Source organism: Lissotriton vulgaris, chromosome 7 (genome assembly GCF_964263255.1).
Source record: "Lissotriton vulgaris chromosome 7, aLisVul1.2, whole genome shotgun sequence".
Taxonomy (NCBI): Eukaryota; Metazoa; Chordata; class Amphibia; order Caudata; family Salamandridae; genus Lissotriton; species Lissotriton vulgaris.
The window spans coordinates 17,688,713-17,832,891 of NC_141695.1; the positions used below are offsets into that span (position 1 = coordinate 17,688,713).

Here is a 144,179-nt window from a genome sequence, read left to right on the forward strand (position 1 = left end):
GAATTAGTAGTTATACTTTACCATTTGTTAGGCTACAATGTGGCACTGTTCTAGTGTACTTCTGTCACCTGCTATATTCTCTAATGTACCGTTGTATTGCTCAGGAGGACAAACCAGATTTCATTTTCTTTTTTTTCATAGGCATGCAAGTGCCACTGTGTCACACCACTAGTACCACCGCTATGAGGAAATTTTATCCGCCCAGGATTGCCAACCTTATTCGCTGTTTCCCGTGGAGCCAGCCCTGTGCCTAGCCCTACTTGCAAACAGAAATTACAGGTAAGATAGGCGTTTGGTTGGAGGTAGTATAACGGAGTATTAGGAGATACGAGAGATTGACGGTAGTACTACCAAAGTCCTAGGACTATTCAGGAAAACAAACTTACTGTTAAACCCCCACCCACCAGACTCAAAAGCAGTAAAAAACAGGTATGGTCAGATAAAGTTTCAAAAAGTATATTTTTATAGCCCTAACAAAATAATCTCCCGCAAGACCCTCCCTAACCCCAACGATTGTCCTTCAAAAGTCCCCAAAAAACCCAACTCCCAATTCCCACCCCCCAAAAGCCTCTAAAAAAGGGGCAAGGGAAACTATGGCAGGGTGCTGTTGGATTTAGCAGCCAGGGCATCATGCTCCTTGCGGAGGTTGGCATGTTCGAAGCGGAGGCCCTCCACCAAGTTCTTATAGTTCAGGACCTCCTGCTCCAGGTAGGACAGTCTGAGGGATAAGCGGCGCCGGTGTGCCTTGCAAATCCTGTGAGGGGCAGCTGCTTTCTTTGCTGCTCGGCGGTGGCGTTTGGCTTTGGTAGCCCGGCTCCGTACCGCTGGAGCACTGCGCTGGCTGGCAGCCCGCACGGAGGAGGATGCAGCTGTCCCAGTGGAGGTTGTTGTTGTACCAGACTGCGACTCCTCCTCCTCCAGGGCCACCAGCCGCCGATATTCCGCGACAGTGGCATCCAGCCTCCGTTGCCGGGCCATTCGAGCCAGCTCCTTCCTCCTTGATGGTGTCTTGGATTTGGAAGGAGCAACTACATGAAGAAAGAAAGACATAGTCTGTAACCAATGCTCCTTAAGATTAACACAAAATGATTGAGCAGAAAGTTGTCACAGTACAAGTAGCAAATTGAAAGCACAGTACATAACTATTGAGGACAGTATCTATCTAACCTCCCACTTCTTCATCCTTGCTCTAACATTAGTGGGAGTTTAAGGAACAAATTCTACGAGCACTATGGACTTCCATTACAGTCGACTATGACAGTACACCAGTCTTATTCTTCTTCTTCTCTCTTGTTTAGGAAAATTGGTACGTTATCTTATGCAAGCCGGCATAATGCCAGCGCAGTGAACTTGCACCCGAGAAACACAGACACACACCATGGTGAGTGAGACAGACTTGCGTTACTGTACCGGTCCAGTACATGCAGGTGGTGAAGCTCTTACTTTTGTGTTACGGGTGGCACTGAGAATACTCTGTTAAAAGGGCTACTGCTTAATTAATTTAGCTTTCACCCTACAGTGCAAATGAGTATTAGAAAAGGAAAATGAAGAAGCTAAATTATCTGATTATCTATCACTTCACATGGGATGTATTTGATGACATATGGGATGACTTTAGGTGCTTTGCCTATTATTGAGTGAACAGTGATACCCCCATACATGAATGACGTACTACTACTAAACTAAAGTTATTAAGAGAGTAGGGAGTGTCCACCGTAATAACCGGATATATGCTGTGCTTGCAGTTTCAATACAAACTACTGCTACTATTCATGGTAGTATTTGGACAACATTACCACTTCTTTTCCTTGCCTTTCCTACACTGGAACGGACGTGCGGGTGCGGTGTTACATGCTCTTCAAAGTAACACTTAGTTCATCCAGTGACCGTCTACTCTCTCTAGATACACATATGCTATCTAAGAGTCAGATAGTACCATGAATGATCCAGGCATCCATCCATTCAAAGTATATGCACACACATACAGTTTCTGTCTCACCCACCCAGGCTGTTCTCCTTCCACCCATCCCTGCTTCATCATTCACCCAGCCATGCACCATACCATATTCTTTCCTTCCCAGCCACCTCGGGACCAAGCAAACACATATCATTCTTCTTTGCCAGTCATCATTACATTTCTCGTCCTTCCACACTTACTTACACCCTTCTTTCGCTTTTCATTCATCCCATCCATCAAGTTCACCTCAGATCTGATTAGGATTCTTCTCTCCAAAAACTTCACAGCTAAGTCGAAGTACATTTAGAGGAGGCTACTACCTGGTTTATTTGTAATACACCCGTGCAGAAAGCACACTCTGCAGTCTTCAATCTCAATGAGTAAGGAATGTATAGCTTACCTCTGCCCGCCACCACCATGTGAACCCTCACAGGCATGTCCTTGTCCGGCACTTGCACCGCCTCCTCCCCAGAGTTGTCCTCCTCGTCCAATGCCGCCACCACCTCCGCGCTGGCCCCGTCTCCAGATGTTCCACCTACAAAGTACATTTAATAATGTTAGAATGCACCACTCACTACTATATAATATTTGGTCTAGGAGGAAGAAAGAAATGTGAAAAAAACAGTATACAATGTAATAATTTATGACTGTCTACTCTAAAGTAAAAATGTCCCATTTTCCAGGGAAGGCTGTTGTCTTGCTGCACTTTTTGGCACAACTGATGAATGCTTGTGTTTTATTTTTAACACGCACCACTTTTTCTCCTAACAGACAGAAGCTTGACTTCTAAGAACACGAGCAGGATCAAGTTCAAACCAGGTGAGAGCTCGGCTCGACAGCAAGAAATGTGTCCAATTAATCGCTGAGCACTAAGCAGTTTTCCATTTTCAGTTAAACGTTTACTTTTATGACAAACTTGATTTTAATAAATGTGTTTACTTTTAATAAAGCTTTTAAACTTAAATAGACTCTGTGGTTTTTGGTCCTCCAGACTAGAGTGGATGAGCTAAAGGTTTTGGAATTTTTGCAAGCATGAGTCCGTGCCTCTGCCATCGGTGACTTTGGGAGCTAAATGACTCTCCCACACTATCTAGTCAGTAAGGAGATTGGGGGTTCAACTACAAAGTCTGTTATCACTGAGGTATGTGGAAAGTCTAACAGCACCTATTATAATTGATAAGCTAAGCAATGCATTATTTTGTGTCCATAGTTCTGTTTGTGCAGGTTTGTCCCTGCAACAGTAGTACAATGGATTGTCCTCCTATCCAAACCAAAAGTAAAGTAGTATCTTATTCTTTCTTGGTGGTCATTCACCTTTTTATTGTTGGCAATTGTCAAAGCATAAACATTTAGAATACTTGAAAAGACATTATGGACAATCCCAGAGGACTGCACTCAGTGCATAGAGCTATTGCTGACTAGAATGGGAGTCCAATGGAAATGCCAAATGTGCAATCTTAGTTAGCTACACAGACAGACTAATAAGAATAATCTAGTAATACCACACGGAGTCATAGTCGAGGCAGGATAAGAATTTAGATCCTGTCTACAAGAAGATCAAAGACGATTTAGAAAAAATCGAATGAGGAACGCTAGGAAAAAATAAGTACTCTATATTAAAATTAAAACTTACTGGGGCCAGCAAAGGAGCCCTCGCCTGCCCGGTCCTGGCCTGCATTGTCAACAGCACCCTCCTCCTCCTCCTGTGTCCTCCTCTTGCCCCTGGGGGAAGCTGATGTACAACATGAAAGAAAGAAAAACAGAAAACATGGATGATATTTGTCCACCAAATCAAACATTTCAAAAGAACTAACAAAATATTTTTGCGAAATAGCAAATAGACAACTACTCCACGGGATATATTATTGACCAATCTCATGTGGTCGACTACGTTATTACTTTAGTATTGCTTGATTTGCGGACCGTCGAATTGGAAATTACCTTATGTAACTCACTAAACAAAGTACTAAAAAGGTTTGCCTAGGATTGGCAGGCAGCAGTCCGCAGCACGCGAAGTGACAGCCAAAGTCCATCGTGATTGAAGATCAGCGACAACACTAAAGTTTCCTACTACATTAACCAGTCATTAAAATACTCAAACTATCAATCCACCACCACTATTTCTTCTTATCGCCATGTGTACAAAGGAAGGACTGGACTTGAGTCTGTAGGGGCTGATTTAGAAGCCCCTTGCGGCTCTTTTGCTCCATTGTTGCGTGACTTTTGTGACGCAGCGGCAGCACAAAAGAGGCGCAATGGTGTGCGTATATTAACAACGTGACGCATATGTGAGATGCATCACGTTGTAAAGCCCTGCGCCAATTGGGGGCGTTCCGGCGCAAGGGAGGGCGTTCCTGTGCAGGAACGCATCCTAAAAGTGGCTGAGGGAAATCTACAAGATTTCAATCAGTCACTTTGAGGACAATGATGCGTGTCTCAAACCCTGCGCCTGCTTGAAGCAGACGTACGGCTTGACGCAGCATTGGGGAGATAGGGCACCCCAGAGCATTGATGGAGCTGCACCATCGTTGCGCGCAACTCCAGCAATGCGCCGCCTTTACGGCACAGATGCGTAACGCTTTGGTGACTTTTTGGGTCCATGGTGCCGCATTGTAAATACGGCGCACCATGGGTGATGGTGGCGTGACGCACAATTACTGGCGCATCCCTGCTACTTTGCAGGGATGCGCCGGTAATTAAAAATCTGAACCTTAGTGTGTAGCATTACGCAGTTCTTTAAACTACACTCATACATAATTTCACAGGCCAATGAAATGAACACAAAATCTAAAACAAATAAGCATAGTAGCAACACTACTGGGAAGAAGGAGAGCAGTGTACCGGAAATGCACAGAAGATTTTGAAATATAATTTACCTACAATGTAATGAGCAGCATTATTGCTCTTGGTAAAAAACAAAAATTTGCAATATAATAACACAGCAGGAGAAAACATAGTAGTAAAGAAATAGCTACTACTACTCACCAAGCCCGGGGATCTCAAGGCCAAGGAGGTCGAGCAGATCTCACTCACGGGTCAGGACATCCGTCCAGCGGTGGGTGGCCTGGTTGTAGGTGCGCCAGACCCGAGAGTGGTGGTAAATGGCCTGGCACACCTTCTCCCACCGCTTCCGGCGCTCCCGGGCCCCGTACCTGGCACTGATCTTGCCGCCTCCCATGATGGTCCTGGGGAGGCGGCGCTGAACATAAAAAATGAGTTGGCCCACCTCCTCCGGGGTAAAGATCTCCCTGGATACGACCTCCTCCCCCCTCAAACGCCTGCACGGGAGCCGGACACGGGGTGCGGGACCCTTCCCCTTCTCGGGATGCTTCCCGGCTCCCTTCACCATGGTCTGGGTGGAAAGGAATAAAGAAAATAGAATAGGGAAGAGAAGAAAAGAAAAGAAAAGAGTTTTAAAAAGTAGTTTAAAATTAACCAAAAGTAGCAGTAAACACAAAAATATAGGGCTAGAAAAATAGAGGGACAGATAATAAGTAAAATAGATCAAAAAAAACTTCAAACAAGCAAAGGATGGCAGAGATTGACAGAGGAAACAAAGACCATGCCCAGAACTATAGCAATGAATGAAAAACAAGATGGCCGCGCCCGTTCACGACCGCGCAGGTAAGTTTGCGCGAGATTTTCCTTGCGAACACGCGCGAAACTGTACTGGCAAGCCGCAGACTTTGCGAGATTACACTTCGCGCCCGGAAACGGAAATACGTCAGGCAAACAAGATGGCCGCGCCCTTGAACGACCGCAAGGGTAACTTCGCGCCTTGCGCTACGAGCGGCTCCCAAAAACGCTCAAAACCTTGCCAACTAACACGCCGCAAAAAAACAAATTGCATATTCGCACAAATTTTTGGCTTCCGAATCCGATCTCGCGCGTGTTCGCGCCCCGCGAATCCTGCGAAATTGCAGAAAAACGAGTTTTTCAAAACTGAAAGCACTCGGCAGGGGCAAGAGTTCAAACTCATCATTAGTAACAATTCCCTGTAGTGCTTCCTGACTGGGGCCCCTCCAGAATTCAGTTGCAACAATTGTATGACCCTGCTCTGACCCTCACAGCAGGCTCATGGAATAGCTACAAGTAGGCCACAAAGGTCCTGGGAAAAAAATGCACTGCAACAGAAAGCAAATTACAGATAAGGAAGCAGGTGCCAGACTGGAATTTTAAAACAGTGACACATTAATAAACTAACCCCAAATTAATTCATGTCAGTTGAAGCAGGGCTGGTGTGCTTGCTTTCCCCCCCATAATCTACAGTAATGATGAACCAGAGGGTGGCATTGATGTAACAGAGGGTTGCAGTGGTGAAACAGAGGGTGCTGGGAACCTGTGATGATGAACCAGACGTAGAAACAACATAATCGCGACCGTTGCGTGCCGAAATGTAAGTTCGCAATTGCGAACTGGTACGAAACCCTCGCGAACTGGCAGAAATCCTTTCAAACACAAAAAAAAATCCGCAAATTCGCTAGAATTCGCGGATTTTGCGGATTGCGAGTTCGCAAATCCGCAAAATTCACGAACGCGAGATTCGCAAAATTCGCCCATACTTAGCTACGATGCCTGATTACAGCGGAGCGGGTGTTGGTGCGATAATGTGATGTGAAGTTCTACTGTTAAAAAATTTCTCCGAGTCCTTGCCTTAATTTTTATTATTGGCGGCTCAGGATATGAATTAAAATCTGTGTGATGCAACTAGTATGGATTAATTACTTATCAGTTGGCTATGTGTAATGGTGTACATGTTTCAGCTCCTGTGTGTAGTTAAATGGGGCTTTCCTCAGGACCGAGAAGGTGATTTAGTGAGTGGCGTAAGTGAATAGAGCCAGGTGATAAAACCAATGCGGTACCTACACACTCACTAAGGTGTGTGGTAAAAAGTGTGAAAAGTGTGTCGACGTACTTACTGACACGTCAATAAGGCAAAACAATTCAATGCCAATGGAGTTATAGCGTGAATTGGGGCTCGGGGGAGAGGCTCAGCTGCATCCGATTTGAAAAAGTGGAGTCCTCTGCCTCTTAACCTACATCTGGTCCCCGCGGTCCCGGCTGGCATGTCACCAACCAGGTTGGTGTGTGAGGGGTCTTTTAAACACCCAATGGGTCTTAACTCAGGCCACAAACAGTGACAACAAGTATTCACAAACACATAGTGGGCTTGTCCACATTGTTTAAGTATCATAAGCTCCAGGGGACCAGGACATGCCCCCTTAATATCCTTGCTCTCCCATTGTTTTTCCGAGGTGTGTGCCTCATCATCCTCATGTGCAATATGCTCGATGCCCTGAAGCTGATACAAAAAACTCTTCCATCCTCTGAAAATATTGCTGTTGAGGTAAAGGTGCTGGAGGTACACGCTCACCAGCCTGAGCTTGAGGTTTTGTGATACAATATCTGGGCATTGGACAAGCTCTTGATGAAGATGGTGCCGAATCTGAACCCAATAGCAGATCTGGAACCGGCACCGCTGGAGCAGGGATAAACGTTGATGGAGAACGGAGTGTTGGGACCTTAGGTAAAGAGTGGAGTCCTGGCCTGGGACGGAATGTGGAGTGGGATGACATCATCCAGGGTCAGAGGTAGGGATGGACCCACAGGGGGAATCTCAAAAAGAGGCCCTGGCATATCTGAGGGACCCAGAACCACTCTGAAGATCTGCAGCAAGTACTCATCCAAGGCCTCAATTTGCAGCAGCTGCCCATAGCTGATCAACTTGTGACTTATCAGTTCCAGGTTTGGCAATGGGTCGGCCATTGAGGGCAGCGTCTGCGGACATGAGAACCTCCTCTGTGGGCTCTCCCTGGATCATGGCGTGAAAAAACTTCCAGCTTGCTTCTTAAGCTACTTCAACATGTCAATGGATCTGTCCTTTGAGCGACCTGCCACCATCGCACAGGGTAGAGGATGTGGTCAAACGGCCAGAGCATTCAACCTCAAATCTGGGGAACCGGGTTCAAGTCTCAGCAGGGACACTCAACAACCTGTGATTCTTAGCAAATCACTCAGTCTCCCCGTGTCTAACAAAACATGAATGTGTCTGTAATGCAACAGGTGCTCATTTAAAACGCTCCGATACCTTGGGGTCTAGTTCGCTCTATATAAAACACAATTTTTAAAAAAAGCACAACCCACTGAGCATTTACATGAGTAAGCTATGCGTTATGTAACACTCAATTGGTGAAACGGTACAAAGAATATGCTTAGATCGCAAACCTTCTTTCACTCTTGATCAGAGGTCTTCAAACCTTTTCGCTTTGAGCCCCCCTAGACAAGATGTTTTGAAGTCAGGCCCCCTCCAAAACTTTATGAGAAGGATTGGAGGAGCGGGAGACATGAGTGTGAGCATGGGGGTGGGGTTTATGAGGTCAGTGTAGAAGGATTGGAGGAGCGGGAGACATGAGTCTGAGGGTGGGGGTGGGGTTTATGAGGTCAGTGTAGAAGGATTGGAGGAGCGGGAGACATGAGTCTGAGCATGGGGGTGGGGTTTATGAGGTCAGTGTAGAAGGATTGGAGGAGCGGGAGACATGAGTCTGAGCATGGGGGCGGGGTTTATGAGGTCAGTGTAGAAGGATTGGAGGAGCGGGAGACATGAGTCTGAGCATGGGGGTGGGGTTATGAGGTCAGTGTAGAAGGATTGGAGGAGCGGGAGACATGAGTCTGAGCATGGGGGTGGGGTTTATGAGGTCAGTGTAGAAGGATTGGAGGAGCGGGAGACATGAGTCTGAGTATGGGGGCGGGGTTTATGAGGTTAGTGTAGCGCTCTTGGGATTGGAGGAGCGGGAGACATGAGTCTGAGCATTGGGGCGGGGTTTATGAGGTCAGTGTAGAAGGATTGGAGGAGCGGGAGACATGAGTCTGAGCATGGGGGTGGGGTTTATGAGGTCAGTGTAGAAGGATTGGAGGAGCGGGAGACATGAGTCTGAGCATGGGGGTGGGGGTTATGAGGTCAGTGTAGAAGGATTGGAGAAGCGGGAGACATGAGTCTGAGCATGGGGGCGGGGTTTATGAGGTCAGTGTAGAAGGATTGGAGGAGCGGGAGACATGAGTCTGAGCATGGAGGCGGGGTTATGAGGTCAGTGTAAGGCTCTTGGGATTGGAGGAGCGGGAGACATGAGTCTGAGCATGGAGTCGGGGTTTATGAGGTCAGTGTAGAAGGATTGGAGGAGCGGGAGACATGAGTCTGAGCATGGGGGCGGGGTTTATGAGGTCAGTGTAGCACTCTTGTTTCTGTCGCTTATAGTCATTCGCAGTCAGGGCCTGATTTAGATCTCGGCGGACGGGTTACTCCGTCACATTGATGATGAATATCCTATCCGCCGAAATATAAATTCCAATATATCCTATGGAATTTATGTCAGTGGACGGGATACCCGTCACCGTTGCGACGGCGTAACCCGTCCGCCGAGGTCTGCATCAGGCCCTAACTCTGAGACTCATAAAACAGCAAATACAGCAAACAAACCCAGGATTTGACCTACAAACACTGCTCCCCATAATCGGGGTGTTGGGAGCCCCTCGCACTCCAGGCTCCAATGCAAATGCACCTCCTGCACTGTTAATAACTGAGTCCCTGAGAAGCAGGCTATCACCCCTGCCTCTCTCACACCTTCCACACCTTCTCCACAGTGTCACTCCACACTTGCAACAGGCTCTCTGTCCCTTCACTAATGACAGCGACTGCCCTGCAAAGCGGGCTGTATCCTCTGCCGTTTGTTAAGAACAGGGCTCCAATCTTGCCCCCCTCCATCTTTGAGTCTAAATTATGTTTCCTCCGTTGAGCCATTCCTCCGAGGCCAAAGCCACACTGGCACAGCAAGCGTGCAATGGGCAATAATGCAAGCAAAGGAGGATAGTAAAACCACGATGATTGGGGTTTAGTCGGCTTCTCATACCATGGGGCCCCGGAGCCACTGTACCTGCAGCACAACTACTTTCTGCCCCTTTGAGTTAAAAAATACCCCCAAAAAACAGCAAGAGTGACCTGGGCTCTAATGCTAGCGAGAACAATGGGCCCTCGCTCTGATTCTTTGGAGTTAGCAGACATACTTGGGGTACAGTGGTCACTTACACCCTTGGCTCCAGTATCTGTAGCACTAATGACAGTGCAGCAGGTGCAGTTGCATTGGGGCCCAGGAGTTTGAGGGTCACAACACCCTAATTACGGGGCGGATTTGTCAGTCAGTTACGGGTTTAGTTTGCTGTACTTGCTGTTTTATGAATCTCACATTTAGGGTTGAAAATGAGCTACTGAAAAAGTACCACTGAATGATCTTATAAGCTTCACTCCCTGCACTCAGCCAAATTTCTCCTGCCCCCCTCTTCCTAGAGGGCATTTCTCTGATGAAGTGGTCTCTGTTCATTTGTAAACACAAAAATGAGCCCACATATAGTGCCCCCTCTTCTGGGCCACATCTTTTACACTCTGCACCTGAATGTGACTCTGTTTCTCCGCTGTCCTGCCACTCTCTGGACTCACTTTTTACAAAACCAACTTTCCCTGAACGGTTGATGCTGACCTTGAGTTGCCTTTGTTTGAAAGCAAAGGTCATGGTGGGGTCTAAAGAGCTAAAGAAGAAAAAGGCTTCTCACCAACCTTTAATTGATGGAGTGCATTAAAGCTTGATGGCTACAAAGATATATTCTTTTTTAAGAGGTTATATACGTGTGTCATTAACAGAGTTCCACAGTAAATGAAACACTGCATTTCTAAGTTTGCCAGGAAACTACATTGGCTTCCAGTCGAGCATAGAATCACCTTCAAAGCGCTTTGTATCACTTTCAAAGCACTGCATGGCCAAGGTCCAGATTTTATTAGGAATAGCTTTAATTGGTACATGCCAGGCAGGTCGGTCCCTTCGATGGGCATCTGCTAAATTTGTAGCAGTTCCCAGGTTTCATCACTTGTATTGGGGAGGCAGAAGCTTTGTGACATTACAACATTTTACCAACTTTGCTGGCCTATAGGAAGGCCTTGAAAACTTGTTTTTTCTATACAATAATTCTCACATTTCGGGGCATTCTTCTTCCTCTGTAAACTCAGCTAGCTCCAAGATGCCTTTTAGGTATTCAAGCGCTTTACAAGAAATAATAACAATTTCCTAAAATGTTATCTCTAGGTATAGTCTGATTACTTAGTGCTAAAATATATATTTTGAAAGCACTTGTTTTATCTCAAACACTACTTCAGATGTGGTGTTACAGCTAGAGCAGCCGACTTTCGGACTGGGGAACCAGGTTTGAGCCCCGGCCTTTGCTCAACATTTTGTAATTCTGGGCAAATCAATTAATCTTCCAGTCGCCTAAAAAAATAAATGATAGTGACATATTGCCATATAACTGGTACTCATGTGAACGCTCCAATACCTTCCTGTTGTGCCCAAACTATACTGCAAATAAATAAATAAATGGTGTCAGTCTAGCTTATATGGAGTGTAATACTATTTTAAATGAGGACTTACAAACACACAGTGCTTTCGGTCACAGGCTGGGATCCCATAGGAGAACCAATACATATGTCATTATTCCACACAACACCAACTAGGATTTAGTTATGTGCCTTTCTGGTCACACACACACCCAGACATCTGCAGTGAGTGCATTTACCAACTGAGACTGTTAATTTCTCACTGATTATTTTTTTTTAGTTTTATATAGTGCAAACTTGACCTGAAGGTACTGGAGTGCTTCACATGAGCACCAGTTACATTACACACAGTCACGTTCATTTGTTTAGCACAGGTAAATTACGTTTTTTGCAAAGAATTATAAAATGTTGAACTTGCATTTATTATTCATTTCACTGTGCGCAGGTTACTTTACAAGCAGTTACGTGCAGAAAAAAATAACAAAATACTTACATATTTGTCCTTTTTAGCCAATCCTTTGACCCTGCGATGACATTCAATGACCTTTGCCCCCATAGCACTCCGGATCAAGAGCACCCATACTTTTCATGCACTTCAAGATTTGTAAATGAAGACAGCCTGGAAACCCACCAAATAAAGAAGGCAGCACGTCTAGGCGCTCTTTATTTACACTTCTTTCCTGGGACATTCGTCCCTTTTAGAGAATTGAGCCACGGACCCTCAGGGGTCACGCCCCACATTTTGAAGACCTCTCCTCTAGATGAACACACTCAAGAATTCACTCCTGGATAAGGGTTTATATACTTTTATTGAAAGCTAAAAACCTATCCTAGTGCACACAACTTGTATAGTGGTAACTGTAAAAACAATGAGGAAAGCAGCCAATATCTTTACAAGCAAAGAGAAAAGAAGGAAATATTGAAACATGATAATTAAAAATCCAGCATATATTTTAGAATGTGAGAAGTCAGTTTACCAACCCCTCCTGCATCTGCCTAGGGTAAACTTAGTACTAGAGGGAAACCCTATGAAGTCATATTAGATAACCTGCCTGGAAGCGACATCCGTATACCTTGGCAGAACAAAAAGAGTTCTGTTCTAGGCGGCAGAAAGAGTTACAGTCCACGTCCTTCAATAAGCTGCACTCAGATGAAATGTGCAGAGCAGTATCCGTTGAAAGGGAAATCGTTGATATCACGGTCTCAGCTGTGCCCCAGCAGCACCTCCTCGTGTCTGGTCCAACGCCCTCTCAGGGTACAATACATGTTCAAAGCTTTCATAACTTTATGTGCAGAAATTGTTGTAAGATCATGTTAAAATACAACTAGCGCTTCTGTCTCCTCTCTGTCTCTTACGTACTTCTGTTAGAATTTATGCGCAATTTGCTAAAAGTAAATAACAGGGAAGCCAATGTACCAATGTTCAAAAATCATCTAGAATCACTTACTCGTGTAATCAATATTATCACAATATCTCAGAGCAAGCATTTCAGTGGTGTATGATTAAAGCATTTTCATTTAAAGCCATAGATTGTGAATAACTGAAGCTAAAACTAAATATCTAGAACAGCCAATATATATGAAATATATAAAAATGATCACAGAACGGCTTGAAATCTATCATCTTTGCGGACGACATCCTTGTACAGCGCCCAAGTTTAGTTTTTTTAGACTTGATTCTTGAAGATGCTGTTCTGCATTATGAGGAATAGAAAACAAATTCAACCTTCAGTTTTCCATCCTATACTTTGTAGCTTTTAGATGCTTTGTCATTGCTTCATTTCCATATGTTGTTTCTCATGAGAAGTCAGATATCTTTTCTGGCTAAACCCTTTCCCACATTCCGTACACTTGTAACGTTTATCTACAGAATGTATTCCCTCATGTTTCAAACGATCTCCCAGGTGGTTAAATCCTTTTTCACATACAGTACATCTGTAAGGTTTGTCACCAGTGTGCGTCCTCTGATGCACAGTAAGTGTGAATGTACGGCTAAAGCTTTTGTCACATTCAGTGCACTGATACGGTTTTTCCCCTGTATGCGTTCGTTCATGTCGGATTAGAGAAACTTTATCACGGAATCTTTTCCCACATTCAGTGCACAGACAAGGTTTCTCGCCTGTATGTGTTTTTTCATGTTGTGTAAGGTGGGTTTTGGTAAAGTAGCTTTTCTCACATTTTGTACAAAGATGTGTTTTTTCTCTTCCTGTGTGTATTGTTTTGTGCAAAAGTAGACTTCCAGATTGACTATAACTTTTCCCACAGTCACTGCATCGATACGGTTTTTCACCTGTATGGATTCTCTCATGAATTTTCAGTCTAACAGTAGAACTAAAACGTTTACTGCATTCTGAGCACTGATAAGGTTTCTCCCCAGTATGTGTTCTCTCATGGATAGTAAGCAGTCCTTTAGTAATAAAGCTTTTCTTACATTCTGAGCACTGATACGGTTTCTCACCCGTATGTACTCTTAAATGGCGTTTGAGACATTCCTTACGCCTAAATCCTTTCCCACATTCACTGCAAACATGTATCTTTTCATCCATGTGTGTTCTTTTATGGACAGTGTTGTTTGTCCTGTATTTTTTTAACTGAAATATTTTTTCACCTGTGTGTTTTCTTAAATGTTTCTTCATCTCACTTTTCAGATAACATCTTTTATCAAACTCAGTGCTATGAAAGGGTTTCTCACCTGTATGGATTCTTTCATGGCCTGAGAGAGAATCCTTTGCCTGGAACCTTTTCCCACATTCACCGCACTGAAATGGCTTCTCTCCTGTGTGTATTTTTATGTGAACTTTAAGACCTCCCATCTGGCTGAACCTTTTCCCGCACTCAATGCACTGATGAGGTCTTTGCCCTGTATGTGTTTTCTCATGTTCTGTCAGATTGCCTTTAGTAGGGAAACTGAGTTGCATTCAGAGCACTGGTAGGGTTTCTCACCTGTGTGTGTCCTCTCATGAATAGAAAGTTGCCCTTTCTGGCAGAAGCATTTACCACATTCAGAGCACTGGTATGGCTTGTAACCTGTACGTGTTCTCTCATGGTATGAAAGGTGGGCCTTTGTACTGAACTTTTTCCCACATTCAGAGCATTGGAAGTGCTTGTTCCCTGTATGGATTCTCTCATGGACGATAAGTTGGTGCTTTAACCTGAACCCTTTGTCACATTCAGAGCACTGATATAATTTTTATTTAGAGGCATTTTCTTGTGTTTAGGAATGTCTGTAAACTCTGGGTAGTAAGCTCTGTCCACAGAGGATAGTACGCTCCGACACCCTAGGAAACTTATCGATCTCTATGGTTTGTGGCTAAAAGGCTCCGAATGCTGAGGCTCTGTTAGATGTGGATAGTAAGCACTGTTGCCCTTGGACAGTAAGTTTATCAACTGTACACAGTAATCTCATTTGATTGTGGATAGTGAGTTCTGCCAACGGTGGATATTAAGCTCTTACTTCCATAGTAAGCTCAATTAACTGTCGCTAGCGAGGTCTCTACATTATGTGTACTGACAATTTATAATTCAAATGCTTATCTACCGTTTAGAACTCCCTTCTGGTTGTGATATTTTGTACATTAGCCCCCAAATAGTGTTTATTTCAGTAGCAATTCAATCAGGTAATGGGAGAAAAATATAGAGTTCCAAAGAGTCCTTCATTCAGTAGATTTGTCTTGTCTCGTGGGTGGTTCTCATGATGTGACCACGCATTTGACGGATGATTCAGACCATCTTCACATTCTGTAACTTAAAATCTCTCCGTTCTTGATTATTTTCAGACTGCGTGTGCCTTCTAATATCGTTTCTGGTGCATTTTCACATGCTTTTCATTACATTTTTAGCAGTGTCATTCTTCACGTGATATAACAAAGGCGTCACTGTATCAGTTTCTGCTCAAGCTTTAATACCTGTTGGTTTAAAATAGTTTCTCCATTAGTTTCTGCATTTACAATAATACACAAATAGCATTAATAATCTTATCTTGTAAACTATTAAGACACTGTGTACAAGTCCCTTCCCTCATAGGAACACAGGGGCAGAAGGGGCTTGAAAGTCTGTGAAGGTAAAGAAAGTGAATCAATTAACAGTTATTGCCGGCACAGCTGCTCTGCCTGGTCTGCTCACGGTGTCGGGCAGCTAAAAATCAGATTGCAGAATGACTAATCTCATGATAATAGCATGTTTGGACAACAAGATCCAGACCAGTAACATATCTGAGCCTTTGCTAAAGAAACGTTATGGTATTTATGGTATGATTTGGGATTGGAGAACACCACCACAGTAATAAGATGCAGTCACATCATAAAGAAATAACTTCTATGCTATTAAAAAAAGTACATAAACACAGAACAAGGGGACCCTTTTAGTCAGAAGAGACCAAGGGTAGTAGAAAGTTATTAGAGACAGCGGTCCCTTTCAAGAAGAATACATCCATATAGCCACAAAACTACACTCAGGATTGGGTCTATTCCTGTCCAAATGAATGTTATTAGGATTTATTAAACAAAAATAAAACATAGAACCAATACATTAACAAAGTGAGCAGGACGTGATGGGGTTTCTGGAAATCAACAGATTTCCTTACCTCAGGCATGTAACTTAAAGTGACTTTTAAGTGAAAATAGGAAATAACAGTCACAGTAAAAAGAACATCTTGTACTCCGTACAAATCATAAATGAAGGTAAGAGTTAAGACGTGGTTGTCGACGATGTTTCGATCCCCAACAATGGTTATGGGATCATCATCAGGACTAATGAATCAAAAAATGCCTGAGAAGTTGCCTGAATAAGGTAGGGGAGGGGGTAAGAGGGATAAGGGGGGAGGCGAGGGTGAGAAGAGGGAAGGTAAAGGGAGAAAGAGTTATTAGGGAGGTAGGGTGACTGATAGGGGGTTGGCACTTACACCAGTGTGAGCAATAATGAATTAAATGCGGGTTACACATTCCATGCTGGGGACCCAGTGTGGTGAGTTGCAGGCAGCTCAGTCTAAACTCATATGCAGAGTTAGGTGAAGGCGAGGCAATTTACGCATACATGATCCAAAGGTGACACTTATATCATGCAATAGGAGATAAGGAGAAGGCTCTTTCTATGGATGCAGTGAATGAGAAACGAGAGGAACGATGTCCTAACCAAGGGTGATAGATCCAGCGCAGACTTCGAGGTTCCTGGTAAATTGTCAATTGGGAGTCATGGAGAGGATCAATGGACTGGCTTGAAACCAACAAGATTTTGTCCCATCTCAACCCATTTGCCCTGAACGTTTTGGAGTGGAGAAGGTAAATAGATCTTATCTTTTTAATTTGGAAAGGATATGAAGAATCTCTTATTCAGTTCCAGGAATGCTTAAATGCCCATTGTAATGGTCTTAAATTTACTTAAAATCCACCAAGGGAACCTCCTGAGATTCCACCGAGCTGCACTGCCACGACACGACATCATTTGAATCAAATGAATTAAGTTCATGTGCTTTACTCTTTGCTTTTTTTCTTTAATTTTAAACTATTAACTTTCATCCATGCTTTATAGTTCAATTCATTTTATTCAATCGTAATCTTTGGTTCACCGATTTTCTAAAAAGGTTTCTAAAAAGGTTCAGGAGTCCATGGTAGGTTCCACATGCCATAATTTATTTACATCCACCCAATGCATTTCGGGAACTTATTCCCTTCGTCAGGGGCATCTACGAATACAAATATAAACATAATTCATTCAATTTTAAAGCAACATGCTACATTGTATTTTAAACAACTATCCTCTATAAACTACCAAATGCATGTAATTCTGTGAACATTAATTGCAACATTATAGAAAGTATATGTATCCCATTCCTAACACATATGGCTTTTTGTTGCCCCTTCGTCGTTCTCTCATAATTAACTAGGCTTTTAAATACAAAAGTGCGTCCTGCCTTTTCACATGACGCTCAAAATCATTATTTTAACCAAAAAATCGGACTTGCAGATGCTAATTGCTTTGCGCTTACCGTGACATGCTGGTTAATCCAAGTAAAAACAATTAAATCTTCCTAACATTCTTTCTCGTATCGTATAGCAACGCATGTCCTCTTGAATAGATTCAAGTGAAACTCTGTATTAAATTTACTTTAACATATGGCAAAAAAGAGACGGCCTTCCTTGACTTATTAATCATAAGTACAACAATAGGCTCTACACCACCCTCTACCGCAAGCTAACTGAGAAAAACACTCTACTTGTCTACAATAGCCATCACCCACGGGCATTGCGAGATTCCCTAACTTATTCACAATTCCTGCACATCAGACGCAATTGTTTCCATAAAAAGGACTACTTCAGAGAAGCACATAATCTCTTGAAAAGGATAACTAATAGAGGCTATCCACGAAACTCGTCAAGAACTCACTCAAGCGCACGAGGTACTGTCCTTGTGAAACACTCCTGACCCAAAAGCTAGAAACTGTGATGAGAAGACTGTATGTGTCACCACATTCACGCCGATTTCTAATTCAGTCAAGAAATGTATTTTAAAACATTGGCCTGTACTCACTGCTGGAAAATTGAAATTAGAACCGCCTTTGTTTGCCTTTAAAAATAATAAGAGCATAAAAGATCTCTTAGGGCAGCTCTGGCAACCAAGAAATGACGCAGACACTCACAGAGATATGGGGCCTCCCTACTACACGGGGCCACTATAAATGTGGTAGTTGTAGTGTTTGTCATTTAACAACTGATACTAAGAAATCTGCGTATGCAATAATTGATGTAACCTTAACCAATTACTCCAATAGTAACACTCAAAATGTTATATATCATATGCAATCACATGCCCATGCAATCTAATCTATATTGGGCAAACTACGCAAAAAATCAGAATCAGAATATGCCAACACCGGAGCCGCCAGAGATGCCAAACGCCCAATGCGCCACTTGTGGAACTTTTCACCATCCAGGGGCATACAGAAAACGACCTGCGTTGGCAAGTAATTCATGTGACCCAATCACCACCCAGTATCTCTGACAACAGTGGTATCCTAAACAAGAAGGAACTTGAATGGATTTTATGCACAGACAGTCTCCATACTGAATTAAACCGCATTGAGGACTGGACTAACCTGATCGAAAGAGTAGAATGACTTTCCTCTCCACTTTCATGACAATAAGGCTATTACACCATGATTACAAACATTGGTGAACCACCAATTTGTACCTAATGTAACTCTACCTATATACTTATGTCCTAATTCAATTAGCCACACTTTATTAGTCCTATGCCATATCGTGACACTTATATGCTCTTGACTGGTTTTGAAGTTGACTAATGTTGAATCAGAATGCTACACAATGTTCTAATTTTAATTGGGTCACTCTGTCTTGATCTCATGCAATATCATTACATTTACATGCTGGTGAATATCTGTATATTCTACTACGGATGAATGTGAATGGCTCACCCTTTACTCATTTCCAAACCCCGCTCTCTGCGTATCCCCTTCTCCGCTTTACCATCTAACAGCGTACTTCACCCATCATGGCACCCACCACTAGCCGGGCTAAAACAGGTTAATGCTGCTCTAGCTATTACGCTAACGCGCATGCGCACAGTCACGCGTTGATACTTAATCGACCCGCGGCGTAAGCACTCATCGTTCTATCACTTCCGGACCACAATCCTCGCGGCCATTGTGCAGGTAAGCTTGTTAGCTTTCACTTTCCATATACCAGCTGTCTGCAGGACCTCGCGCCTCACTTCAGCCAGCGCTCGTACTTCAACACTTTCTCTCCCTTTTCCACCCCTCGGGCCTCTCATCCTTGGATTCATTCCCTGGCTTCGGTCTCCCCGAACGTCGAGCGTGGTAAGTACAGCATGATACCACATACTTGTTTCCTCTACAGCCCAGCTAGCTTCACAGACCCTCATGCATTACCAATCTTTTTTTGCAGCTATCAGGCGCTGCCAGTACCTATCTACCCCACCTACGGATCTAGTTCGGGTTGAGACCTTGTTCTCCCCTAAGACCTTATCTCGATAAACGCTCTCACGCTTTCACTACATGTTTGGTTTTGTGACCTCTGGTGCCTCTGTCGTCTTCTTAATCACCCCCTTATCTGACCTTCCTTAACCAGTCGACCTGCCGCACACACACTAGCCGCCCTGGATAGGACATTGATGCTCTCCACGTGACTCTCAAATGACAATCAACCAGGAATCTCAAAGTCTGCACTGGATCTATCAGCCTTTAGTTAGGACATTGTTCCTCTCCACTTGTATTGTGTCTCACACACTGCATCTATAGTAAGAACCTTCTCCTTATCACCTATTGCATAATATAAGCATCACCATCGGATCATGTACGCGTAGATTGCCTCGCCTTCACCTAACTCTGCATGAGTTTAGACTGAGCTGTCTGCAACCCACCACACTGGGTCCCCAGCATAGAATGTGTCACCCGCAATTAAATCATTATTGCTCACACTGGTGTAAGTGCCAACCCCCTATCAGTCACCCTACCTCCCTAATAACTCTTTCTCCCTTCCTTCTTCTCTCCCTCCCTTCCCCCTCTTTATCCCTCTTACCCCTCTCCCCTACCTTATCCAGGAACTTCTCAGGCATTTTTTAATTCATTAGTCCTGATGATGATCCAATAACCATTGTTGGGGATCGAAACGTCGTCGACAACCACGTCTTAACTCTTACCTTCATTTATGATTTATACGGAGTACAAGATGTTCTTTTTATTGTGACTGTTTTTATTTCCGATTTTCACTTAAACGTCACTATAAATTACATGCCTGAGGTAAGGAAATCTGTCACATCCTGCTAACTTTATGTTAATGTATTGTTTCCATGTTTTATTTTTGTTTAATAAATCCTCATACCATCCATTTGGACAGGAATAGGCCCAATCCTGATTGTAGTTTTGTGGCTATATGGTTTTAAAAAAGTACATCAAAAGACAGACATGATATGTGAGAACTATTGAGAAGAGTGATATGTGGTGATAGCGGTCCTTTGGGATGGCATCTCTCCGAGCGAGTGAAACAGCATTTTCCCTGGTCAGCGGTGAATGTAGGTGGCTCCCGACCTGTGGGTGGAAGGAAGGCAGCTCTCTTGATCTGCTACCTCCTTGCACAGAAGTTTATTTACTTTGCTGCAGCCTTGTTGCAAAAAAGAAGCCTCTGGCACCAGTAGAGAGGAAAAGCAGCACAGAATGGGCTTAAAAGCAGCTTAAGATGGAAAAGACCTCATGAAAGAGGCTGGGATCTCGGGCATCACCCAAATATTGAACAGGGACCCATAATTCCCACCTCAGCAAGAGGCCAGAAGGAAGGGGACAAAATAAAGTCCCCTTGATAAACCGCCCACAAAGCGCAGCTGAAACTGAGCTGGAAATCTGAGTTAGATAAACACCTGGGCAGAAATGAATCTGGCACTTGTGACAAGGGGCCTCCCAAGGCGGAATCGACAGAAAAAGAAGAAATTTTCCTAGAGTAGGTGCTGGTTCACTGCAAAACCACAGGGTGCCGGAAAGTAAAACAGCAAGCACCCTCATCCCTCTCCCTCCAGACCACATTGTACAACTAGCAGAGTTACCAACATTGGGTGAAATTAAGGTACAGAAAAATCTGTCATCAGGAAGCGAAGATGATACAGGTGCTGAAAAACCAACACCAGTAGATGCCAAACTGAAAAGAATTCTTGAAACACTCACGTCTATAAAGAACGTATTGGAATCCAAACATGGGAAGTTGTCTGGCTGCGTCAAAGAGACCGAAATGACTATATCACCACTGCAACCATGGAGGAAATTGAGGGCACATTCCAAGACCTCACAGACTGTTTTTCTTGAATAAGCAGAGGGACATGACATGGTTTAATTCCTCAAACAATGGCTGGAAACTTAAGTTGCACCCCAGCAGACTACCTAGTTATATACCTCGATAGAGCGGTGGTCTAGCACAGAGGTCTTCAAAACATTTTGTTTATGGGGTCTTAAAGTTAAAAAAAAGTTTGAAGTCAGACCCTCCTCATCAACATTTAATGGATAGGATTAGGCAAGTGAGAGGGGCAGGGCTTATGAGATGCCGCTGCTGGAAGTGGAGAAAGTGTCTGTGGGAATCCATACATGGATTCTTGTCGAGGAGTACCTGAAAGCAGAGGGGACAGAGTCTGGGTCACTGAGGAGTGACCAGGAGCTAGAGGTCATTCAAGGGGGGCAAGATGGCGGCCGCTTAGGACGGCCGGGCAGCAGTGAAACTGGAGAGATCCCGGCTTTAACATTGTGCGGTAACCAGGACTAAGAACCCACATCCTCGCAAAACCCGTGAACTGTAACCAGAGCACTGTAATCGCTGGAGGGGAAAAATCGCCGTATGCTTCTCACCTGTCACCAACCGCTCAGGCGGCTTCTGCGGGAGCTGGCGCGGGTTGCAGGGAGGATTACGTCGGGAAGCGTGGCAGGGGCAGGTCTGCTTGCGGAGCTCACAGAGTTTGCCGAGTGGAGGCGGAGCTCGCGAGGCGGGCGGCGTTTGCTTCTCGGGAATCGGCAGAGGCAGAGACTTTCGAGATCCACGCAGACAAGCGCGCAGTTGCAATTAGAAGGCAGAAAATTACGGGGCACTCTGGAAGCAGCAATAAAGACTGTGGAAAGCGATTGGGACGACAAAGCATGTGGTAAGGAGCAGTTTGGGGACAAGGAGAGGAGGAAAGAGATCATGGCCCCAAAAATGAGCGCCAGTGCCAAAGCAGCTGCGAGAAGAAAAGCTGCTGCTGAACAGACAGAGTTAGTGTCTGAAAGGGAGGTAGATGGAACTAAGAGGAAAAATCTAACATCCCCCACTAAGAAAACAGTACAGCAACAAGGAGCAGCTAAGATTAATCATGGTACTACCCCAATCTCGAATATTTTCCATAAAATAAGTAAAGAGAAAGAACCTTCTAACGAGTCTCTGGAGGAGGGGATAATGGAGGGTGGCAGCCCAAAAGGGAAAAAGATGGCTGCACAGAGAGTAGATTTAACTGCTCAGATCATTGATTCTGCAAATGAAGAGGAGCATATGAAGGAAAAAGCTGAGGTAGTGGAAGAAACTGAAATAACTACAAATGCTATCCCGAACCCAGAATCTGATACTCCCCTCCTAGCGTTGGAAGAGGTGCCTGAAGAAGAGCCTATTGAAAGTACAGATGATAAGAAAGAAGTCCCCAGTGAGGCTTTCTTTTCAGTCTCAGAGGGGGGGGAATGGTCAGACGAAGATGAGGGCAGCTTGGATCGAGAGGATAGCGGTTCAGCCACCGATAGTGAACCTGAGAAGGAAGAAGACATCCCTCCAACAACTGCTGTAAAATCTAATATAGTACCAAGAATGTATGGACAGAGACGAGATCAGTCGGTGACTAATTCCCTTTCGGAGAGCCCTGGAGGGGAGGCAGCGCAAATGTCTCTTCTGGAGGTGATACACCAGGAAATATTTGCACATAGGGAGGAGGCTCGACAGGAAAGCCTCAAATCACAGGCTGCGGTCAGGAAAATACAAGGAGCGGTAAGAAAATTGACAAAAGTATATACGAATTTGGGAGAGCGTGCCACCAATCTAGAAGAAAGAGTGGTCTCGACAGAAGCAGAGACGGCAGCTGCTTCTAGCAAAGTAGATCTACAAGGGGAACAGATGATTGATGTACAGTGGAAACTTGAGGCGTTGGAGAATAGGTCACGGAAAAAATAACCTTCGCATACTAGGGATACCAGAGGGTTCAGAAGATACGGACACGAGGGCCTTTGTAATAAAGTTGTTTGAACATGCCTTCACTGAACTGAAGGGATGGGATTGGGCGAAGGAGATTCAGAGGGCACATCGTTTTCCCTTCAAAGTTCATAAAAACGCTAAAGAGGGAGACAAGCCCAGAGCGATTTTAATATTTCTTGGAAATTATAACCTGAGGCAGGCAATTTCAGAGAAGGCAAGACCGGACTTAAAAAAGAATGTTGACGGCTTCTCCTTCTTTGTTCGGCCGGATTTTTGTCATGTCACGGTGGAGAGACGCTGGAGACTAAGACAGATGATTAAACTATTTCAGGACAAGGGTATGCAGGCATACCTAATAAATCCGGCACAGCTGAAAATAATTAATGGGGAGAGAACCTTGTATATCTCCTCTGAGATAAAAGCAAAGGAATATTTGGATAAACAAGGTCCTTAGGCTATTCCAAAGATATGAGCAGGAAATGTTATGGTAGAAGCACTTAAAAAGGTTGCAAAATGTAAAACAGTAAGAACGGGTAGGGTGTGGAGTGGGATGGTGTGTAGGGTGGAGGGGACAATAGAGTCACAGGAACTATGATGGTCTTAGTATAAATCTCTTCAGTTATCACTGCGAACCATCACATGCACAGACCGGCTGGTCTGAGCGCCTCTGAAAAGAGGTGGGTGGGGTGGAGAGGAGGGTGGGCGGGAGGGGCTGTAGGGGGGGAGGCCAGGAGTGGGAGGTGCCGGGGGGCAGGGGGAGGGTGGTGGGGGTGGAGGAGGGGAGCAAAAAGGAAAAAAAATTTGAGATGGAAAAGGGTTTGATGTCGGTATACAGTAAATTCATGGATATTAGTCAGGTTGGAAGTAAAAACTATGTCATTAATGTCACACATTAGGATATGTACTATCAACGTAGGGGGCCTAAATGACTGGAAGAAACGACAGAGATTGAGCCACTTTGTTAAGTTTAATAATATTGACGTACTGTGTATACAAGAAACCCATCTGCCTTGGGCTAAAAGGAAACTATTGAATATCCCTGTTAGGCTGCTCGTCACAAACATCCACAGGGGGTGGCCATTATGGGGAAATGTAATCTGGGGGGGTGAGACGCACTAAAACGGACGGGTCCGGTAGATGGGTTTTGGTTGAACTGGACTTAGGCATCACAGTGTGTGTGATTTATGGAGCAAACGAAGATGAACCAGCAGTATTTGATGAGCTTGAGGGTGAACTAGCTAATTGGGGTACCCCTTTGGTGTTGTGTGGAGATATGAATATCTCGGTTAATTGGAGCCAAGGAGGTACATATATAGGACGCAAACAGAAGGTATATAGAGCACTAAGCTCACTTCTACGGTCTCATGGTCTGTCAGATGTTTGGTCGGAAAAAGTACCCGGGGACCCGGGCCATACTTATTTCTCATTTCCAGCTCAAAAATATTCTAAGTTGGATTATTTCTTTATTTCAACAAGAGAATTATGTAAAGTCAGAATTGCTAAGCTTCCAAGATTAGTCTCGAATCATAATCCCCTTATAATGACATATAAAGTAGATAATATACCCAGAAGAACAACTAAATGGACATTCGAAAGGAAACTTTTGAAAGATGATAGGTTTGTTAAACATATAAAGCAATGGGCGAAGGAGTTCTTCGATATAAATAGATATAGCTCATCCCGGAACGGGGTATGGGAAACCTTTAAGGCATCTTTAAGGGGGGAGACGATCAGCTGCTCCGCAAGACTAAGGAAGGAGGATAGAAGCAAGGTCGAAAAGCTCATGTCAGAGTTAGTAATATCAGAGAACCAGCATACAGAGGAAATAGGATTAGGCAAGGATGGGAGTGAAACAGCTAAAACTATGGCGTTGATCAAGGGAGATATTTTAAAAGTACTCACGCAAAAGGAGACTAGGGAATACCAGACGTCTCGAGCGAAACGTTATGAGACAGGTGAACAAGCCGGCAGAGCACTAGCGTTGCGCATAAGGCAAGATTCCAATAAAAACAATATCCAGAAGATTGAAGAGAATGGTATAGAATATTCGGATCCAAGAGAGATAATGGGTGTTTTCCAAAGATTTTACCAAAAACTATATGATCAGGAGGATAGATGGGTACCTTCTAGACAAGATTCCGGAACTACATTTCCGACGTTAGATGATAAGGATAGAGAGCAGCTGGAAAAAGACATATCATTAGAGGAGATTAGGATAGCCTTACAAGATCTTGCAGCAGGCAAAGCTGCAGGTCCAGATGGGATACCTATAGAGGTTTATAAAATTCTTGGGGAGGAAATTCTGCCTTTACTTTTAGACCTTTTTAACGGAATAATATGCTCAGGGAAGATCCCAGACTCATGGAAACAGACGAACATTGTGGTTTTTCATAAAAAAAGGCAAACCAGAGGTAAATCCAGGTTCTTATCGGCCAATTTCATTGATAAATGCGGATACCAAACTGTATTCTAAGGTATGGGCAAAGAGGCTGGGGGGGTATATTGGCCAACTTGTCTCCCCATGGCAGCACGGGTTTGTTCCAGGGAGAGGCACGACAGACCACACCTCGCGTGCGATCTCGTTTATTTATTTATTGGCATTTTTAAAGCGCAGCGAATACCCGTAGGCGTCTCGGCGCTGGCTTAAGGGAGTGGATCAGCATTTGGTAAGGCCTACAGGAAAAAAGAGCTATTGGTCAAATAACCAAGTCTTACGTTGTTTGCGGAATATGAATAATGAGGGGCTGGTCCTGATATGTAGAGGAAGGATGTTCCAAAGTCTGGGAGCGGCGACCAGAAAGCGCCTGTCGCCCCATGTGACTGTTCTAGTACGAGGGACTACTAGGTGATTATGATGAGAAGAGCGGAGAGAACGAGTGGGGATGTAATGAAGAAGATTGTGTTTCAGGAAATGGGGACCTTGACTATTGAGTGCTTTATAGACAATACACAATGATTTAAATTTGATACGACTACGTATCGGGAGCCAGTGAAGTTCCCTGATGGTGCTTGAGACAGATGCAAATTTTGGAAGTCCCGCCAACATACGGGCGGCTGCATTTTGAATTGATTGCATCTTGTTTGTCACCCTGGATTGTGCATTTAAAAAGAGGGCATTACAATAGTCCAGGGCGGACAAGACCAATGAGCTGACCAGAGTTCTCCCAGCAGTATCCGGTAGGTAGGGTAGTATTTTTCTGATCATTCTGAGTTTCGTGTGAGCAGTTGCAGCAGTCTTGTTAGCGTGTGCCATAAAGTTTAGACCTACATCAAAAGTGACGCCCAGATTTCTAACTTTGAGAGCTGGGCAGGGCGGAGTACCAAACGATGTTGGCCACCAGACTGATGACCAGCCCGGGGAGAGGTGACCGAAAATGACCACTTCAGTTTTTTCTGAATTAAGTTTAAGACAATTTGTAGCCATCCAGTCACCTATAGCCACCATTCCTCTGGTGAATAGATTGGCCACTTCTTCACCATCCCCTTTAATGGCCAATACCAATTGGGTGTCGTCAGCGTAGGAGGTCAGGCTCATCCCAAATGCTTTGATGACACTGGCAAGGTCCGACACATAGATATTAAATAGTGTCGGACTTAGGGATGAGCCTTGAGGGACCCCACAAGGCAAGGACACCTTAGAGGATTGGTATGGTCCTAGGGATACCGCCTGGGTTCTGTTGGCCAGAAACGATACAAGTAGGTCCAGCGCTGTTTCCTGGACCCCTAGTCGTTCGACACGGTCGGCCAAGATCTTGTGGTCGACCGTGTCGAAGGCAGCAGAGAGATCCAGCAGGACCAGGACTGCTGTCCCCCCCTGATCCCGTATGGCTCTGATGTCATCGGCCACTTTTAGGAGTGCAGTCTCCGTGCCATGGCATTTGCGGAATCCAAACTGAGTGTTGTCGAGCAGCTGATGTTGCTCGACGAACTCCGACAGTTGCTGGTTCATAGCTTTTTCTATGACTTTGGCCAGGAACGGGAGACTCGCTATCGGTCGATAGTTTTTTAGTTCATCTTTGTTAAGATTACATTTTTTTAGTAGGGGTTTGACCAACGTGTGTTTCAGTGAGACCCGGAAAATGCCGGAACTGAACAAGGCGTTACAGGCCCGAGTTATAACCGGAATCAACGTGTCCATGACTGGGGCAAGCACTTTAAGCGGGCAAGGGTCCAGTGCTGACCCTGTTTTGATCCTTGAAATAATGCTCTTTGTCTGATCCATAGTAAGGTCAGCGAAGCGTGTCAATGAGTTGTCCCGCGGTGTAGAAGGAAGAGAACGAGGCGCGGTATTGATATTTAAGGAAAAAGCCTGATAGATATCGTTGACTTTCTTAAAGAAAAAATCGGATAAGGTGTCGCAGAGATGTTGTGAAGGGGGGGGTGTAAGATCCTGCGTGCCGCCAGCCAGGCGCTTAGTTATGTCAAATAGCTCTTTACAAGAGTTTTTTGCCTTGTCGATTTGTTCAGAATAGTAGGCTCTTTTCGCCTCTGCAATCATCTGTTTGTATCGAGCAAGTGACTCTTTATATAAGTTTTTACTCTCGGGGTCGTACTGCTTTCGCCAGTGTCTTTCTCTTTGTTTGTTGACTTTTTTCTGCTTTTTAAGTTCGTCAGAGAACCAAGGTGCACTGGGGGAAGCTCGATTCTGGGAAATAGATTTTAAAGGCACTAACTCTTGTGTGGCCTGACTGAGCCAGTTATGGAACTGATTTGCAGCGACCGTGGGATCATCTGATAACAGAGGCGATGTTCTTGCTAAGAGAGTATTCAGTGTCCCCACGTTCACGTCTTTCCATGCTCTCACCTGTTTGGGGGCATGGTTAACCACTCTCGTCTTGAGGGTATCGGGGTGGCTAACTTGCCAAGGATAACATGATGATCGGTCCATGGCATAGGAAGGAGAGCTGTGATGTATAGTGTCTCGATATTGGTGAATATGCCTTCGAGGGTGTGACCGGCCTCATGGGTGGGGGCAGATATTCGTTGATGCAACCCTAACGTTTCCATGTCCGATGAAAGACAGGCTGTATCAACGTCATTGCCTAATTCGAGGTGGAAATTGAAATCCCCTAACACCATGAAGTGATCTTCAAGTGCTATAGATTCCAGTATTGACCCTAGGCTGAGTAGAAAGGGGGCACGTGCTCCTGGTGGGCGGTATATCAATACGCCTTTGAGGTTGAAGTGGGGAGTAAGCTTAATACTGAACATTATGGCTTCACAGGAGGTAGATGGTATCAGTATGGTCCTGATAGGGAAATTGTCTCTGACAATAATGGCAACCCCACCTCCCCTCTGACCTATTCTGTCCTGCCTATGTATCGTGAACCCGGTGGGGACTGCTATGACTAGGTCCGGGTCTGAAGCGCCATCCGTCCACGTTTCCGTTATAAACAGCAAGTCCAAGTGAAAATCTGTTATAAGATGCGACGGCTGCCATGGGGGGAGAAATGGCCATGATTCTCCTAGATGCTGAAAAAGCCTTCGACCGTGTGGTCTGGGAGTTCTTGTGGGAGGTATTGGACAGTACAGGCTTTGGAGAGAAGTGTAGGAAAGCAATAAAAGCTATGTACTTAGATCCAGTAGCTAGAATTACAACTATGGGACTACAGTCAGAGGAAGTGGTAATTAGGAGAGGCACTCGTCAGGGGTGTCCTTGCTCTCCTATACTCTTTTCACTTTACATTGATCCATTAATAAGGGAAATTTTAGATTCAGACCAAATCACCCCTGTTATTTTAAATGGACATACTACCAAATTATTGGCTTATGCGGATGATTTGGCAATAGGTACTATCAACCCGCAGATGGCTATGGTAGAATTGAGTCAACTAGCTAAAACATTTGGACTCCGCTCGGGTTATAAGCTGAACGAAGAAAAATCTATAATAATCAGTACTAATAATATTTATAAAGCCGATCGGAGGTATGTGGAATCAGCAGTCTATCTTGGGGTGAGGATCAATGCGAATGTGGAGAAAATCATACAAGAAAATTATGTACCCTTGATCACAGCTATTGATAAAGAGCTAAGAAGAATAGACGTCTTACATTTATCTTTGATTGGTAGAGTGAACGTTCTGAAGATGTCCATGTTTCCGAAATTACTGTACCTCTTTCGTGCAATACCACTGCTAGTAGAAGAGGGTCTCCTGAAGAAAATAGAAGCTGTTTTTTCACAATTCGTGTGGCAATATGGGAAGATACGTAGATCTCTGGCTCGACTATCAGCACCATTGGAAGGAGGGGGCTTGACTGCACCAAATTTAAGGTTGTATCATTGGGCTTGTCAAATATTGCAAATGAATGTACTGTTTAAATTTGATGATATTGATGTATCGAACGATATAGCTAGAAACCCTACAATTTATGAATTAATAGTTGGTAGAAAAGCAGTGGGCCTACTTACTCGAGAAATTAACTGTAGATATTTTAAAAGGGGTAAAAACAGAGTGATGTTGAGTGCCTGGGGCACATGGAAATCAATAATGAGGTATCTGAAGATTCCAAAAATTAATAGTATGGTAGATATATGGCGGTCAAATCTTTTCGCTCATCTTGGACTGAACAGTAATAGTAGGTTATGGAAGGAATCGGGGATCAAATGTCTGGTATGAGGATGAACTACTCGGATTCGACATGCTTCAGCAAAAATTTGGTATACCTGCGTCCCAATGGTTGTTATACAGACAATTGGAACAAACAGTTAAATCTATCAGACCCAGGATTGTAATTCAGGAGCTTAACCCAATTTTGAAGTATGTTATGAATGGCGGCAAAAGGATTAAAATCGGTTATAGTTACCTTTTGCAGGGCTTGGGGGATGACATTGGCCAAATTGAATCAGATTGGGCGGAAAGAACTGGGGATCCAGATATAGATATTGATTTTGCCCTAGCAATGAATAAAAAGATATTAAGAGCTTCAAATTTAAAGGCACAGCATTATAAGACTATTTTTAACTTATATTATACGCCTGCTAAGTTGTTTAAGTGGGGTAAGAGAGAAAATTATAGATGCCCTAGATGTGGTCAAGGTCCTGCAGATTTACCTCACATGTTTTATAACTGCCAGAATCTAATTCCAGTACATAAAGAAATTGAAAGATTTTTAACGGGGCTGCTAGAGCAACAAATCACTCTATCCCCTACTACTGTTTTGATCGGCAGGGACGAAAGCTTAAAGCTAGAGTATGAAGCTGAAGCATTTATTTTTATATCTATGGCTGTTTTTAGGATTTTAATAACGGCTGGTTGGAAAGACTCTGTGGCTCACACTTTCCAGATGTGGCTAACTAAACTACTGGGAACTCACAATACCGAGGAATGTTTGTATGACTTTAAAGGAAAGAGGATGAGGGAATTTGGTAAGAAGATATGGGCTCCGCTGAAAAACTGGAGAGAAACTAGATGAATAAGAACTTAAAGATTCAGTTATGACATTGAAAGTATCCCCTTATGTACTATTGTTTGTAACAATTTTGGCTTTATGATTCCTACGATTGTATTTATAAAATGTCTTTTGTACTTTTTTAAACCTGATTTTATCCTGTTAAATTATGAATTTGTGTGATACCCGGAACCATCTCAATAAAAATATAATTAAATAAAAAAGAGGAGTGACCAGGAGCTTGATAGACGAAGGCCCACAATGTCAGGTGCTTCAGGGAAGATGATGAGAACCTTGACCCTGCAGCGGTGGGGACCAGGCAATGCAGAGGACGATCAGGAGCTGAATATGAGCTGTCCCACGAAGGATGTCAAGTGCTGAGGGGTCGGTGTCTGGCGGGAGCACCAACAAGACTTGGCCAATACAGCCCACCCAGGAAGTCAAGAAAGTATACGATGAGGACCAGCAAGGTCCAGGAGACTCACCACAAATGGGGGAGTCAGGGCAGGCCTTGAGCAAGCAGGGGAGCCTCAAGAAAACAAAGGTGACCTTCAAATGGACCACTGGAGTCGCGAGAGGACTTCAAGCACCTCACCAAAAGATGCAAGCCACAATGCACACGATGCGTTGTGGCTGAAGATTCTGGTCGCAGGAGATGCGCGAGGTTGGGGCTACTTGGAACCTGAAGATCTTCTTGCAAAGAGACCAACAAGCCTTTGCAATTGTAAGTTGGACGCAGTACCCAGGGGTTCGGTTATTGCAACCCCCACAAGGACTACTGGCCTCAAACTTGGTAAGAGGGTAAGGCAGGCAGTGGTGTCTGATCTGAATCTTATCCCATGACTAATCTAGGGACCTACAACCAGGTAAGCCCTTGAGTACCCTAGGGAAAGGGTTGGGATGATTCAGGGGACCCTCCCAGGTGACGGTCTAGACAGGGGGAGTTTACTTACATCTCCTTTGTCCGGTTTCATGCCAGAGTGGGAGCCAATGGCTCCCAGGACAGTTTAAAAAACAAAAACGTTTAATTTTATTTATCAATTTTATCAACGACATTCCGCAGGAACTCCCCCACCCTCCCGCCCCACCCCGAACCTTCCCCAGGCGGTAAGAATACTTATGTGCAACACCCTGCGGCGACACAACAAGAACATTTACTGCACAGTGGTCAGCTACAACCAGGAAGCACACTGCAGAGGTGGAGTAACCCAACATTCAGTCCCAGTAGTAATATATGTCTTGTCCATTGAGAGTGTATTAAGGTTCATGCAGCATTGCAACACATGGAACACTACCCTTTAGAACAAATCAGGATGAGCCATCAGATATGCTGTAATGGGGCTCCAGAAGTCCTTAGAACGGGAGGATTCCGGCCACTCCTCCTCATACACCTGCAACTGGTCTCTACAATAAACCAGGTCCTTAAGCCACTGTTTTATAGTGGGGCACACCTCGATCCCCATCGCTGTGCCACCGCCCGCTTTGCAAACAAGGTGGAGATTGCCAAATGCGTCTATTAGCTGACTTCAGGCGTTTGACATAACCCAGGAGGCACAACTCAGGTGTACAAGCCACAGGCTCCAACACCATTTCCGACAAGATGCGAGTCACTTCAGTCCAGAATGCAAGCACTGTCCCACACAGCCATGCAACATGATAAAAATTTGCATCCGCAGCACCACACCGCACACAGTTCACCGTTTCTCTCAGGTCATACTTATGGAGTTTTAAGGGCGAGTAATATATCTGATGCAGGAATTTAAAATGGATAATCCTGAGGTTGCAGTTGGCCGTTAGGCGGCCCGTGAGCTGACAGCATGCCGTCCATACCTCCATCGAGATTGGACTGCCTATCGCAATCTTCCAGCGTTGGCATGACGGGTGGTCCTCTGTTAGATTTGGGGATCTCTGGTTGGCACAGGTGGGTACTTGTGACCAGCAGGGACCCTCTCCTCTAGTCAGGACAAGGGGATTACACCCTAAAATAACCCCTGTTCACCCTCTAGGTAGCGTGGCTCAAGCAGTCAAGGCTTATTTCAGAGGCGTTGTAAGTTAAGCAGTTGTGACCACATACAGTAACCCAGTGACAACACTACAAATGGACACCACACAGGTTTTATATAAAAAATAAGTAGACTTTATATAGAGTTACCACAAGACCATAAACGACAAAAATACACACTATGATTACTTTAAGATAGTAGATTTAAGCTTAGTTCAGTTCAGTTGTTAGATGCGACACTCTGCGTCAATGTACCTTAGGTTGCGTTGCGCTTCCACGACAAGCAATGTCGCAGCGCTAGGAAATGCAGCAAAGTTCAGGTGCAAATAAATAAAGACGTGAAAATCTTCCAGATGCGGCACGCTTCTCGGGGGATGTGAGAAGCTCTCGGTTCGATGCGTGGACTGCAGCTGCGACACCCTTACGATGCGACGGCAACAGCTCCAGCGGCAACGCTCTTCTCCACGATGCGTGAAGCTTCCGCACAATGCGACAACTACAGCGGCCATATCCAAGATGCGACGGCAGCAGCTCCGGCAGCGGCGCGCTTCTCGGTATGCGAGGTGCTCTTAGTCGATGCGGTGCAATGCGACAGTTCCAGTGGCGACACCCTCCTTCTTCGGAGTTGCGACGGCAGGCACAGCGTTGGCGACACGCTCCGACCTCGTTGAGAGATTCTTCTCCTGATGCGGTGCAGTGCGACAGCTCCAGCGGCGACACCCTCCTTCTTCTGGAGTTGCGACGGCAGCAGCAGCGAAGGCGACACGCTTCCTCTTCGTTACGGTACGCTTCTCTCTGATGCGGTGCAGTGCGACAGTTCCAGCGGCGACGCCCTCCTTTCTCCGCAGTTGCGACGGCAGGCACAGCGACGGCAACACGCTTCTTCTCATTGAGTCGCGCTTCCAGCTCCTTGCGACACGCAGTCGCTCAGAAGGCCCAAAACAGCAGCAGGCACTTCCAAAGAACTCTGGGGAGCTGGGGGTTGAAGTATGTTGTCCCTGAGACTTCAGCAGGAGGCAAGTTTTTTTCCAAGCCCTTGGAGATCCTTCACAAGTTGAAAGAAAAGTACACAAAGTTCCTCTCTCCTTCCTTTGGCAGTAAGGCAACCACTGTAGGCCAATCCCCCACGCAGCACTTCAGCTTGGGAATAGTCCCTCCCCAGTTTCTTCAGGTTCCTCTCCTCAGTAAAGGTTTCTTCTTGTAGTCCAAAAGTGATCTAATTTTATGGGCTCAGCGTCCCAATATTTATACCCCAAAACACTTTGTTCTCTGAGGGGAGAGGGGCTTGTGCCTAGTCCAATCCAGTTCCTGAGCACTTTGTTTACCAGACTTCTCCTCTCCTTTCACAGTGCAGGGCAGAAACATCAGACACCCTACAGGAGGTGGAGCCAGCATTGTGGAAGGCAAGTACAGCCCTGGAGCACTTTGTTGACAATCTTCCTTCTCTTCTTTCAGTGTGCAGGGCAGAGACATCAGATGCACCACAGGAGGTGGAGCCAGTATTGTGGAAGGCAGGCACAGCCCTATTCAGAGTTCAGGTGCACTCCTCCCTACCATCAAGATGCAGATCTCTCTATTCACCACAGGGTGACTCAGCCTGTCTCTTTGAATCCCCCAGCCCTGTCACTCACAAAACCAGACAAAGGGATACACAACCTAGCAGAGGCAGGTCTGAATGGTTAGACAAGCAAATACCTACTTTCTAAAAGTGGTATTTGCAAACACAGAATACTAAAATAAACTTTACTAAAAGATGTATTTTATTATTCTGAGTTCAGGAATACTAAACTCGAATTTCTACCATGTTCTCTGAGCCTGTTAGGATTATAAAATGTAACAATTCTAACAGCCCATTCTGACCTATGGAGAGCAGGTAGCCTTGCAATAGTGAAAAACTAAATTGGCTGTAATTCACTATTAGGACATGCCACCCCATCAGGGCTTGTCCTACCTTATACTTACAATGCACCCTGCCCTTGGGCCTACCATAGGGGTGTCTAATATGAAGAAAAGGGAAGGTTTAGGAAGTGGGTGCACTTGCCCAGTCAGCATGACAGTACCAGACTGCACGCAGGCTCTGTAATGGCAGACCTTAGACACATTTTACAAGCCTGCTTCTGCGGGTGGCACAACCAGTGCTGCAGGCCCACCAGCAGCATTTGGATTACACGTCCTGGCACACTTAGTGCACTAGACTTGGGTCTGACAAGTAAATCAAATAGCCAAACATGGAATCACTAATCCATACATCAATTTACAATAGGGAGCACTTCCACTCTGGCACTGAATAGCAGTGGCACAGTGCCCAAAGCATCTAACACCAGCAAAACACATGAGGTAACAGCAAAAATGGAAGGGAGACCCACACCAATGGTGCCAGCTCTAACATCCTCGAACTCTCGTTCTCGCTGGGAGGTATTATAGAGCCTAGTAATAAGCCCCTTGAGACTCTCCCCCTTGACCATCGCCTGCAGCGCACGAAGAGCAGTGGGCTCCTAAGGGAAGTCCGGATATGAATCCTGAATGGCCTGACGTACTCGGACGTACGTGAAGTTGAACATGAAATTGCAATCTACTCCATTCTGGGCCTCACCAAGGGTTTTGAAGCGACCCTCCTTGTACAGATCCCCTACCCTGACAATGCCCGCCGTTGCAAGCTCCCTCAGTGCGGCAGGCTCCCGAGCAGCCGATACCTCCGGATGAGATGCGTGCACTCTAGCAGCCAGAGCCCGCCACGCCCAGGACGTGCACAAAGGGGAGTTTATTTCCAACCGGGGTCCACCGGAGCCACCCGACAGAACCATAGCCTGCACCGGAATGGGAAGGACAGCGTCCGCTTCAATAGCCACATGCGGTTGAAAGCGCTGCGGGAAGTGCCAATAATGGGCAAAGTGTGCCCGCGCACAGAGGAGAAGTGTGGCTCAATGGTTAGAGCGGCAGACCCTGATGCAGAAGTCTGGCCCGGGACCAGGGTTCAATTCCCGACGCGGCAGGGTATTGAGCCCAAAAATGTCCACAGACTCGATAATTCTCGCTTCGGTGCCTGCTCGAATCACGGGTTCACACTCTGCAACTCCAGGCAATAGCTTGCTTAATCTCTACTATGGCCCCCCGCGGCGGTATGCCTGGCTTTCACCTTGGGGGTGCCCAGTACGGGTTATCTCAATGGGAAAAACCAGGACGGGTTCCCAAAGCAAGCGCTTAGAGACCGTTGGTGATAATGCGCTAAATAAATAAAAATTACATTTACATTTACATTTACATTTACAGAGGTAATAAAGACGGAGATCCGGAGCCTCAGAGCCCCCCTGATCAAAAGGCTGCACTAGCAGTTCCCATCGGCATCTCAGTTGTTTTCCCTCCCAGACAAAGGTCAGCAGTGCCGACTGCAACGTTCGGAATAGCACTATATTCAGTTTAATAGGTATGTTAATAAAGAAGTACAGCAGCTTGGGCAGAAACACCATTTTTACCACAGTGATTCTATCTGCCAATGATAAAGGGAGACTGACCACCGCTCTGCCTGCTTTGTAATGCGCGTAATGGAATGTCTGTTGTTCTCTGTTATCACCACAGCTGGATCCCTGTGGATCCACACCCCCGGTACTTCACGGGCTCAGAGGTCCAGGACAGCAGGAAGTCACGGTCAATATCCCTCGTGGGCACTGTTAATGGAAAGACCACAGATTCGGACCAATTAATGCCCAGTCCTGAAAACCTTTCAAATTGAACGTATTCCCTTAGAAGGGGTGATAGATATACAGAGGGTTCCCGGACGTAGAGCAACATATTATCTGCGTAAAGCGAGACAATCAGTGGTCGCTGTCGGAACCATAATGCGGCGGCGGAATGTTTCTGGCGGAGTTTGCAGGCCAGAGGCTCTAGTACCAGCGAGAAAAGCATGGGCGACAGAGGGCATCCCTGCCTCGTGCCCCTTTCTATAGAGAACAAGGACGAAACTCTGCCATTGACTCGCACTCTGGCGACCGGCTCATTATAGAGGACCCGAAGCCACTGCACAAAGAAGGGGGGGAACCCCATCCTACTCAGAACCGTGAACATGTATGACCAATGTACAGAGTCAAGTGCTTTTGTTGCATCAAGCAGCACAGTAACGGCGTGAAAGTCTGGTTCGAAATAATGCAGCCTAGAAAATAATGTATATCGGAAGCAATGGTTCCAGTGGCACATCAGTTGTATACATAATAATCAATACAACAATCGTTAATCAATAACACATAGAAAGGGTTTCTAGGAGGATGTCCAAAAGGGAAGAAGACTCTACACAGTAAGATATCCAATCATCATTTGTATTTCATTTTTCTTTTTTCATTTTTCATTTTTTCAATACAAATGATGGTTTGACATTGAATTATGAAAAAAATGAAATACAACAATTTAGGGAGAAAGCAGATAGACTGGGGTCCTGATTGGCAGGATCCCAATCAGACTAGCCAAAAACAAGCATAGCACCAGGCAAAAAGTGGGGGTAACCATGCAGAAGGATCCTACCTTCCTACACCTATAAAGGATGAAATGTGCCACTCAAACAGAAACTGACCAAAAACCCATGCTCCTGATAATTGGGGTGTTGTGTGACACGCATATTTCTGGACCTGCTGCACGAATTCTAGCTACAGGCGTAAGTAGCAGGCTGGTTTCCCTGCTGCCTGTCATCCCTTCCCCCACTCCCTCAGTGCCAGAACTGAGATTCCTGGTTAGTGGAGGTATGCACGTTAAGGTTAGGTATGAGTATGCGTTCCTTTTCTGTGAGTAGATGAATTAATCACGTGTAAGGCTAAATCCTTCTTGTCTTCGTTTTATCTTGGCTAGAGCCGTTACAATGACCATTCAACTCGTAAGAAATTCATTTAATTTTTGTTGAAATTAACCAAGAAATTGTTTATTTATTCAACAAGGAGCAAACAACAGGCATACTCATACCTAACCTTAACTTGAAACTTTGAAGCTCTTAGGGTCCAGAGCTTTGAGTACGGTTCCCTCGCTCCTTCAATAATCAGGAAGAAAGATATAGGCCTGGGATCCCTGGACCTTCTACCCTTGGTGGAGGTATGCACGCAGGCCAGGCAGGAACCAACACTCTAGTCAGGGTAAGATACACACTAAAAGTTTTCTTGTGCTCACCCTCAGGTTGCTTGGCACAGAGCAGTCAGGCTAAAAACTAAAGTGGCAAAGTGTAAAGTATTTGTGCAACAGACACATAGTAACACAACAAATACACCACAAAAACACTCCACACAGGTTAATAACAATAGATTATATTATAAACAAAACAACAATAATCCAATGTATGGAATTTGAGATATTGTATTTTAGGTTTAAAGCATTTTATTCAGCACAACATACAAGGACAAGCATACATCATCATGAAGCATCTTGTTAGGGCGGGCAGAGCCGCATCCCCCGCAAAGATCTACCAGGCGCAGTTTGTGTGCTCTAGTCCATTACAGCAGTGAGTGATATGCATTGTCGCAGTATGAAATGACAGTTCTATTGCAAACACCCCCCAACTTCCCAACTCCTCGCCCCGACTTCCCCCTCCCCCCTCCCCACCCTTCGTCCAGTGCACAGACACTATCCAAGTTATTCACCAAAGTCGCCTCTCACAGGGAAAATGAGTCTCTCATCAATTCAACGGGCTGGCGCTGCTGGTCCCGTAAGCCGCAATAGGCGGAGGTATTTGGGACAAGTAAGTTCTTTAAATTCTGTAAGCAGCAAGGAGTGAAATGGTTGCCAAATCTCATTAAATTGCTCTATATGCCCCGCCACTGTGAGTGACAATTTCTCCATGCCCAACACGTGCCATAATCTATGGAGCCAGCCCGTGATAGAGGGTGTCGTGGTAGTGCGCCAATGTATCAGGATGTTTTGGACCGCTGATCCTAGTGCGATGGCTATCTGCCTACCCCTGCGAGATCTGAGTGGGTACATCAGTCCATTCGGGAGTCCTAGCAGGGTGTACGCGGGAAAGCGTGGTAATTCAATTCCAAAGTGGGAATCGATTTCATCTAGCACCTCCCTCCAATAGGTTTCCAGTAGTGGACAATCCCATAGAATGTGCGTAAGTGTACTCCGGTGCCCGCACCCCCGCCAACATGTGTCCTCCCTGCTACGGTCCAATTCGTAAACCCGCTCCGGCGTGTAGTACCAATAGGTGGAGACCTTAGTTAGCGTGTCAGTGAGGCCCATGTGGTATGCAGAGTGTCTCGCTCTATAGGATATGTGCTCCCATTCTTTAGGGCTCAATGTCCTACCCAACTCCCATTCCCAGCGTTCCCGCCCTGGGTTATAGAGGTGTGTGGAAGGCGGTTGTAGTAGCCTATAGAGATCCGTAATCAATTTTGAGTCCGACGTGCGCGACAGAAGCCATTTTTCGTATGGAAGGAGGTGCCTATCGGCCGTCTCCCGCACCTGTGGTTGAAGAGCCCAGTGGCGAGCCTGCATATAGCGGTGCCTCTCGGTTTCAGGGAGTGAAAACTCCTGGCAAAACTGTGGGAAGGGGACAACCCCCTCTCGGCCATACATGTGACACAGGGCTCTACACCCCGCCCACCTCCAGTGTGTGAATGCTCCCCCTTCCATTCCCGGGGTAAAATCTGGGTTGTCCACCAACGGCGTGAGTGGCGATGGGAACGTGGTGAGTCCGCACGCGATGTTAGTAGCATCCCAGACCCGCAGGGGCGCCCTTGTAACAAAGGAGGTGTACAAATTCTTGGGTCGGTGAGTCCGGCGCAGAAATGAGACTTCCTGCAGGGGTCTGCCCGCCACCACCTGATCCTGGAACAGCCAGTGCTTATCGGACTCCCACCTACTCCATTCCACGAGATAGTGCAACTGCGCTGCTTGGAAATACTTATGAAGGTCTGGTATTCCCAGTCCTCCCGCCTCTGGGGCCAACAGTGAGAGGGCCCTGCGCATTCTGGGTTTTTCCCCCTGCCAGATAAAGCGCGAGAGGTCCGTCTGCAGCTGCGGGATCCACCCGACTGGTGGCTGGAGCGGTAGGGCCCGGAACAGGTAAAGCACCTGGGGCAGGACCGTCATCTTGACGGCGGCTATCCTACCCAACCAGGAGAGGGTGCCGCGGTTCCATCGTCCCAATTCCTCCTTGATCTTTGTACCCAGGGCTGTGTAGTTGGCCTAAACCATGGCCGGTAAGGTGGGAGCTATCTGGATCCCCAGGTAGGGCACCGCCTCTGATGACCAAAGCATGGGGAATTGGTTCTGTAAGTGGGTCCTAGTAGCCGGCTCAAGGTAGATATCTAGAGCCACTGACTTTCCCATGTACATTTTAAAACCCGCAACCGTGCCAAAGGAGGCCAGCTCCTCGATGCAGGCCGGCAGGGTCGTCCGGGGTTCGTCAAGCGATAAAATGACATCGTCCGCGTAGAGGCTTATAGCGTGCGCAAAACCTCCCATCCGCACCCCTGTCACCGCTGGATTGTCACAGACCCGTTGGGCGAACGGCTCCATATAAAGGGCGCAGAGCAGGGGCGAAAGCGGGCATCTCTGCCTAGTACCTCTCTCGATGTTGAAGTCCCTAGAACTATACCCATTCACACGAACCACAGCAGTTGGCAATCTGTAGCAGTTAAGGATCATGGAGCGGAACTTATCCCCTATGCCCGCCTTCACCAGAACTCGTTCCAAGTAAGGCCAGTGCACCCGGTCGAACGCCTTCTCCGTGTCCACCGCCAGCATCATTCTTTCCCCCGGAGTCCGGGAGGCCTTCTCTAGCAGGTGGACGATCCGTTTCGTGTTGTCAACCGTCTGCCTCCCCGGGACAAAACCAGCCTGATCAGGATCTATAAGACCGGGTAAGTGAGGGGCTAGTCGGGCGGCTAGGATCCCCGTGTATAATTTTAAGTCGACATTCAGAAGGGATATCGGTCTGTAAGATCCGCAATGCTTCCGGTCCTTCCCAGGTTTGGGGATAACTGTAATGGAGGCCCGTAGAAGATCAGGCGGAATGGCACCCAGTTCAGCAAACGAGTTGAAAAGACGAGTAAGGATAGGGGCTAGTGACGTGCAGAACGTTTTGTAAAAGAGCGAGGTGTATCTATCCGGGCCTGGTGCTTTGCTGTGTTTAAGCCGGGCGATGGCAGAAATCACTTCCTCTATCCTGATATCCCGATTTAAGTGCTCCGCCTGCAAGGGATCTAGGGAGGGCAGGGTGACAGAGTCCAAATAAGTGGCCACGGCCGTCTCATCCGGCGGCTCACTAGCATAGAGATCTGCGTAGAACCTGCGGAATACGTCAGCTATGTGAGCGTCTTCCGTCTCCACCGCCCCCGAAGGATCAGAGATCTCCTGCACCAGTTGACTCTGGTGCGCCACTTGGAGCCTGTTGGCCAGCAATTTGCCACAACGGTCCCCCCCTGTGAAAAAGGTATGGAGCAGCCGGAGTGCAGCATATTCCGCTCGGTCCAAGTCCAAGGCCGCCAGAAGGTTCCTCGCCTCCTTGAGCTGCCGCCAAATTCTGGGGGCTCCTGTCCTGCGATGTATCTGCTCAAGCTTGCGGACCCTGTTGGTAAGTTCTTCCCTCTTGGCCTGTCGCTCTTTATTTTCAGCAGAAGATATTGCCAAAAATTCCCCCCTGAGGACTGCTTTCAAGGCTGCCCACTGTGTGGCCCGGGCGGTGTCAGAGTTGTCGTTGTGGGTCAGATATTCCCGGATCGCGTCTTCGATGCGGTCCACCAGCACCTTCCTGTGCAGCAGGGTGTCGCGGAGGCGCTATGTTCTAGGAGGACGAGCTGCCGGAGGCAGACACATCGTGGCACAGACCGGGGCGTGATCCGACAAACATAACACTCCCATGTCCGACCCCGAGACCAGCGCCCGCACCGGGGACCTAACCAGAAGATCTAGCCTTGCATACATTTTGTGTGCGTGGGAATAATACGAATAACCCCTGTCTGTGGGATGCATGTGTCGCCAAAGATCGATGAAGTCTACCTCCGACAGCCGTGCCCTACATCCGGCGGAGAACTCCCCGACCTGCGGGGAGCGCTGCGCCGACCTATCCATAGCTGAGTCAAAAACCATGTTAAAATCTCCACCGAGAATAATGTGTCTATCTTGCGAGGCGTTAATATCTACAATCGCCGATTGCAGGAAGCGTTCCTGCCGTTCATTAGGGCTATACAGGGACCCGATCGTGAAAGTAAGACCCCCAACCCTAAACTGGTATGCTAATAGTCGGCCTTTCTGTCCAGTGAGTTTGTGGAGGATTTCCCCCTTAAAGCGTCTGGCCACCAGTATCGCCACCCCCGCCTTCTTAGTGGTACAGGAAGAGAAGAATTGTGACGGGAACTTATGTGAGCGCAGCCTGTGTGTGTCCTGTGGCAGCAGGTGTGTCTCCTGAAGGAGACATATGTCCGCACATATGTTCTCCAGGAGAGAAAGCACCGCCCGCCGCTTGACCGGATTATTCAAACCCCTGACATTCAGGGTCACCACCTTAAAAGTGCCAGGAGGCATAGCGGAAGATGTAGAAGAAAGCGTGAAGGCCCCGCCCGGATGAGGCAGAGTGTATGAGCACCCATAATGTTACCAGAAACTGCAAGGCAGAGAAGAAAGTGCAGGTGATCGCGCAGCTTCCCCGTCCGGGCAAACTAAGGTGTATGAATTTTGACAAAGTATCTAGTAGCCGTGCAGTGCACTGGACGACCCTCCCCCCCCTTCCCAACACCCGGATCCCCATTCCCACCCCAAACTCCCCCAACTCCCCCAGAACATCCCCCAAACTGTTCGCCCCACCCCACTCCTTCCCCGTCCCCCCTTCCCCTCCTCCCTCCATCCCAACTCCCCAACTGTTCCCAGAATTCCATTGTCCAAGTCCGGTCCTCAGAGGACAAGCCTATGGAAAGTTATAGAAGTGGACGTCCAGCCACTGCCCACCCACCTGCCGCCTCACTGCCCCCAGACCCCCAAACCTGCAGTGTCAAAAAGCTGTTTCGATCTCCCCCCGGAGTTCTCTCAAGCCGCCAGTGCAAGAGCACCGGCTGAAAGATCCATGGCCATCGCCGGCACCGCCATCTTAGGCCGTGAGTGCAACCTCGGTCGGGGCTGCGTCTCCGGCTGCCTCTCACAGTGCCCCTTCTGTGCCAGCTCTGATAGTGGGCGAGTCCGGTCTGGCCGAAGAGGTCGACGATCGATGGTCAGGGACTCTCTGCCAGCCTTCTCTGGTGGTCCGCCTACGGCGTGGTGTATGCGACTCTTCATCTGATGCAGTGATCCCCAGTACCTCACACGTGTCCTGAAGAGATCGAAGATGATGCAAGATGCCATTCCACCAAAAGATGAGTCGAAAAGGGTGACCCCAGGAGTACTGTGTCCCATGTGACCTCAAAAAGTCTGTTGCAATTTTAAAGGTCCTTCGTTTTTGGAGTGTGATCGTCGACAAGTCCTGATAGAGGGCCACCGGGTGCCCCCGGAATTGCAGGGACTGCTGTTTCCATGCCTCACAAAGGATTCGTTCCTTGAGCGGAAAGTCCGGTAGGAAGGCCAGTATATCAGGCGGGGGCGCTGAGGTCCGGCGTGTCGCGCCCACTCTATGTGCTCTGTCTATTCGTACAGGGAAGTCCTCCGGTTCACCAAGTATCTCTCTGAATAAGCCTTGCAGATATCCAGCCACATCTTCCCCTTCCTCCCTGGATGGCACACCCCGGACTTGGATGTTGTTCCGGCGGGACCGGTTCTCAAGGTCCTCATTATGCGCCTGGAGGTCTAGCTGTTGTTCCCTCAGGCAAAGCACCTCTTGTTGCCATTGTCCAATCTCCTCGCCCCTGGAATGCCCTGAGCCTTCCATGGTGGCAACCCGTTCACCAAGGCTATCAACCTCTCCCCGCATTTCCCGAACTTCTCCGGCCACTTCCTGTTTTAGCGTCTGAAAATTGTCCCGCAATGAACTGAAGGGCGATTCTAGGAAGGATCTAGTGACCGGTGGCTCCCTGTCTCCTGCTTCCGATGAGCTTCTCGAGGGTCCCGGGGATGGTTGCCCTTTATCTTGTTTCGCCGCCCCCCTGCTCATCATCTCCGGCACGGACCCGGTCCCCTTTCTTGTTCCCTCTGTTGTTGGCCATCGCAAACGCGGGCACCTCGCAGGCTCGTTCCGTCTGGAGATGTGTTATAGCTCGACGTTGAGCACAATGCCTGCAGGCCGCCCACCAGACTCCCTCTCCTCGCAGCGATCCTGGTCGCAGGGCGTCCGCACTCTGTGGCGCTCTGCAACTATGCCCCTGGGTTCCCTCGCCGGCGGCGACCTCTCAACTCTCTTCTAGCGGCCTGGACCGCGTGTGCTCACTTGCCTGCCCGCTTCAGTTATAGGCCGCGTCTTCGGCCCCTCGACGGCCGTCGCCCTCCAATGCCGCCTCGGGGTCTTGTCAGCCACACCTAGGGGTCGGGATGAGCGCCACACTTCGGCCTACCATGGCAGGGGTCTCCAGTTTTCCCTAGTCCACACAAAGGCCTCCGCTTCCGGCCTCTCCACCGCTCCGCCCCGTGCTCCATGTGGCCGTAACCACACTGCGTGCCGTCGTCGGCGCCTCACCTCCACACCTCCCTGCGGCTAGGCCGTCTGTGTGGAGTCCCTAAAGGCGCTGCTAGCCGTCGGCTGCCTCCCCGCGGCCATGTCTCAGAGGGGCCGAACGCCTATATCGGGGCCCGGTCGGCCCTTCACTCCTTGCAACGCTCTTCAAGCCTGCGCTGTCCCAGGGTGTTCGGGTCCTTCCCGCTGCCTTGCCGCCACCAGCCCGGCACCTCTATGGCGACTTTGACTGGCGCCGCTATCTCACGACCCAGTACGGGGAGTCCGGCCGCTCCGCCTCAAGGCCGCATCCCCGACCTCGCGTGCCAGCTCCACGCCCGCGGGGGAGTACCTGCGATGCCGCCGGCCCTTTCCAGCCGCGTCGTAGCATGGGTGCTCTCCACTTCTTCCCATGGCTCCGCCGAGACCTCCGGGTTCAATCTGCTGGGCCGTTATCCGATTCCGGCCACGGAACTGCTGCTCAGTGTCCCGGCAGGCTCCGGGCCACGGCCTCCCTCGCCCTCGGCGTCAGCACCGGCCCGTGCCGCGGAGCTCTTTTGCGATGGTCACCTAGGTTGCCGCAGACTCACGGTGGATCACCAGGATTACTGCAGCCCCCGCTGACCAAATGAGGCCGCTCGGGGGGAGATCGGCATCAGGATAGGGCTCAGGGGCCTAGGTTTCTGGGGAGCTCGCAGAGAGTGCGACCGCTCACACCGCCATCTTGGCCACCCCCCCGAGATATTGTATTTTAGAAGAATAAATGCAATAAAGAGCTTAGAAGCATGTAGCGCTAAAAAGGTTATTTTAGGTTGCGTTGAACTTGGGCCAAAGTGATAGTTTAGGCCGACCGCTTGGAGGCTGGCTACAAGACCCACGCAGGCCCGATAAACAAAGTGGCTTTCCTGAATGCAAGCAACGAGATGTGTCAATCTTATCCACGCAGTGAAAGTAAAACGTCAGTTCCAAAGTTGTGTGCTGGAGTCGAGAGGCGTCGGGTTTCTGTCACACAGTCGAGGAGATGCGCCGGTATCACCAAGCTTCAGCGCCGGTGATACAATGACTGATTCGTCAATCTTGGGAGGCAAAGTGCTGGTTCTGAAGCAATACCCCGTTTTTAGGTTTAGCCTGGTGAAAGCTGCGCTCTGCGCAGCTTTTTCGCGCAGGCGAAAACCTAATGACTATAGTAGGGGAGACAGGAACGGCCCCCGTCTTCCTTTGGCTAGCTCCATAAATGGAGGCTAGCCATTGGAAGACGGGCCTGTCCGTCAATGCCGGACCAGATTCGGGGGCGTTCCCGAGAATTTTTGGCTTTTGGCTACGTCACGCTACGTCAGCCGAAAGCCGATTCTCAGGAACGCCCCCGAATCTGGTCCGGCATTGGCGGCACCCGCCCTCATTGCAGCCGCCGTCATTTCTGGGATCCTGTTGGTGTTTAGAGCCGACCCCACGTGAACAGACCGGTGGCCGAGTGGAACGGAGATGCCACCTCTACTAATTAATACGAAGTGCACGCTCCCGACTGCCAGACGGTGACTGCTCCAATTGACCAAGACATTTTACTGGTCCCTCCTCCTGACAGTTGTAACGAACAGCTAGGACCAATTGCAAGCACGGCCGGTCGAGTAGGGTTCCTGTCTGTTAGCGTTGATTGGTTGAGCTGCGTGGACTTCACTGCTGGTCGAGAGCCCCCGCCCATCTCGGCTCAGAGCGATCCGCGAGGGAGCCCACTCCTCTGGAAACTTCGCCGCCCGCCTGCCTGAGCTATAGACGGGCCGCCGCGCTGCCCGCAGTGACCCGGAAGTGACTAGCCGGCCGGCCAATCCTAGCGCGGCCGGCCGGAAGTGCCCACCCCCCCACAGCCCGGGGGAAGAAGGAAGACGGCAGCCCAGGAGAAGAAGTATGGCGGCCCACGCGGGGCTCCCGTGGCCTGGAGGGAGCCCCGGGAGAAGCAGAGGACGTTGCCGGTCTCCCATGCCGAAGAGGTAGACCGGAGAAGTGCCCAAGAGATTGCCACCGTCGCAAGGAGCCCCCGCCAGAGTGCCCGGTAAGTTAAATGGGCTACAGAGCGCAGCAGCACCACCACCAGAGGCTTGGGGCTCGGAGCCGCACCATGGTGGACCTGGGCGGCTGCCCCAGGAGACACCTCTGCGAGCCCCTGCCGCCCCCGCCCTGCTCTGCTGGGCCCTGCTGCTGCTCTGCGCCCCGGAGACTCAGCGCTGCTCGGCAGCGGGCAGCGCTGGCACCATGTGAGCTTGGAACTCGGAGCCGCACCATGGTGGACCTGGGCGGCTGCCCCAGGAGACACCTCTGTGAGCCCCTGCCGCCCCCCGCCCTGATCTGCTGGGCCCTGCTGCTGCTCTGCGCCCCGGAGAGCTCCGCGCTGGCAGACTTCTCAGGTAAGACCCTCTCTGCTTCCCAGCCTGTCCTCTCCCAGCCTGCCGTCACCCAGCCTGCCCTCTCCCAGCCTGCCCTCTCCCAGCCTGTCCTCTCCCAGCCTGTCCTCTCCCAGCCTGTCCTCTCGCAGCCTGTCCTCTCGCAGCCTGTCCACTCCCAGCCTGCCCTCTCCCAGCCTGCCCTCTCACAGCCTGTCCTCTCGCAGCCTGTCCTCTCGCAGCCTGTCCTCTCGCAGCCTGCCCACTCCCAGCCTGCCCACTCCCAGCCTGCCCTCTCGCAGCCTGTCCTCTCGCAGCCTGTCCTCTCGCAGCCTGTCCTCTCGCAGCCTGTCCTCTCGCAGCCTGTCCTCTTGCAGCCTGCCCACTCCCAGCCTGCCCTCTCCCAGCCTGTCCTCTCGCAGCCTGTCCTCTCGCAGCCTGTCCTCTTGCAGCCTGTCCTCTCCCAGCCTGCCCTCTCCCAGCCTGCCCACTCCCAGCCTGCCCACTCCCAGCCTGCCCTCTCCCAGCCTACCCTCTCCCAGCCTGTCCTCTCCTAGCCTGCCCACTCCCAGCCTGCCCTCTCGCAGCCTGCCCTCTCGCAGCCTGTCCTCTCACAGCCTGTCCTCTTGCAGCCTGTCCTCTCCCGGCCTGCCTACTCCCAGCCTGCCCTCTCCCAGCCTGTCCCCTCCCTGCCCTTTCCCAGCCTGTCCTCTTCCAGCCTGTCCACTTCCAGCCTGCCCTCTCCAGCCTGTCCCCTCCATGACCTTTCCCAGCCTGTCCTCTCCCAGCTTGTCCACTTCCAGCCTGCCCTCTCCCAACCTGCCCTCTCCCAGCCTGTCCCCTCCCTGCCCTCTCCCAGCCTATCCCCTCCCTGCCCTCTCCCAGCCTGTCCTCTCCCTGCCTGTTGTCGTGTCCCGGTGGCAGCAGGCAGCAGGCAAGAGCGTGCACTGCATCCCCGAAATAACAGCCCTAAAGCAAGCAAGAAGTACGCCCCCCTCCCACCAATCCCTGTTAGGTAGTGGAAACTGTCCAAACTGGGGTGCAGACTGCCCCTCTCACCTTTCGGCCTGGTACCACTGCACCAGCCGCACTACTTCCCTACTGACCGTTCTCCACTTCAGCCCCGTCTAAATTACAATTCCTGCTTGTGACCCTTTTGCCTGCTTGTGCTTGTTTTCGTGACCCTGTTGCCTGCTTGTGCCTCCGTGTGCCCCTGTTACCTGCTTGTGCCTCCGTGTGCCCCTGTTGCCTGCTTGTGCCTCCGTGTGCCCCTGTTGCCTGCTTGTGCTCCGTGTGCCCCTGTTGCCTGCATGTGCCTCCGTTTTCGTGCCCCTGTCGCCTGCTTGTGCCTCAGTTTTTGTGCCCCTGTCGCCTGCTTGTGCCTCCGTGTGCCCCTGTTGCCTGCTTGTGCCTCCGTGTGCCCCTGTTGCCTGCTTGTGCCTCCGTGTGCCCTTGTTGCCTGCTTGTGCCTCCGTGTGCCCCTGTTGCCTGCTTGTGCCTCCGTTTTCGGCCCCTGTTGCCTGCTTGTGCCTCCGTGTGCCCCTGTTGCCTGCTTGTGCCTCCGTGTGCCCCTGTTGCCTGCTTGTGCTGTGTGGGTGTCTGTGGAAGGCTCTGTGTGGGTGTGTGGAGGGCTCTGTGTGGCTGTGTGTGTGGGGAGCTTTGTGTGGCTGTGTGTGTGGGGGGCTTTGTGTGGCTGTGTGTGTGGGGGGCTCTGTGTGGCTGTGTGTGTGGGGGGCTCTGTGTGGGTGTTTGTGTGGGGGGCTCTGTGTGTGTTTGTGTGTGTCATTTGCGAGAGATAAAGCTAGTGGCATTGTAAATGACAATGCCATTTATTTCTGTTAAAAAAAACATAAATAAAAATAATGTCAAGAGCAATGCCAAACTTTAACAAAGGCAAAACCATTGCATTGTAAATGCTTGTTACTCCTGCAACCGGGCCAATATGTCGTTTCAGCTACTAGCACACAGGAGACAAATCAAAATCCATGTTGCAAGTATCTGGGCCACTTTCAGTGAGCCAGGCACAGGAGGGGTAGATACTTTGATTTTCCTGAATCTCAAGCAACAGGAGGCAAGCCAGCAAGCCCTTGGAGATCAGGGAAGGCAGAGCCAAGCTCTCCTTCAGCAGGGTCAGATATCAGTAGACAGCAGGGCAACACAAGAGAAAGGCAGCCTTCCAGGTCTGCAGTCCAAAGATGACAGATGTTCAGTTAAAAATCCATAAGTGTCTGATTTTAGGGATTCAGAGACCCAATCCTTAAACCCAAAAGTGAGGGGTGACTTCAAAGTAGCTCTCTGAAGTACACAAGGATCCCTTTCAACCAAGTCCTGTCTGTGGGAGTAATCAGTCCTTGGTGTGAGTCAAGACACTGCCTATTCAAGGGACTTGTTAGCCGCTCCCTTCCATCCTGCCCAGGCAAGGCCATTAGAATGAAGATGTATGTAGATGGGTACTCAGACACACCTATCCTTCCTGTGTTGTGGCTGTCGATAGGGAATGCACAAAGTATAGCTGTCACCCACCCCAGGTATGTATTGGAAACAGGCTGTCAGGCACACAGAACAGTAAGTGATGAGAAATGCCCACTTTCTACAAGTGGCATTTCTAAAATAGTAATGCTAAATCCAACTTCACCAGTAAGATATGAAACGTGAAAGAGCTACTCCTGTCTGATCAGGAATTACTACTTAAAAGTGCATAAGGGAATTCCCAGTGCTAAACTATTAGAGGAGTAGGCCTCATTGTAGTGAAAAACAAATTTAGCTGTTTTTCACTACTAAGACATGTAAAACATAGAAGTACATGTCTGACCTTTTACTTACATAGCACCATGCCCCTAGTGATAAAAATCAGGCCTACATTAGGGGTGACATATCCGCAGTAGAAAGGGAGTTTAAGGTGTGGTGAGTAGTTTTACATGCCACGTCGAAGTGGCAGTAAACTGCACACACAGGCACTGCAGTGGCAGGCCTAAGGCAGGTTTGAAAGGCTACTTCTGTGGGAGGAGCAATCAGTGATGCAGCCCACTAGTAGCATTAAACATACAGGGCCTGGGTATATAGTATACTGAATTATGAGTAAATTAAATATGTCAATCAGGTGTACATATACACCAATAACACATGTTTAACAAAGAAGCGCATGCATTTTAGCACTGGTAAAGTGCTCAGCGTCCTAAGACCAACAAAACGATTAAGCAAAATATGGAGGCAAAAAGATTGGAGAAAGACCACCTGAAGGCTGGCAGGTCTAAAACGTCTCCCCAGCTGAAAGTTGGGAGAGCTACCCAGTCTTTAGGGTGTTATCTTTACTCAGGCGGAAAAATCAGCATTGGCGTGGTCTAACCCTGGTCTGTATTCCACCCTGATGTCCATATCATGTAGGGAAATGGACCACCTTAACAGTTTTGGATTCACTGCCTGGGTGGTCTGTGGTCAGTCTGAATCAGGAAGTGCTTCCCAAACAAGTATGGCCTCAGCTTCTTCAATGCCCAGATCAATGCAGAACCTTCACTTTCTATAGCACTCCACCATTTTTCCCTGGGGAGTAACCTCCTCTTGATGAAAACTTCAGTTTGTTTCAGGCCCTCACATTAAGTTGAGATAGTACTGCCCCTGTGCATTGCTCTGAGGCATCGGTCTGCACAATAAACTCCTTGGAGAAGTCAGAAGATCTGCGTACAGAAGCTGTGCACATGGCTTGCTTCAGGGAATCAAATGCAACTTGGCATGCCTCTGTCCAATTTCCATCCCAGAGCTGCTTTTTGGAAGTCAGCTTAGTCAAGGTGGCCAAAATGGTGCATAGCCCTTGAAAAATATCCTATAATACCCAGTGAGGCCCAACAATGCTCTGACCTCAGTTCGAGTTTTGGGGGGCTGCCAGGCCATGATGATTGGTATCTTGGCCTGAAGGGATTGCACCAGGTGTCCAAAGTACACCAAAGTCCCCTGCCCTATCTGGCACTTACTTGCCTTAATAGTCAGGTCTGCCTGTTGCAGAGCCTGAAGCACTTGCTGGAGGTAAAAAGGTGGTCCTTCCAGCTGCTACTGAAGACAGCTGTGTCATCCAAATAAGCCACAGAGAAGTCCTCCATACCAGCAATGACCTGGTTCAAAGCCTCTGGAAGGTGGCAGGGGTGTTCTTTAATCCAAAAGCATCACTGTAAACTGGTAATGGCACTGTGAAGTGGAGAAGGCTGGCTTCTCCTTTGCCCCCTCTGTTGTGCTGATCTTCCAGTACCCTGATGTAAGATCAAAGGTACAGAGATACTGGGCAGACCCTAACCCCTCAATCAGCTCATCTGCCCGGGAGATGGGGTGAGCATCAGTTTTGGTCTCTGAATGTAGCCCTTTGTAAACCAAACAGAACCTCAGCTCAGGTGTGGAGCCTGGGGCAGCTTTTGGGACCAGAACCACAGGACTGGACCAAGGACTACTGGAGGGTTCTATCACCCCCAACTTGAGCATTGTGGACACTTAAGCCTTAATGCTCGACCTCACCCTATCTGACAACCTGTAAGACCTATTATTACCAAGGAGGTTGTCCCTAGTGCCAGCATCATGGGTACAGAGGTGGGTAGTCCCAGGGATAAGGGAAAAAAGAGATGAGTTCTGCTCCAACACTTGGTGGCAGCTTCTCTGTTGTTCAGGAGTTTGGTTGGGGCAAAGGATATCTCACTCCACAGACCCATCCTTCTCCTTGTAAGCTAAGAGGTCAGGGAGAGGTTCACTCTCCTCTTCACCATCTGTTACCAGCAGCATGCTGACCTCAGACCTCTTAAGAGTGTAGCTTGAGGCCAATGACATGCAGCACACGGTGGGGTTGCCTAGGGTCTTGAGATCCACAAGGTAGGTGGTCTCCCACTTTCTCTTTCTCTCATTCACTTCATATGGCCAGTCCAGCGGTCAAGGAAAGCTCTGGGCTCCACTGGGTCCATTACCCAAACTTTCCGACAAGGCTGCAAATCCAAAGAGGTATAGTTATTGTCTTCCCACTCCTTCATGACAGCTTGGCTGGCTTCTAGGTTCTTGGAACCTAACTTCCACAACTTAGCAGTTTTGCTCCTGAAGGCCAGCATGCAGCTCACTACACCCTGAGATTTCCTGGGAAATTGCTCCCAGCCTTCCTTGACCAAACTCAGGGGTCCTCTAACAGAGTGGCCAAAAGGGCTAAAGCCCACTCCCTTCTGTGGTACCTCCCTGTAGGCAGACCACAGACATGGCAATAGGCTATCCCACATTTTCCTCGAGGCCTCTAATCTTGCCTTATAGGGTCTTGTTGAACCTTTCAACAAGCCCATTGGTTTGTGGGAAGTAAGGGGTGGAGGGAACGTGTAACTCCACACTCCTTCCACTCTGACTGTATATATGCAGACATGAAGTTTGTGCTACTGTCAGACACAAACTTCTTGGAGAAACCCACTCCCATAAATTTCCCCATCAGGGCTTTTGCCATTGCAGGCACAGTCACCGTTCTCGGAGGGATTGCCTCTGGATACCTAGTAGAATGAATTAGGATGAACCTGTTGCCTGAAGCAGTCCGGGGATCCATAGGAACTACAAAGTAATCCCACCCTCTCAAAGGGTGTGCCAATGGCCGGCAGTGGGTAAATGTGGGCTTTAAGCCTTTGTCCTGTCTTCCCACTAGCCCGGCACGTCACATGGGTCCTACAGAACGTATGTGAGGAACTCTTGATCCTGGGCAAATAAAAGTGTGGGACAAGCCTTGCAGAGGTCTTGCCTTGGCCTAAGTGTCCTGCCAGGAGAATTTCATGAGCCAACTCCAGTAAGAAGGCCCTATAGCATTGGGGGATCGCCAGGGCCCTTGTTGTCCCGTGGTCAGGAACCTCAGGCTCACTGTAAAGGAGGCTGAAGTCCCAGTAAATATGGAGACTGCCAGAGGCATCACCTGCTGCTTGGGCTTCAGCCTGTTACCTCAGTCCCTCAAGGTTTGGACACTCTCTCTGTGCCCTACAGAACTCCTCCTTGGCGGGTCCCCCTTCTACATGCCACCAGCAATGACAAACAGGTCATCTAGGTGAGCAGTGGCCTCCGCAGTGAGCTCTGGGACGGCCAGCGCAGGTGCCCCACCCACCTAACTAGGGGCTGGTTTCCCACGTACTCGGCCTTTCCCCTTTTTAGCAGCTGGCTGGGCCATTATTCCTTTCAACCTAGGTCTGTCTGCCAGGCTATCTATGGGGGAATCAGCCCTTTGTTAGGGGACAGGACACTGCCTATTCAAGTGAAGTGTTAACCCCTTCCTTCCATCCTGACCGAGCAAGGTAATCAGAATGGTAATGTTTGTAGATGGGTACTCAGATACACCTATCCTTCCTGTGTTGAGGCTGTCTCAAAGGAATGTACAAAGTGTAGCTGTCAGCCACCACAGCCGTGTATGGAAAACAGGGTCTCGGGCACACAGAGCAGTAAGGACAGAGAAAAGTCTAATAAGAGCGGCCTTTCTCAAAAAGTAATGTTCAATCCAACTTCACCAGTAAGTGGAATTTATCGTTAATCCAGAGATAAGAAACATGAAAAAGCTATTTCTCTCTGATCAGGAATTACCACTCAAAATTGTGTAAGGGAATTTCCAATGCTAACCTATGAGAGGAGTAGGCCTCATTGCAGTGAAAAACAAATTACATTTGTTGTCACTACTAGGACATGCAAAACATAAAAGTGCATGTCCTACCCTTTACTTACATAACACCCTGTCCTTAGGGCTACCTAGGGTCTACCTTAGGGGTGGCATATGCAGTACAAAGTGAGCTTAAGGCTTGGCAAGTAGTTTTAAATGCCAAATCGAAATGGCAGTAAGCTGCACACCCACCCACTGCAGGGGCAGACCTGAGACAGCTTTGAAAGGCTCCTTTTGTGGGAGGCACAATCAGTGCTACAGCCCACTAGCAGCATTTAACGTACAGCCACTGAGTATATCGTATACGGACTTACAAGTAAATGAAATATGTCTATCAGGTATACACCAATTACACATGTTTAGGGAAGAAGTACATGCACTTTAGCACTGTTTAGCAGTTGTAAAGTGCTCAGAGTCCCAAGCTCAACATAAAGATTTAGCAAAACGTGGAGGCAAAAAGCAAAAAGATTGGGAGAAGACCACCCTAAGGCTGACAGGTGTAACACGTGTTTACCCAAGCTGAAAAAGTGGGGAGAATTACCCAGGGACATATGTATGAAGCAAATTTGCATTCGCAAACGCCGAAATTCGGTGTTTGCGAATGCGAATTTGCAAAATGGTATGTATAAAGGAAAATCTGGTGCAAAATAAGGATTCGCAAAATTTACGATTCCTTATTTTGCAATTGAATTTAAGGAATCGCAAATTTTGCGATTCCTTAAATGCAATGTATGAAGCAAAAAAAATTTGCAAATTGTCCTTAAGGAATCGCAAATTACCACCAGCTTCAAGTTGGTGGTAATTTGCGAATTCCTTGAAAAATGCAAATTTTTGCATTTTTCAAAGTGCCATGTGACGCACATACATGCCCTTAGGGCATGTTTGTGCGCCACATGTGCACCCATGCTTATTTCAGGGGTGCAAAAGGGTGTCCTTTGGACACCCCTGCACCCTTGAAATTGTTCTCAATTTGAGATTTTCAAATTGCGAATCGCAAAATTGAGAATACCTTCTCATTCATTCCCATGGGCCTCCTGGCCCATGGAAATGAACGTGAAAGTATTCCTTAATTGCGATTCGCAATTTGCTAATCGCAATTAAGGAATACTAAGAATTCGCAAAACAATTGCGAATTTGTACATACATACCAATTTGCGATTCTGAAATAGCGATTTCTAAAAAATCACTATTTCAGAATCGGAAATGGGTACCTTGATACATATGGCCCTCAGTCTCTTGCAGATGTCACTGACTATGTCATGAGTGATGTAATATGTGAGGTCATACGCAGTGCATTTCGGGGCGGAAATTATAGTTAACCCAGGAAAATATTACTGCCGAATTTCTATGGTTTTTGGCGTTTTAAATCTGAGCCTAACTATAAACCGTTAATCACGGTATCCTTTTGCAGCGTCTCCATGACATCGGAATATCTGACAGAGCTCTGGAGTGGCTCAAGTCCTACCTGAGTGAAAGATCCTTCCAGGTGTATGAGGGCAATGTCACTTCCTCCAGCAAGCCTCTGGGATGTGGGGTCCCACAGGGATCTTCATTGAGCCCGACGTTATTTAACGTCTACATGAGGCCACTGGCTGAGATCGTCCGTCCGTTCGGTATCAAGATCATTACCTACGCGGACGATACCCAGCTGGTGGTCTCCTTGGCACAGGCGGGCGGTACGTCAGCAAATGTAGATCTCGCAGGCTGCCTGGATACGGTCAAAAGCTGGATGACCAAGTCTTGTCTCAAACTTAATGGAGACAAGACAGAGCTCATGCTCCTGGGTCACACTCTACCATCGACCATAGACAATCTCTGGCCCACCAGCCTAGGCCCGGCCCCAACACCCAAAGACGCCATTAAGAGCCTTGGTGTCTGGCTCGACAGGTCCCTGTCCTTTGACCAACAGGCTACAAAACTTTCTGCCACCTGTTTTGGTATCCTGAGAGTCATCAGGAAGATCTTGCCGCTACTCCCCTTTGATGCAAGAAAAACCGTAGTCCTGGGCCTGATCCAATCGCGGCTGGACTATGGAAACGCATTATATCTCGGAGCTCCCGACTTCACCTTGCGCAAACTACAACTAATACAGAACTGCGCAGCCAGAACACTCTTACAAATCCCTCGCAGATCCTCAGTAAAGTCCGGACTGAGGAAACTGCACTGGCTCCCCGTAAAGGAAAGAGTAGACTTCAAATCACTCTGCATCGCACACCAGACTTTCTGGTCGCAAGGCCCGACCATCAACCTCCCTCTCATCACACCCTATCTACCCACTAGACAGCTGCGTTCCACTTCTGCACATCTAGCCATTGTACCGCAAATAAAGAAATCAAGATCCGGAGGCCGCTCTTTCTCCTTCAATGTGGCTAAAAAGTGGAACGCCCTACCCCAGCATCTCAGATCAAACCCCGACATTCTCTCTTTTCGCAAACAGCTGAAAACGCTCCTGTTCACCACATAACCATGGTACTGAATCTGCCCTCCTCCTAACTCACACCTCAGAGATATGCTTAGCGCTTGGACGCCTCAGGGCAGCTACCCGCGCTTTAGAAATCCGAATTCATTCATTCATTCATAAAGTCACTGTAACCTTTGTTTACATATATATACCATATCCATTCTACTGGTGGTAGCCAGTAGGTCAGGGGTCTTCAAACTGTGGGGCGCGACCCCCCGGGGGGCCGTGGAGCGATGCAAAGGGGGTCGCGCCTTCACAGTGTCACTTCTGCCCTGGCCTCCAGGGCTTCAGCCCCCTCCTCCCCCATCCTGTGTCTCAGCCCGGGCTGCTGCAGTGCAGCTCGCGCTCCTGGGGCCTCGGCTGGGCAGTGTCTGGAGTCTTATCTCCGGACCAGTTTTTCACAGGTCTTTAAAGACCATTATCATATTTACATGCCTTTGTTAACTGATTACCAAAGCTTAGTTTTTTTATGGTTCCAGTACCCCCTGGGCCCCCACTCTGCCTATTCCTTACATTTGATTTTTACACTTACTGCTGTAGTGTGAGAATGCATTTAATGAAAAGAAATATAAAGTTGGGTTGCCAAAAGAAACATGCCTGTATGTGTTGTTTAAAGATCCTGCAGAGACCTGCTCTTGACACTAAATTGAGTTATAAATAAAAAAAGTATTTATTAATTAGTGAAGTGACTTTTCTGTCTTTATTCTCTTTAATTATTAGTCATGGATCATTGAGGCATCCCTAGAACACAATTAAAAGTGCTTTCTATTTATATTTGCTGTTCTAAGTATTCACAGATAAGTGCAAAAAATACAGCTGTAGGTGACTGCTTATTTCTGGGCCATCAAAATAATGAGCTGGTAACCCTAATCATTAGACTGGAAGTTTGTTGCAGGATCAGCACATTACTTATTTCCTCCACCCTCGAACCCTGATTAATGTCATTATAGCAATAGTTTAACTTATATCTGAAACCCTATGCTTCAAGTTTCTGGGAATGCACCCTGCTTTCAGACTACTCACTTCTCATTCTCGCCTTCACTTTCATGTTCACCATGCACTCCCAGCGATCACAATGCACTCACACTGATCAAAATGCAGTCACAACATTCACCCACTCACCCTGCACTCCCAGCGATCGCAATGCACTCACACTGATCACCATGCACTCATAGCGATCACCATGCATTCACACTGATCACAATGCACTCAACACTGATCACAATGCACTCAACACTGATCACAATGCACTCAACACTGATCACAATGCACTCAACACTGATCACAATGCTCGCACACTGATCACCATGCACTCACAGCAATCACAATGCACTCACACTGATCACCATGCACTCACACTGATCACCATGCACTCACACCAATCACCATGCACTCACAACATTCACCCACTCACCCTGCACTCACACTGATCACCATGCACTCACACTGATCACCATGCACTCACACTGATCACCATGCACTCAAACTGATCACCATGCACTCACACCAATCACCATGCACTCACACCATTCACCCGCTCACCCTGCACTCACAGTGATCACAATGCACTCACACTGATCACAGTGCACTCACACTGATCGCCATGCACTCACAACATTCACCCACTCACCCTGCACTCACAGTGATCACAATGCACTCACACTGATCACAATGCACCCACACTGATCACCATGCACTCACAACATTCACCCGCTCACCCTGCTCTCACAGTGATCACTCTGCACTACAAATTCGCTTCCATTGTTCACTCTGTACCTCACCCTGCAGTCACACAAGCACACTTCTCACCCTGCACTCATGTGACACTTCACTCACCTGTCCCCCCCTTACTGCTCAATCTGTAGCTCACTCAAACAGGGCCATCACTAACCATGCACTAATTCGTCCCACTCTGCACTTACAGCCAAACCCAAATTCATATGGTCACCTCACTCTGCAGTCACTCCTTTTACCCTACTCTCACACTGTCGCATTGCTCACCGTGCAGTCACACGGGCACTCTTGTCACCCACACAGTGCAGAAGGTTAAAGTGCCTGGTACAAAGAAGATGTACCATGCACATCACAGAACTAGGTATGAGTAAACTATGAGTAGCGCTATAAAAAATGAAATGTTTGTCAGACAGGTGCTATAGAGAGATGAGGTGTATTGTTGGTGAGTGGTAGTGAGGGAATTCATGGAGAAGGTGGAAAGACTGTTGCACCATGTGCGACCAGTGCTTGGACAAGACCTGGCTGGGAGTGTTAATACCCCCCCCCCCCCTCCCACCGAAGTTCGGGTCTAGTGAATCCCTGCTTCTGCCTATTATTTACATTTGTAGTGCACTACTGTAACCATCTGCCTGCAATGTGAGAGAGGGATCCGGGGTTGGGAGAGGAGAGAAGAGAGGGATGGAAAGAAGGGGTGATGGGAAAGGGGCATGGGTAAACTGCTTAACTCTGCACAAGACCGCCACGGTTTGAATACACCCTTGCTGCTCCCGGCCATGGCCAGGTGAGCTTCTAATGTGCCAGCGCGTATTCCTGCGGATTGGGAGGCCCTTCACAGAGGTTGACTAGACATCTTTCTGATGTTAATTGCTATATTTTGGGTATAAACTGGTACTGATGGGGTGAAATCTTCCCTCAATTTCAAGATGATATTCTGGCCATTTCTAGTTGGATGAATGCGAACTACCTGCAGTTGAATTCATCAAAAACTGAGGTACTTCTGATTGGCAAGGATACATACAAGTGGGATGATCATTGGTGGCCCTCCATCTTGGGTCCTTCCCCTATTCCCAAGATGGAAGTAAAAAATCTGGGTGTGACTATGGACAACTCCCTCACCCTAGAGTCACACGCAAAAAAGGTGGCTGGCGTGTGCTATGGTCGCCTTCGGTCGCTTAAACCCATTTTGGGCTTTTTTGACCCATCTGTACGTCAGACAATAGTCCAAGCCCTTGTTATATCACATAATGACTATTGCAACGTACTAATGTTAGGTTCTAATCGGACAGCTATTAACAGACTCCAAAGGGCCCAAAATGCAGCTGCCCGTATTTTGTTTGCTCTGCCCAAACACTGTCATGTGTCTCACATTTTCTACTCACACAATTTAGTCAAGCCTGTCGCATAATTTGGTCCTCACCTTCCTCATATCCTAGAGGTTTAGACATTTTTGTCAGGAGGGGGTCCTTATGCTTGAAAATGTTGACAGGGGGATGTCGGCAACCAAAAGTTTGAAGACCTCTGCAGTAGGTAATTATAGCTAGGATCTAGCAAATAGCTATGGCACAGTTTGATGACATTTTCTAAACTAGTTTGCCAGTCACTTCAGCTGCTGTCTGGTAAGTTTAGAGGTGATTCGTCAAGCGGGGTTAAGAAAAAGGGGAGGGGGAGGGTTGTCCCCAAAAAAGGGTTCCCATGCAATTTCCAAAATGGGTTGTAGACAAGTCTACATCCAGAAACACTTAATGGAATTGCACTCAATTTGTCAGAAAGCTAGATATTGGTCTAGAAAGAGTGCTTTTAGTGCTTTGATGTACATCTGTTCAGTAGTTTCGGAGTTATTAAAGAAAAAAGACTTATGTCTATCTACAGATGCCGATCTACGAGCCAACAGCAATGCCATAATCGGCTGGCCGCAACCTGAGAGAAAAGTTACAGCCACCATTAAGTGAATCAGGACACAGTTCCCAGGAGACAGGGTGGGAATAAAGTCTAGATAGGATATAAGAGGTCACGATAGAGGTATTCTGGCCCCATTGGACTTATGGAAGGTTCTGTGAGGGACTTCTCTTGGGCAAGAAATTGTCCAAAAATGTTTTTTTGGGGATAACGTGAGGATTTGCATATCCACTTAGTGCAACCCCCGGTGAATCCACAGATCTAGATCGCAATTTTAAAAAAACATACACCCACTAATAGACCAACTTACACACCCAGACTACCACTAACACACCCACTCACACATCCATACAGCCACTCGCACACCCAGAACACCACTTGCAGACCCAGAGGCACTCACACACCCACAAACACACCTATACAGCCACTCACACACCCACACAGCCACTCACAGACCCACACTGCCAGGCACACATACACTCAGACCACCACTCACACACAACAATTCACACACCCACACACAGACCCACCCAGCCACTCACAGACAGTCACATACACATACCCACTCACACACACTACCATTCAGCCACTTATGCCCACTCACAGACCCACATATACAGGCCACTACTCACATACCCACTTACACAACCTGCAGTCATTCACACACCCACTTACTCACACAGGTTACAGGTACGTTATAGGTTAGGAAACAGAATTGAGAAAATGTAGAAATTCACTGAAAAAATTAAGTATACAGGGACATTATAGATAGCAAATAGCAATAAAAAACATAGAAATTCACTGCAAAAAAAAGGTTACAGGGCTGTCATAGAACGGTTTAGCAAATAACAGGGGTAAAGTTTAAGGGGTTACAAGACCCGACCAGGACCCTTTATTCAGTGTTCCAGAAGTAGGACCACCCGTCGGGTGACAACACCCCTAATGCCATCAGATAACTGCAGGAGTAGTATGAGAACGAAAGGCAGTAGCTGAGTTTTTTTTGTCTTTTGGGAATAAATGCCCAAAGAGTTCCCTGCATCTTTGATCAGTTTTTATTGGGAGCATCAGGATTTAGAGCCAGATGTGAAAGGAAACACCGTGGGCACGTATTTTGCCCCAAAGTGGCTGCATGCCAGGGGCTTTCTCCAATAGACAACATTCCATCTCATTTTTGTAGCATAACACGCAGGGAGAAATTGACCGCAGTGACTTTTCTTTGAATTTCTTAGTGTGATGATACTACAAAAACGAGACTGAACAATGTCTATGTTGATTCCTTGCCTTGAGAAAGGGATGTTATAGTTAGGTTCAGATTTTACACATAAAACCATAGAAAGTAAGTAGTTATAGTTATCTCACAAATCTATAACTCGGCATTAAGGTAACTATAACTTTCGCCTTCGCCACGCAATATTAAATATCCCACATGTTACATCAGTCATAACATTTTCTATGACATCATTGATATTATCACTACAACATTTGCAGATAACATTACTGTTAACTGATAACAATTAACAGTAATTAATTACTGATAACAAAACTGTGCATGGCGGGGCGAGGGTGCACTAGAAAGGATATGGGTCCGAGGCCTGGAATTTAGAAAGAGCAGAACAATGATCTCCCACAGCCTTGGCTCTCTGCTACATGCCCAAACCCCAGCAATGCCCCAACCTGTGGAGTGGTGTTGGGGAGAGCTATCGGGGATTACTTGGCCTATGGTCCTTTTGAAAGGCACACCCCTAAACCTCAGCTTTCAATCTTCATTAGAGCCCAGTCCTGCACATGATTTGTTCTGCTGGTCATGACCACTGACCACCATGGCATCGTGGGTGCAGTTGTGTTTAAACCGTACCCAAGGCATGGTCAGTCCCTTGGCTATCTTCCGCCAGAGGGAGGGTCTGCTCCATGTCTTCATCCTACACCAGCTTACCTGCTTGAGACCACCCAGAACTCTGTTTCCAACTTTGTTCTTCAAGTGTTTATTTGGGGATATCTAGTCTGAAACCCTACAAAAAATAAGAGACAAAACAAGAAAGAGGTTTGTGCAAGATACAATAAACGTACATGCATGCAAAAGACAAAGGCGAGGAATCCTGAGAAGGGGATTCAAGGGCGCGTCAGCAGTTATTTCTGTACAATGTACCCAGACACAAAGTTAACAGTATTTGGTCTGCACTTTGTAGGCATTTCAGTAAATGGTGGACAGAATACCTGGATACACAAGAGGTCCTCAAAGGAGAACTGGCAAAAACAGAAGGTTAAATAAATTATTTAGAGATGATCATGGCAATTCGTCAGTACCGTGAAAGGTGAAACCTAAACTACTCAAGAGTAGGTCGGTCCTAAAGCCATGCCTTACCCCAGCCCATTAACAGTATGTATTATACCTTGAAGCGCTTGCTATATGTACCGACCTGGAGGGAACAATAAAGGAAAAAGAGCAACAATAGCATTCAACTGCAACTCTGTGGTGGTGAATTTATGTACGCATGCAGTGCATATGTCTGACTGCATGCATCGGATAAATACCTTGTGGATACAATAAAAATAGTAGTGGCAACAGTGGTGGAAAGTATATTGTCTTACGGGTAATGCGAGTGTGATCACACAAAAATGGCCGTCTTTTGCCTTGGGGTGAAGCCCACGATGTGCTATGGAGTCTATGGGCCCCCCATGCTCAGTTCTGGAATATAAAATAGGTTAGTCATAATAATCATACGTCTTACTGCTGAAAAGGTGGGCTTTGGTTCCACATACACTTTCAACTGCCTCCGCATCCTCCGCAAGACCCTCAAATGGATTCCCCCTGACTGCAGAAAGACCGACACCCATGCACTCACACCAGCAGGTTGGACTACGGCAATGCCTTATACGCCGGAATCAACAGAGGTCTACTAGACAGACTCCAGACGATAAAGAGCGCCGCCGCCAGCCTCATCCTTTGGACGCCACGCCACGCCAGCTCCACTGGCTCTCCGTCGAGAAGAGGGTCACCTTCAAACTCCTCACCCATGCATACAAATCCTTCAACAACATTGGACCCAAATACGTCAACGAGAGAGTCTCCTTCCACGTACCCAAAAGGAGCCTCCACTCCGCTGACCTCACCCTGGCAGAAGTGCCCCGCATCCACAGAACCGGCGGGAGGGCCTTCTCCTACATCGCAGCCAAGACCTGGAACGAACTCCCCGTGCACATTAGATGCTCACTAACCCAGCAAACCTTCAGGAAGGACCTCGAAACCTAGCTCTTTGAATAACCCGATGCTGCGTCTGATCCGGAACCCCCTCAGCACCTTGAGGCCCTCATGGGTGAGTAGTGCGCTTTACGAACCCTTGATTGATTGATTGATTGATTGATTGATTGATTGATTGATTGAATGCCTGTGGGCTTGGCACACAGGGTGTGTGCCGTGTTGTGTTTTCACAGTGGTTTGCACCATCTCATGCAGCCCGCAATGGCGGTCTGCATGTCTTTTGAGTGTGGGTCCCTTAAGGTGGCGCAATACATGCTGCAGCCCTTAGGGACCCTTTTTAGTACCGTTGCCGTAGGTACCAGGGGTACCATTTACTAGGGACTTATAGGGGTACCAAAGTCCTTGACAATTGGGGTACAACATTTAGCTTATTTTAAGGGAAGAGCACGGGCGCAGGGGACCTGGTTAGCAGGGATCCAGTGCACTTTCTCTCACAAAGCATCAGGACACCAGGCGAAAAGTGGGGGTGCGCGTGTCTAAAAGAGACACTTCCTGCAACAACCACGTATGCAAGTGAGTCTGTATGTGTTACAAGTTGGCCTCGAGGCTCCCAGTCTCTGCTGCCCGAGTGTGTCTTTGAGAGCGCACCCACCGCAGCGCCGGCAAGAGTGGAGCAAAGAGGTTCCTTTAGGGGCTGGGCCAGCCACATCAAGGCTAGAATACTCCCCAAGATTGATTGCAAGTCACGTGAAAAGAGGTTGTGGGGTGGCATGCTGATTAAACTATCACCTTTGCTGTTAAAGAGACAAAGAATTACAAACACGCTCTGTCAACTTTCATCGACTAATTTGCTTGAGCGTTCTGGGACTACACGATAATGCGGGAAAAATCCCAGAATGCGTTAGTCTAACCACTGATGCGTGAGAGTTGGCACAGCTGCACAAACAAGAGTCTACCACATCTGCAGGGTCTGCCCGGACAGTTTGTTTTGTTCCAACTGAAAACACTTTCCAATGAACATTCACCATCCCTGTCTTTGCGGAGATCGCCGCTACTCAACCCCCATAACACACGCGGGCCACTGTGTGGTTTACTTTTGCAAAAGTTGATGACAATAGCTCTGCACGGCACAGTGCACTGTCCCTGTGTGGCGTCAATCCAGTCCCCAACTCTGTTCCGTAAAAGTAAATAATGTTAATGTCTACCTGCACCAGCAGCAGCGGCAGAGCTGCCAGCATCACATCCTCACCAGAGGGCCCCATCCTGGGGGTCTCATCATCATCAGAGGGCCCCATCCTGGGGGGGTCTCATCATCATCAGAGGGCCCCATCCTGGGGGGTCACATCCTCACCAGAGGGCCCCATCCCATCCTGGGGGTCTCATCATCATCAGAGGGCCCCATCCTGGGGGGGGGGGGGGTGGGGTGAGGGGGGTCACATCTTCACCAGAAGGCCCCATCCCATCCTGGGGGTCTCATCATCATCAGAGGGCCCCATCCTGGGGGGGGGGGGTCTCATCATCAGCAGAGGGCCCCATCCTGGGGGTCTCATCATCATCAGAGGGCCCCATCCCATCCTGGGGGTCTCATCATCATCAGAGGGCCCCATCCTGGGGGGGTCTCATCATCATCAGAGGGCCCCATCCTGGGGGTCTCATCATCATCAGAGGGCCCCATCCTAGGGGGGTCTCATCATCATCAGAGGGCCCCATCCCATCCTGGGGGTCTCATCATCATCAGAGGGCCCCATCCTGGGGGGTCACATCCTCACCAGAGGGCCCCATCCCATCCTGGGGGTCTCATCATCATCATCAGAGGGCCCCATCCTGGGGGGTCACATCCTCACCAGAGGGCCCCATCCCATCCTGGGGGTCTCATCATCATCAGAGGGCCCAATCCTGGGGGTCTCATCATCATCAGAGGGCCCCATCCTGGGGGGGGGTCACATCTTCACCAGAAGGCCCCATCCCATCCTGGGGGTCTCATCCTCCCCAGAGGACCCCATCCTGGGGGGGTCATATCCTCCCCAGAGGACCCCATCCTGGGGGTCACATCCTCACCAGAGGGCCCCATCCCATCCTGGGGGTCTCATCATCATCAGAGGGCCCCATCCTGGTGGGGCGGGGTCACATCCTCACCAGAGGGCCCCATCCCATCCTGGGAGTCTCATCCTCACCAGAGGGACCCATCCTGGGGGGGGGGGGATCACATCCTCACCAGAGGGCCCCATCCTATGGGTTCAGCACTTCAGGGGAGCTCCCTCGAGGGGCGGCAGTAAACATTACATAACCCAAGACAGACAATATTTAGGCAGCTGGAGAAGGAATAAACTGGATCCCACCGTGGTTTACGTTCTTTAAGATATTTTTTATATAATGGGTCCTCACTCTGTAGGTTCTCGGCTGCAGTGTCAGGACAGCGGGGGATCAATCAATCAGGAGTTTGTTAAAGCGCGACTACTCACCCGTAAGGGTCTCAAGGCGCTAGGGGTGGGGGGGTGAGGGGGGTGCAGGTTCCATTCCATCAAGGAGGGGGTCTGTCGAAGAGCCAGGTTTTGAGGTTTCTTGCGAAGATGGGGAGCGATGTTGTCTGTCTGAGGTGGAGCGGAAGGGCGTTCCATGCTTTGGCAGCGAGGAAGGAGAAGGAGCGGCCTCCCGATCTGGTCTTTCTGGTGCGGGGGACCACGGCGTAGGAAAGCTGGGCTGATCGTAGGGTCCTTTGGGGTGCGTGGAATTTGAGTCGGCTGTTCAGGTATGCTGGTCCGGTGTCGTGGAGGGCCTTGTGTGCGTGGGTGAGCATCTTAAAGGTGATTCTCGCCTCGACGGGGAGCCAGTGGATTGTGCGCAGGTGCTGGGAGATGTGGCAGTGTTTGGACAGGTTAAGGGCCAGTCTTGCGGCGGCGTTCTGGATGTTCTGTAGCTTGCGGATGAGGTTTTTGTTTATTCCGGCATAGAGTCCGTTGCCGTAGTCGAGTCTGCTGGTGACCAGGGCGTGAGTGACTGTCTTTCGGTGTTCGAGGGGGATCCATTTGAAGGTCTTACGAAGGAGGCGGAGGGTGTGGAAGGAGGAAGATGAGACAGAGTTGATCTGGCGGTCCATTTTGAGCTCGGAGTCCAGGATGATTCCCAGGTTGCGTGCGTGATCTGTGGGGGTTGGCGGGTTTCCGAGGGCGGTGGGCCACCAGGTGTCGCTCCAGGCATTGGGGTTTGGGCCCATGATGAGTACTTCTGTTTTGTTGGTGTCTAGTTGTAGGCAGCTGTTTTTCTTCCATTTGGCGACGGCTTGCATGCCTTCTCGAAAGTTGCGTCTGGCGGTGTTGGGCTCGTTGGATAGGGAGAGGATGAGCTGGGTGTCGTCTGCGTATGACACAATGTTGAGTCCGTAGGTTCTGACGATGGGGGCAAGTGGAGCCATGTAGACGTTGAAGAGCGTCGGGCTGAGGGAGGAGCCCTGGGGGACTCCGCAGGTGGTAGGTGTGGGGTCCGAGAGGAAAGGGGGTAGTCTGACCCGCTGAGTCCTGCCAGAGAGGAAGGAGCAGATCCAGTCGAGGGCCTTGTCCTGGATTCCTGCATCGTAGAGTCTGCGTATTAGGGTGCGGTGGGAGACTGCGTCGAACGCCGCTGATAGGTCGAGGAGGATGAGGGCTACTGCTTCTCCTTTGTCCAGTAAGGTGCGGATGTCGTCTGTTGCGGCGAGGAGGGCGGTTTCCGTACTGTGGTTTTTTCTGAAGCCGGATTGGGAGGAGTCGAGGATGTTGTGTTCTTCAATGAATGTGGCGAGTTGGCTGTTGATGGCTTTCTTGATGACTTTCGCTGGGAACGGGAGCAGGGAGATGGGTCTGTAGTTTTTGAGGTCGGTGGGGTCCGCTGACGGTTTCTTTAGGAGGGGGTTGACCTCGGCGTGTTTCCAGTCGTCGGGGAACGAGGCTGTCGCCAGGGAGCGGTTGATGGTGTGGCGGAGCATGGGTGCGATGGTGTCGGCGGCTCTGTTGAAGATGTGGTGGGGGCAGGGGTCCGTGGGGGCCCCTGAGTGGATTGACTTCATTGTCTTCAGTGTGTCTTCGGTGGTGAGGGCTGTCCAGTCATCAATCGCTGGTTTCCAGGTGTCGGGGGTGGTTGGTGAGGGTTCAGTGTGTTGGTTGTCTTCGTCGAAGTTGTCGTAGATGCTCTTGATTTTGTGGTGGAAAAAGATGCTGAGTTTGTCGCAGAGGTCTTGTGAGGGAGGGATGTCGGTAGACTCGCTGGTGGGTTGGGCGAACTCCTTGATGATGCTGAAGAGTTCCTTGCTGTTGTGTGCGTGGGTGGAGATTCTGTCTTCAATCGAGGGAGGGGGGGCACAATTCATGCAAACAATTTATTCCGCCGCTCCCCAGTCCACACTCTCAAGAAACAAGCATTTGCAATGCAATAGATCTCGCAGTCCTGAAAGTTTGAGCTATTGGCTCTGCAAATAATAATGCAATGCCAAAAGCTCAAACTTTTAGTAATGCAAGAGCTATTGCACTGCAAATGTTTTTTTGTTTTTTTTAGGCACGGGGAAGTAAGTGGTTTGCACAGAATCACAGGACATTGTGCGTCCCTGACGAGACTCGAAGACAGTTCCCCAGCTTCGAGGTTGACCGCTCCAGCCGTTAGGCCACATACTCTCCTACACCTTCACAGATATTCCAAGACAGCCCCTTAGCTCCATGTTCAAAACTGGTTAGGTGCTTACCAACATAAAGGGGATCTTTGACGCACCAACTGAATTTCAATCTTAAAGCAACAATGTTAAAATTAATACCAATATAATAAATAAAAGCCTGCTTTTTAAAATATCACATTCGCGTTGATTCAACAATCAAAAGGGGGTGTCACAGGTTTTAGATGCAGATCATGTTCCACTGCTCTAGCGACACCTACAATGGCTTAAAAATGACAGATTTGTGAATTTCTTGTCACATCACCATCTGTGGTAAACGGCACCAGGCACACATTTAATGACTTCAAATGTGCGGGAAGCAAATTGTGAGGAGTGTTTTTTAATGACCCTGGCAGAAACGCAAAGAACGTCAGCCCGCCGTATAGCATAAAAAAAATAATAATAATTGTCACGTTTAAAATGTAATTTTACACATGGGAAAAGATGGAGCTGTCATATGCCGATCCGACCCGCATCCACACAAAATAAAGCAGCGGGCAGTAATTCATCACGTTGCGAAATTGTCACTGGTGATAGCCCTTAAAGGCTCGAAAGCTTCGCGGTTTCCTCCAGTCTCATTGCAAAGAATGTTTTGTCATTTGTGAGACTGGCTTCATTAGTGCAATTAGTCTGGTTTTAAAGTGGCTCTCTGCTAAAACGGTCAGTTTTTAGGTCTCGCCTAGGGTCGCTGCGCATGCGTTGCTCGCTCTGATGAGTTCTATTGTCGTCAAGTCAATTTCAGAAGTGGGGGGAAGCTCCGCCTCTGCTTTTCATTGGCGCGCGTCACACTTTATGTTAAATGCGTACCTTTGATTTGCAGTAAGGCTTTTTTCTCCCCTCCCTGTCTCCTTTTCGGCTTGCCCACCCAGACTGGAGATTGTGAACGCACGCGCACGACGTCTCTTTCGCTCGCGCACAGCATCTCGTCCGCCTTGTTTCCTTAAGGTAACAGCATTGGCATGTCCCCGTGCACGGTCCTCCCATCCAAAGTGGATATGTGCAAGACACAGGAAAGGGGATGCTTCTCCTAGACTCCCGCCAGAATGATGTGCCTTCCCCCCGCGTCACTCGTCGTGGTGCAGTGCCTCCTCCAGCTCGTGAGTCTGCTTTTGTTTTAATTATTATTAGTGGGAGACGCCCTGGCAGCCCTTCTCCGCTATTAAATGTCTTTTAGATGTTTGGAAACGTCACTACAGGGATTTGCAGTAGCGGGCAACTGAGATTGCAATTTCTGAATGGGGCTCGTTGCACGCTGGCTTCTCTTTGTAGGAGGCATGTTTTCTTCTGACATAAAAAACCGATACCACAGTAGATAGAAGTTATGCCACTTGGCTTGCAACTGAGGAAAGTTTTGCAGCGCTCTCCAATAACTGAATCGCTTTGTGGCACTGTGCGATATATCTCCGGGGGTATGGTGTTTGAATTGTGGCTCGTGCGTGAGTGCAGCGCGTGTGTTGACCATACATTAGCAGTGTGCAGCTGCACCCATGTGCATCTAATTGTGTTCAGAGCAGTTAACTTCTTCCAAACCTACATGTTCTTTACACGTATGATAGAGGTACCACCAGACTGGCGCCTGGTTATGTTTTATACAGCCGGTCCCCCGAAAGCTCCTGCGCTCCCCTCTCAGTTCATGTGACCTCTGACTCCCTGGATATCTTTAACTATCTTTGTCAGATATTGTACAACTCTGATGACTAATATACAGCGTTCGTGTTAATTAATGGCTTCAAATAGACTATGAACTGCATTCAGTGTATTAAAGTAACAAGTGTATACAAGGTTTATCTCTTTAGGATTCGCACATATTCAAGCAACAAAAGGTGTGCCATTCAGATAGCCCAACCCCGCCCTCTTAGTCACCGGTCAATTCTAACGCGAACACGTGTTTCAAAATGCCACTAAATGGCTGTCCAAGACCATGCACGCTTTCACTTTCCAAGCCGCCCGGAACAATGGCTGCCCCTTCTTTAAAATGAAATAGGTCTTGCATGTACAAGAGTTTCAGGTATTGGCACTGTAAATAATAATGCCTTTTATTTATGTGTTAATTATCACAACCGATAAATAAAAGGCATTGTCATTTACAATGCCAATAGCGTAAACTCTTGCAAATGCAAGACCTACTTTATTGCAAATGCTTGTTCCTGTTTACATCAGACTGAAAATATTTTAGCCGCATTTATGGTTGCGCTGCAAATAAATAAAAGATAAAAAAGCGGACACCACTACTAAAGCTGGCGTCGCACCAGTACTCTTTAGATAAAGGGAGCAAAGAGTTCTCAGAAAGGCTAATGCAAGCTAATCGGGGAAGGACACAGTAAAAGGTCCAGTCCTGATGGGCAATTACAAATGCAGACAAGGTGCTAGAAGCAACCATTTAGAAAGGACAACAATTGGAGCCAATTGGAAAGATAGGCGGAGAGTGGGCGGAGCTTCAAGTCCATACCCGAGCCCCCCGTGCCTCGCAGCAGCGCATGCGCGGCCCAGGCTCGACCTAAAAAGGTCTTGTCACATTAATGATCCACAAACTTTTTGTATGCTGCCCCCCCACTTTATGCGATTCTCCCAGGTATGGCCAGTAGCGCTGTACTCGTTATAAAGGTAGCTTCAACTCTGCCCTGTGAGTTCAGTGAACAGCAGCTCGAAACAAGCCTGTCTGCGGAGTCTGCATGAGCTCTCTGTCGCGTTGGTGCTGCTAGATCGCTAGGCAGGGCCGGCTTTAGGGCAGTGCGACTGGTGCCGCCGCACCGGGCGCTGACCTGTGGAGGGGGGGCGCTGATCTCAGGAGGGGCGTTGTATTTAGTAATAAGGAATGATTGGCGAGATGAGGGGCACTTTTGCCCGGTGGTAGTAAGAGAATCCGAGGAGGAGGTCATAGGGTGTGGGGGCGCTAAAAAGGATTGTCGCACCGGGCGCCGCCAGCGCTAAAGCCGGTCCTGTCTCCAGGCTTGTTCTTTCATTTGGCTTCTCTATTGCTTGATTCCGTTTCCTCCTGTTCTGGTTAGTTAGTTGGGTCTTGTGTTTGTCTCGCGTTGCCCTGCCTCACTGTGGGCCCGATTCACAGACCTAACTTAAGACAAAATCCTAAACTTACTACCATTTCGGTATTCACAGAAGTTAGGACTCCTAACTTTAAGACTCCTAAATGCCTTCTGTGATTTCCAAAAGTCTTAAAAATTTGATTTTTTCTCAGTTTAGGAGTAGTAAAGTTAGGACTCCTAAACTGAGAAAAATCCTAACTTTAAGACTTTCGGTATTCACAGAAGAATTTAAGAGTCCTAAAGTTAGGAGTCCTAACTTCTGTGAATACCGAAATGAGTAAGTGCCGTTTGTGAATACCAAAATGGTAGTAAGTTTCGGATTTTGTCTTCAGTTCGTTCTGTGAATCGGGCCAGAGGCTGTGATTTCTTTTGCTCCCAGCTCGGAGTGAACATTTCCTGCCTTTCCTGTTATGCAGACGCCTCGCATATTCCCGCCCTTCCCTTGTTAATAAAGCAGATACCCCGAGCCCCTGCTTAACATGACTGGCAGGCCTCAGCAGGCGCTAAGGACGGTGGGACAAGTCCACAGGCTCCAAACTCACTCAGCAGAGCTTCTAGGAGCAAGCAGCACCCCCTCCCTCCTCCATCAGGGGGCAGCAAATCGTGGTCCAAACATCAAGTTGGAATAAGACAAGGTGTCAGGGTATTAAACATTCAAAAGCGCGTCTTTGTTGAACACGCAGAAGGGTTTCACCCTCGAGCATCGAGTTAGATCCGTGCACTGCGAGGCATGTATTCAAAGTCATCACTTTTGTGCATTCACTTAGAATGACTCAAGCGCCTGGTTTGAGGACAGCGCTATGAATGGACTCAAAACAGCTCGGCGTGTGCACTGTATGAGCATAGTAGGTTCGTACTGTGCGCGCAGCGACATGTTATTTAACAAACAGGAGTTTTTAGCGCTGGCGCATCCTGACACTTGAAGGGACAGCGCGCAGGGGGGCTCTGGGTGAATCGAAGCCTGTTTTAACCCTTTCCTCCTGGACATGCTCGGCTGCACCCCCACCAGGCCTCTCTGTTAGCTTTGATGGCTCGGCTCGGTTTGGGCTCGAGGGTCCAGCTGGGGCCGGAGCCAGGCCTCTCTGGGGGGCATGCCCCCCCCCCCCTCCTCTGACAGGGGCTGCACTCACCTGGATGACGCAGACACGTCCAGAGGTTTGATGGAGAATCCCCTTCTTTGCTCCTCGCCCAGTTCCATCCAGAGGCCTGCAGAGCTGCAGAGGCCGCGTCTGTCTGTCTGTCTGTCTGCCTGTACAGTAAAGCCTCACCCCCGCCAGGCAGGAAGGAACATGAAGTAAACATGTGGTCGAGGCACAGGAAGCGAGCAGGCTTGCGGGGGGGGCAGTGGAGGGGGAAGTTCAGGCCCCAACTCGAGCTGACGTGGACATGGCAGAGCGAGACACGGAACAGAGAGCGAACACAAGAATAATAAACACCCCCCCCCCCCCCCCCCCCCCCAAAAAAACGAAAAAAACAAAGTTAAGGCACTTCATCGCAAACAAAGCCTGCCATGGGCTTGGAGCGAATACGTTTGCCACAAAGTGGTGAACTGCTGTTCACATTGCAAGCTCCAGCACCAGGCGCTACAACATATCACCCCCAAGGGGGAATCTCCCCTAATACAGCCAACCCAGGGCTGCTGATGCAATGACATAGAACAGCTTCTGATGCATGAATGTCCCGTCCTGAGTGAGTATCTGCAGACAAGATAATGCAGGCGCAGCCACATTCAGAGAGGAACAGGGGCGAGTGCGAAAACTGGCCACAGGTTTAAGGTTCCAGACCTCGACATCAGATCACTGTACAGCATTCCTCAGGACTTTCATAACTCTTCAAGGCTCAAAGAGCCGGCGTCCCCCTTTCTAGTTTCCCAGGGCTTTTGAACTTTGACCAACCTTGATGCAAACACTTTTGGAATGATGTTTTCAGTCACTCATCTCTTTATACTTGTTCTGCCTGTTGACAATCCTAGACCTGATAACACCAACTGGCAGAGGACTGGCAGCAGTTTCCAACAACCATTCTCGGTTGTACTTCGTTCTGGCCCCACGTCCACGCATGACCTCAAAAGGAGACACGTCCAAAGCATCATGAGGGCTGGTCCTGCACATCCACATGGTTTTAAAGACTTGAACTTCCCCATCACCACCATCTTTAACACTCTGTTAAATCTCTCAATCAGACCATTGCCCGAGGGTTTGTAAAGGGAAGTTCTTCTAGGTCTGATTCCGGTTTTCCTGAAATAAACTTTGGTAATGTTCGACAATAATTGGACACAGTTATCTGAAATAACTTGGACCGGTAACCCTTCCTCAATAAAAGTCCCGTCAGCAAATTTCAGCACTTCATCAGTAGTAACCTTGTTGACAATTTTGATAACAGGCCACCTAGAAAAAACGTCACTGAGCGCTATGATATACTTTGCTTCCAAACCGATAGGACCCATGATATCAATTGCAATGGTGTGGCACGGTTTGGTGGGAACAAAACACTCACACATTTTGGGTCTCAAGGTAACCAAGGATTTATCCGAATTAGTGCACAGAAAACAATCACGCACAATTCTCCCACTAAGAACATCAATACCAGGCCACCAGAACCATTGTTTGACTCTCTGCTCGGTCTTGACGATTCCGCCGCGCTCCTCATGACAAGGGCTAGCGATCTTCGATCCCAAAGAATAAGGAGGAACAATGTTATCACCTCTGAAGACAGACCCCTTGATAATAGAGAGTTCATGTCTAATCTCCCAAAATGGTTTAAGGACCTCAGGGAGTTTAGTTTTACAAGGCCAACCAGTGTTGATAAACACAGACGGCCTCTGTAAACCTTTATCAAGACTATAACAGTCCGACCGTTCTTTCTCTGCAAACTTGAGCATACCTTGGTTATGAATCAGAGCAATTTGTTCAAGATCCAAATCAGTGTTGTCACTCCTGCATATCAATGGGTAACCTGGACAAGAAATCGGCAATAACATTCTTCTTACCAGGAACGTACACAATTTTGTAAATTTAGGACCATATGTATCAAGTAAAATTGCGATTGCAAATGCCGAAATTCGGCGTTTGCGATTGCAATTTTGCTTAGTGATATGTATGAGGCAAATTTTGCGATTCCTTAAATGCAATGTAAGAAGCACCAAAAAAGTGAAATTTGGCCTTAAAGAATCGCAAATTACCACCAACTTCAAGTTGGTGATAATATGTGATTTTTTGAAAAATGCACTTATTTGCATTTTTCCAAGTGCAATGTGAAGCACATACATGCCCTTAGCACCACATGCGCACCCATGCTTATTTAAGGGGCGCAACAGGGTGTCCTTTTGACACCCTTGCACCCTTGAAATTGCATTCTCAATTTGGGATTCTCTAATTGAGAATCGCAAATTGAGAATGTCTTCCCATTCATTCCTATGGAGCTATGAGCCCATAGAAATGAATGGGGAGGCATTCCTTAATTGTGAATCTCAATTTGCAATTCACAATTAAGGAATATGTAGGATTATTTGCAAATCCTCCATACATAGCGTTTTGCGATTCTCCAATAGCGATTCCCAAAAATCGCTATTTGAGAATCGCAAAACCAAACTTTTATACATACGGCCCATAGTCTTGTAGACGCATAGACAGTCTAGCAATTCTCGCAGAAGCATTCAAAATTCCGTCTGTAGTGAGTAACTTGACTAGAGGTTTGTAGTCATTCCGTATCTCACAAAGTTTTCCCCAGACAAAAGAACAAGAATGCTCCATGGCACATACGCATGCAAGGGTTTCTTCTTCAATTACACAAAACTTCTCCTCAGTAGGAGATAAGGCAAGCTTTGACTTGTGATAAAACACCACCCAAACCCTTTGTTGCCGGCGTCCACAGTGACTACATTATTTAAGTCGGAAACGAATCCCTTAAGGGCAGGAGCTTCCACAAGTAGTGTGGCTCACTGGTTAGAGGCGGCAGACCCGAGAGCAGAGGACGGCCCGGGACCAGGGTTCGATTCCCGGCGCGGCAGGTTTCTGGACCAGGGTCAGCGGACTCGATAATTCTCTCGCCTCGGTGCCCACTCTGATCAGCGATCACACTCGGCAACTCTGGGCATTAGCTTGCCTCATCTTCACTAACGGCCCCACCAGACCGCCGGGGAGGCCTGGTCTCACCCTGGAGATACCCATTAAGGGACCATCTCTCAGGGAAGCCAGGAAGGGTTTCGCAGCGGTCGAAGCGCCTTGGGACCCTCCGGGTAAGTAGTGCGCTATATAAATGCCTATACATACATACATACATACATACAATTGCACATTTGATATTGTCGCATTCAGATTGGCATTCCATGTCCCACAAGAATTTAACTCTGTTTTTAAGCAATTGCCTACTGTGAAATGCCTTAGGAGAGAAGTCCTTCACAAATTTTGAGTAAAACTCCACAAGTCCAAGGAAAGATCTGACCTCCTCTGTATTCTTAGGACTGGGAGCATCACGAATGGCCTCAATTAAGGAAGGCTTAGGAGAAACACCATCACTACTGAGAACGCGCCCCAAATAAGTGATAGATTTGCAAATTTGGACTTAGAATGCTCAACTGTTAATCCTTCAGTCTCCAGAATAGAGAGAACTTCATTCAAAATCCTGTCGTGTTCCAACCCATCTACCCCAAAAACAACTATGTCATCTTGGAAACACCTAACGCTTTTGATTTTACCAAATAATTGGTACATTAACCTTTGAAAGATGGCAGCGGCTGAGGCTAAGCAAAACCAAATGGGATGATGGACGGAGTGTTGAACATTGCAAACACTCACCCCCAGTCAAATGATCTGGGTTTAATCCATCACGTTCTTTAGCTCACTCTGCCACCCCAGTTCAGACATGGCCATATGCAAATCAGTCTGACCCTGTGCCTCATGGGAACAGTCCAGTCCGAACTGCCAAGCCATGTCTTCCCTAGACCGGAAACAAGCATCCTGGGACCGGTTTAGGGTTCATAAACCTCATCAGCCAGGCTATCTTGAATCCAGTGGCATAGTGAGCAAGGGACCCGTCCCAACTTAGAGCGAACAAAGAAAAACCAAAGGGGATGATGGATGGAGTGTTAAACATTGCAAACACTCACCCCCAGTCAACTGATCTGGGTTTAATCCATCGTCATTCTTTAGCTCACTCCGCCACCCCAGTTCAGACATGGCCATATGCAAATCAGTCTGACCCTGTTCCTCATGGGAACAGTCCAGCTCGAACTGCCAAGCCATGTCTTTTGGTTTAGCCCCTTGGCTAAACCAAAAGGGAGTCTCTTGTACTGAAAACACTCAAAAGGGGTAATGAATGCCGTAAGCTTCTTACTCTTCTCAGCAAGTGAAATCTAGTGGTACACAGCTGAAAGATCTATGGACGAAAACCACTCAGCATTTTTCAGAAGACATAGCATCTCAGAGATCTTAGGGAGAGGAAATTTGTCCATTACAATGTTGTTATTTAAGTGCGTAAAGTCTATACACAACCTCAACTTGCCATCGCTACAACTGGCTACCACAATCGGAGAAATCCATTCAGCTGACTCAATAGGCTCAATAATGCCAGCCTTAACCAATTTTCTCAACTCTTTTTCAACATCATCTCTAAGTAAAACGGGAATGTGCCTAACCTTATGTACTTTGGAACACGCATCATATATATATATATATACACATATATATATATATATATATATATATATATATATATATATATATATATATATATATATATATATATATATATATATATATATATATATATATATATATATATATAATCATAGTCCCAAGGTGCTCTGATTCAAGGCCGCACTCCGTTGCAGTTTGGTGAGCAGCCTTTTTAGTTTTGTGGGTATGCAGCTTCTCCCCCGGTTATTTATTCCTCAGGCCTTACGCGTTTCGAAGGTCGTTTCCTTCTCATCAGAGGCCACACATACAGCACGAGATTTATCGCCTTTACATCACCCCTGAATGGCTTTTAACATTTTAATGAGCCTCTGGTGTGCTCGTGATGTCACTGTTTTTTTCCAATGCCTGCTGGGTGATGTATTTTTTTCGTGGCATTTTTCTTCCCTCCAATGGGTTTCTCACTGTATGTGCAATTTAGGAAAACATTTAGCAGCCCTCCAGTGGGCCCCAGGGGGTGAGTTTGCATACCTTGTTTTGAAACAACTGCAGCGCCATTATCGAAGGGATCTGGTTCCCCTCGCAGGATCCTCATTTCCTTCGAGGTTGGTGCGTCGCCTCCACGGCCGCAGCCGCCGTGATTAAACATAGTCCCAAGGTGCTCTGATTCAAGGCTGCACTCCGTTGCAGTTTGGTGAGCAGCCGTTCAGCCGGCCTAGCCCTCGCCACCGTCCCTCGCATCCGAAGAACAACCACCGGCGGCAAATCCTTCTCCCACCTCGCCGCCAAGACCTGGAACACCCTCTCACTGAGCCTATGACAGACCCAAGACCTGCTGACCTTCAGGAGGCTACTCAAGACCTGGCTGTTTGACCAGTAGCGCCCCCCTTTTTTTCCGTCAGCGCCTTGAGACCCTCACGGGTATGTAGTGCGCTTTATGAATTCTTGATTGATTGGTCCACTGGGTATGTTTTACCCATAGCACTTGGATACTTGATGTGTAATCTCAGCTTTGCAGCTTCATCTAAATATGCTGGACATAAACACTGAAATCTAAAGTTGACCAGGACCCACAACAGAGTGAAATGTCCCTGGGAAGGGAGGCCCTCGGCCTGGACTTCAGAATCACCGCCACCCCAGCTGAGGTCTATTTAGCTAGTTCGAAACGCAGACATAGCTTTTAATCATGCCCTCCCATTCGGACTAATTGTGTGCTCTTGGGCAACCATCACCAATAATCTTTAATCATCTTTATTCAGTTTCAGCCATTAAAACCATAAAAGCACACAATAAATATAAAATACAATAATAAATGTGGTAAAAATAAAACAGACCACACCCGGATCAACCGGCGGATTGAAATAACTTGTACCAATGTGAATGCAAGTGGACCAACTTACATGAATGCTACATCGATAAAAACGACTGGATCTAAGTCTGATAGCGGATTTTAAAAATTCAATTACATAAAACACAGTGCTACCTGTCCGCATTTGCAAATAAATAAAAGCTGCGCAAAATTTAAAGTTTTCCGGATTGGAATTATAAAGGACTTTCTGGGAGTTTCATAAAAACTAACAAACATCATCAAATGGGTCCTGTCCTGTGGAGATTGACCATCGCAGCCACAGGACAGCAAGGTTTGGCCCTTGCACAGCCCCTAGGATGAGCACGAAGGAGGTGGAAAAGGCCAAACCGGAACCTTGTGAGCAGGAATCTGTCACGCAAATCTATGAATCCCAGTAGGTAAGGCTCCACGTCTTAACAGTTTTAAACATAAAACGGCATCGAATAGGCTTTAGGAGCCATAACCCTCTGCTCCACGAGGCTCGCCTTTACGGGGTTCAGATCTCGCTTGGTTATCCGGTCTGGGTTGGTAAAAAGATCACGCCTCCCCACGCCCGTTAAGGTCTCTTCAATATACTTCAGCCATAATATTCGTGTGGCGTGATAAAGGGCCAGGCAAGCGTTTAGGATGAGTTTGTTTAGTGTTATCTCCTTACCTGCCCCGATTTGTAACCATAAATGTGACAGGGAGTATTGTTATCATATCAGTTATGTATTTCACACCAAGCTCCTCATGTATTGTGAAGGGGGGGTGTGCCTTGAGAAACCGATAGGAGCCGTCTCAATAACCTATTTTCCACAATTTGGAGGTCCTCTGTATTAGTATACCCCCAGATTTCACTTCCATATAATACCTTGGAGAGACACTTGGCGCTGTATAGGTTTAATACAGCTCCCACAGGTGCTCGCTATTTTCGCGAGATCGAAAGTTTGCAGCGGCAATTGATCTGGGATGGTCGTGCCCGTATTGCACTGTCTAAGCTCACCCTTCCCTGGTATGACGGCGGTATTGCTTTGCCAGATATCAGACGTTATTACTGGGCCTCGCACCTGAGCGCCATTAATCACGTGACGTACTCGTCAGAACCCGCTCCTGCCTTTGCCCTGGACAAATTTTTACTGCCCGGTGGCAACTTTAATAGGGCTTTGTACTCGAAGTCGCCATTCCGTCTCCTTACGGGTCCTACGAAGTGTGCAGTGCGGGCCTGGAGGGATGCAACCGTGGCTATGGGCTGGAGTGGCAAGCTGACGCGTATGACCCCACTGTATGACTCTGATCGATTGGGCAACCTTTGGCAGATGAAAGGGTTTGACAGGTGGGACATGATTGGGATCAGTAAGGTGGAGGATCTTTGGGCCAGGGGCGCTGTGAAGTCCTTTGAAGCCCTGAAACTGGAATACCAGCTTGATGATAGGGAGCACTTTCGGTATATGCAGGTTCGACACGCCTTGTCCTCCGCTTTTCCCCCCGGGACTGATATTCCACAATCCTCTCCCCTGGAGGATCGTATCCTAGACGGTCACGTCCCCGATAGTACAATTTCCTTAATATATAAGAAGCTCATTAACAACAGGGCTGACCAGCTGGGGAAACTTCGTGCTTCCTGGACAGCTGATGGGCTTGAACTAGACGGTGAGGACTGGCAGTCGGCTGTTTCCTCCCCCAAGGAGGTGGCTATTCCGGCTCGGCTTCGTTTTGTCCAGCTAAAGATCCTCCACCGTGTGTATGTGACTGGTATGCGACTGGTGCGAATGGGGCTTGTGACGGATGGACGGTGTAGGCGTGGTTGTGGTATGGATGGTACTTTTCTCCATGTTCTGTGGGAATGTCCGATTGTCTCGTCCTTCTGGTCCAGGGTGCACGATGTGATGGGACGTGTCACTGGAGTCCCCCTTCTTCCTGAGGCACGGTGTTGCTTGCTCAATGTGTGGGAGCCCACGGATTGTACTGCTGCTCAGACGTTCTAGGTCACTCTGGGCAACATGGTTGCTAAGAGGGACATAGCTCAGCTCTGGGGCTCCGCCAGACCTCCACGACTTAGTGCCTGGAAGGATAACATGGACTGGTGCATGTTTCGAGAAAAGACGGTGTATGAGGCACGGGGTCGTCCCAGGAAATGGTCCAGGGTTTGGGCACAGTGGAATTCATACCGTGGCGATATTTGTTCCCCTCCACTTGATTATGAGGTTCCTGTCCCCTCTTCCCCATGATTGGCGTTCCGTTTTCTGTTTTCCACATCATCTGTATCCTTTCTTCCTTTATGATCGTCCCCCCTTGCCAGATTCGTTCCTTCCTATATTCACTCCTTCTCCCCTTCCCGCCCCCTCTTATGACCCTTGCCAGTATGATACCATGTGTTTGTGTGTTGTTGTTTTTCTTCGACAAAATCATAAAATTAAACCTTTCATATCCTTTCAGTACGGTTTTGTGCTCCACACTATAATGTGCGTTCAGTGATCGTCTAACAGTGTACTGTCTTGCTTTATTCTTTCAATATGTGTCATAGCGGCCGGCCCTGAGGGGTTGTAGGCAGACGCTGTGTAATGTGCATTTCATAAATAAAGGTTTTAAAAAAAATAAAATAAAAAAAATAACAGCGGTAAGCACTGGAGCCCAGAACTCCATGTTGGCCATGTAAAGGTTGGGCGGGATGCCGACCGGACCGGGGGCCTTGTTTCGCGCCATGTCGCCTCACCTCTTCATCCGAGACTGTTAGTACGGATCTTTCATTTACTTCCCTACTGGGTGATATCTGGATTGTGGTAGCCCCAAACATACCCTCATAATGGCTAACCCAGTCATCCTCTGTAATGTGCGCATCGAGAGCACTAGCAGTCTCTACTCCCAAGATTGCGCTATTGATAGTGCCCCAGAACTTGGTTCTGTTCCTAATGGTACTGGACTCCATGAGCTTCCCCCAGGCATCCTCCTTCAAAATGTATTTTCGTTTTTTAAGGGCCATTTTGTATTGTGTTCTACGGGTTCTAACTAGTCCTCTGTCTCTTGGGACAGCATGCAAGGCCGCCATAAGGGACCTGGACACAGGAGAACATGTGATATCGAACCATTTCGGGGACTGCCTCGTTGGTTGTCAGGGGCGGAGATCGTCAGTAGGTCAGCAATGGAGCAGGAAATGGATAAGAAAGCTTAAACTACTTATGCGTACAGGTGCCACTGGGCCGGGAAACGGATCTGGATTTTCTCTTGGCACTTGGCTAAAAAAGACTGGTGAAAAAGGCCGGGGGTAATCTGTGCCATTTAAGCCTCCTACCCCCATCTGTGGGCACCTCCACCCCTACTCTCCTTCTTAAGACCTAGTGCAAGCCATCTGGTTTCAAGGCACAGAGGGTCATGGTCGCTGTGAATACTTATATTGATTGAGAAGGCTGATATTAGATGGAAAGTGGGGTGGAAACGAGAATAAAATCAATCAACGAGTAATTGCCACGCCCTTTGAGAGTTGGTGTGAAAGCGCTCTGGGCAGGGTCCAACTCATCCATCGCTGATTGTAGATCAAAGTCACATATTAGAGCATTAAGGGATCTCTCTGCCTGTGATGTTCAAAATGCCCTCCGGGATAATGTGGACATGGAACTCCCTCCCCACCCACCTACGGCAGACCCAGGACCATCTCTCCATAAGGAAGCAACTCAAGACCTGGCTCTTCGAGCAGTAGCAGACCCCCCCCCCCCCCACCACCTCCCCCCTCTCCTCCCAGTGCCTTGAGACCCTAGCGGGTGAGTAGCATACTCTATAAATGTGTTTGATTTGATTTGATTTGATTTGACAGTCAGAAAACTCTAAACCCTGGATTTTTGGGTCCCCACAAGGGTGAACATTGAAATCACCTACCAGCACAATGTTAGAGGTGTAACTTTTGAAGGTACTAAAACCATCCAAACATTTACCCAAACAAGCTATGTTACAGGGAGGGAGGAAACAGCATGATAAAAATTTAAGAGCAACAGTCTACTGGACCCTCATGAGAAGAGCAAGGCCTGCAGGCAGTGATTATCAGTTTTCAGTTCTAAGCCTAAGAGATGCATAGACCAGAAGTCCCCCCTTGGCTCGACGGGAGCTAGACCGGCTTGCAGGGACAAAGAAAGATTTATACTCTTCCAACAAAAAGGAATTGTCCACAGCCCAGGTCTCCTGCAAGCACATAATGTCAAACGCCTGAACAAAGCTACGCCATTCTGGGACTGGGAACTTGCTTGCTAAACCGGCTATATTCCAAGTGATAAGGGAGAGGTATGTTGTATCCTGGGATGGATCCCCGAGATACCTCGTTCCTCTTCTTTTATACAATCGGGCGTGGGGAATATGTCATGGAAATCCGGGACCCGGGTCCTCCAAGTCAAATCACAGTTCTCAAGGAGGCCCAGGTGGGCAAAGGCGTTAAAGATTGAAACAGGCGGAGGGGATGGCTTGGCGGTCTAACATGGAGGACGTGCCGTAGGGAAGCTCCCTATAGCTCATCCTAAATCCTTCATTTATCCTGACTACTCCCTACCACTAACTAAGCTATGCGCTGGGGAAGACTGGGCACTGTTGGACAGATGACAAATGTCCATTTGTTGGAACCTTCCGTATGTTCATCCGTTGTTGATTTTTACTATTCTAAGGTTGAAAGAACACATTGAGATGACGGATGCGTGCGCGACACTGGGACGCAGACACGCTTGCGGGAATTTTCAAATTCACAGTAAGGACCGAGTGCGGCTGTAATAAGTGTGGGATTCCCCCGTCTTAGCCGACTGATTTTGGATGGTCTGATCATACGCATGTCTTCCAATGAGGATTGACGGTGGGCTTTTTGTCTTCGTTCTCTTTAGATGAAACTTATCATGGTTTCGTGAGGACGTTCCTGAATTACGAAAACGGCGTTTCACTTGCCTAATACTTCCAGTGAATGGGGATTTTGCTTTTTATCTACTAGATCATAAAAATTGGGTAAGATACGTTTTTGATTTATCAATATGGGAATGGCACATGCATGTGCTGAGTCATTACAGATGGAGCTAATAAGACAAATGTCTTTCCTTTTCTCTTTTTTTATTTTGAAAAATTCTTTTTATTTTTTATTAAACAAAGTCAACAAAGAAACATCAGGTGACATAGAACAAAATGTTACTGATCAGTGGATGACATTCCATACCTCCAAAATATATTGCAGTTAACTCAGTTGGAGGAACTCGTGCTGCTCGGCATCACTGGGACCCCCTGTGGGGCTGCCGATGTCCCCACTATATGTATTCCACGCCTCCCAGATCTTACTCCACTTCCCGGAACAACCCCTGGCTGAATACACTGATCTTTCCCTGAACATACACCAGTCCAAGTCCTCTCTCCAGTTCTCCACCCGAGGCGGCTGACTGGCTCCCCACAATTAGGCCACATTGCGCTTTGCGATCATGAGCGCCAACGTTACCCATTGCTTTTTATATACTGTAGTATGGTGATTTCTCTATCCTCTCTCTTCCCCTGCTCTCTAGCCTGTCTGTGTGGAATGTTGTATATGTCATGGAATTCTGGATGGGTGAACTGATTCAGTTGGTGACTGAAGGCTGAGCTGCCAGGAGGACAGCTCCTGGTGGGGCGTTGTTAGAATTGGGGGTCTCTGGTTGGCGCAAGTATGCACTTGTGACAAGCAGGGACCCTCTCCTCTAAGTCAGGGCGAAGCATGACCCCTTAGAATTACCCTTGCTCACCCTCTAGGTGCGTGGCGTGAGCAGCCAAGGCTATTCTTCAGGCGTTAGTTAGTTAAGCATTTGTAATCACGCACACAGTAAAAGGTACCAATCCCCCCACAAATGGACACCAGGCTGTGAATATATAAAAAAATACGCTTCTTTCTGTAAAAATATATATATGTATCTCAGCAGACTTATCACAAGACCAAATAACGTTTTTCTTAGCCACAAGGTTGTCAATAGGTAAGTGTACTTTTAAATTATAGTTAAAAAATGTCTTTTCTTAGTCTCTTTTCTCTTCTGCACAGTTCTCTCAGTCCCTTGGCCGTTTCTGACCAGATTGTGCACTTTTCCACCCCTCTAGGACCTTAGGGACTCGGTCCTGCACTCTGTAGCGCTTCGCGGCGTCTCAGACGGGTGAAATCCAGACCCCCTTCCAAGTCTCACGCTTCCCGCGTGGGGCGCGTTCGGCCCGGCCGGGTCTCTGGGAGCGTACGCCCCCCCCCCTGGTCTGCGGGACCCACACGGGGGAGAGCGCCGACCTCAGAGCTGCCAAGGGGGGGGGGGGGGGGGGGGGGGGGGAGGCCAAAGGACCCAGCGCAGCTCCAGTCACTCTGGCAGGGGCTCGGATTGCAGCCTGCGGCTTCCCGGCTCTCAGAGGATTCCAGCAGGAGGGGCTGGAGCGCGCTCACGGAGAGGCGCTGCAGACAGGCACACAGAGCGGTGCGAGTCCGGTTGGGAGAGCGGCTCGCACCGCGGGGGATAAGTACAGTCCCTTGGTGTCTCTTCAATCAGGAGCGGGGAAATAACGCGTTGCGGGCCCCGAGCCCGATGGTGATTGATAGACACTTCTTCTTCTTGGCGAGAGTCGACACAGGTTTAGTGCGACTCAGGCGGTGGGGGCATCTCGGGATCCTGACATCAGCGGGCGTGGGCAATCAGGCAGGCGCGGCCCGCGACCCTTGGCACGACGGTGCGGGGGTCTCCTCAGCGGGGGCGGCGCGGCCTGACGAGTCTCTGGGATGCGAAGCGGGGTCACAGGGCACGGCCTGTGCAGCTGTGGACCCGGCGTGGATCGCGATCGGCAGAGGGAATTCCAGCGGGAGGGGGGAGAGCGCTTCAGCGCGCTTCCAGTAGCAGGCAAGGGGCAGAGGAGCAGGAAGTCTAGCCTGGGGGCAGATGGCGACTCCGGTCGGAGCGAGGCTCTCACAGGACAAAGGCAGGCAAGCTCCTGAGTGCCACAGCCCTAGGAGGGGCAATGAGGGGCGCAGTCTGGCTCCAGCGGGATGCACACACGGCTCGAATGTCAGGACGAGCCAAAGCACCAAGGACCCACTAGTCCTGGGGTCCAGATCAGGGGGCAAGCTCACTCAAGCCCTTGGAGAATGTTTAGAGCACAAAGCAGCAAAGTCTTTAAAGCAAGTCTTCTTCCTCTCCTTTCTCAACAAGGCAAGCAGCAGGCCAGTCCTTCCAGCGTCTCTTCTCCTTCTAGTCGGGCAGAGGTCCTTTGTGGTAAAACAGGATTCTGATTTACAAGGAGCAGGGCTCCTACTTTTTTTTTGTACATTTTTTATTTATGATTGCAAGGTGAAAATAGAAAAAAGAAAGGGGGGGGAATAGTGCAAGAGGAACAAGAAAAGGTAAAAGGAGAGAAAGAAACAGGCGACATTCCGCCTCATAACCCCACACAGGGGGTGCTAAAGACATTATCGCAAAGGGAGGGGTAAAAGGGAGTTCAGATTACGCATCAAAGGGGACGGCAACCAGTTAAGGCAACAGATGTGCAAACGATATGGGCCTGTTCATCACAGTGTCCGAAGAGTGCCTTGAAGTCCCATCCGTTGGTGCAATGTCCCCAGCCGGGGAAGAACAACCCAAGCCCTGCCATGATCATAGCGTCCTTTCTCAGGGGCACAGCAAGTCGCAACAAGAGAAAAACAACGACCCCAACTACCACCCGCCCTCCCCCTTCCCCCCCACTACCCACCCCCCACCCAGTGGTGGCGACCAGCATTCACACAAATCAGCAACAGGCACACCGGTGATCAAATTTGAAAGAGATGAAGTGCTCGTAGCGCTGAAGGGCAAACTGCCGAAGGCAGACCCTGGGACAGAAATCTCACCAAGGGGCCCCAATTGAACATAACATTTTTAAAATTCCCCAGGAAGATATCCGAGAGCCGCTCCATACTTAGAAGGCGCCATAGCAGTGCATGCCACAAAGAGATGGCAGGGGCAGACGGGCTTTTCCAGGCAGCCGCCAAAGTCAGCTTGGCCGCCCCCAAGCATAACCACATAATGCGCTTATCAGCCCTAGTCTGGTGCTCAAGCAGTGGGTCTCTGAGTAAGTATGGGCGGAAAATCCGTTTCGCTCGCGGATTTTGCGGATTTTCGGTAAATTCGCAATCCGCGAGATTTGCGAATCTCCCGCAAAATCCGCAAATCCGCGAGCAGCGGATTTTATGGCTTGCTCGCACTGTTCGCGTGAGTTCGCGGCTTCCCAGTACAACTTCGCGCCCCGCGAATAAGCGCTAAATTGCAGAAATACGATCTTAGCAAAACTGAAACTACTTACCAGGTTCAAAAGTTCAGGCTCATCATTAGTAGCCATTTCCTGTAGTGCTTCCTGAGGGGCCCCTCCAGAGTTCAGTTGCCTACTTGCAACTATTATGTGACCCTGCTCTGAACCTCAGAATAGTTACACATATGCCACAAAGGTCCTGAATTACAGCTAAGGGAGACAAGCAGGAGCCAGGCTGGAAGTTCAAATCCATTAATCAGCCCCTAATTCATTATTGTCAGTTGGGGCAGGGCAGGTGTTGTAACTAATTTTGCAACAATGAAAGCACTTAGCAAGTGCAAAAGATCACTAATCAGGAAGCACTAAGGAAGCAGGTGCCAGCTAAAAAAATATTCTGTGACACATTAATCAGCCCCAAATTAATTCAGGTCACTTGAGGCAGGGAAGGTGTGCTTTGCTTTGCCACAATAATGTACACTGACTGGACAACCAGAGGGTGCTGTGATGAAACAGAGGGTGGCATGGGTGGGCCAGAGGGTGGCATGAGTAGTCAGAGAGTGGCAGTGGTGACAGAGAGTGGCAGTGATGAAGAAGAGTGTCACAAACAGGCTGGACACGTAGAAACAACAAGTTCGCAAAACTTGCGACCCGACAGGTAAGTTCGCGTTTGCGAAATTGTACAAAACCCTCGCGAACTGGCAGAAACCCGCGCGAACATAAAAAGAAATCCGCAAATTCGCGAGAATTTGCGGATTTTGCGGATTGCGAGTTCGCAAATCCGCAAAATTCTCGAACGCGGGATTCGCAAAATTCGCCCATGCTTATCTCTGAGGCCCAGCAAAACAAAGTCCATGGAGTTTGGGAGTGGGTAACCCAGCACATCTTTAATGTGGGAGAGAATCTCGGCCCAAAACGGCCGGATGGTGGGGCAGTCCCACCATATATGGCTGAAGTCTCCCAACATCCCGCAGCCCCGCCAGCACCTGTCCGAGGTATTTGGGAATATTCGGTGTAGTTTAGACGGATACAGGTACCAGTCGAACAGAAGCTTCATATGGGCCTCCCTGAGGTCGGAGGAGTGGTTATGTGCTGCCACATCCCGCCACAAGCTCCTCCACTCGCTGTCAGAAATGTCCCTCCCCAGTGTATTCTCCCAGTGATCCATATACCGAGGCCGGGGGTACATCGTAGTGTCTAACAGCAGCTTGTATAGAAAAGAGATCGCTCCCTTCATGGTGGATGTGCGAAGGAGAAAAGATTCGAATTTCGTCAAGGGTCTGGTATCTGCATCCACCACTCCAGGCGACGTCGCCCAGTGCAGGAGCTGAAGGTGTCGAAAGCGCTCTGTCGGCAGAACGCCATAATCCCTCATACAATTATGGAAAGTGAGGGGTTCGGCACCATGGAACAGGTGGGTGAGGGCCCTACAGCCGCCCTCCCTCCAGGTCTCAAAGGGACCCTCTGTCAACGCCGGAGGGAAGGCTGGATTGAAATGGATCGGGGTGAACGGGGACGGGAAAGTGGTCCACCGGTCATCGCCACTAACCTTGTCCCAGACCTTCAACACCGTGCTGGTAGGAGTGCTAATGTACGCGTTCCTGGGCCGGTCCACCTTAGGTTTCCAAGCTAGGTTTCAGATGGAGCGACCCGCAACGCTCCGATTCATATGGAGCCAGTGCTTCTCCGAAAGCTGTTGGGACCACTCCACTAGGACTCTCAATTGGGCAGCCTTGTAATACAAATGCATGTCCGGAAACCCCACTCCCCCCTCCAGCCGCGGGTGTCGGAGAACCGTAAACGGAAGTCGCGCCCGACCGCCTTGCCAGACATACTTCAGCATCGGAGTCTTAAGCCGACGGAAGTAGTCCATTCCTATCGGGATGGGCAGGGCCTGAAAGAGGTACAGGAGTTTAGGCAGGAGAACCATTTTAAGTGCATGGATCCTACCCATCCACGAGATAAATTTGGGCTTCCACCGGTCTAGTTCCATACGAATCGACGTCAGCATCGGGGGGAAGTTAGCCTGGAACAAGGCGCCCACGGTAGAGGTCAGCCGCACTCCCAAGTAAAGCAGAGAGGAAGCTGGCCATGAGAGCGGGGTAAGCAACCGGACCTGGTGCACCTCCCCCGGCGATAGGGTCAAATTCAATATGTATGACTTATCAAAGTTAACTTTGAAACCTGCCACCGCTTCATACTCGGAGAGCACTGAATGGACATGGGGTAGCGACAGCGGCGGGTCTCGAAGGGACAACAGTACGTCATCAGCGAAGAGTGAGATCTTATGCTGCTCACCCGTGAAGGGGAGCCCCAAGATCCGCTCATTCTCCCGGATCGCCAGCGCCAATGGCTCTATGCTAAGTGCAAAGAGAAGGGGAGAGAGTGGACAGCCCTGGCGCGTTCCTCGGGAGTGACGGAAACTCCCAGATCTGTGCCCGTTAACCAACACCCGAGAGGTGGGCTGGTTGTAATTCGACTCGAGCATTCTTATAAATTGGGCCGAGAACCCGAAGGCCACCAGCGTTCGGTGCAAGAACCCCCAATCGACGCGGTCAAAGGCCTTCTCCGCGTCAAGCCCTACCAACACTACAGGTATGCGGAACCGCTCTGCTTTTTCGATTAAATGGATGACGCGCCGCAGATTGTCATGAGTTTGTCTGCCTTTAATGAATCCAGACTGATCAGGGTGGATCAGAGCAGGCATCAGGTCTTGCAGACTGCTCGCCAAGATGGAGGAGTACAGTTTAGCGTCCAGGTTAAGGAGCGCTATTGGACGGTAAGATGCACAGTAGGTAGGGTCCTTTCCCGGCTTGGGGATAATAGTAATCATGGCCTCGGCCATGGTGTCCGAGGTCCTACCCTCAGTGGCCATCGCGTTGAAGAGGGATACTAAGTAGTCGCAGATGTCAGACGCAAATGTCTTGTAAAACAAGGCCGTATAGCCGTCAGGCCCGGGGGCCTTATGCAGTTTCAAGGCTTTGATGGCGTCTAACACTTCCTCCCTAGAGATGGGGGAAGACAACAAATCATTCCATTCTCTGGAAACTCTCGGTAAAGGCAGACCACCCAAAAACTCAGATTGAGCTTCCGGATTGAGAGCTTCACCCGAATAGAGATCTTCGTAGAAGCGACCAAATATGGCCGCCTTATCCGCGTCTTTATGTTGAATAGAGCCCGTCTGGTCTCGTATACCCCCGATGTAATCCCTCTCGCGCTTGTCGCGAAGTTGCCGAGCAAGGTGGCGCCCCACCTTATTGCCCTGGGAATAGGAGACACGTCGAAGGTGCAGAAGAGTGAATTCCGCCCTGTTGTTATAATGGGCCTTTAGCTTCCCTCTCACTGCCGTCAGGGGGCGCAGGGTCACCCTGGAGGGGTTCTCCTTGTGCGCCTGCTCCAAGGTGGCGAGCTCCGATTCCAGAGCCTCCCTCTCTTCCCGCCGAAGTTTATTAAGGTTCGCGTTAAGGGCGAGGCACGTACCCCGCAGGGAGGCCTTACATGCATCCCACGTGTTATACACCGACGTGTCAGAAGGCGGGTTGAGGACAAAAAAATCTCCAATAGCCTTCCGCAGTGCCTTACAGGACACCTCATCCCTCACCAGGGAGGCCGGGAAGTACCACTTCCACCAGCCGTCCCCCCCCCGCGGCCCAATGCAACCCCAGTACCACCAAGCTATGGTCCGACAGTGAGAGCGGGAAGATATCAGCCATTCGAATATCCCCCCTGAGAGCTTGGCTAACCAAAATGTAGTCTATGCGGGAATACGAGCGATGGACGTGAGAAAAGAAAGTATAGTCCTTGGCCTGATTGTGGACAAAGCGCCAGCTATCTACCAGCCCCAGTTCACCCACTTGACGTTGTGTTTCCTCCGAAAAGACACCAGTATCCGCCCTACGCGCCCCCGAACTATCCAAGTCCCTGTCCCACACCATGTTGAAATCCCCCAACAGTATCAAGTGCCCATCCACAAAGTCCCCCATCTTATCCATCAAACACTGCAGAAAGCCATTTTGACCCGCATTCGGAGCATACACCACCACAAAGGTACAAAAGCGGCCCTACAGCGTCCCCTTCACCATTAGCCAACAGCCCTCCTTATCACCGCTCACCACCAAGGGTTGAAAGTGGAGGGAGGCCCGAAAGAGGAGGGCCACCCCTCTATGCTTCGTGGGCGCGGACGCCCTGTAAATAAGGGGGAAGTGTCTATGGCGAAGTCTCAGTTTGTCCCTCCTAGCCAGGTGGGTTTCCTGAAGGGCAACCACATCCAGGTGGTGGTCCGAAAGGTACTTCCAGAGTTTCTGCCGCTTCTGCGGGGAATTGAGGCCTTTCACGTTCCAGGTGCCTATACTAACAGGCATAATGGGGACCTAAGACTCCACGCCATGTGTGTGCCAAGACATCCATAATCCAACCCCGGGCCCCCGTCGCTTACCAAACCCCACTCACAACGAGGGCAACCACGCAGATATAGCCAAGGAAAAATCCCTAGTAACTTCCGTACATGAGGGACCACACCCATTCCCCCCCAGCACCCCAGGAAGGCCTCCCCTCCATAAAGCGCAAGGAATGTAGAAGTACCATCATAGTGCAAAAAACAAAGTGCAGAGGATAACAGCAGCAAGGTCAACAACAGCATACAGACACCATTCACGATCGCCACCACACCACCCCGCCCCCCAACCCCAACGTCCCTACTACAGCACCAACGTCCAAAGTACCCACTGTCCCACCCACCTCCAACAACCCAAGAAACAAGAAAACAGAGCACAAGGCCCGGAACCTGAAACAAGCACTCAGCAGTTCCAATGGGCCACAGGTCACAAGGTCCACATCAGACTGGAATCGGGGTGGGGGCACCAGTTCGGGGGCCCCCAGGGCCATGGCCCGGGGTGTCTTCTCCAAAAGTACCATAGTACCCCAGGGCCGTAGAGACAGAGACTCTCCGGCGCCCGACCATCGAGGAAGTCAGGGATCATGCCGCTCCAGAGCTCTGCTGAGAATCTGCAAGTATGGCTGAGGCCACCGATGCCACCGCTGAACCTCTCTCCTGCAGGCTAGCAGTGTGGTCCGGGCGCATCCGGTCCGGGGAAGAGCCAACTCGGTGCCATGAAGGAAATCGGCGCCGTCGTCTCGATGGTGATGAGTGCACCGCCTGAGAGGAAGGATCGTCCTCCAGCCCCAGCAACTCCTTCGCGGCCTGCAGGGAGCGGATCTGTGCCAGCCTGTTCTGCCACCGAAATATGATACGGAAGGGGTGCCCCCAGGAGTATGAGATGTTACGCTCCCTCAAAAAAGCAGTCACCGGGCGGAAGTCTCTCCTTTTCTGAAGCGTGGACGCCGCCAGGTCCTGAAACAGTTGCGGCCGATGGCCTCGAAATTGCAAGGAGGTGATGGCCCTAGCTTTCCGGAGGATGCGCTCCTTCGTCTGAAAGTCATGTACACACACGAGGATGTCCGGGGGGGGCCACCTCCTCGCCTAGGCAGGCCAACTCTGTGCACCCTATCCATCTTGATCTCCTGGACGTCCTACTCATCCAATACTTGCAGGAATAGGGCCTGTACGTATTCTCGTAAGTCTCCAGCCTCACCCTCCCAAGGGACCACTCTGATGCGGATGTTGTTTCTCCTGGAGCGGTTCTCCAGGTCCTCCGCATATGCCTGCAGGTTCAAGTTCTGGTCAGTAAGGCGAATAACATCTTGTTGCAATTGGTGCACATCATTCGCCATACTTAAGTCATGGTCTTCCAAGGTGGCCACCCGCTCGCCAATGCCGTCCACATCTCTTCGGACCTCCCGTAGATCCGACGCTAGCTGGGCGCGAAGCTCGGAGATATCCTACTTGATAGAGGCAAACAGCTCCGTCATGAATGCCTTGGTGGCGGGCGCCTCCTCGTCCGACTGTCTAGTCGAGCCACTAGCCCCCGGGGAAGATGGCGGCTGCGATGATTTAGATGCTCCATCCTTCACCGTCCTCCCCTTGCGTGGCAAATTCGACATCACGGTGGTGCGGCCGTGCCGTGGAGACAAGGCTATTGCACCCCCACCGGGGACGAAGGCCGCGCAGAAGTACCTGCGTCACGGGCGGCCGCCGCTGAAGTAAGATGGCGGCTCAGGAGCCTCCCACCAGAGCTCAAGAGCAGTGCAGGGACAGTGCCATTGAGCCAGTAAGACCGGATTCTCCGCCGCTCTCAGCCGGGACACTAAAGCAGCCACTTGACACCGCCAGATCACACCTTAGTCCACAACCACCGGACAATGCGGGCCAGTCAGTTAGTCCATAGGGCAGAGCAGGCCTCCGGATCCACTCAAAGTCCAGACCCGGGCCTACCGCGCAGGGCCAATGCCTCCTACTCGCAATCAATGCAGGCCACAGGTCCACTCCAGGTGGCAAGTCGCACGCAGGGACGAGGAGTACACTCCGTCTCAGCAGTGACGCAGAGGGTCGTTGCCGCGCTATCCAGAAGCAACCGCGACCAGTCCACACGGCCCCGCTAAGGATCCGGGGCCCACCCTCCACGTGGTTGGGCGTCCGCTAAGCTCCTCGGTCCGTTACAGCAAAGTGCTCGCAATCATGCCAGTGTCCCGATGGTGTGGAGGAACCCTGGTGGCGAGAGGAGGCAGAGGGTAACCTCCACTCCGCCATGCCACGCCCAGCCGGCACCGACTCGCTGCACTCGAAGGCAGCCTCCCCCTCATGCAAGGCCGGTGCGTAACAGGCCATATAACGAAGTGCCCTCAGCGGCGTTGCACGGTCACCCAGGGACTCTCCGGGGACACCAGACCACTCCGCCCGATGCCTCTGGCCTCTGCGACCGTCTCAGAGCCGAATGGCACCCTGAAGGCGATGCTGTACAATGCTTAGCAGGTCGGGCGCCGGAGCGACTCGAAAGCACGTCTTACTCCGACGCCATCTTGGCCACGCCCCCCAGGGCTCCTACTTTTATACACCAATTCTTTTGTCTTCTCAGGCAAGGGGGGCCTTTACATAACTGCTTTCAGTCTCTGAGTACTTGTTGGGTGTACTTTTGGCTTCTGCTTTCAGTGTGAGGGGCAGGCACATCAGACGTTCCACAGATGGCCCTGCTTAATTGTAGGTCACTTCCAAAGCATCAGACAGAAATTCACCTACTACTATCAGAGTCGGACTTAGATGTCCTGTTCTTAACAGAAACGTGGCTTTCCCCTAGCACAGATCCGGACATCAATCAAGCACTCCCTCCAGGATACCTCATTAAAACACTAAATAGACCGAAGGGTATTGGTTGGGGTATTGCGATTATCTATCGTGACAATCTTTCATGCCAGCTTAAAGATAGCCCCATTCTAGATAGTGAAAACGTTCTGTTCTCCCTTCACCTGCCGCCATCTACGACACTTTCTGGGGCCCTAATCTACCGCCCTCCGGGACAGGTAGGGTGTTTCATAGACTTACTCATGGACGCCATCTCTTTTCGCGCTTGTGTGACCCCAAACTTCACAATCCTTGGAGACTTAAATCTCCACTTCAATGATCAAGGCAACAAACTCGCCACTGACTTAAAAGCCGATTTGGCTTCCCTTAATCTTCATCTACTCAACAATGAACCCACCCATACGAAAGGACGGCTACTGGACCCCATCTTTTCCAACCTTTCCACCCTCATTGTACAAACCCCTCTGCCCCTTCCCTGGTCAGACCACTTTTTGGTCCCTTTTAAACTTCAACTTCCAGGCAAATCGTCTGACACCCCCCTCCCTCGAGTCCCTTCTCGTCCCTGGAAAAAACTGGACACAATCTTATGGGATCACGCGCTGACTTCCACTCTACCTTTAGTAGACCCTAATCCCTCGTCAGCTGAAATCCAACTTCATAACTGGATAAAAGACTCCCTCGACTCAGTCTTACCTCTTAAAACTCTCCCTTCCAGTAGGAAATCGTCCAAACTACCATGGTTCACTGAAGAACTTCGTGAATTAAGAAGGAAGGGCAAAAGGCTTGAACGCCATTGGAGAAAGAACTGGAACACAGATGACAAAAGCGACTATAGAACCCATATTAGGCTTTATAAAAACGCATTAAAAACTGCGCAGGCCTCCTACTTTGAGGAGCAAATAGCCTCAGCCGCTAATTCCGCGAAAGAGACCTATCGAATAGTGAAACTCCTCACCAAAATACAAGACCCTCCATCATCCCCAGACGTGGATGGCGCAAATTGTAACCAAATGGCAGATTTCTTTTCGGCAAAAATTGCTAAAATCCTGACTTCCCTTCCAGCTCCATCTACCGCTCAAGCATTCCTTGGTTCCTCCCCCCTCCAAGACACCCCGAGATTAACCTTTTTCTCCCAAATATCCACTGAAACGTTTCTCAACGTTTTACAGTAAGTCAAAAGTGGTTCCCCATCAGACCCAGCCCCCATTAGTAAATTGAAGCTAGTTGCTCCCACTATTGCTCCCCTTTTTACCAAGCTGATCAACGCCTCCTTTGAAAATGGTATAGTCCCGGCGAACTGGAAAAAAGCCACAGTCAAGGCTCTCATAAAAAAAACGCACTTAGATCCCACAGATCCTTCCAATTTTAGACCAATCTCATTGCTACCAGCTATGAGTAAAATAGCCGAACGAGTAGCAAATCATCAACTTTCGGAATTTTTAGAGACCAACCATCTTCTCCGCATGTCCCAGACAGGCTTTAGACCAGGACAAGGGACTGACACCGCATTGTTAGCCGTGGTCGAAGAAGCTAGGGGCATATTGGACGCAGGAGGATCAGTGGCAGTGATCCTCCTCGACCTGAGTGCCGCCTTCGTGGCAGCCAGCATTGTGTGGACAGGGGCAACCAGGAGTACCTTGTTGATGGGGCTTCGCCTTTCCTGGGCCAGGTGCAGGCTGATTGTGGGACCTGTAGTCAAATTGGCTATGAGTGAACTTCAAAGCCTGGAAATTTCACTCATTGAATTAAGGCCCGTGTTGATAGTATCAAAGCGGAGTATCAGGTACGCCTCTTTGCGCAAAAGCCCCACAATGCCCCACAATGCCCCAATGGTGGCTTTCAAAATTGCCCTTCTGTGATTGGCTATATAACAGCGAGCCTCTCAGAGAGACTGTTGGAGCTGTATGCCGTTCACTCTAACTGATGGAATGAGGAAGTGGAACACGCTGACACACCAGCAGGTACGTGCTGTCACAAGACAAGCCGCGCAACCCATAGACTAGCAAATGAGTGCGGTTCTAAACATTGGCGCTCTTTTCTTCTTTTCTCACCTGCAGATACAGACAGGGAATAGTAAAAGGGAACCGGTCCGTTCCAGGACACTCCCTGAATAGAAAAGTTTGGGAAGCGACCTAACGCCCAACTCCGAACACAAAATTGAAGAGTCCACTTGATTTCCTCGGAGTCACGCATCCAGGTAGGAAATGATTGGTTGTTTCTACCGTCACAATGAGCTGGTTAATAATTTCAAACAGCGCAGTTTCTGACACAACCACTTGTGTCTTTTAGAAAACGCACAGACTCGAAAAATCCCATTTTAATACTCTGGACAAACCGAACTTACCTCAAGTCCCCTGAGGTACGTTTCTTTTTTAAGTTGTACATATGAGAAGGTATGAGTGGGCTGAGGAGAGCAATTTATAATGAGTGTCCACAATTATTTGTGTTTTCACTAATAGGTTGAGAAACAGGGGAAATAATTCATTTGGCCCTGAAGAGAGTTTGCGAAGAAACCCTGCAAACTCGAAACGCGTAGGCGAACAGGATTACGTCCTAAGTTTGGAAATACGTATAAAATACTTGGGAATCTATAGCCTTACAAACATTGTTTCCGAGAGGTTATTTTGTTTTCATGCAGATTCACTTAAAGGCTGCTCCTTGGGCAATAATTGCTTTTGGTTAGAAATATGTTTGCTTAATTGCGTTTGTTGATGCTATTGAAAAAATAATTTGACATCTTTCCCTCCCCCCTTTTATGATACATGTTCACTTTGTTGTAAACAAAAAACTTTTTTCTCACTAGTTATATGCTTTCATATTGTTTATGTCTGTAAATTTATGTTTTGTGTAGTTAAGACTATCTCAAACTTGGTTGGTTATTACGTAAATGACAGTGTGATTTCTCTGTACACGTAAAACTTTTTTCTACAAAATTTGAAAAATAAAAACGGCGCAAATAATCGCCTTGATAAACATATTAAGCTTTGTTTATCTGTTCACCCAAAACAGAATGGTGTAAAACATATTGAAGTGTGGGTTACCTTCTTTGTGACAAACTTCTAGAAGTGGCACTTTCACACTAGACACAATCACGCTGCATACATCATTGCGCAGCATTTAACCACACAGGTCTGCACATACCAAACTCGAGCCTGCACACCTCACGCATCAGGAACTACTAGGGACACAGAAATTCCCCATGCATTCCTATGGGAGGGCAGGCCAATCTCACCACACGCACGCAGAGTGTGCACACACTTTCCACTGGGACAAAGTGAAAGTGCGCAGAAGCTAAAAATTACTATCACTAGGTCACATATTAAAAGCAAAAAGTTCAGGGGTGAACCTGCCAGAAGGGCCAAGTCCAACAGGATGTCTTCCGGATAGATGGAAATTTTATCTTCCCAGTAGAGAGTCCATTGCATCCAGCGGATGGTGTGGTCTTGCCGAACCCATGCCGCCAATGGCTCCAGAGCCAGTGCGAATAGGAGCGTGAACAGGGGGCATTCCTGCCTTGTCCCTCTGCTCAGGTGGAAATCAGGGGACTTGCAGTTATTGACCACTACTCGAGCCAAGGGGGCAGAATAGAGAAGGTGCACCAAGTCTATAAATTCTGTTCCAAAGCCAAACTTCTCCAGCACCGCAAAAAGATAGGGCCATTCAACTCTGTCGAAAGCCATGGTAGCGTCTAACGATACAACCGCTGCTGGTTCCCGAATAGTTGGGGCCCGGCCAAAGACCCTGTGGAGTCGGCGCAAGTTAAGGCCCGTATTACGACGCGGCATAAAGCCCAGCTGGTCCGGGTGCACTAAAGAGTTGATTACCTTGGCTAATCTCGCCGCCACTAGCTTCGCCATGACCTTTGATTCCACATTCAAGAGTGAGATGGGCCTATATGATGAGCAACTCATTTTGGGCTTACCCTCCTTGTGGATAACCACAATATTGGCAATACCTTGATCCCCTATCCTTACTCTCCACAAACATAGCGCAGAGGAATGAAGTGGGGTTTATTAGAATTCAGTTTGTAGAGTTCAACAAGGATGCCATTTGGCCCCGATGCTTTGCCAGAGTTAACTCCCCTGACAGCCTGCGCTACCTCGTCATTGGTAAGCGGGGAGTCCAAGTATGTACGGTCATCCTCGGAAAGCCGGGGCATTTGGATGTCCCTAATCATCCCTTTATTATCTTCCTCTGAATACACTCCTTCTAAACAATACACCACAGTATAATGGTTGGCGAACCTGTCAGCAATCGCCTGCGGGTCAGCGACCACTTCGGAGTCCTCCCCCTGCAATTCCGGCACTAATCTCGACGCCCACTCTCTCTGTTCCAACCAAGCAATTAGTTTTCCCGCCTTGTCTCCTTGTTCATACACCCTACTCTGGGTCTCGCCGCACTGTGCCCTAGCACCTTCCCTAGCCAATCTACCAAACTCATCCTGCTTTAATTTGAGATGGTGGAGACCCTCTGGGGTTGCCGTCTGGGATGCTTCCCTTTCTAGTGTTATCAGTGCCTCCTCTGCTTTCTACAACTCAGCCTGCCTCTCCCTCTTTTACTTAACAATCAGGGATAGGGCCTTGCCGCGTACCACAAGCTTTAAACGCTTCTTACTAGGTCTGCCCCGAGTCCACCGTACCCTGATTGTCAAGGAAGTACCTGTCCATGGCTTTGACTATGTCCCTCTTAATGGTAGGGTGCCGTAAATGCCAAGGATTGATGGGGGCGATCCTGCCCACAGTGACTCGGTCGAATTCTAACTGAAACCAAACCGGTGAGTGGTCGGAGATGCCCCTCCCCAGATGTCGCACCTCCCCAACAGCCCATGCCTGAGCCGCAGGGACTAAGATGTAGTCTATCCTATACATGTGATGTGCGGATGACACATACGTATACTGTGCGCCATTCTGATTCAGCACCAGCCAGCTATCTACCAACCCCATTGTATCCAAATAGTCAGGGAGCCATCTCTGCACCGAACGCAGTAGCCTAGCAGGTTGGAGGTCCAGTTCTCAGTCAACCACCGAGTTGAAATCTCCCATGACCAAAGTGCCCAGGGGCAGAGTCAGGAAAATTGCGCCCAGAACCTGATATGTAGCGGATTGCAGACCTGGTGGGACGTAAACGGAAATGAAGGTGGCAGTCTTCCCCTCCCACTGGCCCGAAATGCCCACATATCTCCCCCTCTGATCCGACCAAGTGGCTTGAATATTGAAGGGAAAGAAGTTTTTAAGTAAAATACCGACCCCCCTCGACCCAGACGTGAATCCCGCATGCGCCACCAACCCATAGCCCCCCCCTGTATAGGGCCATGCACTTATTTCCAATAAGGTGGGTCTCTTGCAGCAGCACCACATCTGGGGAGTGACGCCTAATGAACTGACTGACCACCCCCTCTTGATTTTATCACCCAAGCCATTCACATTCCAACTAAGCACGTTGATCCCCGATCCCTTCCCACTATTCGGCATCAAACTGATATAGAAGCATCACATTTGCTACACTGTCCCCTGATGTTATAAAAAAAAAACACAAACCAAACAGACCCACAAACAGCGCGACTCGAATACCCGGAGCCCCGCCAACCCTGAACCCCTCCCCCCCTCCCTGCACCCCTACTCGCGGCTTACGCCCATCCCCAACTGGCAGTGTGCCTGTCGCCCCAAACTCTAACTCTACAAACTAACTAAAGGTAGTAATGAGGAGGAGAATCGATGTCCCGCACTCCCCCCCTCCCAGCTCCACATCAAACAGTTCCCAAGTTCGGAGTAGCCCATTCGCCTCTCATTGTCACTTCGCCAGCAAAAAAATAAAGAAACATCAGTGGGCATAGCCCCACTGATGTTGGGGTTATGATTAACAATAGTCCCACGGTTCCGTCCGCCTCCTTCACTCCTGCTCCTGTTGTTCGCCTTTTCCCACACGATTGTGTCCCTCCGATTCGGCCGGGGGACGGCTGTCAATCCAGTCTGATGCAACCTCCGGGCTGTCGAAGAAGCAGGACCTCCCTTTAGCCTCCACTCTCAAGCGCGCTGGAACCATCATTGCATACCGCAGGCCCTTGTCTCCCAGTTTCATCTTCACTGTTAAAAAACGTTGACGCTGTTTCTGTACAAGTCTGGAAAGAAGGAGAGGGTGACATTCTTGTACCAGAGGGCCGCCCCGAGCGGGCCGCCTACAGTATAACATCCCCGTCTCTGAAATTCAGGACCCTCCCGATCATCGGACGGGGTGGCGCCCCCGGCCTGGGCCGACCCCCGGGCACCCTGTGCGCCCGCTCTATTGTGAAAAAGTTACCCAGTCCCTTGGGCTTGAGATGGTTCAGGATAATATCATCGACGAACAGGTCCAGGGCGGGATTCTCAGCTTTCTCCGGGACCCCAAGGATGCGAATATTATTGCGTCGGGTTCTCCCTTCGAAATCATTGAGCTTCTTGTCAGTCAGGGCGCGGGAGGCCTTGAGATCACGCACCTCCTGTTGGAGCAACGCCACGTCGTCCATCAAGCTGGCAGTCTTTATGTCCAACGCATTGACTTTCTTGCTCGCTTTTGTGAGATCCGCCCGGATGAGGTTGACCTCCATCGTGACCGTGTCCAGTTTGCTATCCAGAGACTCCATTTTCTGCCCCAGTGATGACTGGGCTCCTTCGATAGCCGCCATTACATCCAGCAGTGTCAGCTCTGCTGGCGCTCCGGAAGAGTCACCGCCCGCCGACTGGGCCCATTTAATTTCTATAGGCGAGCCTTTTGGTAGCGGTCCAGCTTGTTGTATTGAACCTGTTTAGACCCTCTAGAGGATCGAGGCAGAGTCTTGTCGGTGTCCAGCCTGGTCGCCATCTGAAACACTCCTCAGCTGCCACTTCCATTCTCGGGCTTCGTGACAACGTGCGAGGGCCCGGGTCGAATCAGCCACACACGCTGAATTGGTCTCCCCTCCTCCACCCGATGCCGCCGGACGGGAAAGGCCAGGGTGGTTGAGCGCCCCAAAGGGGGGGAGGGCAACGGCTCACGGTCCCGGAGCGGCCGCACCAAGGGCACTGGCCAGAGCCAAGCCGGTCAAGTCATGTCCCTCACAGGCCGGGCGACCCGGGGCCCACACAACACACCCGAGCAGTGCCGAAGGTCCTGGGTGTCGGAGGTCATGACACTCACAGGCGGGTCATCGTCGCAAAGTGACTGCAGCGGTGGAACACCACAGGGCGTCGGAGGCAAATCAATGGACGACCAATGTGGAAGCTGCACCTTGGAAGAACCACCTCAGCAAATCCTCAGAGGACTGCACTGACAGCACACAGCACCCGACTTATCCACAAGCAGGACAATCACCCCAGAGGCCCGCAGCTTGATGATCCGCCGGCCGACGGCATAGCAGCGCCCATGGAACCTTTCACGCTGTTAGTTGCTCCCCATGCGACCACGCAGGACAGTTGATGTTGCGGCCGACCCCCACATACTCCACCACACCCCCGTAAGTCAGCCAGACACAGCCAGTCCGATATTCAAGCGGGGGGGGGGTTGAGGCCCAGGCCAGTCTGTTTCCCCTCGAGGCACTGATGCCCCCCACCTCCTGTCCCACAGTCTCACCGGCTCAGAGCTTCTGCAGCATGATCCGGGGGGGAAAGGGGGAGCCACAACCGATGTGGTTGATGATGCAGGCAAATCCCCAATGCCCACGTGTAGCTTTGCCTCCATTCTCGACACAACGCAGCTCCTTCGCTCTCCTCCAGCTTGCCAGACTGGTCACTTCCCGTTCCCGGCCCCGCTGTTGACTCACTCTGCCTCAGCCACTGGGCTCACGCAGGCCCCCGGTTTCAGCCTCCTCCTAGGCCGCAACTGACAGATGGCGTATCTCCAGCCCCCTATATCATAGCGGCTCAGCAGCACTTCTTCCATCTGGTGGTGGGCTCCGAAACCAGGATAATATACAGGATTAAGGAGCTGGAGGGCTGGCAACGCGGAGCCGAGGTCCTAGGCTGCCATCCTGCTCAACGTATAGCTCCTCCCCTTCCCTTTTCTCTTTTTCAAATGTCAGACATATTGACACAGGAAACTGCCCTCGTCAAATATTATCTATTAGGTGTATGAATAATTTGGTGAAATATTAGAAAAGTACTGACTATTAGAGTGGTGAGAATCATAAGGAGATCTTTACAATTGTATTTTCTGGTCACGTCGTGTGATGATTAGTACTAGACACATTTCGATTGTAGTTCATAATTTACCTTTCCTTACCCACTAAGACTCACCTATATATTCTCATTTTGGCACTTGGTCTTTGGAACATATGGTGGCATTTTCTCTCTTTTCACGCCAATGTGCGTGTCACATTTCTTTGAGGTGGTGGGACTGTTCCTCAGTCACAGGGTTTGATTTATGCATTTCTGTCTTGGGAATAGTGGCCTTATCCTTGCAAATGGATATTTATTTTATTATCGGTTTTTAAACACTGGAGTTGTAGTTTTAATGATTGTATAATAAGTGGCTACAACTTTGCATTTTTATGTGAATTGCAGCCTTGAGGAAGCCCAGGAGAACGAAACGCGCATCGGCTTCTGTGTTTGTACAAAGAAATAAATATTGAATTGGAATAACTCTACAACTGCGATTACCAAATTGGGACTTTATTTGGTTACATTACATTCTAAATTCTGAACTGAAGACGCTGGATGTCTATGGGCATTTAGGATAAAAGTAACAATTATAAGGTGTGCTCTGGTGTTGTTCTAATATGGTATCTGGACTAACTTGGTAAGTCCGTAAATTTGATACCTAAGGTGGATGGGTATTTGCCATCTTGGAGGCACCCGAAGACAATAAGTAGCATTTTTGACATAACGCCACATATCTACTTTAGGATCCATAGTGATGTCCAGATCGTTCCACCATAGTGTGTTCACAATAAAATATTATGCAGAAGTACTGTAGATCAGGTTAGGCTGATCTAATAGGCCCAGGCTTTGGAGAGAAAAGCTTTCCTTAGAATTCACATCCTACAAGTTCAGACCTAGGTCAAAAGAACTACAATGTAGGAGAAGACAATCAATCAATCAATCAATCATAGGATTTATAGAGCGCACTACTCAGCCGTGAGGGTCTCAAGGCGCTGGGGGGGAGGGTGGCTGCAGCTAGCGGTCGAAGAGCCAGGTCTTGAGTAGTCTCCTGAAGGTTTGTGGATCTTCTGTCTGGCGTAGGGATAGAGGGGGGAGTTCCATGTGTTGGCGGCATGGTGGGAGAAGGACCTGCCCCCGGAAGTGGTTCTGTGGATGCGTGGGACGGTGACCAGTGAGAGGACGGCGGAGTGGAGTTCTCCGTTCGGTACGTAGAATGACAGTCGGCTGTTGAGGTATTCTGGGCCGGTGTTGTGGAGTGCCTGTGTGCGTGGATCAGGAGTTTGAAGGTGATTCTTCTGTCGTCGGAGAGCCAGTGCAGGTCTCTCAGGTGGGAGGTGATGTGGTCACGGCGTGGGACGTCGATGATCAGGCGTGCAGAGGCGTTCTGGATTCTTTGAAGTCTGCTGATGAGCCTGGACGGGGCTCCGGCGTAGAGGGTGTTGCCGTAGTCGAGTCTGCTGCTGATGAGGGCGTGGGTGACGGTTTTCCGTGTGTCTGCAGGGATCCATCTGTAGATCTTGCGGAGCATGCGGAGGGTGTAGAAGCAGGTTGAAGAGACTGCGTTGATTTGGTTGGCCATGGTGAGTTTCGAGTCGAGGATGACTCCCAGGTTGCGTGCGTGGTTGGTTCGAGTCGGGGCGGTGCCCAGTGAGGTGGGCTACCAGGAGTCGTCCCAGACGGAGGGGTTGGGTCCGAGGAGGAGGATCTCCGTCTTGGCCGTGTTCAGTTTGAGCCGGCTGCCTTCCATCCAGTTGGCGAAAGCCTTCATACCACGGTGGAGGTTGGCTTTGGTGGTGAGGGGGTCCTTGGTATTGTACGTATTATAAGCGGACACACAGCTACCATTCAGGGTGCACAGATGCTAGTCACTAAGGTTTATGATAATAGAGCTGTTGCAGAGACTGAAGTGACTGAGTTATCAGACAGCAAAGGTACATCTGACAAAGCTAGGCCTATCTCAGCCAACACGTGTTTCATCTTCCAGGTCTTCTTCAGGGCCCTATCAGAGTTTCATAAGAAAGGTTCACAAAGCAGCTGTAAGACAAGTTTGCAATATGGACGCCTCTACGAAATGTACTCAATTCCTATTTAAATCACAGTATTCGTGTCTTGTATAAGCAGTAAAGTTAGTTCGCATCTGTGCTTATTGCTTTAAGTAACAATAAAGGACACATTTCAGGCTTCAGTGGAAGTGTTTGGTGTCATACATCCTTTCATGAGCTTTCAAACATTTAACATATTTTTTCTCAAACACCTCCTTTGAATGTTGCTTAAGAATTAAAAGAGGTGATGCAGGTGCTGGCACATCATACAAAAAAGCTCATATTGGCCCTCATTAACCCCGCCACCACCAATATGTGGCAATAAAACAAACAACATGCACAAAATGGCACTGTATAACACCATTGTATGATGCCATTTCAAGAAATGTTCCATGCCGTCATGCAGACTTGAACACACTTATAAATAACAAAAAATAGCCTCTAAAACATGGTATTGGAAGTTCTCCCAGGCAATAACAAGTGGACGTTAAAGCAGACAGACTGCTGTGGTTGGGACACGAGGTGACAATAGCCCTTTAACTTCACAATGTATTACTTTGCAGGGTTTCTGCTAGCGCAAGGTCGGCGGAGCCAAGGTTTCTCTTGGGTACGTAGAAGGAGACTCTTTTGTTGAGGTATTTGGGTCCGGTGTTGTGGAGGGATTTGTAGGCGTGGGTGAGTAGCTTGAAAGTTACTCTTTTCTCGACGGGGAGCCAGTGGAGGTCTCGCAGGTGTTGGGTAATGTGATCATGTCACAGGTTGCCAAGGAAGAGCCTGGCAGCGGTGTTCTGGATGGTCTGGAGTTTGCGTAGCAGGGATTTGTTGATTCTAGCATACAGGACGTTTCCATAGTCCAGTCTGCTTGTTATAAGTGCGTGGGTGATTGTCTTTCTGGATTCGGGGGGATCCATTTGTTATGTTATGTGGTTTTACAGAGCGTACAGCTGCCCCAGCAAAGGGGCGAACCAGGGCTAATATCGGAAAACTGCACAGCCTCGCACAAAGAGGAGGCCTACAACGGAGGGAAGAGGAACGTTTTGATTGCTTTGCGAAATGCCATATAGTTCTTCAAGCTGCCGATGGAGATAGGGAGTGCATTCCAAAGTTTGGATGCCAGAGTACAGAAGGAACGCCCGCAGTGCGGGCCCTCCTCACCCTAGGGATAACCGCCAGATGCTGCCCCATCGACTGAAGATTAAAGGGGGTGGTGTAAGGTGCAAGCAGATTGGCCAGAATACCCGGGGATGAGGAGTTCAAGATGGTAAAGAAATACAGAGAAAATTGAACTCTATGTGTTTGGCCACATGCAGCCAATGGAGCCGGTGAATAGCACTAGAAACAGAGCATGTCCTAGGCAGGCCAAGAAGACGTCTGGCCGCAGCATTCTGGACCTTTTGCAGTCTGACCATTTCAGACCTGTTGGATCCCAGATAGAGTGAATTGGCATAGTCCAGTCTCGATAGAATCGAAGCCTGGACAATGACCTGCCTGATGGAGGGGTCGAAAAACCTCAAACAACGGTTTAAGCCCGCGCAATAAACCAAAACAGGTCCCGCCACCTTCTTGGTTTGGGTCTGGAAGCTAAGGGCAGAGTCGACCCAGACACCCAGGTTTTTTACTACCTGTTTGGGGTCCGGTGCATGCCCCAAGGTGGCAGACCACGAGTGCTCACTCCACAGCTTAGAGTCTTTCCCTACCAGCAATACCTCCGACATGCTGGCGTTGAGCTGGAGGCAGTTGGCAGTCATCCACTCCAAGACGGCCTCAAGATCACTCAGGAACTTGCAAGCGTCCTGAGTGAGGTCGTCAGAGAGTGTGACTACCAACTGCGTACCATCCATATAGGATACCACTGTGAGCCCCCTGCTCTTAGCCATCTTCGCTAGCGGTTGAACATATAGATTGAAGAGGGTAGGTCTCAAAGCTAATTCTTGCAGCACCCCCTGTTCGATAGTATGGACTCTGGAAACAAAAGGGGGGCGGCTACCTGGAAGGTCCTCTTAGAAAGAAAAGAGGCAAAATAATCCAGGGCCGAATACACAATGCCCACCTCCTCCAACCGCATCAACAAAAAATGGTGGGATACAGTGCCGAATGCGGCACTGAGATCCAATAGGATCAGTGCTGACGTACGACCCACGTCTAGGGCCTGTCTCAGATGTTCGGTCACAGCTAAAAGAGCAGATTCCGTGCTGTGACCCGGACGGAAGCCATTCTGCAAGGGGTCCAGTATATTATTTTCCTCCAGATGACCCGTCAAGATGGAATGGATATAGGCATCTGAGATCTTGGAGATCCTGGGCAGAAGGGAGACGGACGGAAGCTCTCTGGTTTGGCTGCATAGAGATTTGACCCTGGCTTGTTTCCATCATTCCTTGTTTTCCAACCATAGAGAGATTGATTGATCACCTGTCTCAAGGGTGTAATTAGCACAGGTAAGATTTCCATGAATTGAGCAGGCTTAAGAGGGTCTGTGGGAGAACCCGACTTGACCTTGTTACATAGCACGGACAACTTTTCATGGGAAATAGGCGTGAAAGCTGCCAGGGTGTGCATAGTAGGGGGTCTAGGCACAAGGCCAGGGCCTAGCGCTACCTGGGGGAAGGATTTATACATCCTATTCACAAAAAAGGAGGCTAGAGCATTGCATTGCTCATCTGACGATATCAAGGTCGCACTAAGGGCCGTGGAGGATTTAAGCTCTTTCAGGATCGAAAAGATACTTTTTGATGGATTGTTGCTCCTCCTGATCTCATCCACATAATAAGTTGCCACTCCAACTGGATAGCCCTATGATATTTCATGATTGCTACCTGATATCACCTCTTCGGTTTAAGATCGTAATCCCTTCTCCAGGCTCTCTCCAGCCTTTTGCACTCTTTACGCAGGGCGGTGAGCTTGGTGTTGCACCAGGTGCGGGACTTAGTATTGTGGCTTTTAGGCCACTTTACAGGGATGAGAGAGTGGTAGGAAGGAGGTTGTGGAATTGAGCAATATTGAGTTTATGCCAGGGGCGTCTAAGGAAGAGCTTCCAAGATACCCTTCTCACTGGCATCAGCCCAGAGAGCATCATGGTTATTAAGTTGTGGTCCGACCAGCATATTGGGAAGAGGGTGCAGATGGTCAAGAGCGAAAGATTAGAAAAGGCTGGGTCCAGTAGATGGCCCGCAGAGTGTGTAGGGCCCTGCACCAGTTGAGATAGCTGACATGCTGCTTGATCGGCCAGAAAGTTGCCTATATCAGTATCCTGAGGGCAATCCAGATGCAGATTCAAGTCACCGATGATAGTGAAATAGGCCGCTCTCATGGCTAAGGGGCTAACAGCCTCAATAAGTGCGGCCTGAACTCTTTAGAGGACCCTAGTGGGCAGTAATTCAGTAAGCCCAACAGTGTAATTAGTGTTGAATGAGATCCCGATACGAACGGCTTCGCACCCAATTAGGGGCTCCTTGACGAGAGTGCAGGGGTAGGAGGATTTAAAGATGACGGCTATGCCACCCCCTCTGGACTCTCTATTGAGCGTCCTAATGCTAAAGCCCGGGGGAAGCACCAGACCTGGTTCAGCCACCAAGTTGGCTGACAACCAAGTCTCAGTTAAAAAAAGGATATCCGGGGCTTCGTCCTGTAGCAGTTCGTAGACATCTGCGAAATGCTTGGCTAGGGAGCGACAGTTTGGACAAAGAAGTTTGATCTCAGAGCTAGTGCTAAGAGGGAGGCTGAGTGGGGTGCCGGGGGGCAATGGACGTCCAGGAGTTAAAACCACAGTTTTAGCAGCCAAATGGCCCCTCCGGAAAGATACAGGGAGGAAGATTACATGGGCTTAAATCGTTCTTGATAGCAAGAAGATTCGCCGCAGAGTAGGTATCCATCCCTCCAGTGAAACCTCAGCGTGTCTGGAGTCTGGTGACGTCCAGGCACGGACGAGCGCAGATGGGCTTGCCTTTGGAGTGCCTATGGCACGCCAGCTGCGCGCTCTCCGCGGCATGGTCTTTAGTAAAGAGGCCTCGGAAATGCCGAGAGCACGAGCAAGACCAGCTGATTGCCAAACACGCCCTCCGCTCAATCGGCATACTGCTGGGGCGGAACGGGCGGAGGCCAGTAGATGGTGGGATGTCCCCCGGCAAGGCAGAAATAAAGTGAGAGCCCCATTGAAAATAATGACACAGTGGTCCCCAGAAAACACACCCCACCTTAACAAAGTTAAAAAGAGCGTATCAGCGCAATGTTAAAAACACACATTAGCAAATATCGCCAAACAGTCAGCAGCTGACATCACTAGGTCTGCTGCGCGCTCGCCAAGGCATGGTCTGAAGTAAAGAGGCCCCGGAAATGCCGAGAGCGCGAGCCAGACCAGCTGATTGCAAAACACGCCCTCCGCTCAATCGGCACACTGCAGTGGCGGAACGGGCGGAGGCCAGGAGAAGGTCTTGCGCAGGATGCAGAGGGTGTTAAAGCAGGTGGAGGCAACGGGCTTAATCTGGCGAGTCACGGTGAGGGAGGAGTCTAGTCTAGCGAGGGTGGGGGCGTTTCAGAGGGTGGTGGGCCACCAGGTGTTGTCCCAAGCTGAGGGAGCGGTCAGAGGACGAGGACTTCTGTCTTCTCCGAGTTGAGCTCAGGAGACAGCTGCTGCTCATCCAGGATGCTATGTGTTTCATTCCTTCCTAGAAGCTGATTCTAGTGGTGTCGGGTTCCTTTGTGAGAGAGAGGATGAGCTGGGTGTCGTTGGCATAGGATGCCATGCTGAGTCCATGCTGTCTGACGATGGTGGCGAGGGGGGCCACGTAGATGTTGAAGAGCGTGGGACTGGAGGAGACAGTACTGGCAGCGGACCCTACAGTGTCCATCCTGTAGGATTTGTCGACAGAAGCAGGAGAGATCTCCAAAGATTAACCATTTGAGGTTCCAAGGGAAGGGTAAAAACCAGTTGAGTTACAAAGGTAACATAACTATAAGAGAAGGCCTGCTCTAGAGAGGGAGCACGTGACATATGTGTCCCCAAAAGTCTTGTTCATACACGCAAGGGTCTGATCACAGGAAGAGACACCCTCGAGGCAGAGGTAAGTAAGGAGGTTGAGCACCTGCACCTGCTTGTCCAGGATCTTATTCTTAAGACCACTTCGAAGTCACACCGACCCCAGGACTATCACCCAGTTGCAGTGATAAGCGCCAGTTTTTGTCTGATCTCTAGAAGGTCCAATTTGTCTGGTTGGATCTCTGAGTCCAGAGATGAAGCAACTGCTTCAACACTTCAAAAAAGAAAGGCAGCTCTTTCAGGGTAACCTCTACTTAGGAAGAAATCATGGGGGGTGTCAGTCACTGTCTAAGCGACTGAGCCCTACAGCACCTCTACACAGTACACAGCTAGCGAAGTGGAACCCAAGGGTTCAAATGAAGGGCAGCGAGGCTCTGGTATACCTCCAAGGCGTGGCCTTCTTCAAGGTGGTCAACAAAAGGGAAGCTGAGGGTTCATGTCCTTGGCAGCCATTTATTCCAAGTGGGTTTAAGTAAGCTTGTAGAAGACGAGTAGTCATAAAATCCAGTAAAAGGATAATATTGATAATATTCCAAAAGAGGTTTATTAGAAGGTTTCCAATCACAAGAGGAGCGCCTCATCAGCCAGGAGTCCAAGCAGCAACTGAACATACACAACGGACCCCTGGCTTCTGAAGGCACCCCACATTTGAAAGAATACATGTGTACACTCTATGCATGCGCTCAGCATGCGCTCATGCATGCAAGCACGAGATAAGAACAATAAGCACGAGATAAGAACAATACAAGAATAACATTACACTACATCACCTTCCCCCTTATGCAAAAACACAAAGAAAGAGAAATAAAAATAATTTAAAAAGAAATAAATTCGTTATATCTTGCGGGGGGCTTCCTAACACGACCACTGCGACTACAGGAAGGAACAACAGGAATGACTGTAGCACTAGGAGAGTGAGAACAATCATTAGAGGAAGGAAGGGGAAGAGGATCCGAACCAATATTTGGTTGTAACCAATGCATCCAATCGCACCCCTCCTGAGTGGACAAATTTTTTCTCTTAGAAATAAGAGCAGCTTGATGCGCAGTCAACTTTGCTAATTGTCTCACATTCCACCAGCCTTTATCCCCCAAGAAAACAGCATTCTTGCTGACTTTAATAACTTGAACAGGACTTGAAAACATAGACAAACCTTTAGCAACTTTATAAGGTTTTTTTTATCATAACCCAGTCTCCCACAAAAATGTGTACATCCCTCACACACTTAACTCTGTCAAAGTTCTCCTTCATCACCGCCTGTTTCTGTTTGACAGTGAAGTCAATGTCATTCTTCCGCGTTACAGAATATTGATTGCCCTCCACTTTACCTAACCACGCAGGGAACAATGGAGAATGTAGTTCCTACCCCGCAACAATTGAAATGGGGACAACTGAGTCGTACAATGAGGAGAGACATTATAATTCCAAATTTTCTTTTCCAAAAACTTAAAAACATCCACCCCAGAAGCTAGAGCTGTCTGAATTCCTTCTTTCAAAACCCTATTGCCACGTTCTACTAATCCATTGGAGGAAGGGGAATAAAGAGCAACTTTCAATTGCTTCACGTCATGAGCTTTCAGAAATTTACACATTTTATCCGAGACGAAGTGAGTCCCATTATCCATCACCAAGACTTGAGGAGCTCCCTCCAAAAGAAATAACCTTTCCAAAAAAGCGATAGTATTATCTGAATCCGGAGCCTCCACAAACCTATAATACATCCACTTCGAGAAGTAATCAATTGCTAAAATAAGGTATCTTTTCCCTTCAGGAAGCACTTTATACGGGCCCGAAAAATCCAAAGCAACCTTCTCCCAAGAAACCCCCGGAAATTGAGAAGGTTGTAACGGGGTCTGATGGGTCTTCCAATGTTTATCAGACAATAAACATTCCTCACAATTGTCCACCGCTGTTCTCACTAGGGAATCAATACCCGGCCACCAATAATGAGATTTGATTCTCATACAAGTCTTTGTCACCCCAAGATGACCCTCGTGAGCCAGTTTGACTATAATGTTTCTTAAACCACTGGGAGGAACAAACTTATCGCCCCTCAACAAAACACCATCTTTGACTGAAAGTTCTTCAGCCACTTGGGCAAAATTCCTTAAATCCCCTGTTAGATTTCTAGCCTCCGGCCAAACATTAGAAGAGAACTCTAAAGCTTGAGACAAAATGCCATCTTTCTCACTGGCCTCCTTCCAATCTTTTTCAGAAACAACCGAATTCCATTCCTCAACAGTGTCCACCATTGACACACATTCCACATCCTCCTCCACCATATCATCCTCATCGTCTTTATCCATCAACATCCTGGACAAGCAATCTGCTCTGAAATTCTTTCCCCCAGCAATGTGCTTTAATTCGAAGTTAAACTCCTGGAGTTTAGAGACTAGTCTAGTCAACCTAGGAGAAAGGCTATTGGAACCAGAAACTTTGCTAAAGATAAATGAAAGGGGTTTATGATCAGACAAGAACATAAACTTGGGACCCCAGATATACATTTTAAACTTTTGGGCCGTCCACACACAGGCCAACGCCTCCCTCTCAATCGTGCTGTAGTGTTTTTCAAAATCTTTCAAAGATCTAGAGGCAAAAGCCACAGTGTGTTCTTTACCTTCTACCTGTTGACATAACACAGCTCCCAAGCCTTTCATACTGGCGTCTACTGCGATAATACACGGGGAATCGTCCCTAAATGCCTGAAGGGAACGTGCAGAAACAATCAAGTCCTTGACTTTCGCAAAAACCTCATCTAAATCTTTGGTCCAAATAAACCTCTGACCTTTTTTAAGGAGCAAACGCAGGGGTTCCACCACCTGTGCATAACCTTCCACGAACCTGGCATAGTACTCTGCCAGTCCCAAAAATGAACGCAGAGCATCTTTATCACCTGGAGGCTTAGCCTCCATCAGAGCTCTAACCACAGAAAATGTAGGCCTAATACCAGATTCAGAAATTGAATGACCCAAGTACTCCAATTCGGACACACCAAACTTGCATTTGTCCTCTCTGACAGTCATTCCTTTGCTCCCCAGAATGGACAACACTTTCCTCAACAAGATATTATGTTCATCCATCGTCTTTGCAAAAATCAAAATGTCATCCAAATATGCTTGTACCCCTACCAGATCCCCAAACAGAGAGTCCATTAATCTTTGAAAAAAGCTGGCAGCTGAAGCTAGCCCAAATGGTAGCCTCAGAAATTTAAAAGCTCCAAATGGTGTAACAAAGGTGGTTAACTCTTGTGAATCTTTAGACAAGGGAATCTGATGGTACGCGGACTTTAAGTCCAACAATGAAAAACATTTGGCCCCACCAAGATTTGCTAACAGCTCTTGAATTTTAGGAAGGGGGTGACAGTCAATCTTAATGTTTTTATTGAGACCCCTGAGGTCTGCGCATAGCCTAATCTCATTATTTTTCTTGCGTGCTACGACGATGGGGGCAACCCATTGGGAGGATTCCGAAGGTTCAATAATTTTGTCTCTACATAAATCCTCCAGCATTTTCTTAAGTTCAGACCTGACACTAAGGGGAACTGGACGAACCTTATGAAAAACCGGAGATGCCCCCGGAATAAGTCTAATCTTGTGTTCCGCCCCTTTTACTAGACCGATTTTGTTACTAAATACATTTTTAAACTCATTTAAAAGATCAGTTCTATCAATTTTTGCATCTTCTACAAAACAAATGGGGAACTCTCGCACCTTAATTGGATTTTCATCTCCCGGGACAAGATATAACCCCATCTTAGCAAGGTCCTTCCAACCTACGATATCCTTCCCTTTAATTGCCACATACATTTTTGTAACAATGGATCTACCTAGGACTTGAAGGTTTGCTAAGAAAAAGCCTAACATGTCAATATCTTTCTCCCCGAAAGCTTTCGGGTTGATATCCGATTGGTTTAAATTCATACCATTTCCCCATTTGTCAAAAAATGTAGAGTCCCTGAGGATAGTGACGGGAGCTCCAGAGTCTGCCATCACTTGTAACTTAATATTATCAATCAGGGCTTCACATAAAGGCCCTTTAATAGGTTCGGAATCCTCACTATCCACCATTAACATCAGATTATCAAAGTTGTCACAACATTCATCCATGTCCACATAGTTGACCTTAACAGATTTCTTTTGGAACCTGCAGACCTTTTGGAAGTGTCCTACTTTTTTGCACAAAACGCAGCGTTTATTAATGGCAGGACACCGCTTGAAATTCCCAATGTGAAATTTAGACCCACATCTGAAACAAAGATTTTGTTTGTTGAGGTTAGCATTTGGTTTACCTTGCCATTTCTCCTTACTATCTTTACCAGAAACAGCATATAGACCTTCCTCCGACATATCTTCAGAAATAAAATTTACTTTAGAGGAAGCATCTATTGACATCGCTTTCGTAGAAGTTATTGACCTCTCAATACTAAGACTAAGATCAATAACTTCAGATAATGATGGATCCTTACAACTGAGAATTCTTTCTTTAACCTTGGGTGAAGCACAATTGAACACGAATTGGTCACGAATATAATTATCCAGCAAAGGACCAAAATCACAAGTAATCGCTAACACCCTTAACGCAGAAATATATTCATCAATTTTTTCATCCTCCTTTTGTTTTCTTTTATAGAATTTGTGTCTCTCTAACATGATATTAGGAGACTCTTCAAATTGTTTTTTTAACCTGGCGATAGCCTCAACATAAACATTCCACTCATTATCTCCAGAATGAGCAGCTGGAGGTGGAATGGGTACGAGGCTCTTAAAAATGCGTTGAGCAGCTAAACCTAAACTACCAAAGAGAAGAGCAAACTTCCTAGGAGGAGAATAGTCAGCTGCATTAATCGCCATAATGTGATTTTCAAACAAGCAAAACCACTCAGACCATAACAATGTAGGTTTTCCAGGTTTTTCAAGAAAAGGAGGAGGTTGAGTGACTTCTCTAACTGAAGACATGCTAGAAATATTAAAACAGTAATTACTTAGTAAAATAAAATAAATAAATAATGCCAAGTATTACGAAATAAACGAAAATGCAAAACTTATTTCACAAACGTAAATGTAAAAACCTGAATCATCAAACGTTCTGCTGAAAAGAAAAACACTTCGTTAGTAACTCCAGATACAACTGCTAATATTTGTATGTGAGGCGTGTGAATCGCCGAGAAAAGTCACACGCAGATAATAATGAAAGACGTGTGGATCGTCGATAAAGAGCCACACGCAGTCTCGATGGTTGAAGCTTCAAACTTCAACAAAATGGCCGCCGAACGTAGCATCTGACGTGCAGCGTCGTCTGTATCCCAGAATTCCAAGCGAAGTCCAGATTCGAGTTCCGGCTTTGCGTGGAGAAGATCCGATGCGGGCGCTCTGGAATCCTGGAGTAGACCGGTAAGCGCGCAATTCAAAATGCGGGTATCGTCGGTCCTTTATAAGATGAAATGCACGATCCAGTCTCTAGTCCTCAAGTTCAGACCAAAATTATCGGAACAACCGAAAAAAAATTGTAGATCGGTCGAACTACAATTAACTTCTGTGAATTTGAAAGTGTTGAGAATAAGCCAAAATTCCAAATCCGCTCCTCCAAAGTACAAACCTCGACAAAATAATTCACTCCGTGTCTGAAGTGAGCAAGTAGAAGTATCGCTCATCCAAATCCAAATTAGACACGAAAGTATTCAAATGCCAAAAACTGTGAAATCCACAAAAAGGCAAATAAAAGGAAATTCCTTTGCGTGGGTCGGTGATGGAAACAATCCCGATCGTCGCCAATATGTAGAAGACAAGTAGTCTTATAAAATCCAGTAAAAGGATAATATTGATAATATTCCAAAAGAGGTTTATTAGAAGGTTTCCAATCACAAGAGGAGCGCCTCATCAGCCAGGAGTCCAAGCAGCAACTGAACATACACAACGGACCCCTGGCTTCTGAAGGCACCCCACATTTGAAAGAATACATGTGTACACTCTATGCATGCGCTCAGCATGCGCTCATGCATGCAAGCACGAGATAAGAACAATAAGCACGAGATAAGAACAATACAAGAATAACATTACACTACAAAGCTGTTATCCGGGTTACCTGAAACAGACAGAAATCGGAAGAGTGCCTGATTTGACCACTCGGCCCAATCCAAAGTAGTGGATATTTCGCGATAAGGTGACACTATGTGGCATATGGAAACTTGCAAAAAGCTGCGTGGCTTGAGGTGTCACTTGGCTGCAATACATATACCATGGATTGTACTTGGTATAATGGGGCGCTTTCTATAAAAATGCTGCATTCTGTGCAGCTAAATGGAAAAGGTGTACATGTAGGTTGAATTGTAGAAATCAGAGGCAGCTTTACAATGTTCCATTTATCCTGTAGAAGACCCTGACAATTTTTGTTTGGGGCGTAAAATCAATGAATTCCAGAAAACATTGTGTCTACCATCACAGTGATTCATTGTATATATTTGTCATGAAGTATGCTTTGTTAATATTTGGCACAAGTCCACTGCTCTCCTGCCCTGTTTCAAGTATTTCACCACCACCCTTTCAGCACTTAATAACAACATACCTAATGACCTTAATATTCAATTGAGCTGGGCTTCATTTTCCATTACCTTTACCATGAATCTTTTTGTTTAAATGTTTTTCCTGATGGTACCTTGTTTAGTTCCTGGTTCCTTTGGTGGGGGGCTGGGTTGCTCTTCATCGGTTCTGTCCTCGCTGAGTGGGCAGCAGCTCTTTGCTTCTTATCTGAGCACAAGTTAATTCACTTCTAAGGAAGCGGTCTGGCTGCTTTGTGGTCCTGTCCTAGCATCCCTCCACTGGCGAAGAAGAGATGAAGGAGACGAGAGGACAGGAATCACCCACTGGGTGCCTGAGGATGGCACCTGCTCTCTTGTTGCCCACCCTTCTGGTTGAGGGCCACCTCTGTCATGTAACATCGGCCCGAGAGAACACTGCAAAACTTACCCAAGTGGCCGGAGTGCTAGATTTAGGTATTAAATCTAATATTGTGCTCGATTGAGTTTTGAGTTTCAGCTGATTAGGCAAGGCCATTCTCCAAGTCTAATCCAGAAAGAGACAAGATTCAAGAACAAAAACCCCAGATGTATTGACAAGCCGCCCATCTGTCTCCGAAGTTACAATATAGCTTATGGATGACTTAACCGTAACATTTATTCTATGTTCCCTCCTCCCCAAACAGCTGCCTATGGGGCCTGTTGGTATGTCAAAGTAAACAGAAATCCTAATGTGGTCCCCCCCTGTCCTGGTAGCCTTGGGGTAACAACATCCTCTGACTCCTTCGCCTCAGGTTCTACTTAGTGTTAGCAGTTGTAGGGATGGCTGGCAGGGAATCTGTGGCACATTATAGTCTAGTCAGAAACACACAACCTACAAGTTTTTTATTCTGTCAGGGGAACCCACACATTAAACCTATCTCTCTTTGGTATCCCCTAGCCAGTTTTATCATTCACTCACTCACACCTTTCCTTACGAACCCTCAATCTCACACCCTCACTCATCATAAGGCGTTACCAAAGATCTCAGCTAAAGCGACCCTTCGGGGGACCCGTAGGGCATTGCAGCGCGGCCCGAGGAGGAGCAACGCCCGATGATGAAGCATGGCATCCCTCGGGATGTGAGAGGGCATCGAGAGACAAGACTTGCGCCTGCCTCTAGTCTGTGGGATTTGGACCTAGGATTCTCTTGCTCCCACTTCTACTACTTCTTTTTTCTGTGGACAACTATTGTGCCCACTTTGGAACAGTTACCCACAGTTTGGCTTGAGATTACTACATGGAGCGCGGGTACTGGGTCATTACAAGCTCCCCTCTTCTGTTTTCTTAAACATATGGGTCATTACAAGCTCCCCTCTTCTGTTTCTTTAAACATATGGGTCATTACAAGCTCCCCTCTTCTGTTTCTTTAAACATATGGGTCATTACAAGCTCCCCTCTTCTGTTTTCTTAAACATATGGGTCATTACAAGCTCCCCTCTTCTGTTTTTTTAAACATATGGGTCATTACAAGCTCCCCTCTTCTGTTTTTTTAAACATATGGGTCATTACAAGCTCCCCTCTTATGTTTTTTCAAACATATGGCTCATTACAAGCTCCCCTCTTCTGTTTCTTTAAACATATGGGTCATTACAAGCTCCCCTCTTATGTTTTTTCAAACATATGGGTCATTACAAGCTCCCCTCTTCTGTTTCTTTAAACATATGGGTCATTACAAGCTCCCCTCTTATGTTTTTTCAAACATATGGGTCATTACAAGCTCCCCTCTTATGTTTTTTCAAACATATGGGTCATTACAAGCTCCCCTCTTCTGTTTTTTTAAACATATGGGTCATTACAAGCTCCCCTCTTCTGTTTTTTAAACATATTAACACTGCCCATGGATCTCGCTCCTGTCGAGTTTCTCCTCTGGAATTACTCCAGTTAGGATTAGGGCTCTGCATCTGGATGTAACTCGGGTTGCCCCTTCCCTGCCACCCTTTGACTCATTTACAAAGCCAGCTGTGCCTGAATGGTTAATGCTGACCTTGAGGCGCCTTTACCTGAGAGTGAAGGGAGTGGTGGGGTATAAAGAGCTAAAGAAGAAAAAGGCTTCTCCCCAGCCTTTAAATCTTGGAGTACATTAAAATGTAATGGTTACAAAGATGTATTCTTTTTAAGAGGTAATATAGGGTATCATTAACTGAGTTCCAGAGTAAATGAAACACCTACTTAAATGTTAGTAGTAGGTACGGTCTGATTACTTATTGCTAAAATATATATTTTGAAAGTAGTTGCTTTTATTTCAAACGTTATATTTCAGGCTGTTACATTACAGCAAGAGTTGCAGACTTTGAGACTAGGGAGCCAGGTTTTGTTCCGGCCTTTGCTTCCTGTGATTCTGGGGAAATCACTTAATTTCTAATTTAAAACATTTGTAAAGCGCGGCGTACACCTGTCGGTTTCTTGGCGCTAGTGGAGGGTATTGACTACAGAGACAAAAGTGAGAACCGGTAATAGAGCCGGAAAGAGAGAGGGTTACGCAGGGAAAGCCTGTTTTAAAAGAAACGTTTTCAATTCCTTGCGGAAGGATACATAATGGGTGGAAGCACGAAGGTGGTCAGGGAGGGAGTTCCAGAAAGTGGGGGCCAAGGTGGAAAAATTGGACCCACCCCACTTTTTACGCCTGAAGCGTGGGATTTGAAGAAGGGACTTGGTGGAGGATCGAACTTCTCTTGGGGGAACGTATTCTTTTATGAGTGAAGAAATGAAGGCAGGGGCGGTGCCTTGACGGGCCTGGAAAACCATACAGGCGGTTTTGAACAGAGAACGTTCCTTAACAGGTAGCCAGTGAAGCTCCCTGAGGAGGGGTGTGGAGTGGTGAAAGCGTGGGAGACCAAAAACCAGCCGGGCAGCTTGGTTTTGAACCAACTGTAGCCTCCTTAGGCTGTATGCTGGTATGCCATTATAGACGGCGTTGGCATAGTCCAGCCGTGATATCACGAGCGCGGCCATGATCACTTAGAAACAGACATTGGTTAGAGTGGAGTGGCGTACACTACAGTGGCATGGTGCAGTGCAGTGGCATACAGCAGAGGTGTGTGGAGTGGCATAGAGAAAACTGGCATTGTGTGGAGTGGGGTAGAGTGGCACTTTGAAGAGCGCGGTGGCATAAAGTGGAGTCATGCCATACAATGGAGTGGAGTGAACCGGCATAGAGTGCATTGGTGTAGAGTGCAGTGGCATACAATGGGGTGCTGCAGAGTAGAATGGGGTAGAGTGCATTGGCGTAGAATGCAGTGGTGTAAAGGGAAGTGGCATAGAGTGGAATGAAGCGGAGTAGAGTGTCAATGAGTGCACTGGCTTAGAGTGCAGTAGAGTGCAGAGTGATGCAGAGTGGGGTAGAGTGCATTGGCATAGAATGCAGTGGTGTGGAGTGGTGTAGAGTAGAGGGCAGTGGAGTGGTGCAGATTAGAGGGGATGGCATAAAATGGACTGTGCATGGTGTAGTAGCGACTGCCATTACAGACAACACATTTTAAATTGAAATAACCATTACATTTGCGCAAGCCTACAGTTTTACGGATAAAAATATACAGCACATAAACTATAATGTGTGGAAATGTCATCACCTAACGTACTGATTTGTTTTGATCGTATTAACGTATTTGTTTTTACACATTTCAAAAATGTCCTTAATTTCTGCTTTCCTAATTTTGATATATTCCGAAATAGCTGCACAGTTCATTTACCGACTTTTAAACATGGTTAGGTTCTTAATAGTAGCATTTTTTCACAGCAAGATTGTCACATAATGCACTAAGTCAGAGAAAGAAAAGTAAACACCAAGCTCCCTTGGAGGACAGAGCCTGACATGTTTCCTCAGTCTTTGAACGCCCAGCAAACGTGACAAGATAAGAACAAGATTTAATGCCTGTTTACAGAAAATGAGCATTCGTGGAAGGACATGGTAAAAAGGGGTTGCTCAAAGCAATGAACGAAGTTAACCTGGACAGCCTAAAATAAATAAAGCCAACAAATAGAAAGCAAGCAAATGTGAGTTACAAACCACATAAGCCAAGGGTAAGCAACTGGTGGATCCATCCAAGGGAAGCTTTGCGAATATCCCCAAAATATCTTTAGCAAACCAGGCAGCTGCACTGTCTGGTCTGCTTTGACCTAAAAACTGACTGTAACATTGTGTAACATAACCAGTGTTAATGTAAATGTTCATATACTTTTGTTTTGAGCCCACGCTATATAAAACTGCAAAAGAAAAGAAGAAAACAGTGCAGCAGCCTAGCTTATGCCGTCTGTAATACTTTTTCAAATAATGACTTACATATTCACAGTGCTTTCTTTCACAGGCTGGGACCTCATAGCACAATAAATACATGAGTCATTATTTCACACTACACTAACTAGGATTGGGGGGGGGTGGCTTGGAAGCCGATCGGGATGGCGGCGTGAGCCCAGAGCTCCGTGCCTGATCCCATAATCATCCTGGATTCCTGTGCTTCTGGGCGGGCAGAAAGCTCAGAAACCGAGCTTTAGTCACCGGACAATAAGAGGGTGACATTCGTGGGCCAGCAGGTTGCCAGGAATGGAGAGGCGACCGGCTCGTAGCATCCAGCGGGAAGGCAGACAAAGAGCCCAAGATGGCGGCCACCCCGAGCAGCGGTAGCTGAGCTGCGGAGTACGGAGGACCGCGGCTGAGGTGCGGCGTGGGAGGTGAGTGGAGGACTCCGGCGGGTGCTGCGCGGAGAGGAGAGACCGCGGAGGGAGCACAGAGCGGAGGCCAGCTGTTCCGGGGGTTACTGGAGGAGAGCCCATCCCCCCGCGGCTGGTGCCGGCGGCCATTTCGCCGGGGAGCGGTCCACAGCGGTGTCGGAGATCCGAAGCGGCACTGGAGCTCCGGGATTCGGCCAGGTGCTGAGGAGCGGGACAGGAAGCAGCACGGCGGTCCCCGCTGGCGGAGGAGAGACCGCCAGACGGCAGCGGCGATAGCGCGAAGGGGACCCCAGTCCGCGAGCGGTGAGCGGGAGCTTGGAGGGGGACCACACGGCCTGGCCTGGCAGAAGCGGCTGGGCACCGAGAGGAGACTGGCACACGAGTGCACAAGATCGTGCAGCTGGTGCGGCACCGACCCGGAGGTCAAGATCCAGGTGGCGGGGGGGCTCGCCTCGCTGCATTGCGGGAGTGGGACACCTGGGCTCGGCTGGGGCTGCCCTGACTTGAGCGCCTGAAGAGGGGTAATCGACGCCCTGCCCTAGCGCCTGTTGGACCTGGCGCAGGGGGGAGGCATTGGACGACGGAGCAATCGAGCCGTGGGGAACCCATCAGGGTGGTTCCGCCTGGAGAGATAGGAGGTGGCCCCTCCAGTTTGTAAGAGGGAAACCCCGAGCGGAGAGCGGCCCGTCCACTAGAAGTGGCGGTCACCCCTTGAGCGGACACCAGAGATCGCGGAGGAGAGGCTCTGGGGGCGTCCACCCGGCGGAGGGGCCTTTGACCTGGCCGATCACTCGGGAGCAGCCCAGGGGGGAAACCTGCAGTTACCCTGATGGTTGCCAAAGGCAGTAACGTGTGCGAGGAGAGGGGAGGCGGCCAGCTGGCCACGCCGAACACGGTCGGGGGCCCACCCGCAGCACAGGAGGCATCAGCGCAAGAACTACGACTGAACGCGCGGCTGGATGGCATATTGGATGCGATTGCAGCAACCAAGGACTCCCTTCACAAGGACATTGCTCAGGTGGCCACAGGACTGGGGTTGCTGAGGGCGGATCACGCGAAACTGTCTGACAAGGTTAAGGATAATGCACAACTGCTCTCGGAACTGAAGCCGGCGGTGGTCACCGCAGAACGCAAATTGTCTGATATCCTGGAAAAGCTGGCGACGCTGGAGAAACGGGCGGAGGACTCAGAAAGCCGTAACCGGAGGAACAACATCCGGGTGGTGGGCCTGCCAGAAAAAATTGAAGGGGACGATGCCGTGGCCTACATGGAGAACTGGCTGAAAACAGTCGTGGCTCCGGAGGGCTTATCTCCGTTCTTTTTCCTGGAGCTTGCACACAGGGTCCCGACTCGCCCGCCCGGGCAGGGGTGCCCTCCGCGCCCGATGGTGATCAGACTTTTGCACTACAAGGACCGTGACTTCCTGATTCAAAGAGCACGCTCGGTGGGCCCCTTCAAAATAGACAATAGCCCGGTCACGATCTTCCCAGACTACACCCAAGAGGTCCAGAGGAACAGGGCATCCTTTTTGGCCGTGAATAAAGAACTGAGAAGCGAAGGTATCCAGTACTCGCTACTCTTCCCGGCCAAATTACGGGTGATCCTGGACGGGACGACTCAATTCTTCCAAACCCCTGATGAGGCGTGGAACTGGCTGGAGTTGTACCGCGCGGGCACAGACCGCCAACATAAAGGAGAACGGGAACGACAGAAGCCGGTGCAGATTCGAAAATTGCAACGCATCCGCAAAAAGAATAAACTCAAAAATACACAGCGAACTGCCAAGATGGCGGAGGACAGGAAGGTGGCGCTGGCGGCGACGGCGAGCATCACAGGCTCGCAACAGGAGAAGGGATTGGAGGACTCGGACTCAGAAGAGGAAAGCAGAAAATCTGGGGAGGAACTGTCCGAGGCGGATAGCTCTGTGGGGCCGAAGGTCACCCCGCAAACGGCAGATGGGTTGTTCAACGAGTGATCTTTGCAGTGCAGGACTACCACATGGCTCCTGCTGGAACGGACTATCCGGGGTGTCTTGTGGACTAGCAGGTACTCTGTTGCATTTGTCATACGGGATCTTGGGCCTGGAGCGGGCACATGGCTTGCCCCGGGTCGGCCCTGACCTCCCCCCATTGCCTTTAAGGCCTTCTGTGGTGACGACCACAGAGTAGTGGATGGTGTGTGATGTTATATGTTTGGATGGGGGCTGATGCTTCGTTATTGGGTCCTGTTCTGGGGAGAGGGGTTGGGAAATTTTTTGGGTTGTTTCATGTTGGGGGGACTGCTGCCGCGATGTGGGGGTCCAAATGGTGTTGCCGGAATTGAGGGGGAACAGCGGCAATGGGAACGTTACCTGATTTAAAAAGCCTTACATGGAACGTCCGTGGACTCCGCACGATGTCCCGGAGAAGCAAGGTACACGCTTATTTGGTGAGGCGTGGCATCCAGATTGCATTATTGCAGGAGACCCACTTGACCAGGCAGGAATGTACTGCGTTGCAAAAGAGGTGGCGTGGCCAGGTCTTTGGCACAACATATTCAGTGTTTGCCAGAGGGGTTCTGATCTGGGTGAGAGCGGGAGTCCCATTCCAGGTCACGAATCAGCTAGTGGACCCTGAGGGTCGATTTGTGGTAGTAGAGGGCAGGTTGTATGGGAGGGAGGTAGTGCTGAGCAGTATATATACCCCTAATGTCGACCAGGACCGTTTCTTTGATAAACTCTCTGGGTTATTGGCACACTTCCTAGCGGGCCCTATTATAGTGGGGGGGGGATTTTAATTCAATCACTGATGTCACGCGAGATAGATCACACCCGCCGCTGACTGACTCTCCGGTTTGGAGGTTGGCCACGCATAGGAAAGATTGGCAGGAGAGGTGGGGCCTTCTGGACGTATGGAGGGAGCAACACCCCGATGTTAGGGATTATTTCTTTTTTTCAGCACTGCACGCATTGCATGTTAGGATAGACTCTATATTATGTAGTGGCCCCCTGGCAGCCATGATAACACATACGGAGTATCTGGCTAGGACCATATCTGACCACAATCCCTTGCTGGTGACGGTGCAGTGGCAGCGGGTGAGGTCTGCGGTACCGACATGGAGGCTGCGCCCTGATACATTAGAGGACCCAGTGTTTAGCGCCACAGTCCAGGAGGGCATCGAACGGTATTTTGTTGAGAATGAGGGCACGACTGCAACGAGAGCGGTGAAATGGGATGCAATGAAGGTGGTGGTGAGAGGTGTGTGCATGGGGAGATTTTCGAACGCCAGGACGGCGGTGGTGGCTGATCTTGAGAAAGCGGAGTGTGCGCTGAGAGAACTAGAGAGGCGCAGGCCTTAGAGGCCGGAACTACAGAGCAGGCTCTTAGAAGTGAAAGAAGCGGTGGCAACTGAAACAGAAAGGCTAAGATGCTATGATTACAAGCTATACCTCACCAAGGTGCACGGGGAGAGGGATAAGGTGGGCACACTTCTTGCTAAACTCGCTAATCCAGAGCCTAGGGGTTGCCCGATCATGAGCATTAAAACGGGGTCAGAGGAGATGGTCTATTCCCAGACCGCGGTTTTGACTCGCTTCCAGTCCTACTATACGACTCTATATGAGAGTCACTTGGGGGTAGACGACACGGTGATAGACGACTACCTAGACGCTCTTCAACTCCCGGCGCTGGATGACGAGACTGCGAAGGAATTAGGCGGCCCAATAACTATATCGGAAATTCGGGTGGCTATTAAACAAATGGCTAAAAATAAGACGCCGGGGGTGGATGGACTGCCGATCGAATTTTATGCGAAATTTGTAGATGTCTTGGCACCAAGACTCCTAGTAGCATATTCAGAGGCCCAGACCTTGGGACGCCTCCCCCAAACGATGAGGGAAGCATTAGTGGTACCCCTGCTGAAACCAGGTAAAGAAGCATCAGAAGTGACATCGTACAGGCCACTGTCTATGCTGACGGTGGATTACAAGATCTTAAGCCGTATTCTGGCCACTAGATTACTGCCACACATGACCACCCTGGTCCATGAGGACCAAGCGGGGTTCATCCCCACTAGGAATACATCCCATAATATCCGCCGCTTGATCCGTGTTATGGACAGAGCTCAGGCCCTGGAGCATAGATCCGCAGTGCTATCAGTGGATATCGAGAAAGCATTCGATTGGAATGGCTATACCTTGCTAAGGTCCTGGAGAAGCTCGGCCTAGGAGGGGGCTTTGGCCGCTGGACGCAGGTCCTATACGCTGAGGCAACGGCCAGGGTAAGACTGGGACCAGTGATATCGCCCACGTATCCAGTGCGCAGAGGAACGAGGCAGGGCTGCTCGCTATCCCCTCTCCTGTTCGCTTTGGCGATGGAACCCCTGGCGGCGCAGGCGCGAACGGGAGTATCATACTCGGGAATCCAATGCAACAAGGAAAACCATTATATCTCATTGTATGCGGATGATCTGCTGCTCTACTTAGAGGACACGGAAGATGCCCTGAAGGGGGCGACGGAAATGCTCTCTCGGTTTGGCAGCCTATCAGGCCTCAAGGTGAACTGGAATAAAACCTGCATTTTCCCGCTAAGGAGAAATATACAATACCCCCCCTCTAACGATCGATGTGGTCTGGGAGGGCACATGTTTCACCTACCTGGGGGTCAGGGTTTATCATGAAGCTGCTGACCTACTAGAGTGCAACATGGGTCGTTGCATAAGGGCGTTGCGGGGCTGTATTACTTTTTGGGCCTCTCTCCCTTTGTCAGTTCTAGGCCGGATAGCATTGTTGAAAATGGTGGCTCTGCCGAGGTTGCTCTATTATTTCCGCACCCTGCCGATCTGGATCCCTCTGCGGGTCTTTAAGGAGTTGCGATCGATGGTCATTGCCTTCCAGAGTGGCGTTGCATACGTTGCATAGACCTAAACTCGAGGGGGGATGGCAGTCCCCGATTTTGAACTGTACTACCTAGCGGCTCAGCTTCAGGTCTTAACGCAAAACATCGCGAGAGAGTTTAGGGGCCCTGACCAGGGACGGGGGAAAGGTATTCAGCGGCACATCTTGTCCTACATTGTGATGCAGCAGCAGCTGGGATTGGGCGATCTCACGATTGAGGAGAAAACCCTCCGGATGTGCTGGTTTAGGAGCCTGAAGAGGGCGGGGGCTGCCCGCACGTACGACCCTGAGATCCCCATAGGAATGTTGACAGCACTGCCTCATGGAGGAGATTGGTCTCCGTTGGCGGACTGGGAAGACCTGGGTCTGCAGATGGTGGGAGATCTATATGCCGACGGGGTGCTGGCTCCCTTTCAAGATTTACAGGACCAGTTTGGACTCCCGGATGGGAGCTACCTCTTGCATGCCCCAGTGACGACAGCGGTACAGAAGCACTGGAGGGGGGGACGGGCAGAACCAGACACGACCATGGCCTGCCAATACGTGGTGATGGCTGCGGGTACAGTAAAGGCGGTGACCTGTCTTCATGCACGAATGTTGAACGAGGGTCTTGCTCCGTTAGCCGCGCTGAAGGGAAAATGGGAAGAGAGCATAGGTAAGCCCATACCTGATCCGGTTTGGGGCCACATTTGGAAGAGAACATGGAAGGGTAGTAGGAATGCTCGCTTTCAGCAGATACACTTCTTCATACTGCATAGAGCGTACCTGACACCAGGAAAAATTAGAAGGCACTTTCAGGTACAGGATGCAGCGTGTCCGAGATGCTTGGTACCTGATGTTGAGCTAGATCACATGCTGTGGGAATGCCCGCGACTGGGGACATACTGGGCAGACGTGGGGGAGCTCCTGAATGCAGTAACGGAGAGAGAAGTGGAATTTGATATGGCCGCGTGCATATTGCTTTGGTTTCCGCACATGACCAAGACCAAAATTACGAGTAAGTTTATTGACCTGGGACTCATGCTGGCGCAAAGGGAGATTACTTGGCACTGGAAATCCAGGGAGGGCCCGTCTGTCCGGAGATGGACGAATGAGTTGAGGAAATGGTCCAAATGTGAGAGTGAGATCAGAATGCGACAGGCCACGAGGACTGGTAATGAGAAGAGCTTACATCTTGCAAGAGCATGGGAAGTGATTGTGCAGGATCTAAATGACCTGTTGATCAAGGATGAAGAGGAAGGGCAATTGGAAAGGAAGGTTCCATGAGGCATGGGAGGCCGAGTGTTTGACCCCGATGGGCAATTGGTCATCGCTTTGGAACTTATAGATACCACCCACATCAGAGGCAGCGGGGGAGGGAGGGGTTGGGGGGGGAGTTACGGGGACACCGCAGACACACCAGAGGAGGCAATTACGGTAGGGAGACTCTCCAGGTTCCCCAGCAGATGGAGTGTAGGGCGGCACGTAGTTGTCAATGAGGCAGTAGAAGAAGCGAATCGCTGACGAACGATTGAGTTGGGAAAGTGTGAGCATAGACCTAACAGCTCGGACACTGGGGATCAGGGCAAAGATTGAGGTAAAGAATGTAAAGTCTTGGCGGTGGGGAGGGGGAGGGGGAGTTTGATAGGGGATAAAAGCAGATACAAAATTGTGCTCTTGACCCGGTGTCCCTCTGATAGGTACGTGAGAACTCCTGCTGGGGTAGCTTGATGCGCCGCCCAGCCTCCGGGATGTGGGCTGAATGGCTGTGTACCATTTTTTTTTTTTTTTTTTTACAACAGTATAGTGCCTTATATTGTAAGAGGAAGACTGGTCACCTGACCTTGAAGATGGTTGATAATTCTGCAATAAAAATACATTTAAAAAATAAAAATACACTAACTAGGATTCAATTTTGTGCCTTTCTGGTCCCTCACACACACACACAGACATCTGCAGTGAGTGCATTAAGAAACTGAGATTGCACATTTCCCGCTGATTATTCTCTCATTTTTTTATACTTTTATATAGTGCAAATTTGACCTGAACATACTGGAGCACTTTACATGAGCCCCATTTACATTATACAAGGTCACATAAATAGTTTTTTTGCATAATATTAAGTTATTTTCAAAGCATCTTAATATGTTTAACGTGCTTTTTTTTTACTTTCACGTGTGCGGGTTACTTTACATGCAGTTGAGTGCAGACACACAAAAAAAATAAAATACTTACAGAATATTTTTTTTTGGCTCCCTCTTTGACCCTGCCAATCACATCAATGACCTCTATGCCCATGGCACTCCGGATCACAGTACACCGCTTTTTTATGTATCCAATGTCTGTAAATGAAGACAGCCTGGAAATGCACCAAATAAAGAAGGAGGCACACCCGGGAGATATCTATTTACACTTTTTTGCTGAGACATTTGTGCCCCACTGAGAATGCAGTCACAGACAATGCCGCCCATCCCCCAGGGTGCTATGCTCTGGACGCACACTGAGGAATTCACACCAGGGTAAGTGTTTATATACTTTATTAAAAATTAAAAAGCTATCCTAGTAAACACAACATGAATAGTGGTACCTATAAAAACAGAACCAATATGTTGACAAGCAAACACAAAAGAACGAAGCATTGCAACATGAATATTAAAATCCAGCACATATTTTACAATGTGATAAGTTTGTTTCCCAAACCCTCTTTCATCTGCATGAGCTTAACTTAATATTACAAGGAATCCTATTGAGTCATATTCGATAACCTCCATGAAAGTGACACCATATACTTTGGCAGAACAAAAAGAGTTCGGTTCAAGATGGCAGAGAGAATTACAGTCCATGTCCTTCTATAAGCTGCACTCAGATGAAATGTGCAGAAGCAGTATCTGTTGAAAGGGAAGTTGTTGATATCACAGTCTTGTCTGTGCCCCAGCAGCATCTCCTCCTGCCTTGTCCAAAGCCCTCTCAAGGCACAATAAATGTTCAGAGCGTTTATACCCTTTTGTGCAGAAAAGGTTTTAAAATCATGTTAAACAACAACTAGAGCTTCTGTCTCCTTCCTACTTCTATTAGACTTCATGTATTGATTGTTGAAAGAAATAACAGGGAACCCAAGGTACCAGCTTGGGATAAAAAATCATCGAGAATCACTTACTTGTGTGATCAGTATTATCACAATATCTTCGAGAAAGCATTTCAGTTGTGTGTGATTAAAGCATTTTCATTCAAAGCCATACATGGTTAATAACTGAAGATAAAACAATATAACTAGAGCAACCACTATATAGGAAGTATATAAAAATGATCACAGCCATCTTGAATTCTATCAACTTTGGGGGTGATATCTTTGTACAGTGCCCAAGTTTAGTTTTTTTAAAACTTCACTAAGAAATTTCAACCAGCAGGAGCAGAGCTCCAGATCCTCGTCTTTAGGCGAGGAAAAAGATAACCTTACATCAATGCACAGGAACAGGTCCTTTATGCAACTCTATGCCCACATGATGAGGTGTGATGGAGTTGTGATGGAATCTGAAGGCATCATTTACTGCCGGGCAGGAGCGACTGCGGGAGGTTCCAGATCTAGTCAGGTGCCTGGAGAAATTCACAAAGTGAGGAATCACTAGGTGAGGAATCTGCGGTTAGAAGTATGCATCCATGGAAAATTACTTTCAAACTTTAGTTTACACATACCAAGTTTCTAAAAGTGTGGACTTCAAGTTTACTATGACTTTGGTTTCCTTTTCACATTTTGTCTCTCGTAGGGTACACAAGACATCTTTTCAGATTTGGAAGCATTTCATTGTATGGCTAATGTTCTTGCAAATGAGTTACGGTCTCTTACAGGTCTGCATACATGCAATAATGCAAACTTGACTCTTGAAGATGCTGTTCTGTATTATGAGTAATAGGAAAGTATTCAACCTTCAATTTTCCATCTTATATTTTGTAGCTTCTTAGACATCATGTCTTTGCTTCTTTTTCATATATTGTTTCTCATGGGAAGTCAGACATCTTTTCTGGGTAAACCCTTTCCCACATTTCATACACTTGTAACGCTTATCTACAGTGTGTATTCCCTCATGTTTTTTAAGATCTGATAGATGATTAAAGCTTTTTTCACATATAGCACATCTATAAGGTTTTTCGCCAGTGTGCGTCCTCTGATGCACAGTAAGTATGAATTTATGACTAAAGATTTTCTCACATTCGGTGCACTGATAAGGTTTCTCCCCTGTATGTGTTCTTTCGTGACTAGTAAGATGATGCTTACGTCTGAAATATTTGCCACATTCGGTGCACTGATAAGGTTTTTCTCCATTATGACAACGCTTGTGTTCATTAAGGTTTCCTACAGTACCAAATCTTCTACCACATTCACCGCACTGATAAGGTTTCTCACCAGTATGTGTTCGTTCATGAAGGATTAGACAACGTTTATCGCGGAATCTTTTCTCACATTCAGTGCACTGACATGGTTTCTCGCCTGTATGTGTTTTCTCGTGTTGTTTGAGTTGACCTTTGTCAAAATACCTTTTTCCACATTTTGTACACTGGTGTAGTTTTTGTCTTCCTGCGTGTATTCTTTTGTGTTTAAGTAGATTTCCAGGTTGACTGTAACTTTTTCCACATTCACTGCACTGATACGGTTTTTCACCTGTATGTATTATCTCATGGATTTTCAGTTTAGCACTAGACATAAAACATTTGCTACATACTGAGCACTGATGAGGTTTCTCCCCTGTATGATTTCTTTCATGGACAATAAGCATGCCTCTCTGACTATAGCTTTTCTCACATTCAGAGCACTGATAAGGTTTCTCACCTGTATGCACTCGTAAATGGAGGGAGAGACATGTCTTGCGCCTGAATCCTTTTCCACATTCACTGCAAACATGTTTCTTCTCATCCATTTGTGTTCTTTTATGGACAGTGGTGTTTGTGTTATATTTTTTGTCCCGAAATAGTTTTTCACTGGTGTGTTTTCTTAAATGTTTCTTCATGTCACTTCTACAATAAAAGCTTTTATCACACTCCGAGCATGGAAAAGGTTTCTCACCAGTATGGATTCTCTCATGTTTGGTAAGACAACTCTTTGAATAGAATTTTTTCTCACACTCAGTGCACTGATATGGCTTTTCTCCTGTGTGGATCCGGATGTGAACTTTAAGCACGTTTATCTGGCAGAACCTTTTCCCACACTCAATGCACTGATGAGGTTTCCCCCAGTATGTGTTTTATCATGTTATGTCAGATTGCCTTTAGTACGGAAACTGATGTTGCATTCAGAGCACTGGTATGGTTTCTCGCCAGTGTGTGTTCTCTCATGGATAGAAAGCTGTCCTTTCTGGCAGAAGCTTTTCCCACATTCAGAGCACTGATATGGCTTGTAACCTGTATGTGTTCTCTCATGGTAGGAAAGGTGGGTCTTTGTACTGAACTTTTTCCCACATTCAGAGCACTTGAAGGGCTTGTTACTTGTATGTATTCTCTCATGGAGGATAAGTTGATGCTTTAACCTGAACCTTTGGTCGCATTCAGAGCACGGGTATGGCTTGTAACCTGTATGCATTCTCTCATGGACAATAAGTTGGTGCTTTACCCTGAACCCTTTGTCACATTCAGAGCATTGATACACTTTCTTACTCAGAGACATTCTCTTGTGGATAGTAAGCTCTGTCACCTAGAGATGCCTCTTGGCTGCGGCATCCGTGCGCTATACAAAAAATAAATAACATAACATAACATAACATAACATGATACGCTCTGGAACAGAGCTCTAGAATCCTAGGAAACTTAGCAATCACTATTGTCTGTGGCTAATAGATTCGGAATGCTGAGGCTCTGTCAGATGTGGATAATACGCACTGTTGCCCTTGGAAAGCAAGTTCTATTGATGGTGTACTGTAATCACAGTTGGCTGTGGACAGTGACTTCTACCGACTGTGGATAGTAAGTCTGAGTTCCGTAGTAAGCTCAGCTGACAGTGGCGAGCGATGTCTTCTACATTATGTGTACTGACATAATTTCTCGTTCAAATGCTTCTCTCACGTTTAGAACTTCCTTCCGGATCAGATATTTTATACATTAACAACCACACAGTGTTTATTTCAGTAGCAAAATTCAATCCGGTAGTGGGAGGAAAAACATAGCTCCAAAGAGTCTAGCATTCAGTAGCTTTGTCTGGTCTCTGAGATGGTTATCATGCTGTGACCGTCCATTTAAAGGATGACTCCAACCATTTTCACATCTCTCGGTTCCTGATTATTTTCAGACTGTGGGTGCCTTCTAACATGGTTTCTGGTGCATCTTCTCATGTTTTGCAGGTGAATTAACACAGGTGTCACTGTATCAGTTTCTGCTCAAACCTTAATACCTGTTGGTTTAAAATATTTTCTGCGTTAGTTTCTGCATGTACAATAAAACACAAATAGCAATAATGATCTCATCTTGTCACTATAAAGACACAGTGTATACGTGCTGAGAGAGTTTGAGTCCCTTCCCTCATAGGAACACAGGTGCAGAAGAGTCTGAAAGTCTCTGACGGTAAAGAACGTGTAGCAACAGCTGCTCTGCCGGGTTCAGTCAAGGCCACTGGCATCTTAAAATCAGATTGCAGAACTACTGATCGCATGATAATAACTGACCAATTGTTTGAACAATAACATTCAGCAATATACAAGCCTTGGTTAATGAAATTGTTATTTATAGTCTGGGATTGGACCAACCCAGCACAGTTGAAAAAGGAAGAAGACGCAGCGACATCAAAGAATTCTACTTCAACTATATTGAAAAAGCCAATAAAAAGTCAAGAACGTGATGGTGTGAGACCGGTAGAGAAGAGTGGTGTGTGGAGGTGGCGGTCTTGTGGAACAGCAACTCTCCCACCGAGTAAAACAGAGTTGTCTGTCGCAGAGGTGAGTGTAGGCGGCTATCGAACTGTAGATGGAGGAGAGGCAGCACTCTTGATCCCCTACCTTCCAGCATATACGCATAGTTACTTTGCTTGATCCTCATTGCAAGAAGTCTTTGTCACCAGAAGAGGCTCAGGGCAGTGTGGATGGACATATAAGCAGCTTAAAATGGCAAAGGCCATATGAAAGAGACGGGACGCTCAAGGATCGCCCAAACGTTGGACAGGGAGCCACAATCCACACATGAGCAAGAGGCGGAAGGAAGGGGACAAAACAAGATCTCCTAGGTAAACTGCACAAAAAGCACAGCTGAAATTGTAATGGGAAACACAGCAAATCTAGGTTGGATAAATACCTGAGCAGAACTGAATTTGGCACCTGTGGCAAGGGACCTCCCAGGAGAAATCTAGCCCCCAAAATTTTTTTTTTCACAAGAGTAGTTGCTAGGTCAATAATGCATTAAAACAGGGTGCCTAAGCTGGAACAAGCACCTCCCCTTCACTCTCCCTTCAGACCGAATTCTACAACTAACTAGCAGGGTTACCAACAAAGGATGGAATAAGGATGTCGAGAAACAATCTGATCAAACAAATCCATCATCATCAGGAAGGAAAGATGATACACATTGTGAGAGGCTGGCCTGGTATACGATGTCCACTAATGTAAGTGGGCACCTTGCCCCAGTCCAGACAGCCCTTATGGTGATTTAAGAGGTCTTAGACAACCTTAGACAGCTCTCTAAGTGGTACCTGTGGAGAGCAGCCTTCAGGCTCAGTCCAGAAGGAGTGTAAAGTAGCTTGTTTTACCAGAATGCAATCTTATAACATGGATTAAGTGAAAAGAACCACACCAAGTATTTATAAAAATGTGTATTTATTATATAATACTCCCTAGTACGTTCCAATATCTCCAAACACAATGCACACAATACTTTAAAAAAGAAACACAGTAAATAGCACAAAATATACAGCGGGCCCCGGGAAGACCAAACATTATACTAAGAAAGTGGTATAAGAACCATGACTCGAGTCAGGGCGATGTCAAGAGGACGTAGAAATGCTGGTGTCCCAAGGAACCACCAAAGGTGTGTAGATGGGGATCCCACGGAGAGCATGTGCAGTGTGGAAACATGACCGTGTGCTCTGACAACTCTATGTGTAAGTTGCAGTTGTATTTTTAAAGATGAAGGACCCTTCCCAGTGGTCCCTATAGAAACCCTGTGGAAGACAGAAGGTTGGAGAGCCACCACACCCTTGCATAACCTTGTACCCCCGTTACCTACACCAGGAAAAACGGCTGCATATGTGTGAAGTGGTGTCAGAAACTGCTGTCAAACCCAATGGAGGGCTTGAGGAAAGTACCGCTGTGAAGGAAGGAAGAAATGTCCGATGGAATCCAAGGATGGATTCTTGATGAGCATCAGCGGATAGGACCCCTCTGGGTACTATATACTAGGGATTTATAAGTGTACCCCAGTATCCAATCTGGTATGTACCTATGTTCTGAACATACCAATTTAGGTAGAAAGCTGAGAGACTGGGGTCCTGTTAGGAGGATCCCAGTCAGACTAGTCAAATACAGCTTAGCACCAGACAAAAAGTGGGGGTTAATCATAAAAGCAGATCCTACTTTCCTACAAAAGTGCTCATAGACCAACACCAGTAGATGCCAAACTGACCCAAGAATCAATAATGGTAAACAAACTGGACAGAATACTGGAAACAATCACAGGAAGTTGTCTGACGGAGTCAAAGAGACAGAAATTATCATATCACAACTGCAACCATGTAGAAAATTGAGGACACAATCCAAGATCTCACAGACAGGTCTAGATAAGCGCATATTATTGATCTGGATTAAGACATATATTGTTGGCAAAATAAGCAGACTTGAAATTGGCTCATCGGATGTACTGGGTGTCAATTCAGCCTTTTGAAAAGGGATGCTTAATATAAGATTAATTAACGTCTATAACCCTTTTAGCTCCCAGTATAAGATCTCAAATACAATCTCAATACTATCTAACTTCCTTGAGAGCTCCAGAAATTAAGACTATGTTATAGTGGCCGGGGATTTTAACGTTTCCTTTGAACCCATGGATTATGTGCAGGAAATCGTTCATGAGGAGGATTTGGCAAGGGGTATTAAAAAATTGTAGATACCCTCCATCAAAAGATGCACAAGGGTGAGCCAACAAATACTTCCATTCACACTCACTCACGCTTGTAAGGGGAGGATGGTCTGACCATGTTGCATCTTTCACCTATAACAGGGCGAATGCACAGAGCAGGATTGATTACATAATGGTTGACCTGGTCTTATGGCCCAAAGTACACAATATGGTCGTAATTGATAGTGACCATAATGTCAACTGGTATCCCCATTATGAACTCCATCAGTCCTGCCCCGGCAGACATGGTTACCACAAACAACAATAGGAGGGTTAAATGAGAATACGTTAGCTGCCATTTATACAGAGGTAGTCAAACCCTCATTGCTATAGGAGATTCCTACCCCGACGTCCCTAGTATATGGACAAGCTTCTCCACCCTATTAACAAGCATCAGAACCCACTTTTGTAGACAGCGTAAATCTAATATTTACAGGCTGGGAAACGCGCCTTGGTACAATAAGACCAGTAGACAAGGCAAAAAAAAAGTTCATCTCTGCCGTTAAGGAAGGAATTAGTGGAGACATTACAGAGAGAAGGAAAGTCTATAACGGTCACAGGCAGACACAAAGAGAAATTGGGAGGAGGAAAAATGGTATACCCTTGTTGAGGGAGCTACACTTTAGGACTGCCAGTTATTCTGGCACCTACCTACTAAAGGGGAAAGTAAACCAGGTCGCAGAGGGGGACTTTTTTATTCAGCCACAGGTATGGGAAGATCACTTCTGGAAACAATATACTGCGGATGATTGGGCAAGCGATATAAACTACATCAAGGACGGGACAGCCTCTCCCAGCGAGTCAATAGTTGATGACCCAGTTAGCTTCAACCTGGAAGAGTTTCTGGCAGCAACCAGTACACTGCAACCTGGGAAACACCAGGGCTAGATGGGATACCCGGTGATCTCTATCGCTCAGACTCAAATATATGGGGCCCTTTATTCCACATAGTTTTTAATGCTATTGTCCAAGGGGGGGGGGATAGCCCTGGGACCTGTAGGGATGCTAAAATAATCCCCATTTTAAAAAGAGATAAAAGGGATCCCTCCAGCTATAGGCCAATTAGCCCCATAGATATAGCACAGAAAGTTTTCTGTAAAATATTTTGATCCACTTGCAATCCTGGATAGTGGAACATAACATCCTGTCCTACTTACAAGCCGGCTTTAGGACATCTACAATCACCTTGGACCAGGTGTTTCGCGTCCTTCTGCTCACATGGAAGGAAGTCATGATTAAAAAAGGGAGACCTGTATGTCGTGTTTGTGGATCTCAAAGAAGCATTTGACTCCATCAATCATGCTAAACTATGGGCTACCCTTAGGGATCTCAGTGGGTTACTATGACTAACTCATCACAATAATTACACCCAAGTTAGATGGAGCCCTGGTGCAGACCTATCGAGGAGCGTAAAGGTAACAAGGTTGTATTTTGGCCCCAAACCTTTTATCCTATAAATGAATTGACTTATCAGTAACCTATATGATTGCCTGGGCGATCCCCCGAAACATGCTGGCAGGCCAATCCCATCCCTACTTTTCACAAACGACAAGCTGCTTATCTCCAAAACTCCTATGGGTTTGCAAAATATAAATAAGTACGTAACAGCTTGTAATGACCGGGCCTTGAAATGAACAGCTCCAAAACAAAGTTCATAGTTTTTAACCCACATAAACAGTTAAAAGGGAACCTGAGGCTGGGCTCAAACATCTTAAAACAGGTTAAAGTCTTTTATTATCTGGGTGTTAGGCTAACCAGTAATTTGACATGGTCTTCCCAGATACAAAAGAGCACACACACTCCAGAATATTTATAGTGTAATTGTCCAAAAACGTAATCGATCTGTGGTCTGCCCAAACTCCCGCGCTATTGAAATTCATCGGACTAAAGGGCTGGGGGCAGCACTCTACGGTGCTGAACTGTGGGGCACGGACCCGCCGAGACAACTAGAGGTGACAGAAAATAAATTCATAAGATCAACTCTAAACCTACTGATAAACACGCCATTACTCCTGGTACACTTAGACCTATTTCCCATCTCATACATTGCAGTTTTGAAGGTCCTTGTGTTCTGGGTTAGATTGTGGACTAGTAATACCCAAATCCCGCTAAAGGAAGCTGTTGATGAACTTCTCACCTTTGAAAAAAAAGTCGGGCGACTGGCCTGGTTTAAGGAGGTAAGCAGTGGCTGAATAAACAGGGGCTGGGGGTCCTGTGGAAGGACCCCAAATCCATGTCTAAACAAGCACTGGCGTTGCCAATAGGTCTCGCAGTAGGAAAGTTGGAGCTATTACAATTGCAAATAACAATGCCTTTTATTTTTGTTTTCATTTTAAAAACATAAAGGGCTTTGTCATTGACAAAACCAATAGCTCCAACTTTCCTACTGCGAGACCTATTGGCAATATATATAATTGAAAAACCGTATTAAAAAAGATTTTAAATAAAAAATGTCTTCTAGTTTTTTTGTACTTGCATGTGGTGTGTAATTATGTGGCACTCAGTGGTATTATTTGGAGTGTATGCGGCATTGAGTGTAGTGGTATTGTGTGGAGTGTATGTTGTATTTAGTAGTGTTTAATTATGTGGGTGTAATTATGTGGCATGAGTGGTATTTGGAGTGTGTGTTGCATTGAGTACAGTGTAATTATGTAGCATTTAATTATGTTGCAGTGTGTGGTTTTATGTGGAGTGTATTAGTGTTGCATTGAGTAAAGTTTAAGTATGTGGCATGTAATTATATGACACTTAGTGGTATTATGTGGTTTGTATTTATGTTGCATTGAGTAGAATATAAATATGTGGTGTGTAATTATGTGGCACTGAGTGGTATTATATGGAGTGTACTTATGTTGTATTGAGTGGAGTGTAATTATGTGGCTTGTAATTATGTGGTATTTAGTGCTATGTGGTGTGTATTTATGTTGTATTGAGTTGAGTGTAATTATGTGGCGTGTAACTATGTCACACTGAGTGGTATTTTGTGGAGTGCATTTATGTTGCATTGAGTATAGTGTAATTATGTGCTGTTTATTTATGTGGCATAGTGTTATGTGGAGTGTTTTTATGTTGCCTTTAATACAGTGTTATTATGTGATATGTAATCATGTGGTAGTGAGTGGTATTATGTGTAATGTATTTATGTTGCATCGAGTATAGTGTAATTACATGGTGTGTAAATATGTGACACTAAGCGGTATTATGTGGAGTGTATTTATGTTGCGTTGAGTAGGGTGTAATTATGTGGTGGGTAAATATGTGGTACTGAGTGAGTCTCCAGGTGATGTGCATACTTCCTTTTCAAAGTTGTGACTTGGCTGAAATTACAGGCTAGGATGCTCAGTGTTGTTTTAGGAATACATGTTTATATATATTGTGTCTTAATTTTTTTGTTTTATTGCAATGTAGCAATGTGCATTACTGCAGACACCAGCTCAAATTAAGGCTACCTGCAGGGGTGACGCTGATCTGCTTTCTGTTAACACGCCCATGTGCCTACTGAAAGACAGCTCTTTAAATAAACCCCCTGCATGGGCCTATATTACATGCCTGGTTTTGAAGGTGAAAAGAAGTGGTTGAGTACAATATGAAGGAAAACAAAGTTTCCTGCACAGCAGTCACAACAACATTCTAATATGAGTGCGTGGTAGCGCCCAAAGGTGAGAAAGGGTCTGGCTGAGAGGAAAGAGGAACAAAGGGAGTTTTATGGCATGGAATTGTGGCAGATACGAGTTAAGTTAAGTTTCCTGCACAGCAGTCACAACAGCATCCTTCCTATGTGTTGTATTGAAAGCAGTTGGAATATAAGGGGGTGGTGGGAATGAGAACAGGAGAGATTTCTTTTTTTTAAAGAAAGGGAGAGGCTAAGGAGAAATTGGGGTTTCCAGAGAGAGAAGAGGCAGAGGGGAGGAAGGTGGTAGAGAAAGTGTTTTACGGTGTGTGAGGAGATACAATTAATTTTTATTTTATTTATTTGTCGGATTTATAATGTGCATCGCTGCCCCAGCGACGGGGCATCCCAGCAGACCGCAGACTCCAAGACACAAACCAGAGAGCAGAGGGGTTGAAGCAGGAAAAAGACGGGTCTTTATGTCCTTCCGGAACGCAAGGTTAACAGTTAATTACAGCAGCAGGAGAGGCAAATGTATAGATAAATGTAGGCCCGTACTGATATTCAAATTAAAAAGGCCAGCAATGTAATCAGTTGTTATGTTTTAGATGCAGTTTGGGAATTAAACTCTAAAAGTGCAGCCCCTTTGTGCCTTCAATGCTAAACGAGCACCGATTTCGCTGCTGTTGAATAAAGATGCAGCACGCAGAGGTAGTAGAGATAAAAAAAGGGGGAAGGGTTGTGTAGATGCCTCGGAGCACGAAGGTATGGGCTAAAAGAAAGGGAGGGTGAGTACAGAGAGAGGGGATAAAACATACAAGGGGAGCCTGAACTTTCCCGTGGTCTGTTAAATAAAGAGTTTAAAAAAAACACAGAATGCATAATCCATTACCAACATTCAGTATACTGCAAAAATAATTCAACCCTGCTTTCCCGCATTTCTGTGCTAACAGTGCCCTACAGTGACAATGTATTGTTACAAAATTGTAACCAAATGAAAAAAAACATATACATATGACAGAACTACCGAAGAGCTCGTACTTAGCTGCCCGCAGTTTTCCTAAAAGTATTTTCCTGCAGGCGAGACATGTGATGCAGGGCTTTCAAACGGCTGATGGCTTCTTTCTAAACGCACAAGCCCCGTGAGTGAACAGAAGGGAGGGGAGGGGGAGAGGGAGGGGGATGGAGAGGAGAGAGAAGGGGGGGTGGAGGAGCGGGTTGAAAACACAGGCGAGGGAAAGCAGCTGATCAACAGAGCTCATAAAACAAGTACAGGAAATGCAAGGGGGGGCGGGAGGGAGACAGGAAGAAGTACACGAAGGAGGCAGTAACGAGAGAAGCACACAAGGGAGGGGGAAGCTGGTAATTAGGGGAGGAGACGCCGCACACACACGCTGGGCGAAGCCCTTTGATGTGCTGTGCGGCCGTGAATGCGCGTGCTTGTTTGGTCACGTGATTCACGTGAACTTAAACAAAACCGCACGAACGAAACCCTTGGTTTCACTAGCGTTTTGAGGACATGAATTCTCGCTACGCTCAATGCGCTTGCGCGCATTGATAGGTCGCGAGACCTAAAAAGTGCTTCCCCTCTTAAAAAAATAGATTTACATCAAGCTCACATATGAAAATAGGGCTGCACTAGGCACTTCAAGCAATAGGTTCTTAGATTTTAAAATCTCAATTTTAGCTTGTTATAGATGACAATGAACCCCCTCAAGCATGTGCACTTTATATACAGTTTATGGTCGGTGTTATGCCACTGAATGCCACCAAAAGTAAATGGAAGAATACACACGTGTTGCCACTGTGTACAGTGTGTAGCCCAAGCACAGAATCAATTGAACACTTTATGTTTTTTTGCCCTCACTATGCACACATCAGAAGAAGGTGGTTATCTCCAGCTTGTCGTCTTTTGTCCTTCAAACGAACCGCTGATGCTTTATATGTAAATGTAAATGTGCTGGACTTGTAAAGCGCACAGCTGCCCGTAAGCGTCCCGGCGCTTGCTTAGGGAACCCGTCCTGGTATTCCCCTGTGAGAAACCACGGCAGGGTGTTCACAAGGTGAAAGCCAGGCATCCCGCCGCGAGGGGCCGTAGTGGAGATTAAGCAAGCTATTGCCCAGAGTCGCAGAGTGTGACGCCATGAGTTGAGTAGGCACCAGAGCGAGAATTGTCGAGTCCGTGGAATTTTGAGCCCGAGACCCGCCGAGGCGGGGAATTGAACCCTGGTCCACGGTCAATCTCAGCTTCCGGGTCTGCCGCCTCTAACCACTGAGCCACGCTTCTCCACTTATATGTGTTCAAATCTCATACGACTAAATGGCTTGTATACGCAATAATGAGATACTTGCTTTATGATTGGCGTATAAGGATCAGGCTGTTATCTGTAATTTAGGAACCAACATGTGCTGTGTCTGTTACAAGTAGTGGTCAGTTCCTGACATCTGCAATATGGATCATACTAGTCCCCTTATAACTGGTGACTCCTTATGATGAAATGTATATGAATACCTTTTTGAATTGATTGAATTTTATTCACCCAAATATTCAATATTTTATTATCGCTATTAAGCCTGTCATGTTGCTGTTTTTACGATGTGTTTTAATATTTTGCTCTCTTTTGTAAGTGTTTATGGTATATTTGAATTATCTGGCAATTTATGTGAATGGTTTTAAAATGATTGAATAAACAACTACTACCAACAGAAATTACCATAACACAACTGCAACCATGTAGAAAATTGAGAACACAATCCAAGACCTCACAGGCTTTTCTTTCCGGAGAAGCACACAACATGCTTTCATTCCTCAAAATAAATGGCTGGAAACTGAAGTTGCGCAGCAGGGCCTACAAGTTCTACCCCTAGAACCTTACCCTAGGGCAGAGGTCACTTTTTTGCAACAGGTCCTCATAAGTAAAATGTTTTGAAGTATCGCCTCCCTCCATATTTTTATGGCAAGGATTGGGGGAGTGGGAGGCGTAGAACATATGAGATCATTTCAGGGATACCTTTTTCTGTAGCTCATAATCCACAATAAAAGTAAGACCAATAAAAGAGTAAATGTGACAAACAAACAGAAATTGACCAACAAATACCGCTCCTGATAATTGGGGTGTTGTGAGCAACACATATTCTGGACCTGCTGCACAAGTTATAACTACAGACTGGAGTAGCAGGCTGTCTTGCCTGCATCTCATCCCTTGCCTGCTATCCCTCACCATGACTTCAGTCTTCAAACCAGCTCTCTGTACTTTCTGAACAAAAAGAAACAAAAACAAACAAGCATTGGAAATGCAATAGGGCTCGCATTAGGAAAGTGTGAGCAATTGGTCTTATAAATGATTTTTTTTATTTATGTGTTTTTTTAAATAACTAAATTAATAGCTTTGTCACTTACAATGCCAATAGTTATAACTTTCGCAAATGTGACACCTATAGCATTTGTAATGCAACATGTTTTGTATTTACGTGACTTAGATGTATTGATATTACAAATAACAATGGCTTTTAATTTTTTTAAATAATTAATACTTAAATAATTTATTTAATTTGTAATGGCAATAGCTTAAACTTTTGTAAATAACTTTTGTGAAGATTATGTTCAGTGTTTTTTATTGTGACGAAAATCCAAGAACAGAAGTGAAATATTAACATCTTTTTGTGATTTGTAATAAAGCGTCAAAGCTTGAAAACAGCTTGAAACATTGAAAGAACATATTTGAACCAGTGATGCTGTAGTTGCGCTGAGTGATGCTGTGGTTGCGCTGAGTGATGCTGTGGTTGCGCTGAGTGATGCTGTGGTGGTGCTGAGTGATGCTGTGGTTGCGCTGAGTGGTCTGTACATCGGTGCAGCTTAGTGGGTGCATTGGTTGAGCTGTTTGGAGGGTGCATTGGTGGAGCTTAGTTGGAGCATCGGTGGAACTGTGTGGTGGGTGCATCGGTGGAGCTGTGTGGTGGGTGCCTCGGCGGAGCTGTGTGGTGGGTGCATCGGTGGAGCTGTGTGGTGGGTGCCTCGGCGGAGCTGTGTGGTGGGTGCCTCGGCGGAGCTGTGTGGTGGGTGCCTCGGCGGAGCTGTGTGGTGGGTGCCTCGGCAGAGCTGTGTGGTGGGTGTAACGCGTGGAGCTGTGTGGTGGGTGCCTCGGCGGAGCTGTGTGGTGGGTGCATCGGCGGAGCTGTGTGGTGGGTGCATCTGCGGAGCTGTTTGGGGGATGCTTCTGTGGAGCTGTGTGGTGGGTGCATCGGTGGAGCTGTGTGGTGGGGGCATCTGTGGAGCTGTGTGGTTGGGGCATCTGTGGAGCTCTGTGGTGGGTGCATCGGTGGAGCTCTGTCGGTGGAGCTGTGTGGTGGTTGCAACAGTGGAGCTGTGTGGCGGGTGCATTGGTGGAGCTGTGTCGGTGGAGCTGTGTGGTGGCTGCATCGCTGGAGCTGTGTGGTGGGTGCATCGGTGAAGCTGCGGGGTTGGTGGAGCTGTTTGGTGGGTGCATTGGTGGAGCTTAGTTGAAGCATCGGTGGAGCTGTGTGGTGGGTGCATCGGTGGAGCTGTGTCGGAGGAGCTGTGTGGTGGTTGCATCAGTGGAGCTGTGTGGTGGGTGCATCGGTGGAGCTGTGTGGCGGGTGCATTGGTGGAGCTGTGTCGGTGGAGCTGTGCGGTGGCTGCATCGCTGGAGCTGTGTGGTGGGTGCATTGGTGGAGCTGTGTGGTGGGTGCCTCGGTGGAGCTGTGTGGTGGGTGCCTCAGTGGAGCTGTGTGGTAGGTGCCTCGGTGGAGCTGTGTGGTGGGTGCCTCGGTGGAGCTGTGTGGTGGAGCTGTGTCGGTGGAGCTGTGTGGTGGATGCGTCTGTGGAGCTGTGTGGTGGATGCATCGGTGGAGCTGTGTGGTGGGTGCCTCGGTGGAGCTGTGTGGTGGGTGCCTCAGTGGAGCTGTGTGGTGGGTGCCTCGGTGGAGCTGTGTGGTGGGTGCCTCGGTGGAGCTGTGTGGTGGGTGTATCGGTGGAGCTGTGTGGTAGGTGCATTGGTGGAGCTGTGTTGGTGGAGCTGTGTGGTGGCTGCATCGCTGGAGCTGTGTGGTGGGTGCATCGGTGAAGCTGTGTGGTGGGTGCATCGGTGGAGCTGTGTGGTGGGTGCCTTGGTGGAGCTGTGTGGTGGGTGCATAGGTGGAGCTGTGTGGTGGGTTCATCTGTGGAGCTGTGTGGTGGGTGCATCGGTGGAGCTGTGTGGTTGGTGCATCGGTGGAGCTGTGTGGTGGGTGCTTCGGTGGAGCTGTGTGGTGGGTGCCTCTGTGGAGCTGTGTGGTGGGTGCATCTGTTGAGCTGTGTGATGGGTGCCTCGTGGAGCTGTGTGGTGGGTGCATAGGTGGAGCTGTGTGGTGGGTTCATCTGTGGAGCTGTGTGGTAGGTGCCTCGGTGGAGCTGTGTGGTGGGTGCATCGGTGGAGCTGTGTGGTGGGTGCATCGGTGGAACTGTTCGGTGGGTGCATCGGTGGAGCTGTTTGGTGGGTGCATCGGTGGAGCTGTGTAGGTGGAGTTGTGTGGTGGATGGCACTTTTTATAAATCATTAGTAAAAGAGATCAATGAAACTTAATTAGAACCCATATATAGCAGAAGAGGAGAAAGCTCTAGTAACGGGATTCAGGATGAATGTATTCCTTTGAAGCAAATCGCCAGCATGTCAAAGGTGTAAAATAGCAATCAGCATAAAACGAAAATGCCAGCAAAAGACTTTATAAAATTCTGTGTGGCCCTGATAAAATAATTAGAGCGTTTAATTATATCATGACCAACAACGGTTATTGTTTCAAGAGCAGCGTGCAAGATGGTTAGGCTGCAATATGTGGAGGAGTGTGGCTCACTGATTAGAGCGGCAGACCCTGATGCAGAGATCTGGCCCGGGACCAGGGTTCAATTCCCAAATGTCCACGGATTCGATAATTCTCGCCTCGGTGCCTACTCTAATCATGGGGTCCCACGCTGCAACTCTGGGCAATAGCTTGCTTAATCTCCACTACGGCGGCCCACCCGCTTCGGGATGCCTGGCTTTTAGCTTGGGGATGCCCAGTAGGGGTTATCTCACAGGGAAAAGCCAGGACGGGTTCCCAAGGCAAGCGCCTTGATGCCTTCGGGTTATACGTGCGCTATATAAGTCGCAATACATACATACATACAATATAAACAAGCCCTCGGCATTGCTGTGGTGGGAAGGGGGGGCGGGGAGAGGCAAGAAGGGAAGAATAGGGGCTGGGAGCAGCAGCCTTTGATGTGCTGGCCGGCCGGCCGTGCAGTGAATAAGTAGGGGAGGAGAAATGCCGGCTGGGGGAAGCTTGAGATGCCTGAGGAGGCTGGTGGCTTTGATGTGCACGCGCTCTCGGGCACTGCAACAAATCGCCGAGTTGGTTAAGCTCTGTTTAAGCTGCATTATAGCTCGCCAGCTATGCGCAAGCGCATCAGCAGGCGAGCCCTAAAAATTACCTCCCACATGTTGCCCCTATTTTGCAGCATTGGTCACCCATCTGACGTGCATACTCCTATCAACTCACCCATCTGACGTGCATACTCCTATCAACTCACCCATCAAATGTGCACACTCCTCAGGCCACGCCCCCCGCCTGTTGTTTCTTCCGCGTTGTGATCCACTGTCCGCCTGTTTCTGTATTGTTTCTTCACTGTCTGTGCCCTGTTACTTAGTTCATTTTTGTCCCCGTGCTGCCCCTGGTTTCCCCCCCCTGTGCTGCTGACCCCTGCACCCGCTCCCCGCTGCCGATTCCCGCCGCCGGGGAGTGTAGCCACGCCCCCTTCCTCCCCGCTCCCGCATCCCAGCTGCCCCTCCCTCCCTGCACTTCGCCATAAATGGCGACCGTGCGGCACAGGTGAGTGTGACCTACTTGTAGGACACCCCCGCGCCGCACGGCCACCAGCTGCTGCGTGTGCCCCCGCCTGCCGATTCTGCCTGCCTCGCAGAGCCCTCCCGCCCTCGGGTCCGCCCTAAGGCCACGCCCCCTGCCTGTTGTTTCTTCCGCGTTGTGATCCACTGTCCGCCTGTTTCTGTATTGTTTCTTCACTGTCTGTGCCCTGTTACTTAGTTAATTTTTGTCCCCGTGCTGCCCCTGGTTTCCCCCCCCTGTGCTGCTGACCCCTGCAACCGCACCCCGCTGCCGATTCCCGCCGCCGGGGAGTGTAGCCACGCCCCCTTCCTCCCCGCTCCCGCCTCCTAGCTGCCCCTCCCTCCCTGCACTTCGCCATAAATGGCGACCGTGCGCACGTGCAGCGGTAACGCGCAGCGGGCGCGCCGATTGTGCGCCGAAGGCGCGCCAAAGGTAAGCATGTCTGCACCTGTCCGCGCCAGGACCCGCCCAGCGCCAGGACCCCTGGCCCCCGCCGGACGTACGACGCCGCCACCCTCAACGCACTCAACGCCGGCCGAGTCCCGGGCTGCTACCGAGCCACCCCGAGACGCACCCACGGACCCTTCTGCTGCAACGCCTGCAAGTTCACCTGCATCCGGACCTGCACTAATCCAGCAGTGCCCAAGACCTCGACGAGCAACAGCAGCAGCCACCTGAGATGCATCCTGCTCAACACCCGCTCCGTCCACAGGCACGCCATCGAGATCTGGAACTTGCTCGACACCACAGCCCCAGACGTCGCCTTCTTCACGGAAACCTGGATGAACGCCTCCTCCGCGCCTGACATCGCCATCGCCATCCCAGACGGCTACAAGATCATCCGAAGGGACCGCATCAACCACACCGGAGGAGGCATCGCCATCGTCCACAGGAACACCATCCGCATCACGACCAACACCGATGATACCCTCGCTACCGCCGAGCACC

At 48.3% G+C, this 144,179-nt stretch overlaps 1 protein-coding gene and 1 pseudogene across 1 annotated transcript; both read right to left on the minus strand.

Annotated features, from left to right (window-relative positions):
• Positions 1-12,123: 12,123 nt before the first annotated feature.
• Positions 12,124-71,294, minus strand: LOC147700535 (uncharacterized). Its single transcript, XM_086929692.1, has 3 exons — positions 71,144-71,294; positions 61,026-61,101; positions 12,124-15,238 (listed from the first exon to the last, which is right to left on the minus strand). The coding sequence occupies exon 3, from the start codon at positions 14,249-14,251 to the stop codon at positions 13,103-13,105; it is 1,149 nt and encodes a 382-aa protein (XP_086785818.1). The 5' UTR covers positions 14,252-15,238; positions 61,026-61,101; positions 71,144-71,294; the 3' UTR covers positions 12,124-13,102.
• Positions 71,295-127,614: 56,320 nt separating this feature from the next.
• On the minus strand, positions 127,615-129,314 carry LOC147700536 (uncharacterized; annotated as a pseudogene).
• Between the last annotated feature and the right edge of the window lie 14,865 nt (positions 129,315-144,179).

Coding starts and splice junctions, on each gene's coding strand:
- LOC147700535 (XM_086929692.1), bottom strand. CDS start 14,251: ATGCAACTCAGTTTCCCTACTAAAGGCAATCTGACAGAACATGAGAAA.